General features: G+C 43.6%; 4 protein-coding genes and 2 non-coding genes across 13 annotated transcripts in view; all 6 read right to left on the reverse strand.

Annotated features, from left to right (window-relative positions):
• Nucleotides 1-4,672: 4,672 nt before the first annotated feature.
• On the reverse strand, nt 4,673-55,352 carry PTPN6 (protein tyrosine phosphatase non-receptor type 6). Of its 5 annotated transcripts, none has more exons than XM_020804129.3 (17): nt 52,561-55,352; nt 51,121-51,194; nt 46,068-46,088; nt 45,133-45,255; nt 43,550-43,744; nt 28,707-28,929; nt 26,538-26,654; nt 22,566-22,679; nt 20,919-21,015; nt 19,555-19,634; nt 18,520-18,669; nt 17,898-18,029; nt 10,640-10,794; nt 9,127-9,194; nt 7,402-7,553; nt 6,745-6,842; nt 4,673-5,566 (listed from the first exon to the last, which is right to left on the reverse strand). In XM_020804129.3, the coding sequence occupies exons 2-17, from the start codon at nt 51,132-51,134 to the stop codon at nt 5,440-5,442; spliced, it is 1,866 nt and encodes a 621-aa protein (XP_020659788.2). In that variant the 5' UTR covers nt 51,135-51,194; nt 52,561-55,352; the 3' UTR covers nt 4,673-5,439. The 5 variants fall into 5 exon arrangements, with proteins under 5 accessions (XP_020659788.2, XP_078240849.1, XP_020659789.2 ...); XM_078384723.1 differs by having other exon boundaries at nt 51,121-51,207; XM_020804130.3 differs by lacking the exon at nt 46,068-46,088.
• Nucleotides 55,353-57,042: 1,690 nt separating this feature from the next.
• Nucleotides 57,043-66,096, reverse strand: C2H12orf57 (chromosome 2 C12orf57 homolog). 2 transcript variants are annotated; one of them, XM_020804136.3, is made up of 3 exons: nt 65,747-66,096; nt 62,199-62,375; nt 57,043-57,382 (listed from the first exon to the last, which is right to left on the reverse strand). In XM_020804136.3, the coding sequence occupies exons 1-3, from the start codon at nt 65,820-65,822 to the stop codon at nt 57,234-57,236; spliced, it is 402 nt and encodes a 133-aa protein (XP_020659795.1). In that variant the 5' UTR covers nt 65,823-66,096; the 3' UTR covers nt 57,043-57,233. The 2 variants fall into 2 exon arrangements, with proteins under 2 accessions (XP_020659795.1, XP_078240851.1); XM_078384725.1 differs by lacking the exon at nt 65,747-66,096 and adding an exon at nt 63,178-63,211.
• A 791-nt stretch (nt 66,097-66,887) lies between these two features.
• On the reverse strand, nt 66,888-66,948 carry LOC140705267 (U7 small nuclear RNA). The gene has a single exon (XR_012084695.1). It is a non-coding gene; the product is annotated as a U7 small nuclear RNA (small nuclear RNA).
• Nucleotides 66,949-68,855: 1,907 nt separating this feature from the next.
• On the reverse strand, nt 68,856-100,178 carry ATN1 (atrophin 1). Of its 2 annotated transcripts, none has more exons than XM_020804134.3 (10): nt 100,043-100,178; nt 86,644-86,872; nt 84,275-84,412; nt 81,454-81,567; nt 79,237-81,197; nt 78,072-78,294; nt 77,186-77,903; nt 74,376-74,519; nt 73,560-73,740; nt 68,856-69,788 (listed from the first exon to the last, which is right to left on the reverse strand). In XM_020804134.3, the coding sequence occupies exons 2-10, from the start codon at nt 86,719-86,721 to the stop codon at nt 69,755-69,757; spliced, it is 3,591 nt and encodes a 1,196-aa protein (XP_020659793.3). In that variant the 5' UTR covers nt 86,722-86,872; nt 100,043-100,178; the 3' UTR covers nt 68,856-69,754. The 2 variants fall into 2 exon arrangements, with proteins under 2 accessions (XP_020659793.3, XP_078240848.1); XM_078384722.1 differs by lacking the exon at nt 100,043-100,178 and adding an exon at nt 87,901-91,196 and having other exon boundaries at nt 86,644-87,867.
• On the reverse strand, nt 71,594-71,761 carry LOC140705110 (U1 spliceosomal RNA). Its single transcript, XR_012084641.1, has one exon. It is a non-coding gene; the product is annotated as a U1 spliceosomal RNA (small nuclear RNA).
• Nucleotides 100,179-142,688: 42,510 nt separating the features above from the next.
• Nucleotides 142,689-144,179, reverse strand: part of ENO2 (enolase 2) — a 32,237-nt gene continuing 30,746 nt past the window's right edge. For both annotated transcript variants that reach the window (XM_020804175.3, XM_078384726.1), the window contains one exon: nt 142,689-143,673. In XM_020804175.3, the coding sequence (XP_020659834.1) occupies nt 143,604-143,673 (70 nt within the window). In that variant the 3' untranslated portion in view covers nt 142,689-143,603. The remainder of the gene's footprint in view (nt 143,674-144,179) is intronic.

Raw genomic sequence — 144,179 nt, forward strand, 5'->3', positions numbered from 1 at the left:
TGAAGTTCTGAGCAATCCCCGTAGAAATGGGTAATTGGTGGATTTTTCAGTCATCAATATGAATTTAATTAGAAAGAAGCAGTATAGAAATAAAAGTCCAGTGTAATTTGTGGCGTGTCTGTGCAGTTTTCTGTGGAAACCTGTGTGCCCAACTGTGTTTTATTTGTTCCAGTTAGGGTGTAGCCAACAGACTATGGATTTGCTAAGAGTGATTGGGACAGATGCAAGCCATTTTCCCTAGGGACCTTTTTTCCAGTACTTCCTCTCTCGATTTCATAATTCCATCTATGGTGGAAATGGTTTGTGGGTTCCACGGATTTGCACATTTCATGCCACATTTCTCCCTGTGGGAGGGATCTTGTGCAGATAAATAGTGAGTAGAGGGAAGACTTCAGTAGATCTCCCACCATTTTTCTTCCACTGAACTAAGCAATTTCCACCAACTGCTTTCAGTTAAAACATGCCAAAATGAGAGAGTATTCCATGTCCCCATACAGTAATCTGGTTTGGTCCTGCAGCATGCGTCTGTTAGTCAGCCCATCAGTATATACTGTAGATGAAATGCATTTCTACCACTGATTTGACCAGTTAGTTCTATGAAGGCTATGATTCCTTGTGTGCATGTTTCTTACAATCCTTTTCATCTTTGTTCTTCTTCCAGTGACAGCCTCCTGCTTAAGCAGGTGAAAAAATGAAGTAGTCATCGCTTCCTAAAACCATCCAGACACCTGGTCATGAGAGTTATGGACAGCCTTGGTAGTGCCCTGCACATATCTTCTGCCCATAAATGTTCTCCTTGGCCTGAGCCTTCCTTTCAGTTGGCTTCTTCACTTGCATCAACTTCCTTGCCCACTCATAAGAAGCTCTTTCTGACTGATGGGTGCTCTCTTGGGAGCTCACCTTACCCCTCTCCACCTTAAGAATGGGGCCCAAGGTAAACAGCAGAAAGGGTGCATGGTGTTGTCTTCCGGGTGAGGGGATCGGTTTCATCTAGATCAGATTGTTGCTTTCCTCTGCCAGTTCGGTCTGAGTGGTGTCTTGCACATCATGCAAGGAGTCTCCGACTTCAGTGGGTTTCTTGCTGTCCCCCCAACTGAGCACCTCATCTCAGGAATGGATGGATGGGTCATGGGGCCTCTGCAAGTGCTGTAATCTCCGTTTATGTACTTTCTATCACCTTGTAATTTGCATCTTTATAAAAAATAAAATCAGGTCCCAAATTCCGCCCTGCCTTTGGGTCAAACTAAACAATGGCTACTACTCTCTTCCTTTTTGCGGTGTGTAACTGCTACGTAGGCAAGAGGTACACTGCTGAGTCCTGGCAATCTTCAGCTGGAATGTAAATGTGTTTGGTTCTAGAGGAGTGTTGGTTTACTTCTCACTAGAGTGGACTTCTTTCCACCTGTACTTCATTTAGACCTTTTGAACACAAGCCTTCTCTCTGTTCATGTACATCATTTTAAAAATCACCTCCACTGCTTTGCAAGAAAGATGGGACCTTGCAACAGGTCTGTAACTTAAGGTCCATCGCACTGAACAAAGCCAACAAACTAACTTTGGTTGCCGACCTAAGATACCTAAGCTTTTTCTGCCCAATATGTCTTTTTAAAAGAGGATGGCCTGGGTAGCTGTGTTTGGCTGAAAAAAAACTGGCTTGGTCTCGCCACCTTTCAAGCAAGGGAATGTGCTCTAATGGCATGTTTTGCTGACAATGGTGAGTACATTTTTCAGGATTAAACATAGTGAGATAAACTATATCTTTGCATTTAGTATAAGCTGCCTTGGTGAAAATTATATCAGTTGGAGGAGGGTGCTGATCTTAAATGGCAGCATAGCGGCCATGAGGTCTTTTTACTGTCCTTGTGAAAAAGTCCATTTTCTGGTGCTGATAGTTGTATTGGGGAAACATTCCTTGTTGTTACCATATTCTGGCTTCAAACAATGGATATTTCTCAGGTCCAGTGCTCAAGAAGAATGGGCTAAATTTCCTCTCCACTTATCTTCATCTGGAATTCAGATTGTTCAGATGCAAAAGAACACAATTTTTCCCCTTCCAATTGAGTTTTGTAAAAAATAATAATAAAAGCAAGGGTGAGGTAAGCGTAACGTACTCTAAAAAGAAAAATACAGCTGTATATACTGAAGTAGGTGAGGCATGGAATGAACTCTAGCAAAAACTAAGGAAATGCAGGGGCAAGGCTTTGGAAAAATCAGCCTTAAGGCTTTCTCAGCCATAACTGGAGTAGATCATTGTGCGCGATGGGCAGAGCCATAGTAGCTCTATAATCGCAGCAGTCACACTGTTGACTGTGTCTATCTGGCGTTTTAACTGCACAACTGATGTGTTCTTTCAGTGGTTGATAAAAGTTTTGCTAGTTTTTTCATTGAGTAGGTAGGGAACCTCTGGGTCTCCTAGTGTTGGACAACACGTCCTCTTATTCCTGTATGTTGATCGTGTCGGCTAGAACTGGGAGTACAGCAACATTGGAAATGTCTAAGAGATTTCCCACTGTTATTGCTGACACAGAGTGGTTAGAGTTGGGGGTCACTCGTAGACCAACAACCCAGTTGCCCAATGGTTTGCTTATCTGATCTCCTAGACATACCAGTCTTCAAACAGTTGTTCTGGTTTCTGGTTAATTTCTGTGCCATCTTGAAAACATAGGTTTTAATTTTATGTAAAGCTGTGGTTCCCAGCCTTGGGTCTGCAGGTGTTACTGGACTGCAACTCCCAGAAATCCTGGCTAGCACTGCTAGTCGTGAAGGTTTATGGGAGTTTTAGGCCAAGAACATTGGGTGACCCAAGGTTGGGAAGCAGTGCTCTAAATGGCTTGAATTGGGATGGTCTTAATTCACTAGGAACGTGGTGGCGCTGCGGGTCAGAAGACCAAGCAGTTGTAAGATCGAATCCACGTGACGGAGTGAGCTCCCGTCGCTTGTCCCAGCTCCCGCCAACCTAGCGGTTTGAAAGCATGCAAATGCAAGTAGTTCAATAGGGACCACCTCGCTGGGAAGGTAACAACGTTCCGTGTCTAAGTCGCACTGGCCATGTGACCACGGACAAAACGCTGGCTCTATGGCTTGGAAACAGGGATGAGCACCGCCCCCTAGAGTCGAACACGACTGGACAAAAATTGTCAAGGGGAACCTTTACCTTTAATTGACTAGATAGGCGGGATATTAAAAATAATAATAATAATAAATAATAATAATAGTTGTTGTTGTTGTTATTATTATTATTATTATTAATTATTAAAGGAGCTTTTCCCACAATGGAATACACCCAAATATTAGAATTCATCCCTAGAAGCCTTTTGGTTTTCTCTGCCTCCATAAGGCAAGGGCTGGATTATTATAACAGCTTCCACTAGTGTTTAACTTTAGAATTATGGTTCCCAAGCTGGTCAGCCTGCTGCCAATTTGGAAGGGTTGTTTTTTTTATTATTATTATTATTATTATTATTATTATTATTATTATTATTATTATTATTATTATTATTATTATTATTATTATTATTATTATTCCTTCATTTTTAATACATTTTAAATGCTGCTTTGTTTCTTTTACTGCCACTGCCTTGCACAGTTTTAAAGTACCTGGCTTCATTTTATATTCCTTAGCCTGGCTGAGAGATTGCAACCCAAGTAAATGTTGGTCACTCCTGCTTGCTGCATGATTAATACCGTTATACTGTATTTGAAACATTGCAATATGAAGGTGTGACACAAGAGGGCAGTGCTGTGTCAGGAAACGGCAAGACCTCATGGTGGTTGGGGGAGGGGATTGCTAGGTTCCATTCTCAAATACAGGGGTAGATGATGAATCAATGGGGAGCTCACCCAATCTTTCAGAGCTCCCTCAAAAGCTTTTATACGACTGCCATGCTACTATAACTCAGTAAAGCTAGGAATAGACCTGGAAGGAGAGTCTCAGAGAAGGAAGATCTCACTTAAAGCTTTTTCTGCACAGCTGGGCATACAGAATGGGATCTTGTACCAGTGTGGTTCTCAAGAATTATTTCTGGTCCTGCCCTTGACTTTGTATGTTTTCCATGGGCTGGATCACATGGAAGAAAATTATATTTTGGGTTACATAGGGGACGGAGCCAAAGGCAGCTAGGCCTTCTCCCCCAGATTACTTTTTGCTTTGCAGATCCTAGCAGATTCTAATCAAGATATTGCCAAAAAAGAAAAAGAAAAGAAAAGAAAACATAAGAAAAATAATCGTCTTTTCAGAAATAGTAAGAGGCAAGAGTAGTTCATCATTGAATATCACTATGTTGTCTCTTCTGGTTTTGTACAATGTCCTATTGAGCTCACGACTGAAGCACGTCACACTATCTGGTATTGTTGGGCATGTTGAGTGTATGCATATATTTCAGGGCTAACTAGCCCCGCACATTTTTTTTTCTCTGTGGCAAAAAGGTGTGGGGTTCTGTTCTATTTTTTTCCTTTTCAAAAATCAGAATCGAAGTTTAGGAACGCTGGAAATGCGTCCTTTCGAATGTCCTGCCCACAGCAAACTGCTTCCCAGTAAAACTCTGCCAGTGGCTGTGGATCACTCCCAGGTGCCCTGCAGCCTTGCCCAGTGAGCATCCCCACCCGGGGCCCTCCCATATCTCACTTTGAAAATCCACTTGACCATTAATATTGGTATCATCTTGTCTCCAAATCAAATGAACATCTGGTTTATTTACAAAGTAAAGAAAAGCAATACACTAGATTAGACAAATCATCCACTATATACAGAGCATGTGGGAGTATTTAGTGGGTATGTAGGAGTTGGCATCTTGCTGGTGATCCCTTCAGCCCCAGCCATTGACAAAAAGTGCTCAAGAGAAGTCTTGTTTTGAGCAGTCAGGTGAAGTTTCAAACAAGGAGCGTAAAGAAATTAAACCAGAAAGAAAGCGAAGCTACACAACCGGCATTTAATCAAAGTCGTTGTATCCAGTTCCCTGACCAGGGAGGGCCTCATAGTTACAATGGCCAAAATGAACAGGAGTGGCAATGGGGGGGGGGGGGGAGGTGAGCACATTAGTGGTCTGTGTGTGTTTCTAGCTCTTCCGAACTTACTTTTAATGGTCACGTGTGGAAAAGTAGGCTGGCCAAATGGATGTACTGGTAGATATAGTGGCCCACAGTTCAGTACCACAGTTCCCACGTGTGCTGGGGATGAGAGACTCGCCCCGAACAATCAGACTGCCCACAGACAACTAAGAGTAATATGGGCGAGTCATAAAAAAGGAGAGAGCAAGCCATTTTCTTCGCTGGAAGCAGAAGATGCCGTCTGCGTTTTCCACCTCAAGCAGCAAAATGTCTTGGGCTGGCCCTCCACAGTTTTCAGTGAACCTCTGGGGAAGTTCCTAGCAGGGAGCAAATTATGTAACCTCTGCCCTGAACCAAGCCAGTCGGGCAAGCCTTGCTGAAAGCAGCATGCTGTTATTTTTTCTTCAGGGATCCCTTTGGCTTCTTCTCCTTTCCCAAAAGCCCCTGTTTCTGCCTCTTCTCCTCTTTCTTGCCTTTGGCATTCTCTAGGTTTTCATAGAGGGTTGGTTCCTCCTTCTGCCTGCATAGAGAAAAGGAAGAGAGAAGGATGAGCTAAGACAAGCTGAAGCTGGACCAGTGAAGGATGCTAGGCAGTGTGAAGACCAGGGTGGCTCTGATGTAACCATGGCATGCTCTTAACTGAAGGAGGAGCTGCATGGTAGCTCACTCATCCTCTTTCCACCCCTCCCACCACCACCCCCCAGCTGTTCCCTTCCAGTTCAAGGTCTTCTGTCACTGCTCTGCAGACCCACCTGCCCTGCATGTTGTGCTTTATTTCTGGTTTGCAGTAGTATCCATTGAAAATCGCCCCATTTGTGGCCATGACGCTTCTGCTTGCACAGTGGGGTAGTGAAGGCAACAGCAAATAAAAACTGTGTGCATCATATATAATGCACACAGTTATTATTTGATGTTGATCGGTGATTTGATGATAACGATGATTTCCCATCATTATACAGATGGGGAAAAAACAAGATGCTGGCCAAAGTGTTCTGTCTCCACTAGGCAGGCCAGTATGTAGAAACTGAGTACCGACACCACAGATTATGAGCTTAGGGTAAAACTAATTTGCTTCAAACTAAGAAATGAAGAAAGGACTAATGCATGCATTGGGTGGGAAAGGGAGAGGGAGAATGCAAGAGTCCAAGTAGGCTCATCCACATAACCTGGACCTATGGGAGAGACTACACATTGAGTGCCATCTTGGCAGGTTCTTGGGTCAAACAATATTAGAGCAGAATATACAGAGCTGGAAGTGACCTTGGAGGCCATCTAGTTCATGGCCTTGCTCAGTGCAAAAACTGCAATGCAGAAAGCAACTGCAGCATCTTTCTAGAGAAAAAGAGGGGACTATCCCTGACATATAGATTTACCTTGCATCTTAGCACTAAAGTTTTGGAAGCCCTTGGAAATCTGTTGTAAAACTGCTCCAGGATGAACCTGTCTTAAGCTCTAATACGCTAACCCAAAGGACCAGCCATGGTCTCTGCCTTCTCCTCCTCCCCAATCTTGTCCACACTAACCGGTGCTGGAAATGACTGCAGATGTGGATTTTGTCTGTGTTTCAAAGCATGCCCCAGGACAGAACACAGCTTGTATGTGGAGGATCCTGGTCGTGATTTTACACACATCTTCGCCACGAGACAGCTACAACTAGGAGAGCTACTGCCAGATAACTTGCAGCCACTACATTCTTACTTGGAGGATTTCCGTGACACCTTTGCGTGGGAAATCTTCTGTGCAGGTGGGTAGGTAATATTCCCATATTCACACTCATTGGGTCTTCCTTTCTGAGACTGCAGGAGAAAAAGAGATTTGTGGAGGAAGACACGGTGGTGCCACACTGCTGTACACACCCATGGATACATAGAGAGGACGCATGTTACACTCCTTCGTGAAAGTAGGCACTAGAACCTGGATGTGAATCTCCAGCAGCACCGCTGGAGGTTGAAGGTGACCCGGTACTCTCCCTTTCCTGGCACTGCACAGAGTGGTCAGGCCATTTTTAGCTCCTCTTAAGGAGAACCTGCTTATTCCTCTCCTAAGGCCGTAGAAGTCATTATGTCTTTTCCCACTCCAGATGCAGCAATTCTAAATAGTGTTGCTATGTAGCATCCAAACCAGTCACCCAGGTTCTTCAGCCAAGATGTTCTTCTCCTTTCTGCAATTCTTTTTGCATTTATTTTCACCTTGAATGATCAGCTGTAACAATCTGTACTTTTCATTTCCCGTTCCCCCTTTCTCCTGACTACAGTATTGTAGCTTTCTGCTTTTTGCCTGTTTTCTCTTTTCTGAGAAAATGTGAATGATGCTGAACAACTGGGTATCAACTGGATGCTTGTTTCTGCCCCGTACCTGCATAACATCCAGCTTTTTCTTCGTGGTCTCAATAAACTGGCAGATAGCCATGTAGATGAACTTGTACTGAGCTTCAGTCTGCACCATTCCTGAGCGCTGGGACCGAACCATCTGAATAACCTTTGGGATATCTATATCACAGTCCAGCCCTGGGAGAGAAAAAGGAAATAAACTGTGAAAAAGGAACAATTAAACTTTTAACATCCTTGGGTCACCCAGGTGTTCTTGGACTGCAACTCCCAGAAACCCCAGCCATGAAGTCTTCTGGGTATTACAGTCCAAGGATACCTGGGTGACCCTAGTTTGGAATCACTAGCTACATGTTTGCAAAGAAGTAAGCCTTTGCACTGAACAAAAATGGGAATACTGTACATCCCAGAAGATAAAGGGTGGGAGGAAGACTTTCTGGACCTTTTTCCTAATCTAAACGGTGCCTTTCTCAAGCCTTCTGCCCTAAGTCATTCCCTCCTCCCCCTGCAGAGAACTTTGTTACGGATCTTCCATGTTACATAGTTTTTTGCTATCAAGCGGCTAGCAAATTAAAAAATGAATACTCCAAAGTTGGGAAGATTACACTTTTCCTGTTAGTTGGAGGGGGCAGAGGAACAATTTGCCATTTGAATTTGGAGAGAGCAAAGGCCCAGCTATATTTTCGATGGAACATGTTATTACAGCTGAAATCACATTGGTCTTTGAGACACCATTGCAGGCAGCCCTCCTTGTCTGAAAACTCATGCTTGCTAACAAAGTCTGTGTTTAGGCCCAGAAGCACCTTTGCAAGGAAAAGCAACCTCATTTGCAAGTCATACAATGTGCGAAGAGCTTCAGCACTTAAGAATTCTCCTCTTTTTGTGGTGCGTTCTCTGCACTGCATAGCCATATCAGGAATGGGACAGCCTGTGTATCAGGAGCTGTTTCAGGAGATCAGACACAATGTTCAGCGGATGCCTGCTCTAGATGCCCCTTTGCCTTGCCTGTGTATTTGTCAATAGAACACATGCTATAAAGACACCTTAGGTCCTCCGTACAGTCTTATCCAAAGGATGTTACCCTCTGCAGTATTGCCCTTAGAAATCGGAACCTTAAATGAAGAGTGACAGGTACAACAATACCAGCATCCCACACTTCCTCCTAAGGGTAGACGTTCATCGAGAACTGTCCCATTCATCATGTTCTGTTCCTACCCACTTGTTTATATTCCATATTAAGTTCCCCCGTGAGCCATCTCAAATGGCTTAAGTCTTTTATGGCATCCTATCCCCGTTGATAAGCAGTGGGAATGAGCGTGGCTTGTAACTCCTTCATCCTCTGGCTTGTTCCTACCACCACCACTACTAGCAATCCTTGGACCCACAGAGTATTCACTCTCTCTTCAGCATCTGGATTTCTGCTGTTTATCCTCATGTTGGTGTCATGTAACACTACCCAAGCTCCAATGATGGGTCAAGAAAACCCCTCAATGCCAAGTTTCCCTGAGGGAATGATGAAGCTACTGGAGGGGAAGCCCCATCCTCGAGTCCTTGTCCATGAAAGGGTCAATAGACACTTTGCCTAGGAGTGAATCAACTTCTTGCCTCTTCATTGCTGCCTTTGCTGGAGAATATTTGGCTGTTCTGGCCCTCAACCTGCATGGCTGCTGTGTGAGGTCTCTAAAGCAGGGCCAAGGAGAAGGAGGAACCAAGGCGGGGGCCTCTACCCATGAATGCAGCACAAAAACCTCACCTTTTGTTGAAACCATATCCACAATCATATCGATGACAATGATGGTCCCAGTGCGACCAATCCCAGCACTGCAAAGAGAGGCACAGATGGCGATGAGGGGGCATGACCGTGCATTCCACACCATGAGTAGATTAGAACCACCGTTTTGGATTATACAAAGTGTTGCTAGCCTAAGACTGTGTTTCAGCAGCAGCAGCCACCAGCTAGGGTGCAACTACACTGGAAAGCCAAATTAGAGCTCTTCGGTTTTTCTGCAATTTGATTGGCACCCTTTGTTGTGTTTGAAATCACAGTCAGTGGCTAATAACTGTTTGGAGACCCACTGCTCCCCATGAATCTGTGTGATCCAGTTTTGGAATGAGGTGATCAAGCATCCATCGTTGCTTCTTACGGGAATGAATTCTAAGCACTCTTTACCTCTTGGACTGTCCACCTCTCATCTCTCTTGGCTACATATTAATTTAGGAGTGTTCTCCTGGGCTGAGACTGCAGAGTCACCACCCAAACATCTGCAGTACTGGGAGGAATAGACCTCGTTTTCCCCTAGATAAAGTATGCCACTTCACAAATGTTAATTGGCAGTGAAATGGGCTACCATCCACGAAAGCTTATGCTATAGTAAATTTGCTGCTCTTTGATTCAAAGGATTCTGTTGTTTTTGCTACAGATTTTGTCTACCTTAGAGCAACTACAGGATAGAGTGTGATAAGCACTCAGACCATGGGGCCTATTTATACAAGCCAATATGAACAGACAGGATGCACAAGCTCAAGGCTTGCTTCTCAGCCTCGGTATCAGCCCAGATACTCTAAGAGTAGGGGTAGGCATCATGTAGGCAGACATTTGTGGGACTCAAGACCACCCCAGGGGGCTCCCTTTTTTAAACAAAAAAAAGCTTTAAATTTGCTTTTTAAATCTCTATTTTCACTCCCAGAAACATCCTGGAATTGTCTTTTAATGGTTACAAGGTAGGGACTCAGTTTCATGCTTTCCAGCCATGAGAAGCCAAAATTGCCCCGTATTATTCTTTCTGAAAAGGGCGGAGTAGGCAAGAGCACCTGGCATGCCCCACCCCTAATCTGGGGTATGAGCCATGGCAGCAGTGTGGAGGTATGGTCTCCGTAAGGGGTGTGTGTGTGTGTGAGCGAGCACCATGCAGCTGTTTAAGGAGGTGAAAATACTGAATGTTGAGGTTCTCCAGGCACGTTCAGTTTCATCCTGCTGCTTCAAGAGCTAACTATGAAGCCAGCTAAAATCACCAGCATGCTACTGATTGACACATAGGGCAGACGTGGGTAACCTTGTTTTTATTTTTTTCAGGTGTTGTTGGACATCAACTCCTATCAAACCCTTAGTACTAGATAATACCAGTTAGGGACTTCCAGCCCAGCCACAGCTGGAGGGCCACAGTGGCCCAGTGAGATTTCCAAGGTTATCTCATAATTTCATCTGTTCCCTGTCCAACGCCATGGATTTGTGGGCAAACCCTCAGCACGAGGGCCAGCTCACTTACCTGCAGTGCACTATGATCGGTCCAGCCCCAGGGACGCTCTCCTGCTTCTGATTGACTTGGTCAAGGAAGCCGAGGACTCCTCCGGGCTCACTGGGCACTCCATGGTCTGGCCAGCTCAGGTACTGGTAATGCCAAATGTCCCTCACAGCCTCGCTCTAGCCGGGGGGCAGCAAGAAGACAACAAGAAAAATAAAAAAACACTTCCTCAAAGAGTCAAGCCTGCTCCTCTTCCTTTTGTGCCGCCATCTTTGCCTGTTTCCAAGAGGCTTTAGCCCAGTGGGTCCCAATCTTGGGTCCCAGATGTTTTTGGACTAAAACTCCCATACTGGCCAGGATTTCTGGGAGCTGCAGTCTGGTAACACCTGCAGGCCCAAGGTTGGGAGCCATTGCTTTAGACCCAGGGGGAGGTTCTCCTGTGCAAATCATACTGAGATTACAATGGCACAAGAATGGACTTGCATGTCCCCACACAGCTCCTGTCACTTCAAAGAGGAGAACTTTCCTAAGTTCATTGGCCTCAGAAGAGGCACCATTGGGGATTTCTGCCTCAGGCACCGACACATTTTGGGTCATCCCTATCTGCCCTGGGTCTGTTTAGACCAGGGGTTTTAAACTCAATTTACCGGGGGGCCGCTAGAGGCAAGAGCCCGAGGAAGCCGCCCAGGAGTTTCCTTAGCCGACAGGCAGGCAGGCTGGCTGGCAGGCTGCAGTTCTGGATGGAGGGTGCAAGAGGTGCTGTCTTGGGAGAGAGCCAGCGAGCGAGGCAAGGCTTTTTTTTTACTCTTGACAGCAGAGGATGTGTGGGTGCTTTGGGGGGGCAGGCAAGGCGAGGGCCACAAACTATCATCTGGGGGGCCGCAAATGGCCCCCGGGCCGCATGTTTGAGGGCCCTGGTTTAGACTCTCAGCCAACTGAATCATATGGAGGCTTGTACCGAATGGACTTGCTGTCTCCGGCCACTGGCTATTAAGGAAACCCCTGGCGATGTGAGCAGCTTGCTTCCTCTCTTCTCATCATCCCGGAGATAATAAGTAACTGTGCAGGATTTGTGAACAAATATTAACCATGTAGGCATTCCAATGAAATTGGCAAGACTGAAACTCTGGATCTTGGAGTAATTCAGAGAAAAGTAAAGGAAACTGCAGGAAAGTCGTATGGAAAAGCAGCAGAACAATGGAGGGTCTTAAAAGCTGCTTCCCAATCAGCCCTCCTTTAAAAATTAGCTATTATGTACTTCTCCAATGATTACAGAGATTGGGAAACCATTTGTTGTCCAGATGACCGTTTCCCATACCTCATTTGTAGTGGTTTTTTTAAAAAAATCATGGACTTAACTGCGGTGCCCAGTAAATCACACTGTAGTGTAGAAGTTATTTAGTTATTTATTAGCTACACTTATAGCCTGCCCTTCCTCCAATGAATGCGAGGCATGGTGCTAAACCAGCAAACAGTCAAGCAAACCAAAAACACAAAGCAATAGGGAAAAAAAAGGGAGGAAACAACGCCAAGGAAATTTCCCCACTGTTGGAGGCAGAAGATAACAGACAATAGGAAATCAAAATGATAGTGGTCGAAATGACTAGATAGGCGGGGTATAAATACAATAAATAAATAAAATAAATAAACAAAACGGCAGGATGTGTAAAAGGGAAGTCACTCATATGGCACACATCACTGTACAGAGCAATTAACTGCAAAAAGTACTGGGATAACAAACAAACAAAAAAACCTTCAGAACTCCAGAGGAGTAAAAACCATCCAAATTTCACCACAATTCATGCAAAAGAGGAGCTTCCTTTAGATGCTGCAAATTAATCCGGTGACATCAGCCACTATGCCCTGCAGGAAGTAAATAGTATGTCCAGTGCAACCCATCCTCACCGCCATTTCCTGGGCAATCCTACCTCCAGCATTGCCTTGTGTCCTTAGGCCCCCACAGCTCTCCTAGGCATTTGGTGACCAGAGAGAAGGGACTATTCTCCCCGTCCCCCACTTCTCTGCTCCACCCTTTTCCCAAATAGTTCTCTTCCTTGAATGGGAAGGAAATTCTTTTTGCTGTCCTCAGAATGAGAAACCTGGTGTTAGAGGCAAGACTGGGGACTGGGCAATCTTTGGTTTCTGTGCATCCAAAACCAACCCTGACCCACATGTGCCGAGAGCTCCCCAATTCTCCCCCTTCCTCCTCTTCCAGCATCAGAGAGACCAGGGTGGGAGAGCCTCCAGGGGAAGGGGGGGGAGGACCCAAAGGCCAGGGAGGAAGAAGCACGCCCTCATTCCTAAAACCTCAGGGACACCTGCCCCAACTCCAGCCAGGTTAGCTCTGCCCCCTGCTCATTTGCTTGCTGTGGTGTTAATGTCAAATCTCGCATCCTTCTCTTTTCCAAACTGCTTTTACGTGAGGGGATCCAGACACGCCCCTTTCTCCTGTTTTCTTCTGGTATAAATCATTTCTTCATCATCACATCTTGTGGCAACTGAAATAAGTTTTTTTTAATTTCTATACAAATGGTTCCCTCATATTTCTTTTGTTGTTTGCGGTTTTTTCAAAATTTTCTTTTGTTTTTGCTTTATGTACGATGTCACGCAACTGAATCATCCATACCAGGCAGTGCCTAGGATGTTCCTCTTCACACGGTGGGTTGGCTCCTTGCATTTTCTCCAACATTTCTCTCTCTGCTCCACTCCTTCCTGCAACCAAATTCTAGCCCGGACTGGGACATTTTTACACTTCACCTGATTCTAGAGACCCCTGGCTACTGTCTTATGTCCAATCCCATTCAACCTGAAAAGGCTGACTTTCTGCTATTGGTGGAAGGTGCTGGGCTAGGACTGTGATGCAGCAGCAATAAGTTATAGTAGGAACAGAGCATTAACTCTCCACCCACAGCAGCAATACTGTAATGTTTCCTTTAATAATGGAAGCCCCGGCCCTTAATTTGAAGAACTGAGCATGGGTATTAATGACAGGACCTTCTGGAGATTATTTATTCACAGGATCTCAGAAGGCAGAAACAATCTGACAGGTTGTCACAACAATATAGTTGCAACAGATAAGGTTTGTCAGAGACCTGTGATCTAGCATGCGCACTAGATCCCACACCCACTAGAGTAGGTATGTTGAAGGGGATCACGTCTTTTTCTACTTTGATACTAGGTAGTTGACGGGATACTCAACTGCCATGGTGATGTAGTAACAACCTACCTCTCCCATCCACTGTACTGTTAGTTTATGACTGAAATCTGAATATCCATAGCAGCAGGAAGACGATGCTGCTAATCCAATGAAGAAACAGTAGTAGAGAGGAGAAAGACATCATGAATAAACTAGGAGCAGATACATGCCCCTTATCAGATCCATGCAATTAAGTGCCATATGCGATTATGTTACCACTGCCACCTCTCCAGTGGGTTTTCATAACAGCATGGAGATTGCCATCTGCGTCTCCTGGGTCCTAGTCTGACACTGTCCCCCTGCATAACACTGGCTCTCATCAGGTTTATCATCAGTAGCAACAGCATCTGTTCTCCTGCTCATAGGGAGGAGATCTATTACCACAGAAGACAAGAGATCAAACTATACTTGAGCCCTGGATGTAGAATTGCGTAGAGACAAGAAGATGGGAGGATAAGGAAGATAGGGTGCAAGAGAGGCAGACACCCAAGCAGTGTCACTCATCACAGGACAAAATACACTCGCCATGTATGTGGAACAGAAATCCAAAGGGAGAACACTTCAGCAGGGCATCCTGCTCTGGATTCTGTGTGTGCATGTGCGCGTGTGCATGCTATTTGTACAGCACTATGAAAAAAAAGCTAGCTCTGAACTGGTTGCCTAGAATATGTCTTAATAAGAGTGTATTTTTTTAATAAACAGTCTAGAAACATAAAGAAAGAAAGAAACAAAGTACCCGGTAATGTACCCAAGAATTCAACCCAAGGTGTTTTAGATGGTAGTGTTCTGAAATGTTATCTTGTAGGCTAGGTTGAGGAGGCTCCACTGTAGCACATAATAATTTTCAAAAGTAAATGAATAAAAATATTGGAAGTGAAAGAAGTCTGCTCTTTGGAGACAGTCTGGAGTCTGCTTCTTTTTAACTCTAGCTAGATGTGTAAGTCACTGCAAGAGAGTGGGTGAATTACAGAAATGATTTTAATCGATTTAAAACTAAACAAAAGTTCAGCAGGATATCTCTGCAAAAGTACGTAGTGTGTTTAAGAACTGAGAGGTAGGTAAGTCAAAAGACCAATAAATTACTTTCAGAATGGAGGATGAGATGCCACAGGGCTTTCAGAATTGTAAACCATGCCTACAACCTTTAAAAAGAATCTGCGAGGAGGTGGGAGGAGGTAATGGCTTATCAAGAATTACACTTTCTAAAAACAGCCTGTTGCCTTCTGTGAGACTGCATAATTGAACCTAAAGATAGCATGAATTTGGCAGGAGAAAAAAAAGTATGTTCAATTATCACTTGGGATTTCATACACTGCTATAGCCTCTTCACATTTTCCTATATATTTCATCCCCCTTACTATTCATTCTTATTGTTCACTTGGATTATTCAGATCATACAAATTCACTGTACACTGAAAAAAAAACATAATTTATTAAAAGTGTGCTTGATTTCCTCTGAATCATATGCCACTTTAAATTTTAACTCAGATCTTTGCCCAATATTTTTGCAGTCCTTCTCAGGTGTGGACTGGCAGACTAGCTGTCACCGTCTCCCTGATTTGCATCTCCAGGATTGTGGGGATAGTGGTGGTGACACCACGCACAACCCTGCCTCCTTCCATTCTTTACCTGCTTACACCTCTCTAAAGATGTTCAGACATGGCATCTTTCTGCCAGCTTCATTGTTTTTCTCCTCCATTTTTAAAAAATGCATTCAAGCGTGCATATACATGTGGAAAAAAAGAGAGAGAAATGGCTGAAGAATGGGACGTGTTCTCCAGTTCTCTGAGGGTTTTTTTTTCATGCCTTCTTTCTTTTTTTTCAAGTTATATGCTCCCAGCCGCCGCCACCCCTTCTTCGAGAAAAACCTAAGCTTTTATTTCCAAGTGTCTCTCAGCCTGGCAGGCATTGCTGCCGACAGCTTATATTTTCACCACCTTATGCAGGGCGAGAAGAAACTCGTAAAGTACAACACAGAGACCAACAGAGAGATGGGTGGCATAGCAGCTTTTTTGTAGTCGTTTCTTCTCTTCAAAAAAAGGATACTAGGCTGTTTAGGGACCTCCTAAACCCTGGACACTTGTTCCCCATCTCCATCTCTCTTGCAACTGCATCTCTGCAAGGAAGGCCAGTGCCTTTTCTCCACTACCTTACATGGAAGGAAGATACCGTGAAGTGACAGGTCCCAAGGTCTGCTTTACTACTGATAGACTGACCTGGCTATGCCTACTTTAGGACTCCACCAAAGGCTGGGTTTCTTCTTCCCTTGATAAATGGCCTCTGGGTGCCTTAGAACTTCGCAGGCCCAAGGTGCGAAACGGCTCAATGAAGAACCACCCTTGAAACTCTCATCAGAAAGCTGTAATCGACTCCCCCCCAGGAGGATATATTTCCAGTGCAGGGGAAAAGATGTGCTCAGGTCTTTCTGGCTGAGTGGTTGGCAAGCCGCTGAACTCCCATGATAACTGAGTCACCGCCTCCCTCCTGTGGAAATGTCAAGTTTCCATGCCAACCGAAGGACAGCACACTGTTAATCCAATGGAAGGGAGGAAGGGTGGTAGGAAAGGAAAAGAGGCCAGGGAGGAGCAAAGGGGAGACTTCATCACATCCAGAGTCGCTAGCAATCGCATTCTTTCTCCTGCTGCGAGAGAGGAGGTCCGCCATCCTGGCCGGACACAAGATCAAACCAGGACAGACATTCAAAGTAGAAATGAGGCTACTGGAGATAAGGCAGAAGGGCTAGCAGTGGAAGGAAAGGCCCACTGCGGTTCCGTCATCAATCCGATCACAAGTACACCCACCACTGAAACTCCAGATTGTAGGGAAGAACTCCAGATAGAGGGAAATGACTAGAGAGATCCTGTCACAGTTTTAATTGCCCTTTTTGTGCCAATATGAAAAAGCATCACTCACTCGGGGTTCATCACCATATGCGTCATTCATATTACCCAACTCTATTCCCAAGTGACGCTTTGGACCATGATACAAACCATCACTATCTTATGTTCTTGAAGGCTTTCACGACCGATATTCGATGGCTGTTGTGGGTTTTTCAGGCTGTTTGGCCATGTTCTGGAACATGGCCAAACAGCCCGAAAAAAACCACAACAACCATCACTATCTTGTTTATTGTAAGGAGCTGGAACAAAATTATTTGCAAGGGTTGGGTCTTCTAGTATCAGAGTGTTTGTCCCAGCTGGCCACCATGGAGAGAACAGTCACTTGCCTCGTCCCTCATGGGGACCCCCCACGGGAGTCCCAACCTGTGGGTTGCAAGCCTCAAGGGGGTTGCAAAGTGTTTTCTTGGAGGCCACCATTGTTTTTGGAGAAGGAGAACACGTTGCCCTCAACTCTTGCCTCCTCACTGGTTCCCTTCTGCATGTACGTATCCTTTCCCCTCGGTCACATGTCCCAACCCCCAAGTCAAACTCTCTTCGTTTCCCACTGAGGGGCTCCCCGGCTGCCCACTCTCCTCCTTTTTTCGGCAGCAGGAGCAGCCCTGCCTTGGCTCAGGTGGGTGACTAGCTGGCTCAGGCTGGGGACCCGGATGGCGAGGAGTGGGAGGCAGGACCCAGCCACGGTGAGGCTTGACAGGCGAGGAGCAGGAAAGGACTGCCGCCACGCCTGCCACTGCACCCTCCTGCAGTAAAATTCAATTTTAACCTACCCTTGTTACCTCAACCTCTTGGAACCCACTAAGGGACCGTTGAGGTGGTGGCTTTAACATTCAGCTGGAAATTTTGAAGCTGATTACCCGGATGGAAGTACAAACATCACATTAAACATTAAGTTAGAATTATATTCTGGGGAAAAAACCCTATTTTAATGTGTTTTCTTTATCCCATTAAAATGCCTTTTTATGCAAATATGGCAGAGGGTCGCAGGTTACTTGACTATTACAAAAGGGGGTTGTGAGTCAAAAAAAAAGTTGGGAAACACTGGTCTAGGAGACACAATTTAAAGGTACTAGTTGACAAATGCATGGTTTTTTCTCTGATCCTTCCTTTCAAAAATAGCTACTATTTCAAAACGCTATGATAAACTTTCCTGCAAATTTTGCAGCAATACATCACTTGGAGTACTCACGTTGTTGACTGGTGAGAGGCGAAGCTGTCGGAGTTTATACTCTAGGGCATCATGTTCTCCAGCATTTTCCACGATGTATGGCCCATACTCTTTGCTGCTTCCCACCTCTGGCCAGTAAGGGACACATTTGTTCTATCAGGAAACAGAGAAAAGGGGTGGCGGCTGACTGCAGAAGAAGGCTAGGTCTGTGATCTTCCCCTAAAATGAAACTTGAAGAGAGGCTTGCAAATATCATTGAAGAGAAAATCCTGAGGAACATTTTAGGGAAACTGAAAGAGTTGCAGCAAAAAATAAAAAAAATACAGGCGTACAAAGAGGAGGAGCTTTGACTTTCCCACTCCTACTGCTTTTCCACGTTCTTCCCATGGAGCTCCAGATCAACCTACAGTAAATCTGAAAGCCCACAGGTAAAACAGCTCCCAGGCTGGTCACTTTTCAGCAGAAAAATGTTCCAAGGGGAGGGCAAATTTCAAACAGTCATGCACTTCTCTTTTGTTTGTATAGGATGCCTGGCTAGCAACACTTCTCAGGTGAAAAAAGACTCAGGAAGCAACTAATGATAAGCTCTATAAAGACGATGGAGGTTTAGGTACAAAGGGCCTAAACAATGGGCCCTACTTACCCTTCCTTTCTCCACCTCCCGGGTGGTCATCACAATGATGCGTGAATTTTCTTGCCACACCATCTGCCAGAAATCATTGACGGTGCTGTCCAAACAGCCTTGGCTAGCAATGTAGGATTTAGTGCATTCCTCGGGACTTAAGAGCGTGTTCTGCAAAGAAGCAGGGACGAAGAAAACCGTCATAGAGCATAGTTACAGGAGTGAAATAGTTCGGAATATAAAGCAGTGTTGTTTAAATCGGCTTTAACTCACATGGCAGTCACGTGGTAAATGAATCACTGTGTGTGTTCCCTGGGAGAACTTCTCATCCATTTTTTTTTAAAAAGGAGTTGGCGCTTTTTTACCCCAACTAGCTGATAAGTGCTTAGCTAGAGAGCAAGCAAGCATCCCACCTACCTGCTGAACAGCTGATCGGTGTGTCACAGAACAGCTGGACAGTGGGCACTACAGAGAGCAGAGCGAAGCACAATTTCATCTTATTTTTAAAATTATTTCTATTTGGCCAGCTCTATATCAGATAAGATTAATTTAAAAAAAAATAAAAATAACACTACAACAGCATTGGCAAGTGGCTGTGAGAGTCAGCCAGTGGGAGGGCTCCTTAAAAATTAGCACCGATAATGACATTCATGTATGGTGAATCGATTTAAATGAATCAGTTCCACATCTGAGTGAAACAGACCTCTGGTGGAAGAGTAAAAACAAAACAAAAAAACTTTCCACCACTTTAAACAAACAAACAAACAAAAACAAGATTCCCTGTCAAATTAATCCGTGCTTCCACATGTGTTGAGCATTCACACTTTTTAACATTAAAAACACACAAAATGCTATTTAAACGTGGGATTTTAAAAGTAATATTACCATGCTCTTAAACTGTTAATTGGTCCTCCATCTAGTATAGCACCGTTGACACCGATGGCCATCAGCTCACGGGGGGGGGGGGGGGAGGGGTTTCCAGACAGGATTTTCCCAGTCTTTATACCTCCTCCCTCCTTTCTGCCAGACATGGCAGGGGCCATGTCTCTTCCTTACCTTGATATAGTTGGCATTGATATAATTAGAGCCACAAACGTTCACATCTCTGTCTTGAAGGATGACTCGGGAGTGGTCAACTAGAACAGCAAAGTTAATATGTCACTAATGAATGCCTTCTGTAAAAAGGGGATTTTGCAGCCCTCCTACCTCTCCCCCCCACCCAATATGGTTTCAGTTAGACATAGTAGCCCCAATGTTGTAATGATGGTACGCAAATCAGCTCTTTCTCCTCATTGTAACATCTTCCTGAAGGACTATCAGGATACTGGTATGCCCTTTAGTTTAATAGTACTTCAAGGAATACGTCTACAGAAAGAAAACACCCTTCCTTACATACTGTGTAACACAAAGGCTGCAAAAATGGATATAGGGATTCATGAAGCAAAGAGCAATCAGTGGCTAATAGCCATGAATCATGATGACTCAAAAAGGCAATATATCTCTGCATGATAAAACCTCAAGCTTGCTGGTTGACCACTGCTGGGAACTGAATACTGAATACTAGCCTAGAGAGTCTCATAAAAATGCTTACCTTCTAAGTACCTTGGCTTAGGCAAAAACCCTTCAAAATTAATTCCATGCACATACACCTTCACCTTAAAAAATGCTAGTCTGAGAAATTCCAGGCTACCTTGCTTGATTATCTCTTTTTTTCTTCACCTTGTTCTAGAAAAGCAAGCTTTTGGAACTGTCTCTGGCTGTAGCTATATAAGCAACAGAATGAGCAGATAGAAGCCTATTAGAATAAATGACTTCCATCCGGAGGGGGGTGGATATTATTTCTCCATGCTTTCTCTTGGCTGTGTGGATCCTATCAATAGAAAATGGAAGAAAGGTTCTGATTGGCATTTTGCCTTCATGCCAAGTCTCTGCTTCTGGGGACTTGTTTATGGTTTCCCAGGCAGAGCCGCATTCAAAAATGCGACCCTTCCCACTTTAGCTGAAGTCGTTCATTGCATTCTGCTGCCTCAGGACATTCTGCTACCGGCATGTTGGGGGACAGGAAGTGTTAGGCATTCCGCCCCCAGCCTGTCAGTGGGGCCTTGGAGTGCCCCCCTCAAAAACGTACTGTATATGTGAAGCTAAGAATGCAGATTTTCTCTTTCTGGCTGTTTCCAGGAGCAACAATTCACCTTCAAAACAATGTGCCGGGGCCTTATTTCATCCCCGATGATGCCAAAAAAGGGTTTTATGAAACCATAGCAGATGTCCAGTCATTTCCAGTTTCATTTAGGGAGCTGCTGCTTAGGCCCACCGGGTGCCCAGGGACTGAAGACTGGCTCACGGATCATTCCCTCCCCACTACCTGATCCCAACTGCTTAGACAGAATCAGTCCCGGAGGCAAGCATTCCAGACTCACATGGCAATATGTTCTTATACCGGTTCTTGCTCTTGTTTTCCAGCCTTTGCCCTTCATGCCGATCATACAAATTCTTGGTCTCTTGTTTCTGCAAGCTCTGGAAGAGGAAAAGGTGAGGGAGAATGTTAAAAAAAACGAAAAGTAAAGTGTACTGTTTATATACCATCCTATAGTGCTTTATGCACTCTCTGGGCGGTTTATAAGTTAATTATGCAGGCTACACATTCCCCCCCCCCCGCAAGCTGGGTACTCATTTTACTGACCTCGGAAGGATAGAAGGCTAAGTCAAACCTGAGCTTGCTACCTGGGATTGAAACCCAGGTTGAGCACAGTTTTAGCTGCAGTACAGCAGCTTAAAACCACTGTGCCCCGAGATTCAACAGTAGCCAACAATGACAAGCATGGTTGGCTACTGGAGGAGAGGCATGTTGGCTTATGATGATTGAACCAGTGCCAACCCTACCAGTCAGCTGACTGGGACAGTTACCTTGGGGGATAGGATGCGAGGCGCACTGAACTGCCCTTCTCGCCCCATCAATACATTTAAACTGGAACCGAGACAACTTTCTCTCCTCCTCGCCTGCCTCGCCTCCCTCCCATCTCCTTCCTCCCTCCTTCCCTCCCTCCCTGCTCACCCGCTCATTCAGCAATAGCGGCCTCTCTTCTCCTTGGGCTCTTTGCTTGCATTTTCAGAAGGCCAGCCGGCAGGCCTGCCTCTTTCCAAAAGCATGAACCGTCCTAAGTGGCCCATACACCAAGAGAGCAACTAGCTGGTGCCCGGCAACAACAATGAGAATCAGCCACAGGTACAGCCCGCCAAGAAGGGAGAAAAGATGCAGGGAAGGCACCGGCAGGAATGGGCTGGGGGAATGCTTGGGGACTGCAAGGTTGCCTCACGTAACAGGAGAACTTAGGCCACCATTGTTAGAGAAAGGGAGAGAAAGCGTTTGAGATCTAAATGATTTTAATTCTTGAATACACTATGTTGTTGTACCTTACAAAGGCACTGTGAGGTCTCGGCTATAGATTATGGGCCTGTTAGGTGAGGAAATCTCTCTCTAGGTTCAACAGAACTCCGTTTGGGACAAGGAAATACACCCCTGCTTGTGGCATCTCTGTTTCCCTGGACCCTCTCTTTCTCTTCTCTTTCCATTGTCCACTGTATCAAATATCAAATAGCACATGCCCTGCGGCAGTTCTGTTTATTCGTGAAGGGTCAAGTACCATTATAAACAGTAGCATGGTGGTAAATTTGAAAGTGCAGGTACACTATATGATGATCTCCATAGTCGACCCCCCACAACAGTCCAAACACACAAGCCACTGGATTTCTCTATACAGTATCAACAAGTGAGCAGGTCTTTTGTAAAGCTAATGATTTTTAATTGCCCATTCAAGACCAAACCACCCTCAAGTGCACAACATCACAACAGGTCAATAGAGCAACGGCTAAACCCTGTAAGACAGTGGTCCTCCATCTTGGGCGTCCAGATGTTCTTGGACTACAACTCCCAGAAGTCTTCACCACCACTTCTGCTGGCCAGGATTTCTGGGAGTTGAAGTCCAAGAACATCTAGAGACCCAATGTTGGGGACCACTGCTGTAAGACATAAGAAGGAAGAACCATCTGCACAAGTCTCCACTCACATCAAACTCTTCCCAGAAACCACCTTTGGCTGCTTCTTCCACTTGGCTCCTCTTGTTGAGCATCTGCACTCGGTCCTCGATGTCAGCTGCATTCACTCGAGTGGCATTAAAAGGCTAGGGGAAGAAAGAAAGTAGTATACAATAGTATACAAGCAAGAAGTAAAAGTCAAGTGTTCCAAAAGTTCTTTACTGCTACAGGGATGGCCTTGCTGTTTATATAAAGTACTGTACATAAGGTTACAGTAGAACCCTCATATGCATGAGAGATCAGTTTCAAGCCCCACCCGTGGATGCTGAAAAATGCTTACTACAGCGAATGGTATTATAATAGCGAACTCTATACATAGCATAGTGTCTTGCTCCCTCTAGTGGCCAGTTCTGGTAACTTCATTGTTAGAGATATATGTTTATGGAATTTTAAAAAAAATATTTTTAATATGTTCATATCCTGGATATGTAAATCAGTGGATATTGATCTTGCAGTTAAGAAGTCTTACTATATTAACATAGACTTTCCAGACTTCCAGCTTGACGCTGCGACAAAACAGCAGGAGAAGGACGGAGCTCAGTCCCCTGGGCTGAATTCCAACCTGTTTGGGACTCCCCCCAAGGGTGTTAAAACCACCATGAATAGGTGGTGAAATGGGGGAGGAGCCTATTGATTGTGGGGGGGATGGCGGTTACCCACGTTTGATCCAAGAAACCCCCCAATCAACCAGTGGGTGGAAACAAGCAGCTGAATTAGCTTGCTTGCAAGTCGTCGGCAGCCGGCAAAAGAAGAGATAAATCAGCCAGTTTAACATTGTGATTACCACTGGGTGACTGCTCTATGACTGTCCCTGGATGGAATAATCCCTTTAACATTAAAAAGTGTCTCCTAGCCCCCACCACTAAACAAAGCAGCGGTGGATTTGAAGAAGGGGATGCAAAGAGACACAAAGAAAATAAATTGGACATTAATTAAACACTTAATTATACTTCAAGGAAGGAAGTTTGGTATTACTTAAGAAATTTTCCTCTTAAAAGTATTTTTGCCAAACAATGCTGGGAGTTAAACTGTTATGTGTTGGCAAAAAGCCCAGAACATGACCTTGAATACTCAAACTTGGAACTCTGTTTTGACTTTCCTTCCCCCCCCCCAAAGAACTGACTAAAAGATAGACAATTAACTTTGGAAAGTCTAATACAAACATAGAGTGAACGGGGTTGTCAATTTACGTCAAATTAACCCTAAAGGTGGTCAATTTACTAAAGTAGACTTATTGAAGCAATTATTGATGGATCTGGACTGACTGCTCTAAGCTACTAAACATCTTTCACTTGAAATACAATAATGCTACAACAAGGGAAATTCTGGGATGAAACAAAATCTACCCTTCAAGCAATCTTAGAAATAGTGGGATCCCATAACAAAGAAATGAAATCATTCAAGGAGAAACTAAAGAAGAACTATATTCAACAGGAGACAGGGAATAATGAACAAGGAAATGTGAGGGTGGTGGACGATGTATGCCAACCAAAAGAAGAGGTGGAAGAAATCAGAGGAAAAAATTTAGATTTAATTCTAACCCTGGAGCCGAGTAGAATTTTAGCTGTGTTAAGGGAAGATAAGGGGAGAAAATCAGCAGAATTATTTAAAAATAGCTGGAAGATCTATTGGAGACAGATCAAGTGTATAAAATGTTTTCAGATGACACAAGGGATGGCAAAATGTTTAGAGAGATAGAAACAAGAATTGGGAAAAGACAAACAAGAGAAGGAATTACTTAAAAAGAGAAAAAAAGAGAAAAAAATTAAGGTGGCCCTCAACGTTCAACGCATGTATGCAATTAACTTCTGGAATTGTAAAAAGGCATATCTTATATATTTAAAAAGGGAATTAAACTGAAATAAGGGATCATTAATCAGGGTAAAGGCATAACACAGTGGTTTTTAAGGTAAATTGAAGCTAGATATAAAGATGGGGCAAAACAAATAATGTAGTACTTAATGAATATATATTATATATGATATTGATATAGACATGATAGAAAATGTGGAGATCGAAATGGCTAAACAATTATATAAAGAAAATCTGTATAAAATGCTTTAGATAACACCTATTGTGTGTTAGGAACCTACTCAATTATTACTGGTATAAAATACAAAGTTCGTCGGTTAAATCACCTCAAAATTATATAGATTTGGAACCGGAATTAGTTTATTAGGTACGTTTCTAGAGGATTTTGAGAACATTATATACTCTGAGAGCAATACCCTGTTTCCCCTAAAATAAGACCTAACCTGAAAATAAGCCCTAGTATGATTTTTCAGGATACTTGTAATATAAGCCCTACCCCTAAAATAAGCCCCAGTTAAGTGAAACCCCACCCTCCACCACTGTGCAGCAACCAGAAGAAGATGACATGACTGTATTTGAATAAATATAGATTGTTGTACATGAAAAATATAAAACATCTCCTGAAAATAAGCCCTAATGCATTTTTGGAGCAGAAATTAATATAAGACCCTCTCTTATTTTTGGGGAAACAGTATATTGTATACTAAAACACACACATGAAAGATTTAAATGATTAAAAATGTATAGATTATGAAGAGACAACTAAGACACCAAGACACAAAAAATAAATAATTATAAGCAACCCATGTAACATAGTATTTAACAAGAACAAATTGAATGTAGATAGATTGAAAAATAAAATATTTTTTAAAAACCCAACAACATAGCCTTTCCAGTGCCTTAGCCCACGCCTATGATAGTCCACAAGTATACAGTCAAATATTGTGGGAATGGCTATGGATGTAAAATGGATAAATTTGCTGTTTTTTAACAGTCACACAACGCAAAGGCCAGTTTTAATCAGTCCAGATCTTTTTGTTCCAGACACACAGGTGTGTGTTTTTCTCTCTGCTAGTGGAGGCTTCTACTTTTTTTCAAATTCGTACAATTTGAACAAACTTTCCCCCCATGTGATCAGTTGTTTTGTTCTCCAAAAGGATAGGGGGGCATGAATGTAGCTGGTATTTAAGTGATGTACGTATTAAGTTGGGCATAATGTTTTGGATAGCAGGAACACACATTCCCTAGTCGCACCACAGTATTTTTTTTTATATTTAAAAAACAAACTACCAAGTTCAGCTCTAGATCACCTTACCGCTACATTAATATACCAGTTTAGTGCTAGATCATCTCTGCATGGGCAAGAAAAAAAAAAAAGATTAAAACTGATAAGAAATAGAAATAACTCTGATGAAGCATGGCCAACTACTATGTTTCCACTCTATGTGTGTATGTGTTTGCACATTGTGGAGAACATTGGAAAACTGTCCCTTTTCCCAGCACCGTGTAACCCTTGAAACAGCCCACTGGCTTTACAATCCAACTTTTAAAAAAAAGTTTTATGGATATCAAACAAAAAACCAAAAAACCAAGTGACAGAAATGTTGTGACCCCTTAAAGACTAACTGCTGTATTTTAATGTGAACTCTTGTGAATAAAGTCCACTTTCCTCAGACATTAGAGTGAGACTATATGGCTGTTATATTTATACATGGGCCCCATGACCAAGTGGGGATACAGACAATGTACAAAGTGAAAATGAACCATTAATGATCCATTAGTAAAGGAATATGAGAGTCATATAGTCTTACTCTAACGTCTGTGGGACAGGACTTAATCCCTAAAAGCTCACTTCAAAATATAGCAGTTAATCTTTATGATGCCACATTAGTTTTGTCTGTTTGACTTTTTTTATCTGATATGCTTGCACCGACTCACATAGTTGTGTCTTTGAGACTTATGGATACTGGTTTTACTAATTTTTTTAATCTTTATCTGTCTTTCTCTTTAATTACATGTTCCCTCCAAGATTTCGTACAGCAGCAGCCCCCAGAAACTGTATAAATGTATTATGAGGGATGAACGAACCTTCTGTGTGTAAACAAGCCCGCCGTGTCTGCCATCATATTTACCTGTCTCAAATACACAAAGGATCCAGATGCCTCCTCAATGCCTGTCTTCTTAAAATGTTCCACCAGGTCAGTCAAACTGCTGAATTTCTCTATGCCCCCAATTGTGTACTTTCCTTTCTGAAGGAAATAGGACATGTTATTTCTGCTCCCTTCTAGCCCCATATACAGTATTATTTTTTCTGATGACATCTCAGTACCAAGACCACCTTAAGAGATTCAGGTAACAAGTGACAATCTAAACTTTGAACATTCATACAGTGTTTCAGAAGGGGCAGAATCTTCTTGGGTCTATCTTACTACAATAAAAGAGAACCAATACAAAACTTCCGTTGGACTCTTACACAACTCTCTTCATTTCAGTGGGGCTTGGCCAAGACCATTTCTCAGGAATTGTGCTCTATGTGCCTAACCTTCTGTGTTCCTGTCTTGCTACCTTCAGCATCACCCAAAATCCACCATGTTTTTGGCCCTTGCATGTTACCTCATGAGAAGGCCACCACTGGTTATTACATTGAGGTATAAAACTCTGACCTTCTCAACCTACCTCTTCTGCATTTGACCATTAAATGCTTCACAGCTATAAATCTCTCTCTCTCTCTCTCTCTCTCTCTCTCTCTCTCTCTCTCTCTCTCTGCTGAGCTGGTTCACCAACTCCAGTTGGCTTCCAGGGAGCTACAGTTACCTGGAAAAATCCACTGTTACTTATTTGACTTGATGCAGCTAGTTCAGTCACTGTTTGCAAAAGGGTCTGTAGGGGGCTGTGGTGACCACTGTAGTGTCTTTTTCGTTTTCCCAGCCCAGCTTTGTACAGGGCACAGATTGTCTACAGCTGGTTAAATACAGATGCTCTTAAAAAATAGCAGTTGCACAGACTTTCAGACAGATTTGGGAGGGGCACTTGAAATAATTTCAGATTAAATGCCAGAGCATCCTCTTCAATAGATCCTGATTGGCAGCACTTCTCATTATTCAGTATGATTTATAGACACTTAGGGGGGACACTATAGGGACGTGGTGGCGCTGCGGGTTAAACCGCAGAAGCCTCTGTGCTGTAAGGTCTGTAGATCTTCAGCTATAAGATCGAATCCACGCGATGGAGTGAGCGCCCGTCGCTTGTCCCAGCTCCTGCCAACCTAGCAGTTCGAAAGCATGCAAATGCAAGTAGATTAATAGGGACCACTTCGGTGGGAAGGTAACAGTGTTCCGTGTCTAAGTCGCACTGGCCATGTGACCACGGAAGATTGTCGTCAGACAAAACGCTGGCTCTATGGCTTGGAAACGAGGATGAGCACTGCCCCCTAGAGTCGGACACGACTGGACAAAAATTGTCAAGGCGAACCTTTACCTTTACCTTTATGGGGGAAGTGGACGGAAACAAAAAGGAAGACTTGTTTACACTTGGCCTTGAGAGGATTTTGTCATTTGCTTTGTATTCATCAGATTCGGCCTTGAGTTACATCTTCTTTCTCTGATGGGTCATATGCCAGCCTCTACCCTGACCAGCCCCTACAGTTCTTCTGCCTTTGTTTCTCAGGTTCCATCTCCTGAATCTTGAGAGAACTAACAAACACCCTTCCTACTCTGTGGTCATCTTCTGAGGCTGAGGAATCCAAGGACTTCTTCTGCGACTCTCGTCCCTTTCTTTTCAAAATATGAAAACCGTGTGGTATCGGTGATCTGCTTCACCCATCGCCACTGGCAAGGTCTCAGGCCTTCATCTCCATCCTGAACATTCATGTCATCTTTCCTTATCTGGCTGATCCCAGTTCTCCTCACTGCTGGGTTGTTTAAGCACTTGCTACCAAAGTCATTTATGGAGAGGGCTGACAACCCACATGGCATAGAGTTCAAGGCCCTGGACTTTCATCGAAGAGCTAGACAGTCACATCCCTGCTTAGCCACAACACTGACTAACCTTGGGCCCAGTCAATCTAGCTCACACATTTGACACAAAGATAGAATGGGGGCACATATTTTAGAATGTTAAAATTCAAATATGACCAATAAAATAATCAAAAATAAATATGACTCCGAGAATTCCTGGAGATTTCTCAATCTGGGACTGTGGTCTTAGGAGAGAAGCTAGTTGAGGGTGGTTTGCTCACTCTCCTCTAGGAAGAGAAAAGGACTTCTGTCTCCTTCACTCCCCTCGCTCTCCTAGCTTCTCACCTCACACAGGATCTTGACATGAGTGACTTTGAGTCGTTCTTTGGGGGTGCTGGTGGCCCCAGCCGGGGTGGCATCAATTCCAGTTTTAGCTTGATCAGTCAGGACAGAGAGCACAAAATCACCAGGCTTGCTGAGGCTCTCTCGTACCAAAAAGGTCCATGGTGCAGCCTTGGCTTGGAGTAAGGTCTCTGCCGCTGGTCCTGAAAGATGTCCATGGTACCACCTGAGGAGGAGGAGGAGGAGGAGGAAAGGTGAGAAAATGGACAGGTTGGGGAGAGGGCAGAAGGTCACAGTAGCTGAAGCATATTTCAAGAAAGGATCTCATCTGGCTCCAATGGAAAGGCTCAGTTTGCTTTGGAGCAATGTCCCTTTGTCGGGAAATCATTCCAGCCACCGAGCCCCCACAAAAAAGGAATCCTGCCAGTGTACCACAAAGGTCCAGTTTGGGCTTAGGTCAGGGTTGAGCTGGAGCAGACCTGCTCACCAGGAAACAGCTCACAACAGATGGCACCACAAGCAGTCCAAAATATGAGGTATACAGTATGCCTATGTGATCACACCCAGAGGAGGACATGGCCCAGGGAAAAGAATGGGTGCATTAAATGATATTAAAAGCTTTAAAATGTTTGTCTGAACCAACATAGTGATATTAAATTCATGAGTGTGGGCCTGTTTGTTTGCTTATTTATTTATTGTATAAACAGTTAAAATGTTAAAATGTGCCTTTGTAGTCTTTTAAGCCATTAACTGTCCACTAGCATTTCCTGATCTTGTTGACATCACGCGTTTCTCCCAGAAGTGTTGTCCTCTGGCCTTTTTCATTTTTACTGCACACTCCTACGCATTCAGCAATTTCTAAACTACGCACACATATAAGCATAAACAAATCTTGTTGACCTGAAAAGAACACACATTTTGCCTGACCATGAACAGTCCTTTGTCATGGTGAAAATAATCACACTGCAGGTATTAAGGACACAGCCGCACTCAAAATGTTTATTGAATGCCGAGCAGCATGCCGCTCAGATAGAAAAGTGAAATGGTATGTCTTTAAGATCAGTAGGGTGAGTCCCACGGCTCCAGGTGGAGTAGAAAAGAGAAGAGAAATCAGCACGGGGGAAGAACGAGACCTGTTCTGTAATTTTACTGAGATTTCCCAAAAAGGTCTGTAAGTGCATCTTCCTTTCAATAGTAATAAAATTAGTAGTAGTATTTATATCCTCGTTGCTTTATCTAGAAGTACTCAAGAAAATTGATTTTTTAAAAAAATATTAAAGTATGTTGTTTTTGTTATGTGCCATCAAGTCGCCCCCAAGTTATGGTGACCCCATGAACTGGGGTCCAAAATGTCTTGCCCTCAACAGTGCTGCTTAGCTCTTGCAAATTTGAGACCATATAAAAGCATACTACTACTACTACTACTACTACTACTACTACTACTACTACTACTACTACTACTACTACGAAGAAGAAGAAGAAGAAGAAGAAGAAGAAGAAGAAGAAGAAGAAGAAGAAGAAGAAGAAGAAGAAGAAGAAGAAGAAGAAGAAGAAGAAGACGACCAGCCAGGGGCATTAAGCGCTGTCAAGGCACTTCTAACATATGGCAACTCTATGGCTTCCAAAAAGTTTTATTATTAGCATTCTTGCTTAGGTCTTGCACAGGTGAAGACTGTGGCTTCCTTTATTGAGTCAATTAATTTCATTTGAGGTCTTTGTCTTTTCCTACGGTCTTCCACTTTTCCTACCATTGTTATCTTTAAGTCTTGTCTTCTCATGATTTGTCCAAAGTACAATAACTTCGGTTTACAAAGTAGTTGCCACATTAGTCAGCGTAAGCATAGCTAGACAAAACCAAACCAAAATAAAAAATAATAGTTTGTCCCTATGTGAAATGCTGCATTTAGGATTCTTTACCATATTTCTGTCATATGTTCTTTCTTTCTTTTTAAAATTTTTTAATTAAGTTTCAACAATAAAGGGGAAAAGAGAAGTATAATTACAACAGTCTCAAACAAAATTCTGTATCTTTTCACATAATTATATATCTTTAGATTTTCATATTTGAATTTCAGACGTGTTAAATTTATAAAATTCTGACCATCTTTCTTCAAAGTCCTCATATTGTCCATTTGCTTTCAGTAATGTTGAGATCTTATCCATTTCCGCACAGTTCAACACCTTCATTATTAGTTAGTCTTCATCAGGAATCTTATTCGTCTTCCATAGTTGTGCATATATCATTCTAGCCCCCGTAATGGTATGAATCATTACAAATTTCTTATGTTCATCCATATTTTGTTGAATCATAGACAGTAGAAATAGTTCTGGTTTCAGCTCAAGATTAACTAACATTGTGATATAAATGCTCATACACTACTCCAGTAATTTCTTACTTTCTTACACGTCCACCAAATATGGAAAAAAGATCCCCTTTCTTCATTACATGTCCAAGAAATAGTAGATACTTATATATTTACTTTCTTTCTGTCTGTCTGTCTCTCCCTCTCTCTCACCGACTGCAAATAATTCTGAGTTTCAACAGCCATCAATTGTGTCTCTTCTTTCAACTACAGGAATAGCTTTTTTGCATTATTTCCTTAGAGTATCTCTGATTTAAATTAACCTATCCCATACTATTGATTAGGAATTGTTGAGATACTGTACTAAAAATATGGAATGGTTGTAAAGAAACATTATAAACATTATTATAATTAGAAATATGTAGTATATTTGAATTGGAATCAGTGTGCCAAGATTTTAAGTTAAGCAAGGATACTGCCTTGATCAGCTGCCGTCGCCACCACCAAACTTAGCTAACAATATCTTCAGAAAATACTATGTAACAATATCTTATTGCAAGCTGGCCCTGTTTTAATATAAAATATATTGAAATGGCTTGGTCTTGGTTGTGCAATCAGTGGTCATTAACTTTACAAAATACCTGCTCATGGAAGAGATAAACCCTTCACGAAGTCATAAAATTATAGAATTGGAGGGGTTATCTGGTCCATCACCATGCAAAGCCAGGAAATGTTTTGTTAATTCTGAGAAAACAAGAAAATAAATTCCTGGAAAATCCTGAGCTCATAATAGGGATACATGTTTATTCCTCTCTTTCTCTTTCTCCTAGTCTCTCCAGGTAAAATCCTACATGCAAACCACTAATCTGTCCTTTGCCAACTTGCTATTCTACGCCTGCCAGCTGATGAACACCCAAGAAACTGGTTATTGTCCTACAGACAGACAGAGAGACAGACGGACAGACATAGCTATGGATCAACACAGCTGCCTGAATTTTTGAATCCTCTTTGTGGCTTATGGGATTGTTATGATGAGCACTAACACTTCAAAATTTACTACTACACCACAGTCAGCAGTTAGCGCTAATACAATGTTATCCTGAGCTTATTGTCATTGTTATCGTTATAGAAATAGGATATTTTTATACCCAGTTCATCTGCTGTTTAATTATTTAAATTGTTTCACTTTATAATTATTTTTCTTTACTGCAACAATTTATTGAGCAATTAAGCCAATAATTTGTTTATTGTAAATATATGCTTCAGGCAATGAAGTAGATGATTGTACACACGGATGCCAGCCAGACTGAACACAGAAATCAGACTATAAAACTGGAAGTGGAAGATGGATAAATTCTTTTCCCTCTGCAAAATCAAGGCCAGGAGCAGAATGTGATGTACTTTTAGTGTGAAAAACAGAGGAAAGCTAAAGAACACTAATATGATCATACTACTAGAATATAATTTAAATAAAATTCCTGAAGCATTTAAAGCCCATGTAAAGAACATATTTGCATCAATGCAAAGTTATACCAGCACAACTTAGTCCAGATCTTCTACACTCTCAAGATGAAATAATAATAAAAAAAAAAGAACTCAGAAACACCCCGAAAATGCAAAATATTACCAACAACCCAACAACCATTCATCTACAGTTTATGGAAGCATGCTAGACTTCCACGCTAGGTCCTTCTCTATTATTAATGAACTTCTAGGGTACTCAAAACTTTGATTCCGGAAACCCTATCTAAGAGCAAACTGCAAATGGACACTTGAGGGAAACTATATAACATTTTCTGGTTCTGCGATCGAGTGAGACTTCACCATATGCAATATTGAAACATACATTTTGAACCATGATTTAATGCAGAAGAACTCTGGGCAGCAAAAAAAAAAAAAAAAAAAAAGTTAAACCCCACCCCCACCATATTTCTCTTCTAGACATTTTGGTCTCCCAAATAAGCTTTTTTATTATTTTTAAAAAATCCATAGCACATAGTGAGACAAGCAGCTCACTGGACAGGATACTGGAAAGTAATCTGGGCAAAACAAATTACTACTAAGACACTGGGACAGAAAGAAAAGCACATCCATTTTGAAGAAGGGTGAGGATTCTTTTCCACAAAGCCCATTCATTCTTGGATGGACTTGATAATATGTTAAAAAATACCATGTCAACTTTTTAGGACCTCAAAATGCTATCGGCAAAGTTCTCGTCCAATGCATGTGAAAGAGGCCCTTTTGTTTTCAAAGCAGGGGGACTTCATGCCTTTGACATTCACACTAAGTGCACAAGCTCATGTAATTATAAAAAGAGTGAGAGAGACATATTGTAAGTGCATTTGGGTCAGAAACAAAAGAAGCTGAAGCAACTTGTCTTCCTAAACAGTGGTTTCTGATTAATTTTCTCTAAGATTTCCAGACACCGGGGTTACATATATGAACAAACCAAAATAGGAGGCAATAGTGAAAATCCTGTTCCTTATAGCAATAAATTACATTTGAGTAGACCTATTGAATTAATGTGGTTTTGGTGAGTTAACTCTTCCATAAATTCCATTTATTCAAATAGGCTACTCTAACTGCAACTTAGGGTGCAGTTACACACTGAAATACTCCTGGGTTTGAATTGGGTTTAGCATGTTTGAAACCGATTTTAAATAATTTCTTTACGTGATGTACACCTGAGCATGATTTATTTTTATTATTATTATTATTGGCCTGGTAGCATGCTTCGGTGTGTAGAAAGTAAGCATCTTAAAAACACCTGCTGGGGCTTGTTTATTTTAACTCATGATGGACTTTATATATTTCGAATCATTTTTGCATGTTTGCTTACCTGTGTTGGAATAAATTATGTCTGTGGGGTTTATCAAGGGCTGGATTGGATACGCTCTTCCTCCAGGAAACTGGAGTGGCTGGGGCGGGTGGCCTCTGGCCAAGGAAGAAGGAAGAAAAAGCGGAGTGGAAGGGTAACCTTGCAGTCTGATCTGGTGTTGTTATTTAACACTGTTCCAGTGCTTATCCCGGTTTGATTTTTTTAAAAATTAAAAACATTTAAAATTACATCACAGCAGAAGAACATGGCTTTTTTCTCTGCTGCCCACATCCCTTCAAAGTGGGAAGTGAACTAGCAGTGGTGGTGAAGGCACCGATGGCAAGTGTCTATGAGAAGCATCCAGTGCAAGGATCAGCAGCCGCAGGACCAAAAACCTCAGCAGTGGTTCCAGGACAAAGAGCCAGCAACTAGAGTGTTTTTTGGTACAGACATTTCGCTCCAGGAATGCATAGCCTTGGGAGGGTGAAACATAGGAATCTAGAACCCCTGCGATGCCAAATTTAAAACATTTTTAAAAGCCAATGTAGCCCCCCCCTCAACTGATATACCACACATCTTACAGCCGAATTAAAAGTTGACCCAAGAAGAGGCGTACCCCAACCAAAAAAACTACTGTACATGACTACAATGTGACTTTAAACCAATTTCAAAAACCTTGATCCAGCTCCTGATTTATTTCAATAGTGTAACTGCGCCCTTATCCTGTTTCCCCAAAAATAAGACCTAACTTCAAAATAAGCCCTAGTATGATTTTTCAGGATGCTCGTAATATAAGCTCTACCCCCAAAATAAGCCCCAGTTAAGTGAAAACCCGCCCTCCACCATTGTGCAGCATTGTGCGGCAACCAGAAGATGACATGACTGTACAATAAAACATCCCCTGAAAATAAGCACTAATGTGTTTTGGGGAACAAAAATTAATATAAGACCCTGTCTTGTTTTGGGGGAAACATAGTACTTTAGAACACAAATCTCACTTACAACAGGCCCATTTGAATCAATGGAACTTACAGAGAAGTTGACTCACTAACCCCCCCCCCCCGAGTGAATGGATGTGCCATTGACTATGCTAAACAAAAGGATTTTGGTCAAAATGTTTTTCACATTTAACTAAAAAGAGTGCAGTTTCACCGCCCACATTTCTTAAGTAAAGGTATAGCTAGTTGCCTGACTGATTCCTCCCCGAAATACTACATACATGCCTACACATTTGAAATTTAAAATCTACAGGACAGAAAAAATAACTCTGAAAGAAAGTAGAAATAAACATTGAAAGCAAATAAATGATATTAAAGAAAAAGAACTTAAAAGCACAAAACTAAAACAAACACCACCACCCCTAAAAATTCAGATCTAGATATTACAACATAGGCACCTTATGAGGTGGCCTTATCTTTAGCAGGCCACCCATTTCATATCATTTGTCAGGATAAAAATAATTTTATCCAACGGTACCTGAAGATGGCTGATAGTCACCCACACGTTCATTCATTTAGCTCAGCTGAAAGGGCCTTCTTTGCAGATTTTCATGTTAAACGTGGTTTCCAGGTAAGGTGGGGGATACAGGGCTTATAGGCATCCCAACCTGCCTGTCACCCATTTTGTCTTATAAGGAATGAGAGAAAAAGGGCATCTCTTTGCCACCATACCTCAGACGTCACCTGAGTTCTTTGTCCAGTTCTGGGCAGCACAGTTTAAGAAAGATATGTAGAAGCTGAAATTTTTTTCCAGGGGAAAGCAACCAGAATGGTAAAATATCTGGAAACCAAGCCCTACAAGGAAAGAGTGAGAGCCTCGTGTTCTCCCTCCTCCCCCCAAAAACAAGCACATGGAGCAGGGCAAATCCCAACTTCAACCACCATGCATGGGCAGAGGGGATTCAGTTTTTTTTCTCTCTACAGCCATTCTGTCTGTAAATATGAACACAGTGCAAGCACCAAGAGAAAAATTCCACTGATCCACAGGTACCAGCATTAGTCGGTTGCAAAAAATTATGAATTTTTGTGAAAGAGATGCTGCGTGTCCATGAAAGTTCATGATGGAACAAACCTGTAATCTTAAAGGTGTCACATCCGCCGCCCCCCTTTAAAGCTCACATTGTAGAACGGGGTATAAATTCAGGCGGGGTGGAATGAGAGTTGAGTGAGGGTTTAAACCTTATCTATCGGTGTATGATCAAAATTAAGAAGTAGAAAACAAGATTTAGCTGCACCCAATTTGTTTAGCACAGTGTACAATTTAGCCTGCGATTTCTGTGCTAACCCGAATTTTGGCAAGCAGACTTCGGATTTATGTTTTCCCGTATCCATTGTCTTTAAACATAATGAAGGGAGCTGGTGAAATCTGGAATCTGGTTTTCTATTTCAGGGTTGCTTTTCCTTTCTTTTACTTTTTTTTTTTTTGTTCTTTGCTTTTTTTATATACAAAGGACAGTTCTCAATCTGTCGTTGTTACGTACTGTCAAGTTACCTCCAATTTAGGGCAACCCTATGAATGAGCAATCTCCAAAATGCCCTTTCCTCAGCCGCCCTGCTCAGGTCTTGTAAAATCAAACCTGTGGGTTTCTTTAGAGAGTCCCTCCATCTCATATTGGGTCTTTCTCTTTTCCTGCTGACATCCACCTTTCCCAGCATTATTGCCTTTCCCAGATAATCCTGCCTTCTCAGGATGTGCCCAAAGTAGGACAGCCTCCGTTTCAATGTTTTTGCCTCCAGAGATAGTTCAGGCTTGAATTTATCTAAGACCCACTTGCTTGTCTTTCTGGCAGTCTAAGGTATCTGGAATACAAGAGAGGAATACAAGATTTTAATTGATCTTAATTTTAGTCTCCAGTGACACATTCTAACACATTGTGATCTTTTCTAGTCCCTTTATTGCTGCCCTTCTGAGTTTCAGTCTTCTGATTTCTTGGCAGCAGTATACATTTGGATTGATGGATGAACCAAGGTATACAAAATCTATTTTTGTCTTCTTCATGTTCAACTGCAGTCTTGCTTTGGCACTTTCTTCTTCTACTTTGACTAACAGTTGTTTCAAGTCATTGCTGTTTTCTGCCAGTAAGATAGTGTCATTGTCATATCTTAAATTATCGATATTTATTTCATCAATTTTCACTCTTCCTTCATCTGAATCTAGTCCACATTTCTGTATGGTATGGTATGCATACAGATTGAACAGATAAGGGGATAACATATTCCCTTGTCTGACACCTTTTCCTATAGGAACCATTCTGTCTCTCCATACTCTGTCCTAAGGGTAGCTTCTGGTCCACAATAGAAGTTATACATCTGGACAATCAAGTGCTGAGGCACATCCATTTCTTTCAGAACAACCCAATGTTTCTCACGGCCTACACAGTCACAGGTTTTCTGCAATCTATAAAGCACAGACTGATCTTCTTCTAAAACTCTCTGATGCGCTCCAGCAGCCAGCTGATATTTGCAATATGATATTGAGAGCCTGTTCCTTTTCAGAATACAGCTTGAACATCAGACATTTCTTGCCTCATGTAAGATAAAAGGCTTTGTTGCAGCCCTTGAGCACCATTTTGCTTCCATGGGAAATTAAAGCAATGGTCCTATAATTACTGCACTCCTCCTCAGCATTTCCTTTGTTGGTGATTGGAATACATATTGAACATTTCCGATCTATGGGTCACTGTTTTATTTTCCATATTTGTTGGCATATTCTTGTCAGGGTTTTGACAGATTACATCTCTGTAGCTTGAAACAGTTCTATCAGTATTTCACCTGCCCCTGGTGATTTATATCTTCCTAGTGTGTTCAGAACAGTTTTCACTTCACTTTCTAGAACTGCAGATTCTGCATCATAGGATGCCACTTCAAAGAAATCTGTCATCATTTTATCTTTTCTGTATAGGTCTTCAGTATATTGTTTCCACCTTCTCTTTATTTTTTTCTTGGTCAGAGAGTGCCACTTCTCTGTTGGACATTCAGCATCCTGATTTAGGCTTAAATTTTCCTTTGATTTCTTGAATCTTTGGGAAGAGATGTCTTGTTTTTCCTCTTTTGCTGTTCACTCTTTGTATTGGTTCTGGTAGTAGTTCCTTTTGTCTCTAAGTGCTGAATAACTGAACTCACTCTTCTGACCCTATCCTATGTCTGTCACCTTTTACTTTTGCTTCTTGTCTATCCTTCACAATTTTAAGTGGTTCTTTCATCATCCACTTAGGTTTTTCTTTTATTTTCAGTACAGGAATTGTCTTTTTGCATTATTCCCTAATAATATATTTGGCTTCAATATACAGTTCTTGTAATTTAAGGTACATTGAGTTTAGTAATGCAAATCTGCTCCTTATGTGGACTTTAAATTCATCTGGAATGTTGTTTGAATTATATGTTGGCATTACAATTATTTTAGTGTTATCAGCTTTACTGTTGGATATTAACAATCCATGACCACAGTCTGCTCCTGGTCTTCTTCTGGCACAGTCTGACAAAGGCAATACTTATGATGGTTGTATTTCTTGAAAAATGGCACAAGCATGTTACATAATGGAAGGAGGAAGAGCAGAAATACCACAGGGGAAGGATCATGACTGCATTCTTTAGAAGAGAACATGGAAAAGAGCAGTCCCTCTTACCAACAGAGAAAACAAAATGCAGGGACATGTGATAAGCAGCATAAACTAAATACTAGGTGCTCTCAGTCCCCCTCTTATTGGATCTATATGAACAATTTATTCTTTGGGGATTGGAACACAAATTGAACATATAAATTCCAACGTATTGCACCTCAGCGTCTTTTCCCTGAACAATTATTTTCCTTGATGGATTCTATGGAATGCACCTTCTTTTATGCTACTAATGTGGCAAGTATGTTCTTCACTCATTTTTGACTCAAGAGTCTTGAAGGGTGGATCCAGTTAATACATATAAAATATATCTTAGCCTAACCGTAGCCATTTTGCTTTCTGTAACTTGCTTTGCTATATGAATGTTTTGCTTAGGCAGGCAAGAATGAACAAGCAAGGAGGAGGGAGTATCCGTCAGAGTTTCTTCCAATTAACAATTAAGATATTTCTAATAAAAAGTCTGTCCTTGGAAAGCTGGACAGTAGACACAGGGAATGATTTACTGCTCAAAGTTGGGTTCATGCAGGAATGTGTACCAATTATAGAAACCCCTCCAATTTCTCCCCTCTCCCCAACTCCTTTGGTCCCTCTTTCATGTTATCCCTTATGAAAATGTATATTTTTGTATCGGGGGCACGCTTTCTGCATGTGAAGTTTGCGCCTATTTTCAGCTGAAAATATTTATTTATTTATTTATTTATTTATTTATTTATTTATTTATTTATTTATTTATTTTGATTTGTATCCTGCCCATCTGATCAAATAGACCACTCTGAGCGGTCTATTGAATCTCTCTGTCTCCGGCTGATTGATTGATGTGTTAGAGACAGGCAAAAACCCAGGCATCAGTCCTGGACCCCTTTCAGTCTCATTTGGCCCCCAAAGCTCAAATATTTCTCACTCTCATTCACTCTCTCTTTTTTAAATAGGCCAGCTTTACCTAACAGATTCATCAGCTAACCTTGCTGTTGGGCTAATTGGTGGTTTTACAAGTCAAAGATAACACTTGCTTTATAAAGCTATTTTAGTTTCTGGCATGATACTATAATAGGAAATGAAAAGAACATATGTAAAGATAGTGTTCCTTCTAACTGTGAGCAGTGGCTTTCCACTGCCTGTGAAACTGCTGGTTATCTTACAGTTCCTTTCAAAAATACACCTCTACTGATATTCTGGCAATTTGCAAATATAAAAGTTATTTATTAATTAATAAATATATCAGATACATAACTTGGTAAAGATAGGTCAACTAAGTACTGTACTGGTTTTGACCTATAAAGCCCTAAATGGCTTGAGTCCAAGCTATCTCAAAGATCGAATCTCCCTGTCTGAGCCTACCTGGGTGTTAAAGATCAACAGAGGAGGCAATTCTTTGGATCCCACCCACCTTCGCAGGTGCATCTGATGGGGACACTGGAGGGGGGCCTTCTCTGCTGCTGCTCCCAGACTTTGGAACTCCCTCCCATAAGAGACCAGGCTGGCCCCACTTTTGCTGTACTTCCACAAGCAGGCAAAGACCTTTGTCTTCAGACATGTTTTCTTTTACTGACTGGGTGTCTAAGGCATTTTTTTAAAGTGGGATTGTTTGCGCTTTTGTTGCTTCTAATGTGTTCTTAGCATTGTTTTTAGCTGCTAGTTTTAATATAGCTGTTTAATGCTTTTTAAAATATTCTAATAATTGGGTTTAGCTTTTAATATTGTTTCTTAATACTGTAAGCTGCCTTGGTTCCTTTTTAGGAAAATGATTAGATATAAATACTTTAGAGCTTCTAGTACATTATAGAAGTCTCCACAAATGTATCAGAGTGGGACCTTATTCTAAGCTATATAAGATTATAGTCTTCATTTTACGCATGAAAAAATAAAATAAAAGCTGAATTGGATTTTAATTTTTTCCTATGCTTTGCTTACATGCATTGGGCAACAACGACCCAAGTGTTGTTATGTAGGCCAAAGCAGATGCATTAAGTTACTCTGTTTTAACATCTTTTCCCAGCACATCTATTTATTGAAAACAATGAAGAATTATAATTATCATTAGTTGTGACAATTCTAAATTCCAAGTGGAAACTGGGAGTTTGTCTCATCTTGGCCCCACACAATTAGGGTTTCTGATATTTCAGCAGCCCTTTCATTCCCAGTGCACTCTCAAGTAGGTTAAAAGGCCTGAGATTAGATCAGATTTGAGTCATTTTATCCTTGAGCCTGAGGCCGAATAACAAACATTAATAGAACAACCTCATTGTCTCCCCCCTCCACAGAGCAGGCCTGTGAAATTGCAGTTTTGTGTCCAAATCCCCAGGTAAACGTCCAGCTACTTTCAGCTTAGCAAGGCACAAAGCTGTGCTGGGCCATCTTTAGATTAATTTGATTCAAGAGCGGGGGGGGGGATCCATGCTTATTTGAGGACTTGTACAACTCCCACCCCTTATATTTTAGAAAAATCAAAGATGTCCCGGAACCAAAAGGAGCTATTCTGAACACTTTCAAGTTTAGCCGTGGCACAGCATCTGCTGTTCCTTGTGTGGGCCTCCCCCCCCCCTTGCAGGAAGGAAACTGTTAAGCCCAGCAGACCCTGTTAGGAGGAAGCCACGTGATGGAAAATCGGAGGGGGGGGGAAAGGAGGGAGAAAAAGCCGAAGAGCTTTCGTAAGTGCCTGGAGGGCAGAACTTTCCAACCGCAAGGGAGGAAGCAGCAGGTTCCCTGACCAACTGCTGCACGTTGGATGCAAACACACAAGGCCACAGGCACACTCGCAGACGCACAGAGTCAAAGCGGGAGGGGTGGGGTGGGGTGGGGTGGGGGAGGCTGCACATGGGTCGCCCCCAAGAAAGGGAACGACCCCTTGCTAGAGCCAGGAGCTGCCCATTTGCCCCATGGGCCCAAAACAGATAAACAAACAAGAGGCATGTGGACCCAAGGCTGTGGAAATGTCACGCGTTTCCCTGGGCCTGGGGTTTGCTCTGCGCTGTGGGCTTAAATGTTAAGGGCTCTCCCATCTTAACACAATTTGCAGTGGGCCAAATGTAGGGAACAGTGTGGACGGGGGATGCAATCCTGACCCCTCGTCCTAGGTTGAAGAAACAAGAGGGGCAGCGTACACACTGAATACGGAACAGGTTGCAGTTAATAGTGCATGAACGCACATTGAGAGGACTGGGAGGATGTGTTTACCATGTGCGTTGATTCCTGGTTTGAATGTAGGTACAAAAATGCTGCTTCGTCTAAGGTACATATGTGAGAGGGCTGCCCTTGGGTTTAGTGAAGTTTTTGTGATGTGCTACAGTTTGTGTGACTTACAGTAAGCAGAGCTGGAAGGGGCTCTGTCAAGGAGGCACAGTGGGGAATCGAACCCCCAACCTCTAGCTCTGCAGCCAGATACCTAAACCACTGAGGACTTGATGAGCACATTGTAACTATTCCCAGCCTTGGGTAACCCAGGTGTGTTTGGACTGCAACTCCCAGAAACCTTGGCCAGCATAGCTGGTGGTGAAGGCTGCTGGGAACTGCAGTCCAGTAACATCTGGGTTACCCAAGGTTGAGAACCACTACGGTATATAAGCACGCAAAGAAAGCCCTTAGTGGGACACCCTTTAAAAATGGTTTATGCTCCCAAAAACATGAAGAATCTATGAAGTTTTTCGTATGGAAATTGGGAGGTAGTGTGGTTTGCTGGGTGTGTGTGTGGAATTGACTGAGGAGATCACAGGAATAAAGAAGCATTAAACAAGAGAAGATAACTAGAGGATGTAAATTGCAGCCAGATATTAGCACCGATATTAGTGCCAAGTAACTGATTTATCCTAGTCCCCTCCTTCTATTTTGTTTTGTTTCGTTTTGTTTAGAGAAATAACGCTTCACTAAATTATTCTTTCTCCAGTGTTTTCTTTTCCCCCTCTTTTAACAAATAAGCATTGTGAAAAGTATGTTTTATTTTCATTTCACATATTTATTCAATTGTCAACGTTTCCGAACCGTTCTTTTGCAGGTGAATGATTTTAATGCTATGTATAACTGGGGTCCCTATATTTGTAAAGAGTTGTGTCACTATTAAAAAACTTGACTGAGATTTGGAATACTCAGGTTCAAATCCTGACTGTGCCGTGGAATTTTATGGAATACCCCTGGGCAACCATTCTCTCTCTCATCCTGACTGCCCCACAGAGTTGTGAGGATAAAGTGTGAAGGAAAAGGACCATGTCTGCTCTCTTACTGGAGCAAAAGCGGAACACTGATATAGTTAATTAGTCAATTAATAAATAAAAACAGTCCTTTTTCCAGAAAGTCCAGTCCTAAGCAAGCCACACTGAGCACTCTGGCCTTTATTTTCTCTTGAAGCATACCAGTACTATTTTTATACGAACAAATGCTTTAATATAACAACAGCAACGACTGTAACTGCTAACAAACCAGTTAAAAAGTTCAAATAAATACACCATTCACTCATTTCTCCCTGTGCATACCACCTATAGCTCCACGTTGAACAGACAGGTGTTCAAACCTTTTCTAAATGTGTCCCAATTCTGGTTCCATACGAAGGTGCTGGGGGAGGAAATTCCACAGGTTTGGAGCCAAGGGGGATAATTCCTGAAGCCTGGAATTAGCCCCGTTAGTCTAAGAGATCAACAAAAGGCTGGGATCTGTGGACAGAATATGCCATGACACCAGATCTGATAAATAATTAGGGCAAAAAAAATGTAGGGCTTTACATGTCAGGACAAGGATTTTAAAATAGGTCCTTGACTTAAAAAAAAAACCCATTCACTCATTAAATTCTTTATTTCTGCCATTTGCTAATCAAGAAGCTTGAATACATGCAGCGATGAAATGTTCAAGGCTTGTGCCATATGCTGTTTCAGGTGGAGGTATGCCCTTTGATGAGCAAAAGGTACTGGCTGGGCTTTATTCAGAAATTTCTGTGTCATCGCATTCTATAGTACGTAAATAACTGTATATGTGCAGATCATTCGTTTCTGCACATAGGAAACAGATTATATACATGTTCAGTGTTGTGTTTGAATAGGTACAGATCAATGAACTGTACAAATATACATCACGAGTGGAAAACATGTTCCGTTATTAACTAAGGCAGGCTTATCTTTTTACATACCTTTCTGTTGTTGGATCGGAACAGTTCAGCGGATACCTCAAGTCTATGATGGTGCCATCTTTGTCTTGCAGGGATCCTTGCTGCTGTGTATAATATTCCACCAATTCCGACAAGGTAGCGAATTTCTCTCCGCCATAGAGGTCGTAAAAATCCCCTGTATTCTGGATACGGATGTGGGTTACCTGGTCACCAACCCTACAGGGAGAGGTAGAAGCATTTAGTCAAGAAAAAGTAGCTGGCACTAACCATTGAAGAGGGAATCAAGATAAAAGTGGATGGATAGGACAAAGTTCCTTCTACCAAACTCCCAACTCCATGCATTTTAGATGACAAAATAAAGGTATGTTGAGCCATATGTTGAGATGAAAGAACTGGGTACTTTCATCTACACCAGAGTACTAAGCAGATGTTTGTGACAAAGGCACAAAAACGACAGTGTGCCTTTTTAGTGGCTCCTGTCACCACCATTGATACTTCTCCAGCTCAACATAAGCTGTAGAAGCTTTCCTGTCCTCAGAAGAAACCCGGATAACATTTAGGTGAGCAGCAACTGCGACATTAGAACCGTCACTGACGTTTTCACTCCATGTGAAATTCCAAGTCAGTTTTCAAATTCTTCCTCTGAAGAAATGTTTGAGTGTGAAACCAAAGGAGTGTTATGAGATTAGTAGTGAACTTTCTCAGGAAATGAGATTTGCATAATCTCTCCTTGGCTGGGAAAAGTGACAATTGGGACTGAGGGAGAAGAACTAGAAAGATAAGAACTGGTGCTGGAATCAGCCCATAAAATAAGAAGTAGTTGTATATTACAAGGAAGTCTTGTATGGAAGGCTTGCAGCCTCCGTCCAATGTGAGGAAAGGGCTTTCCTGCTCCAGTGTCTCATGTCTTCCCAGCAGCAGTCAGACTAAGGAAGTGTTTGGAAATAGGGGCAAGGAGGAAATAGGGTTGTTACTAAGCCTAGATTAGCCAGGGGATTTTTGTTTGTTTATCTGTTTATATGCTAGTTCGCACAAAAATGTCGAGAAGGACAGTTTTCCTAGCTCCAGTCTTGTTTTGGGGAATGGTTTTTGTCCCTTATTTAGGACCCCACCCCCTAAATTCATTAAAATGTCTCTCACTCTGATCCAGAAGGGGGGGGGAATTGGGCTTTTTCACATGATCTGCCCCAAGCAATAACTCTGACATGGAGGAATTATTTCTCAGACTATGCCCAGGTATCACAGGCTGAATGGTTTCAAAAGCTTTCTACTGTCCCTGCCCAGCATGGACAGTAGAAAGCTATTAAAGGCTCACTCCTATCCCCGTATCCTTGGTCAACCTGTTCACTCTTCATTCCTTCTTGAAGTCTGTTTTAATTTGTCTCAGAGTCTTTTAGATGCGGTTTTAAAAATTAAACATAGGGACAAGGCCCAGTGGATAATTACTGCCATCAATGGAAAGAGACACGTTTTGTGTATTTGTAGGGCAAACCTGACTGGGAAATGTGACCAGAAGGACTGATGGACAGCAAAGAGTCCACAAAGAAGAAGGGAATATCAGCAGTTCCGGGGGGGGGGGGGGAGAATGATGGCTGGCCAGTTACCTGACAGAAAGCGAAAAATCTCCTTTGTTCTTCCGGCTGGGACGAGCCAAAAAACTGCCATGAACTCCCCGTGCTTTGAGTAAGGCCTCAGCATCTATGCCGCTCAAGTCGCGGTGGAACCACCTGTTGCATGGGATTAGAAAATAAATATACCATAATTTGAGGGGATAGGCAGGAGGGTTGCAAGAGAGTATGGATAATGCACAGTCTTGATGTGTCAAGACATGCAAGTTCCTGTCCAAAATTCTTGTCAGGCTTTTACTCTGGCCACACATGGGTTATACATGCATATTCATCATTTGGAAATGTATAAATTGGAGGTGTGCATAGGTCAATAAGCCACCTCAGATTAAACACCAAAAAAGAACATTCACTTCATCTTGAACACAATACAGTAGTTTAAATTGCAGTCAGATCATGCATTTAGCCATCAGGTATGAAACGCTAAATCCAGAGATCAAATGTGGGCCAATTATAAAGAGGGTGGTTTTTAAAGATTCTGTGGCCTTTAACAGCATCATGCCATACAGAAATACAGCTGTGAAACTTTTCTTAGCCAACAAGTAAAGTGGTGGTCAATGCTTCACTCACTAGATTTTTGCTAAATACTAAATACAGTATCACATCCAGTTGGAAAAGAAAAAGAAAGTATTTTCTTAATATGTGAGCTGGCCTTCAGGCAATTTTTCTGAGATAAAAATGGTTAGGAATTAAGAGCAAAGGTCTCTTATTTCATCCCCAATACCTAAATTCATAAAGCAGGACATAAATGGAATGGTCTCATTTTATTCCCCTCCCTTTTACACCCACACTCACACACACGCCACACACACAGAGACCCTCCCAGCTGTAGCCTCTGCAGAAGATCTTTCAAAACCTAGATGAAAGAATACAATTTCTCATCCACTCTTTGCAGTTTTCAGCTCTTTCCTTACCTCATGATTGTTGGAAGACAGCTGAAAGAATCAAGAGAAAAGAAGAACAATAAGAAATGAATTGGAGAAGTTCTCTGTAAGGTGCCGATAAAGCAGAAGTGAATGTCTACTGTCTTGGTAAAACTTCCCGGGGTTGAATACTGTCCATCTACCTCATACATGTCCTCTACCCATCAAGCTTTCATGGTTTACTCCACAGTCTGTCTGTGTTGGTAGGTGTAGGAAGACTGACAGAAGTGAGGCAAAGGGACACTTCTGACTTGCTGCTCACTATTACAGGAACAGGAAGCATATCTAACTTATCGCTGCTTTTCACTGCAAGCTGCTATGTTTGCACTTCTGCTTCTCCTTTTGGGTCCCTCTTTCTCCTTCCGTCCCCTCCTTGCCACACACCATTACGTCTCTCTCTCTCTCTCTCTCTCTCTCTCTGTGTGTGTGTGTGTGATGGGGTAATTATAAACAGTGAGCAAGATGAGTGCAAGACTGCCACTTCATTGTCACCTTTGTATACCCAAAAGCAGCAACAAACTCAAGTTGATTCTGAGGCCACCATATCCCAATATATGTGGTGTGGGATAAATACAGAGGACTAAGATGAAATGATATGCAGAGATAAAAATTGGTTTTAGTTACAATCAGATCTGGAAAAGAGCAAGAACTGGAACTCACAATAGTTCAAGTGTGAACTCATTTCATAGCCTGTCATGTTGCCTGCTCCTGGGATGCTCCTGCACAAGATATTTGTGGTGCTGTAACCCTGTTTTTCTGCAATCACCTGGAATTAGAACTAATATGGAAGTGCCTCATAAGGTGCCTATCAGGCAATCACCTTTTCCACTTCCTTTACCATATTTTCTATATTATTTATTCAGATATAAATCCTATGCAGACAAGTTTTTCCTCATGTTCATTTAAAAATGTATTATTTACAGGATTTGTACATTTACTTCCTGTTTAAAATAGTCATCGCTTCCTGAAAGCCCTCAAGTGGCCTTTACTGCAGTGTCCAGGGTGGCTCCCCATCTTTGTTGGTAGTCTACAGCAGCAAAAACACCCAGAAGTCCTGTGGCCCTTTAAAAACAATCACGTTTTATTTGGGAATAAGCTTTCACAGATGCATGCCTGAATAACTTCTGTTGACAGTGACTGAATAAGGATTATTGAGAGCTGTTCAAAGTTCATTGGTGGGTGCTGACCATATCCAGGCATGGATAAGCAGATTAACACATGCATGGGGCAGAAAACCGTTATCTGAAAGAACAAGTCTAAGAGTAGGGTTTGGGTTCTGGATGTCCACAGTTGGTGCAGATTAAAACAAGAAGAAATAGGAATGCAAAAATTGCAGGGAGAAAAAAATTGCCCACATGGATGTCATAAAATGTCAGGCATCCAAACCTGTAAAGTGAGCTTATTAGCATATGCAATTAGATATATGGAGCAGTAGGGGAGAAAGAGGTTTTAACTAAAGATATGCTATCACAGAAGAAGCCAAAGTAAGCCAAATAGCACTATTTTGCTTTTAAAAAATGAAAGACAATTTCCTTCCCTAGCTAGAAAAGGAACAAAGATTGTCAGTTAAGAGCAATTATTGAAAGGACAGTTAGCTGGCTATTAATCAGTAGTTCTGCTACCACATAAAACGGGAAAAATCCCAAAGTAGATAAATAGAGATAAGTAATTAAAGGCGTAAGAGCCCTAAGAAGCTTGAGTGGTACTATTGAGGGAGTCTAGCGGTGCAAGTCTGCTTTGCAATTGTGTTTGTGTGTTTTTTAATTATCCATTTAAAAAAGAGAACAACAACACAGAAACTACTGGAATGAGAGGATTTAGCAAATATGTCTGAAATCTCCATAAAAAGTCAATGAACAAAGGATGGCAATGTTGGTATAATAACAATCCTTTCCCAGACAAACGCAGGTGATAAGAAGACATGTTGTTCTGGGGCAACAATGTCGTAATTGCTGCATGGACATTAAACATTTGCTTTGGAAGATCAGCATGATGCTAATAGGACTGTAAACCAGCCATCTCAAGACTTGTACTTTTAAGTTGCCCTGCAGGAATTCATTAATTAATAATGAACGCATTTCAATGAGGATTAAGAGGCGCTGGCTGGCTTTTAGATCGGATCCCTCAGCTGCATGTTACACAACACACACAACCATTGTATAAAAGGCTTCCAAATCTGGGCAACACAATTTGCATATTAAGCAAATCTAATTCATGGCACTAGCATACCTCATTTGTGTAATTCCCAGGAAGAGGTCATCTATTTTTCTGTCGTTTAGTAGTAATTAGAGGAAAGTTGATTCCGTGAATCAACTGATAGCACACTTTTGCGATACAGTATAGCACTCATTTGGAACCAATATTAGTTCCTCAATAATTCTATTGGGGCTTCTTTTTCTTTCCAAAAACCAAAACCAAGAAGAAAATGGTGCTGCTGCCAATCATCTTCATTTGGGTCATTACAGTATCTACATTATGGGTGCACCTCTCAGTTGAACGTCAGTGCTTTCACGAGTCATTGTGGTTTCATACCCACTTTTTGGCTCTGAAGTTTACAGTCAAATGACCTTGACATTCTGTCTCGAGTTAGCTTGAGCAGGAAGCATTTTTCATCTACCTATTTTGCCATTCGTATGCCACTGCCATCTCCACCATTGTGCCCATGTTGGCAAACAATGACCAAGAGGATTCTGGCCATTTTTTAAAGAGTTGTGTGGAAACTGCTAGATGTCTTGCAAAAAATTTTACAGCAATAAGACAGCTTTGCTAGAAATTATCCATTTGCAACCAGATGCTTGTAGCTGGCCTATATAATTACACATGCATTTGCATAAACTACCTAAAGTGTTTGCATGGGAACTGTTAATATTTCAAAGTCTGATCATCAGTTTGATCTGTTAGAATAAGATTCATTGAATAAAAAGAAGGTGTGACATGTTCATAATGCAATTTGACATATTTTAAATTGCACAGCACTCTTATTAGGATTGGACGTTAGAAGAAAAGGAAGGAAATATTTTTTTGATATTGCCCTTGAAACACCTTTATTTACCAATAAATTCCACAATGTATGCATACTGTCAAGTTACATGGAAGCACTCTCCAGGTGAAAGAATGTCCACATTTTTCTGAAAAATGAAAACCAACACATTTCTAAATGGCGTGAGATGTAAAAAAATAGTATCCAGTTATTTCAGTTGAACTTGAAAGCTTGCAGACTATTTTGTAATGTCATGTTTTTCTCTGACTACAGATATTTTAAGCAGTGCCAGGACCTCTGTGTCATGTCTCAGCTGAGTGGCCCAAGATGTGTTGCCATGTAGCAGAGGCTACTGGGGTGCAATTTTAGCTCACATGTAGCAGCTCATTATCCTCAAGCTACACTTTTGCCACCTGGCAACTGGTGCTGGAATAGCCCAGTGCAGCTCCTTGCAACTGGAAAATATTTGAGACAGTCCCAAGAGAAACAACAGTAAGGAAGAATGAGATGTTCTTTGCTTCTCCCTTGTGCCTTAAAAATAAAACCTCCAAAACTCTTGGTCTTGTTTTCTAAGAGAGTTGGGGAGGAAAAAAGGGATAGGCAGACAAAAAGATAAATAACCCTTACCATTCTTGCTCTCCTCCCCCAGCTGTTAAGCCCTTTGCTACACAAAAGGAGGAACAAAGTGGACGATGGAAAAGTCTTCTGAACATATGAAGCTGCCCTAGTCCTCCTGAATCTTACCATGAATTGGTTAGTGCATCTGGCTCAACAGTGTGCTTTGACTGCTGCACACCACACTCCTGGGTCCTTCCCAGATGTGCAGCTCTAGCTCCTTTTACTTGGAGATGCCAGGCCCTGCCAGATGTAGGCCATGTGCAACCTTCAGAGGCTGTTTTTGCAGCCTGCTGGCTCCATTAGAGTCCTCTGGTGAGCTGCTGCTCCTGGAAGCCTCCTGAAGAAAGGATTCCCAAATAAATGGATTGCAGGCTCCCTTTCAGACCAAGAGTACCAATTTTAAAAATGGAGGGGGGTCTGAGGAAAGACTTCTGTTACATACAGCACTGATGGTACCTGTCTGTCATGGGTTTGGAGGGAAAGTTCCATCCTATGGGGAGTGGAAGGCGGGACATCAGGGGGAGGAGCTGTACTGTATATATATGTGGAGCTTGTGTGGAGAAGTTTAGGAGAAGCTGGAGTTGGAGTCTGTGTGTCAGACTGAGTACAACTGTGTGTCAGTTGGTACATACCTGATAGGTTCAGGTTTCTATATAGGTAGCCAGAACTGATAGGTTCAGGGTCTGTGCTTTACTTTAAAGTGTTCTGTGTGAACCAAACTGTTATATGTATATGTTTGGGATTTTGCCACGTTACAGTATCTTATTTACTTGATTTTTTATTTACCCTGTTTGTTATTTAAATAAACCTTGTTCTTTTATTTGTTAAAATCCATTCCTGGTCTGTGTGACTTCTTATAGGGAATGGTTGGTGGCAGCTTAGTTATAGGGTGATATATCCCAGTAGGTCTGGGGTTGTCACAACTTCTCTCACTGTTTGTTTAAGCCCTGTTTGTTTAATCGTAAAACATCAACCAACAACAGAAAGAAGACAGAGGACACCCCTCCTGAAAAACATATAATGGCAGCATGCTAATTTGATGGCTATATGCATGATCAAATGAAAAAATAGCAGATTTGAGTTAGATGTTACCGGGCTCTTTTTTAATTCTGTCAAATCATAGATTCTGCTAAATGGATGGGGAATTTGTGATTCTCCAATATTGTTGACCCACCACTCCCGTCGTGCTTATTCCCTGATCATTTGACCGCGAGGGCTGGGTCGGATGGAAGCTTGTAGTGTTAAATCTTCCAGAGGACAGCAGGTTGCCCACTGCTCCCCCAAACCAACCCAGTGGACTCTCATCATCTCTACAGCTATCCAGACTTTCAGGTTTCATCCTCTTCTTGTCTCTGCTTAGCTTTCCATTAACTTTTTTCAAGGAAGATTTCTATCCCTCAAGTCTCCTTGGCAAGCAGTAGGATGTGCTGCCTGGGTGGGACATACCTGCAGGATGGCATCAGCAGCCTGGACTCCGGGGGTCCGCCTGAAAAGGCAAAGAACCTCAGCCTTCAGGCCTTCTGGAAAGATATACAGAGAAGAAGATGGATACCATATGGATAAAACGTGGTGAGCGCAAAGCAGGATCGAGAGGTATTAATAGGCAAAGCACTCCAAACAATTTATTCAGTGTACATTGTTTTGTCATTTACAAAACAAATGTTTTTACATACAGTGTATTTGATGTTCAGTCAGGTGCCATTAACTGTGTGAGGAAAGGAAGACCCTAAGTGCATTAAATAGATTATAACTTTGCATTGCAGTCACTCAGAGCACTGGTGCCTTACATCTCACTCTAATGACACTGTCCAAGAAAGTGCACCCCACCAAGATGGATGTAAAATGACCCCCTTTTTTTCCCCAGGGAAAAAAATTGTTATATGCCTATGGGTATACTGTTATTATTTTTTATCATCGACTATAAGTTGGAAAGCAGGGGGAACAGGTGATTAGGAGAAATTCTACTGATCAAAGCTACTACTAGCATTGGAAAAGTTCACAGAAAGATAATCCATGGCAGGTATGTCAGTGGAAGATGGTGCACCAGGTGTGCAGAAGGATGTGGGAACTGAGGAAGAGCTAAATGGAACTGGGGGTGAAAACGTAGCATCCCACCCGGACCGATTCTGTTCAGTACCCCATCAATGGAAGGAGCACTACAGGTTGAGAACCACTGTGGTACAGGATTTGATTTCACAGCACAAAGCCTCTGTTCTGATACATTGTGATATTCTGAGGTCATTACAGTGCTGACAAGAACGCTGCGTACGTATTTTCCTGAGGACGACTTAGATTTCAATAGGCTATAGAATTTCTGAAAATGTAACACATGGCAGTACTTTCCACTTCCAAGATATAACCAGGATATCTAGTTTGCACATTTCCGTCACATGCCAGATTTTTAAAGATCCGTTTCTTCTCCAGCATTGACCTTCTGAGTAACTAGCAACAAATGGCCCAGCAGTTTTTTTTAACAGTCTGTTTAATCATTAGTGAAACGACCTGTAGTGTGAGAGTCAATACCAGTCTAGTGGTGCCTCTAATCACACTGACAGAGCAATCCTACACATATCTACTCAGACGTAAGCTCTACTGCATTCAGCGGGGCTTTCTCCCAGGAAAGCAAATATAAAAATGAAGCCTTGGAATATATTTTTAAACAGCTGGTATAATACCGCACTGCTACCAGATGTGCACAAACTAAAAAGCCAACATCCGTGTTTTTAGCTTACTAACGTTAGCTGGAGGAAGAATGATCTCCATTCTTAATTGTTGAAATAGGCATTAACATCAGGACTGGAGTACGAGGCTAAAAACCAGCAAAATGTGCCCTGGTGCAACTGTATTTCAGTTCCAACAGAGAAAGGTCACACAGCTCAAAGGTACCTGTTCAAGCGAGAGGTCTCTTCTTTAGTGGCATAGGTGTAGAGGCAGAGGTAGGAGAGCCTCCGTTAAATGGCCGGTCCCGGTACAAAAGGCTCCATTCTTTTCCCCTGGCAAACGTCTCCCTGAGCTGTAGTTAGCTAATAAACATACAGGAGTGTCTGGGAAAGGGAGAGGCTAAACCTGAAGGGAGCAGCAGGTAACTAAGGGAGGGACTTCTCTGTTCTCTCCACCCCATCCACCTTCAGCAGGGCCCTCCCTGGGTTGATTGGTCAGCAGTTTGCAAAACGCAGGAAGCAAACGTTCGGTTTACATTCGCCCCTGATCAAAGTGTCTAGCGGGGACATGGCAAGCCTCTGCCCTCTTCCTTTACTCGTCTCCATGCCAGGTCCAGTTGAGCAATCCTGCAATTGTCAGTTGTGTCATTTTTTTTCAGCTTTGCTGTTGTGCTAGCTTCATTGCGGGTGGGCCACCTTGTTTGCAAATGTTTCAACAATTTTAGACCCGAATGTAGATGCTTAGGGTGCTTACAAACTTTTGTCCATGTGGGCCATTACTAATCTTATTTCTTGCTTAAAATAGACCTTATGTTTTATGAAACGTAAAATGCACTTCATGCTGCTGGGCCACAACTAAAGAACATAACTGCTTCTCCCGCTGACAATGGTTTAATTATATTTTTGCACTCCCTGTTTTAAATTCTCCATCCTCCCAAGATGGGTTGCGCAGTACACTTCACACTTCACACTGTTGGTCCCTTTGGACCCCATTCTGATTGAGGACAGAAGGAGGAAACAACTACACTGGGGAGGGCCGTGTGTAGGTTTGGGGCTGCAGACGTCCCTTCGAGGCAATCTGTGCCACCCCAGGCTCATCAGACACCCCTGCCTTCCACCCACCTCAATAGCTTTTGTGGGGAGGCTTAACGTTGCTGCCAGGAAAACCTCCAGGGGAAGCCATTCATGTTTGAGTAGCTACAGAGCCCCCTTTAGTGTTTAACACCCCCAGCATTACCTATTTTCAGCCACTTTTATTTTCTCTCTTTTTCTCTCCCTATATGATTGGTGGACTATGCAGCAGAGAGTCACAGGGGAGCCAAGGGCAGAAAATTAGCCCTCAGCCCCACTTGAAATTGCTCCGTCGTGTACAACATCCATCCGTCCGTCCACCCACACAGAGAATTCTGAAGCTTGTTTTCTGTGTATAAGGGAATTTTTAAAACTCTTGTGGAGAAGCATTTAGTCCTGTGAGCTGCTGCTTTGAAGTGGAACACTAGGTGCTCAGTAGTTATGTACTGTATTACTAAAAGCAATCAGAAGCCCCTTAATACCAGAAAGTAGAAGTAGAAAGGTGTCCTTGACACGCCTGTACGGTGTGCAGGCTTCCTAGCATTGAGCTGGTTGGCTTTTAAGGTAACACAATGGTGGACCAAAAAGGTCTTTGACCTGATTCAGCAAGTGCTGTGTTCTGATCTTCCTTTCCCCCAAAACAAACCTCGAGGCTCCTGTTCAGATGGGGTGGAGGCAAACTCTTCACCAAAAGTACTGTCCCTTGAAGCTGTTGGCTGCAGCGGGGCAAGGGGAGGTGGGAGCAAAAAGGTCTTCCCCTACCCCATGGCTGACAACTTTGGTTGAAGGGGGATTCCCATGGGAGGGGACAAGGAGCTGAGTTGCTTTCCATAAATTTTAAAGTATGTTGGGAAATCTATGAAACGTGAGCCTCCACCTAACTTCTAGCACAGTGGCTCCCAGCCTTGGGTCAGCCAGCTGTTCTTGGGACAGCACCTCCCAGAAACCCTGGCCAGCACAGCTGGTGGTGAAGGCTTCTGGGAGTTGCAGTCCAGGAATTTCTTGGTTACCCAAGGTTGTGAACCATTGCTCTGGGGCATCAGGACTAGATACAGGTTCAGCCACCTCAGTGAGAGTTAAATCTTCTGTTGGGTCATTCTAGAGCAAAGTGCAGAGCCTCTTAGCAACTTATAGTAAAAGGTGCTATCATTTCTATTTAAATGCCCAAATAAGTAGTCACCTATATGGCACCTGTTTGAATAAACCCTTGTAACCTTAAGATCCTTATTGGTAGTAGGGTCTTCTCCCATAAAGATCCTGCTCTTCAGGAAACAGGCATTGAAAGGATGTTCTTTGAATACATTTCCCCACTTCCTAACTTACAAAAACATAGATGGGTTCACATCAAAGAAAGCATGTGGAAGCTTAGATGTGTTACTATGTAAACTTGTTGCCATCTACAATATCAGGAATCCAAGATGCTCATTCTTCTTATTGCCCTTTGTATTCAGGAATATATTCACAGCAATGAAGGCCCGTCTTCTAAAGGGTTACTTAGATTTGTTTTCTAAGATGCGGTCTAATTAAAAAAAACAGTTGTGAAGTTAAAAGAAATGCTCACGAAATGGAAATATGATGTTCTTATTCATAATCATTCTCTTGTGGTAGTTCCTAGGTTATCTGAGAAACAATTTATCTGAAGTGAGTGGAAATATGTTCCTTTATAAATAACTTCTGTCTTATCATGTGCAGATTAAGGGGCTAGATAGTTCTTCAGTGTACCAGAAATCTACTCTGCCAATGGCTGGTTCTAGCATGGAAAGGAGACGTAGAACTCCCATGGCCGAACATATACTCTCATTTGTGGTTCTGACTTCCACTGCAGGCAAGAGCTGGTCTCTATGACAGGATCATATTCGGAATGTTCATTTGCCTATTTTCAGACATTTCTAGTAAACAGGGTGTTTGGGGCTACAAACACACTGTATTTCAGACTTGTTACAGCAAAGAAAGCTTAATAAAAACCTCGTACTGAAAGTTCATGCTAAGCACTTTCTTTTTAATGGACTAGTAATTGTCAGTCTCTTCAGGTATGCAAATAATACCACTCTGATGGCAGAAAGTGAGGAGGAATTAAAGAACCTCTTAATGAGGGTGAAAGAGGAGAGCGCCAAAAATGGTTTGAAGCTCAACATCAAAAAAACTACGATCATGGCCACTGGTCCCATCATCTCCTGGCAAATAGAAGGGGAAGATATGGAGGCAGTGACAGATTTTACTTTTTTGGGCTCCATGATCACTGCAGATGGAGACAGCAGCCATGAAATTAAAAGACACCTGCTTCTTGGGAGGAAAGCAATGACAAACCTAAACAGCATCTTAAAAAGCAAGGACATCACCTTGCCGACAAAGGTCTGCATAGTCAAAGCTATGGTTTTTCCAGTAGCAATGTATGGAAGTGAGAGCTGGACCATAAAGAGGGCTGACTGCCGAAGAATTGATGCTTTTGAATTGTGGTGCTAGAAGAGACTCTTGAGAGTCCCCTGGACTGCAAGGAGAACAAACTTATCCATTCTGAAGGAAATCAGCCCTGAGTGTTCACTGGAAGGACAGATCCTGAAGCTGAGGCTTCAGTACTTTGGCCATCTCATGAGAAATCTCCCTGGAAAGGACCCTGATGTTGGGAAAGTGTGAAGGCAAGAGGAGAAGGGGATGTCAGAGGATGAGATGGTTGGACAGTGTTGTTGAAGCAACCAACATTAATTTGACCAAACTCTGGGAGGCAGTGGAAGACAGGAGGGCTTGACGTGCTCTGGTCCGTGGGGTCACGAAGAGTCGGACACGACTTAACGACTAAACAACAAATTGTCAATCTGCAAAAAGAAGCAGCCATTTCTGACTGGCATGGACATCAACTGGCACCACTGCTCCAATGAGTGATTTCTGTCTTGAAGGACCAATAAGGCTCCCAAGGTTCAGCATTATTTTGCTTGTTCTGCTGGGCTGCCCTCTACTGAGAAGTAAAATGAGATAAAATCGTTGCCCTTGGTTTTTAGGGAGAAATGAATTATTTTCTCTCTCCACACATCATGATTATTTTATTTAAAATATTTATCTGCCACCATTCTCCTAATGGATCCAATGCGACTTAGTGTATTAAAAAGAAGCAAAGTTAAAAGTTAAATAATAAATTATTACAATGTTAAAAAACATTAAAAACTCACAAATCAGAGCAACTTTAAAAACACAAGTAAAACAATAGAATAAAATAATCCCTTAATAAAATCCTCTTAGTCAACCAGTCATATAAAGAAGCCTGGTAGATCTGTAACCATTTTGAGGTAGAGGTTGTGTTCTCTATTCCAAGAGAGAACGGATGAACACCCCATTTTCAGATTTCTGCAGTCTTTAACTTTGAGGGTGTGAAATTCAGGTACCCAGTCCATCTGGAACTGTTTTCACTATGGTGATACCTCCACAACTAAGCCTGAACTCTGACATGCAGACTATCCTGTGCTCTCAGAGTAGAAGCCTGAAAATTCATAAAGGTTCTAGTCTTCACCGTGTGCATGAGTCCATAGAGATAACAAGGAGGGAGTGTGCCGTGGCAACATCTTAGTTTTTTCTGTCTCACATTAATCATAAATTGTTTTCCCACCATAGGACAGGCCAGAGCAATCACTCACTGAGTCAGGAATACAGTAAGAGATATTTACAAAGTTTTTATTCACAAGCACAACAAGAAATCACACAAGATCCAAAAACAAAGAGATGCATGGGAGCTGAAAAGTTATCCATGCTGCTATTGGGGGAGGGGAGAGAATGTCCCAGAATCTAGTCAATGAACACTGCTGTCAGGACAGTAACACAGTCTACATAGGCAAACTTTTATGATGCTGGGACACCCCCTGTCCCTGTCCCATGTGGAGGCAGCGTCATTGGAGGCAGAAACATGGATTTTAGCTTTCCTGACATACTTGCAATTTCGGGGTCTTGGGATTCATAAGATTTTATCAAGCGGGCAAATTTCAGGACTCCTAGAGAAAAGGAAAAGAAGACAAGATCAATGAAAACAAATACCGTATTTTCCCATTTATAACATGCTCCCGTTTATAAGATGCCCCCCTTTTCTAACCCCCAAATTAAGAAAACTTAGTTTTGAGGATTCAGGTTCTGGGGTCAGAACAGTGGACATTACGAGTCCCTGTTGCATCTGAGCCTACAGGCTCCACCTCCATGTCAAGGATACTTTCCTCACTGAGGCAGAACAAGGCCTATGATAATCAGCAGCCATACTTGACAGGTGTGCAAAATGCTGAATCATGCAGTCTGGGATGATGCAATGTCCACACTGATTGGCTGTATGTAAATGTGCATGTGTATGACTGTGCTAATGATTAAGTTTTCATCAACAGCATTCCCATATATTGATAAACAGTATTTCTGACACCGGGTAGGTGGGGCTCGTCAGCCCTGGAAGGCAGCCCATCTAGGAGAAGGACCACTCCGAATTTAAACCTCCACTGCCTTGTGGCTATATCCACTTATGGAAAGGGCTTCAGGAGATAACCTCGAGGCAAAATCCGGAGCCAGAGTCCCGGAGGCATTTTCTTTCATTCTGCCAACTCCTGCGACGTTGCTGGAACCAGTTGTATTGGCTCTTGCCTTTCCACTGGACCATTTCAGCGATGTGGAGAGGGGGGATTTGCTGCTTGGGTAACAGCCTATCCTCCATACTATTTTACCCAGGCTTCGTGCTCTGGAGAGGACACTCCAGCTTCGCATACAGCGTCGAAACAACACGGGAAGTAGCAGTTACCGGTTATAAGTCTCTGCTCAATTGGCGTAGAGCAGGACGCCAGGGGCTACTTCTGACGGTGGGAGAGGTCATTGCACCTCACTAGGTAGATACCGCCCGCCTTAAGCTGGGCAGCCCCCAGCCAGTAAGGTGCTACCTCGCCACGGTCTGTTAACCTCACGGGGTGCGTGGGGTTTAGGGTGAAACCCGACAAGCAGATCGACAACCGTGCACCATGCAACAATCATAAGAAAACTTCTGCCCTAAAGCTGGGCACCTGGAATGTACGGACAATGACCCCTGGCTTTCCTGACTACGGCTTTCCTAACGACCTGCAAGAAATAGACGATGTGCGCAAGACAGCTGTCATTGACATGGAACTGAGTAGACTGCAGATGGACATTGTTGCCCTGCAAGAGACAAGACTGCCAGACTCGGGATCTGTCAAAGAAAAAAACTTCTCATTCTTCTGGCAGGGAAAACCATCGAATGAGACCAGGGAATATGGTGTTGGCTTTGCAGTCAGAAACACTCTCCTGAGATGCATTGTTCCACCCACTGTGGGGAGTGAAAGAATCCTGTCTCTGCAGCTCCACTCATCAGCAGGACCAGTAACCCTCATTAGTGCATATGCACCAACACTGTCATCCACTCCAGAAGTGAAAGACAAATTCTACGACGATCTGGCAGCTACTATCAAAAAAGTCCCTGAAAGAGAGTCACTGTTCATTCTTGGAGACTTTAATGCTAGAGTTGGTGCTGATCACAATTCTTGGCCCACTTGTCTAGGCCGTTTTGGCATTGGAAAGATGAACGAAAATGGCCAACGCTTACTGGAGTTTTGCTGTTACTATGGTCTCTGTGTCAGCAACACATTCTTTAATACGAAGCTGCAACACAGAGTTTCCTGGAGACATCCAAGATCCAAGCATTGGCATCAGCTCGATTTGATCCTCACTAGACGTTCTAGCCTTCCTAGTGTTACGATCACACGCAGCTACCAGAGTGCTGATTGCGATACTGATCACTCCCTGGTGTGTAGTAGAGTAAAACTGCGAACAAAGAAATTGTATCACATGAAAAAGGAAGGAAGACCACGTATTGACATCAACAAGACTCGCGATCAAAGAAAAGTGAAGGAATTTGCCCAAGCACTCGAGGAAACCCTTCCAGGTCCAGCAAATGTAAATGCACCTGAACGATGGGAACACTTCAAGAACACTGTCTACAACACTGCCTTGTCCACCTTCGGCAAGAAGACCAGAAAGATGGCTGACTGGTTCGAAGCCCATTCGGAGGAGTTAATGCCAGCCATTGAGGATAAGAGAAGAGCTCTAGCAGCATACAAAGCCTGTCCTAGCGAGTACAACCTGCAAGCTCTTCGAGCCGCTCGTAGCCAAGTCCAACAGGCTGCCAGGAGATGCTCCAATGACTACTGGCTTCAGCTTTCCTCTCAGATACAGATAGCAGCGGACACAGGTAACATCAAAGGAATGTATGATGGTATCAAGCAGGCCTTAGGTCCATTACAGAAGAAATCTGCTCCCTTGAAGTCTACTACAGGTGTGATCATCCAGGACCGAGCACAGCAGATGGAACGCTGGGTGCAGCACTACTCCGAGCTATATTCCAGAAATAATGTAGTAACCGAAGAAGCATTAAATCACATTGTGTGCCTGCCTGTCTTGGAAGAGCTGGACAGCGAACCAACCCTAGCAGAAATAAATGCGGCCTTGGATTCCCTCACCTCTGGCAAGGCACCTGGAAGGGACAACATCCCTGTTGAAGTGCTGAAATGCGGTAAGGAGATCATCATCACCGAACTGTATGAAATCTTTTGTCTCTGCTGGAGGGAAGGTGGAGTACCACAGGACATGAAGGATGCAAACATTGTCACGTTGTACAAGAACAAAGGTGACAGGGGTGACTGCAATAACTACCGTGGTATCTCTCTTCTTAGCGTTGTAGGGAAGCTGCTTGCCCGTGTTGTGCTGAAGAGGCTCCAGGTGCTTGCAGACAGAGTCTATCCGGAATCACAGTGCGGATTTCGAGCAAATAGATCCACCACTGACATGGTATTCTCCCTCCGACAGTTGCAGGAGAAATGCAGGGAACAACAACAGCCACTCTTAGTGGCCTTCATAGACCTTACAAAAGCATTTGACTTGGTTAGCAGGGATGGCCTTTTCAAAATACTTCCCAAGATTGGATGTCCACCTCGTCTCCTTAACATCATCAGGTCCTTCCACGATGGAATGAAAGGCACTGTAGTTTTTGACGGCTCAACATCAGATCCCTTTGACATCCGAAGCGGAGTGAAACAGGGCTGTGTCCTCGCACCAACACTTTTTGGGATCTTTTTTGCTGTCATGCTGAAGCATGCCTTTGGAACTGCAACAGAAGGTGTCTATCTCCGGACTAGATCAGATGGAAAGCTCTTTAATCTCTCTAGATTGAGAGCAAAGACCAAAGTCCAGCTGAAATGCATGAGGGACTTCCTCTTTGCAGACGATGCAGCCATTGTTGCCCACTCTGCTGAAGACCTCCAACAACTCATGAACCGTTTCAGCAAGGCCTGCCAAGACTTTGGACTAACAATCAGCCTGAAGAAAACACAAGTCATGGGCCAGGGTGTGGACTCACCTCCCTCTATTACCATCTCCACACAAGAATTGGAGGTTGTTCATGACTTTGTGTACCTTGGCTCAACCATCTCCGACACCCTCTCTCTAGATGTCGAGCTGGATAAACGCATTGGGAAAGCAGCCACCATGTTCTCTAGACTCACAAAGAGAGTATGGCTCAATAAGAAACTGACAACACATACCAAGATCCAGGTCTATAGAGCCTGTGTCCTGAGCACACTCCTGTACTGCAGCGAGTCCTGGACCCTTTGTGCCCGGCAGGAGAGGAAGCTGAACACCTTCCATATGCGTTGCCTACGACGGATTTTTGGTATCACCTGGCAGGACAGAGTTCCAAATAGAGTAGTCCTAGAACGAGCTGGAATTTTCAGCATGCATACATTACTGAAACAGCGACGTCTACGCTGGCTTGGGCACGTTGTGAGAATGGCTGATGGTTGGATTCCAAAGGATCTCCTATATGGAGAATTAGTGCAGGGAAATCGCCCCAGAGGGAGACCACAGCTGCGATACAAGGATATCTGCAAGCGGGATCTGAAGGCCTTAGGAATAGACCTCAACAGATGGGAAACTCTGACATCTGATCGTTCAGCCTGGAGGCAGGCAGTGCATCACGGCCTCTCCCAATTTGAAGAGACCCTTGTCCAGCAGGCTGAGGCAAAGAGGAAGTCACAAAGGAAGCAAAACCAGGGAGCTGGACAGGGGACAGATTGGATTTGTCTCCAGTGTGGAAGGGATTGTCACTCTCGAATTGGCCTCCTCAGCCACACTAGACGCTGTTCCAAGTCCTCCATACAGAGCACGATACCATAGTCTTTCGAGACTGAAGGATGCCTACTACTACTATAACTGTGGGGACATGTGGAGAAGATGTAGGATCTCTTCTAATGAAAAGATCTTACATGCTGTCATGCTGCTGGTTTGTACTGCTGAATTTCTGTATATACTGTAAATACACTTGGTGTCGGAAGAAGCTGTCTTTGTGTCATTCAACTGGACTGAAACAAAAACTCTGCTAACTTGCACCAACATTCCATAAGGCTCACAACTGAAGGAAGCCTGTTTAAAGAGTCAAGGCATGTGCCGTTTTGTTCTTTCCTCAGCTATCTCAGCTTACTTCCATGTATAAGATGCACTTCAATTTTTAGTGTAATAATGATTTTAGGAAAAAGCAGCATCTTATACATGGAAAAATATGGTTTATCCATCATGATTCTGAAAAACATCCTGGTTTTCTTATAATGATCTGATCTGTGGTGAAGCCCCTGTCTGTTGAGATGATCCAAGGGATGTCCTGTATGGCCCCACTTCCATCAGCCATGACACCCCTTCGTGTTTGTCCTCTCACACAGAGAAGCGATCAAACTTCCTTTCCTCCACTTCCAGATAAATCAACTCGGAGGAGCTCACCTTCCCCATCGTTACTGAATCCATAGGCTTTGATCACATCCTGTTGGATCTGAGTAGCCACAGGCAGCAGGAACTGGAGCATCTTGCCCATGTCGTTGCAGGCGTTGTCCCTGGCCTCCTCCATTCGCTGGGCATTTTCTGGCGAACCAAATGCTTTGATTACTTCAGCCAGAACCACTAAGGAATAGAAAGCAGAAAGACAATGACAGTCATTCCCAGGCAATCCCAAAACTTTGACTCAGAGCAAAGCAAGTGGACAGATGCCACCTCCTTGTATCCCTTGGAAGGACGTAGGCAGGCATGATCATGGAACTAGATCACTGTCTCAAACTGTTTGGAGTGAGTGTCTGACATTATGTACATCCAGAAGCCTTGAAATGAAGCTCTTTGGAGATAAGTGAGGACAAAGCCAGATTCCTGGAGTAAGGCAGAAGACGAACCAGCGTTGCCCCTTAAGTGACAGAAGTTTCTTCTGCAACAGAACAGCCCATTTCAACAGACCTTGCAGCAGTGCCCAGGGTTGGGCATGTGTGACGCCCAGATTTTGGTGGTCTGCAACTTCCATTTTGCCACAGTTCCAATACACCTGGAAGGCCCCACGTTCCCAATCACAGCCATATAGGGAGGGCTCTCTCCAGTTCATCGGAACATGGCAGACAAGGCAGGAAACAATTCGTTAGCAGAGTGCCACAGAACCCTAACACATAGAAGCGGATCCTGGGGAGTGCTTTGTGGGTCCACAGTATTCACTCAAGCCCTCATTAGACAGGCAGCATAAGTGTTAAGCTATACAACTCCAGACATACTCTGGGTGTTCGGTGCTGTTCAATCAGAAAACGACATATAGCAGCCCTAGTAGGGTTTTCAAGGTACATTAGATATTTATGGAAACTCCCCAGTGAGTTTCCATGGCTGAGCGGGGATTCGAACCCCTTTCTCCAGAGTCCTAGTCCATCCAGGGATCCACTACTACACATACCAGGTACATGCATCCAGGGTTTTGTTCATGGGAGGACATACAAGCAGCCATCTTCCCTTCTTCTCGCTGCCTAAAGTGATTATAACACACCTTATAGCGTGTTAAATCTGCTTAAATGTATGAACAAAACTAAATTTCAAGCAGAATTTCCAGTTAGGTTCGAGAACTGGAGGAAAAAAAAACCAAGTAGAGAGGATCATGTATCACAGACATTATTAACATTTCAGTCTAAAATTCAGTTGTTCCCTGCATGTAATTTCCACAACAAAGTGTTGCCGACACTCACCACATAAACGCCAAGCACAAAACATTCCTAGAGATCTTCTGTTTTTTTGCAGGACATTCAACCAGTATGTCACTTTATGTTTTTTCTTTGCCTCTTGTTGGGCTTCAGTCTTGCTCCCAAACAATCTGAACGTGTGTCCATTAAAACAGGATGTCCAGCACTGGGCCGTAATGGGGAGTGGTGAGCAATACATTGTTCAGGGATGTCTGTTTGCTGTTCCAGAATTTTTCATAACAAGCTTCCAAGGAGCCCCAACATTTCCCAAAACACTACTTGATAACAAAGTTTCATTCCTTTTCAGAAGGAATATTAATTAAAGTTAGGGGTACCTTTTGAATCTGCTCCTCTACTAAGGGTAGAGTTCTGCTCACAACTAGTGGTCGGGTGAAACATATAGCTGCAAAAAAAGCCAGTTTCTCAAGACTCTTTTGGTAGTAAGTATAATAATATTAACTTGATGAAGCTGTATTTGGGATTATGTTAAAGCTCTCTCTCAGAGGAACCAGCCATTTATACTGGTACTAAGTAAAAAGTAAAGTCTGTATGACAAGGTGTAGATCATTATTGTATGAAGGAATCCATTTTAACATTTCTGTATTTCCGCATCATATACTGTAGAGTGCTAGTTAATTCTAAATAAATATGAGGGGAGTAGTGCATCAAATCTGGAAATCTGATCCTAAAAGCATCCCACCTCTGAAGTAAATGGGATTTGTTGCTGGCAAAGCCTTTTAGATTGTAAGTTTGTTGAAGCAGGGCCCATGACCAGCTGCTTGCTAAGTGACTGGTACATTGATGGTGCTACATAGATTGCAAAAGTAAGGATGCCATGTTACTTTCTCTTGATTTCTTCTGCCTTTCTCCTCAGGCCATTAGAGTAAGCACAGTTCCTTTGATTCAGCTTTTTGTGAAGTAGTGTTGATGCAGGTACCAAGTGTGGTGTAATCAATAGTGTGACAGACTAAGACTCTGGAGACCTGAGGTTGACTCAGCCATGGAGAGAGTAGAAGAAGTGGTAAAACCACTCCTTAAATAACTTACTTTCAAAGTCAGATTAGGGTCACTAGAAATTGATTCCAACTTGATAGCACGTTAACTAATTATCTATTGAATGCCCAAGCCTACAAAAGCCACATCTTCTGCCCCACGCCCCATAGCCCTGCTAAAGTTATGCTGCACATTTTGTCAGTATTTTATTTATAAAGAGATTCTGAGTTTGATATAGAGACAGTACACATGTGCAACATCTGCACTGGGGTCAGCAGCTTGCTTTGTACAGCCTGTTTTAGTCATCTTCACATGATACACATGCCGTTGTTCTGGAACTTATTAAATGTAAAGCATTAATAATACATTGGCAGTCATGACGGAGCTCCAGTACTCAACTGCTTGTCCACACAAACACTCTGTGTAATCACGTTTTGGAACATTCTTTCTCCACAAATGGAAGAAGGAAGCTATCGTTTGGGTCAGTTTAACTGTGCTATGACCCTACTCTGCTATTGGAAGCATTTTGACCAAAACGGATATAATCCATTAATCCTTATGCTTGCAACTCTTTGGCTTATTGTATATAACCCAGACGATCTTCTAAACCCGCTCCCCTTTTCATGGTGCTCCACCTTCACTTGGGGAGGGCAAAGCGCTTGCCCCCAAACGCTAGCAACAGATTTCTAGTACTATTTGTTTCAGCATCTGGAGCAAACCAATTCAAACAAAACAAGGACTCCGAAGGTGTCCTTGCACCTATAAAACAGAGATGTCTTTCTGTGCAAGCTTTCTGGGATTATACTCCACTTTTTAAAGACATTTTAACCCACAAAGGCTTGCACTGAGATCAATCTGTTAAATCTTAAGAGGTGCCACAAGATTTCTAGATTTCCGTTCGGATGATCCACTAGGAAAGCACGGAAGGCGTCTCTGAGCAGCCCAAAGAAGGCATTGTTGTTGTTATTTAAACCAGCCCCTGACAGTGAGGGCAGTTTTTATCCGCCACTCCGAGGCAGCGCTTCCGGGTCAGGGGAAAAGTGACTTCCGTGCAGATGGAAAAAAGCGCTTTCACCCCATATGGGGCATAGACATGTCCCTGTTATAGCCCCCGATCCATCACTCCAGAGAGGTGGCGCCCTTCGTTTCTCTCTCTCTCCCCCCCCGCGCCTCTTTCTCCTATCACGGCGAGGGAAAGAGGGAGAATGGGGGAGAAAGCTAGCAAGGAGCCCCGCCAGCCAACCAGCCAGCCAGCTCCAGCCAGCCCCGGTCGCCTCTCATGCAAGCCCCGCTCACCTTTGGCCTGCTCCGCGGTTAGGGAGACGGGCTGGGCCTGGGCAGAAGTAGCCGCCGGGCGCTGCAGGCTGGACATGCAGCCGGAGGGAGGCGGGCAGCCACGGGGCTCTGGGTGTGTGTGTGAAGAAGAGATCGGTGCGGGCGACGGCGCAAGATCTGGGCAGGACCTGGTGCTTCTGCCCCCCCGCTTGCAAGTCTCGGCTCTTTCAGAAGGCCGGAGAAGGCGAGATCCAGCAGCTGCCTGGTTTGCAGCCCCACGGAGAGAAACGCCGAGAAACCCCACCCTCTCAATGCCCGAGCTTGCCTCCCCAATCTCCGCCTTCCCGCGGCCGCGCTGAAACCCGGAGGGAAAGGAGGGGGCCGGGCGGGTTTGACAGAAGCAAGCGGATTGCTTGGGGGAAATGGGCTTCTGGTCCAGCCTAGCAGAGCTCCGGTGTATCTATTATGTTTTTTTTTTTTTTTCGCCTTTCGTTACCAGTGGTCGTCCGAATCAGACCTTTCCTATGACCCTCCGACCAGGAAAAGCAGCGCGTGTCTTTTTATTCCTAGGGCGGCGGGATGTCGCTGCCCCCTGATGACCAGGCTCGGATCTTTTCTGTTGCCACCGAGGTCCGCTTTGGGATTGCAGCTCAGCATTTGGGGGGGGGGGGGCTGGATATCTCGGAAGGTTAAAAGGCACCGAAGTAGGATTTTAGACGCCCGCCGTGAGACAGCCGGCCAGCCTTACTTAAAAGCATCTAGCAAATACCGGTGATGTGCTGTTGTTTTTTAAGTAAGCTAAAATATATCGGTCCGTTTGCCTAACAAGGCTTGTAAAGAAAATTAAATGTTCTCCATCAGACACAACAACAAAAAGACCAAAATGTTGTGGCATTTCAAGAGGCAATTACTATCAGGTCCACCTCCCTCCAGACGTATCACTGTACCTGCCTGTCAAGGTATTTTAGATACTCTTCGCACTTACTAAAAGTAGAAGCTTCCGCTCAAAATACGCTTGGAAACAGCAAATCTATGATAAAATGACACAAGCTTATAGCCGTCGTTGAAACAACAATTCCTCGTTTATAAAACACAACACATGTAAACACCTTACAACCTTTTATTTTTTTGTTCGTATAGTTCTATTATTTAACCAAAAGGAAAAGGCTCTCCGCGAAAGCAGAAAGCCTGCTAGACAAATACAAAAAGAGCTGAAATCACTACAGATCCTTCGCCGTCAGCACTTGCCGACGGGAACGGGAGTATAGACGAGGTGATGGTGAGCAAAATACTAATCCGTATTTTGCACCCACAAGGGCAGTACGCTATACATTATTCATTTCGCCACCCCTAAAGCCTGTAGTTTTAGTAGAAATTATGTATTTACTTTTTAAAACGACGCTTTGTTCACCAGAAAGTTCATATGTTAAATAGATGGTTTTCATTGGCCACATTTGCTAAAAACCGAGCCTGGCTAGAAATGACGACCCTTGAGGGGAGGAGCTGTTGAAGCGGCTCAGGCGTTCAACGTGGAAAGAAAGGTTTCGGAGCATGCCCGGTCTGGCTCTTTCCTCCTTCAAGGATATGTACTGAGCTTTTCCACTGGTCTAGCGGCCCTGTTTTAAAGCAGAGGGTCATGGTGAAGCTGATGCACTCTTAGGTAATTGGTGGAGAGAGAGTGATTTAAAGGCATGCTTACATGCAAGTGACTTTAACACTGTGTCTCTAACAAGTGTGGGCATTATTTCCGTTAATTACTCTGCACAGAAGAGGCTCCTGCACCGTAGGCTGATTTGCTGATCCGGAGCAGATCCCACATTAGTAAGTCAGGCAGCAAGGAATGCTTGCTTGTCTTCATGCTAGCCTCTTGCTCTGCCTCTGCCAGTTGCACCCAAAAACACACCTGCTCTCACCTGTGCGTTTCTGCCTTCCCCTTCAGCAAATAGTTTCCCTTCATCTGTGGTGCCCACGTACAGAAGGTGCAGCTCCTTGTGCTGCAAACTGCAGACTAGTTCCAACATAATGTGAAGACTGCGATCTAGATTACTATCCCCTTCACTCTATCTGGTTCCTTGTACTGTACTGGTGAATATCCCATTCTGGAATTTATTCTTCCTACCACCTTCTATTCAGCTCAATAGGGCGTGCTTTTGCCACCATCCATTCTAGTTTTGTGGATCTATACCAATATAGGCAAAGGTGTTGGTCTGTAGGTCTTGTCATTCCTCACGCTTGGCTATGCTGCCCAGGTGTGTGTTGGTGTGAACATATCTGGGGAGCTAGTCTGTCCATGCCTTGATCTTGTTTATTAAGGGGGTGCTTTAGATGACGGCAGCTACACCTCTGAGTGCTATTAATTCTTCTCTCTCCCTCCTAGTGGCCAGTTCATCAAGACAAGGATCTTCTGAACAACACAAGAAATGGGTGCACCCATGTCCAATGTGCTTAAATAATGCAAAGTGTTATATGTGTAGCACTGATTCAGAAAATGGGGGGGGGGGAGGAAAAAAGGTAAGCAATCATATCAAGTCTTTGCAAGGATAATGCTAACTTGCCCCTGTATATGTGCATCTGTATATTTTCCCCTTAAAAATCATTGGTGAACTTGAAGATTTTTTTGATCCTCTTTATCAAGGCTGTAATCCAAACTGAGGAAGGAGAAAACATACCCCTCTTATATGCCATTTTAAAAAACCCTAGAAGTCTTTTCTTCTGTCTCTTAAATTTGGACTTACTGTACAGGCATAAGTGCAAACCATCTACTTTCAGTCTTCGCTTGCTTTTGAAGGAGCAAGATGCTAGATCTCAAGGATTCGTCCACCCAATTGCCCAATTACATAAGAAAAAAGACGAGTTGCAAGATATGTGGAGAAAGGAGACCCACCCAAACCTCTCCTGCTCTAGCCAAGAGCAACAAGTCCTGCTTCCTGAAGTCTCCTGTTCCACACGTATGTACGCTTTGTGACAGCCGAGGATGTCCTTTAAAAATAATCACAGTAATGCCTCAAGGGTGAACAAAAAATAAACACAATAGTTTTGAGAAGGCTTGGTGGTGGTGGTGTTGCTTGGCTGTTTTTTTCTCTTAAAGAGACGCGTTTATATATAAATTATTCAGATGTGTGTGGGGAACTGGATGTGTAGGGAGATTCGTCTCCCAGAGTTGGTTATCTTTTAATGTTCTTATGTAAATATATATGAGGACAGATCAAGATATACAACCGTGAGATTAGACACACACACGGGGGGAGATCAAGGAATCACAAACTGCTACGCAAAACTGCCACGTCTAACAGGGTGTGCATGAGTACATCAACTGGAATGGGTGAAGGGGAAGGGGCAGCTGCCACTGTGGAAAGTCCCACCATGCCTTGCATCACTTGGCCACAATTAATTGCCCCTGCCAATGAAACAGAAGGGGGAAAGGCCGTTGCCACCCCCCAAATCAGTCCCACAGCACTCTCTCACACCACCAAAGTTCCTTCAAGGCATGATTAAGAAGGCAGCTGCCTCCTGAGACAGTCCTGTGGTGCTAGGCACCTCTTGTCTTGGCCCGGGCTTTCAAGGGTTGAGGAGGAATATGGCAATGCCTTCAGGAAAAGTCCCATGATGCATTTTTCCTCTGGACTATCTTATAATATGGAAGGAGGGGGGGCATATTGAGTCCCATCATGCTTGGAGTTCCAGCTGATTAGCCACATCTGCCCAAGGATGAGGTCGGGGGGGAAAGGCAGAGAACAGGGGCACACGAGGTCATCCCTCTGCTACACAAGGGAAAAGTGAGCCTTTTGTCTCAAGTCCTTGTTGGCATTTCGCTCTCTGCAGTCCTTCCTTTTTGCCAGCCAGCTCTCCCCACCCTCCCCGCCCCCCCCCCACACACACTGTGGTTGTTCTGGCTTCTTCGTTCTTCCACTGAAGGACATGAGGAGTTGTGTCATTGTGCAGCTTCGCCCTTGCCCAGGATTTGGTCAACTTTCCTCACAAAGGAGAAGCAGGAAGGTGATGATGTCATCATGGGGAAACAGGATCCATTTAAAGGGGCTTGTCACTTTCTTTTTTCAGGTGACTGGGAAAAAGAACAAGGAAAGCAGGCAGAATGAGCAAAACATCAGCCACAGGTACATTTAAAACCTGATTTCAAGATATTCTGATCACTCCCCAAAGCAAATGGACCATTCTCTTGTTGGCCCAGCGCTCACCAAATCTCAGGAAAAGCCTTAAGGAGAAGATTCTGATGCCAGAGGAAGAAAAGCTACTTGCCGCTTTCCTTCTACTGCTAATCTGTTTGGAAATTCTACTGTTCTGTTGTACACATCAAATGTACTTCCTATTCATTAATTTAACATGGAGCGTGTTGTTGGGTCATGACTCAAAGATACATGCCATTCTCTCTGCCAGCCTTAGCTGCTGCCCAGTTATGTAGCTTTGATGCCCTTCTTGGCAGGTGAAAGTGACTGCCATGTAATAGCAGCTCAAGAAGTGCCAGAGTGAGATAGCATCACATTAAGAGCCTCGTGGCGCAGTGGTTAAAACGCTGTACTGCAGCTAAAACTGTGCTCACGACCTGGGGTTCAAATCCCAGGTAGCCGGCTCAAGGTTGACTCAGCCTTCCATCCTTCCGAGGTCGGTAAAATGAGTACCCAGCTTGCTGGGGGGGCAATGTGTAGCCTTTATAATTAAAATTGTAAACCGCCCGGAGAGTGCTTGTAGCGCTATGGGGCGGTATATAAGTCCAATAAATAAATAAATAAATATAAACGGCCGCATTCATAATAACCACCCATTTAACCTCAGAAGGTGAGGACTTTTGCAGATTATCTCATGAAACTGACAGGTTCATATATGAAAAGAGGTCCTGTAACTACTAGAAGTATTACCGATACTAGACAATTAGGGCAGTTTAATACCCCTTTAATGGTTATGGATCCACCTTATGGAATTCTGGGCTCTGTAGCTGGGGAGGTATTCAGAATTCTCAGGCAAACAACTCTAGCAGGCAAACTAGGCATCTCACAATTCCATAAGATATAGCCACACCAGTTGAAACAATAACCAGCCACTGTAACTGTGTAGTATAGATACATTTCTCACCATTCAGGGCTCTAAAAGCCAGAAGCAATCTTCTGATTTAGGCCCGGAAACAATCTAGAAGTGAGTGAAGATTTGTAGACACTTGGGTGATAATAGTTATAGCAATTTGTGGCGGTCTGTAATCTGGCTATCACATTCTGCACCACTTAGAGAAGTTTCTGCACACTTTCCTAAAGTAACCCTTCATATATTACAAGGGAACTGACCTCTTTCAGGAAGTCTTTAGAACTTGATTCAGTGGAAGTGCCATCAGGCAGGCAGTCATCAGACACAAATCTCTCTCTCCAAAATAAGATGTACAGTGGTGCCTCACAAGACGATTGCTTCGCAAAACAATGAATTCACTAGACGGTGACTTTTTTTGAGCAATGTTGTGCTTCCCAAAACGCTGGGCAATTTTTTCACTGGACAATGTTTAGGTTCTTGCCTCACAAGACAGTTTTTTTTTTTCAAACCCTGTTTCGCAAGACAGTACCCCCCCCAAATTGGAACACATTAATTACATAAGACCTACTTTTTTATCCCCAAAAAGTATATGCTGCTGGAATGAAAGTATATGTTGCTGGCTTTTCAGGGTCTGCCTCCTGGAAAAACACCAGCATACACTTTCTCCCCCACTTTTTCGGGATAAAAAAGTAGATCTTATGTAATTAATGTGTTCCAATTGGGGGAAAAACCATCTTGCAAAGCATTGCCAATGGGGCTATGGTTGCAAATTTAAATGATAGAGAGTGGTGAAAATAGCCAGAAAACAAATGATAAATATATTATTAAAAAAACAGGGAAATCATAAATATAATCCTTTCATTAACATAAATTATGCAGCTGATTTCCCCACATTTAGGGAAATCACAGGGATCAGCAGCACACCCAAAGTGCAATGGATGAGCCTCCCCCTGGGAAAACCATTTTTATGAGATGGTATTTCCCCTGCAAGGTATACCGTATTTGCCGCCATACAAGGCGACTGGCCATATAAGACGACCCCCCAACATTTCCACTCAAAATATACGACCCCCCAACATTTCCACTCAAAATATAGAGTGGACGGATCTGCTGCGGTGCCGGCTGCCCAGGCCCACCCTGGAAGTTCATGGCCAGCAGAAAGGAGGGCGAGGAAGAAGGGAAGAACATGTGTGCGCCAGCTGGCTCAAGCAGCAAGAGGGCAAGGAAGAGGCTGGGTGGGCGGTGGGTGGTGGAGGGGAAGCGGGCAACTGCCTGCCTGCCTGCCCTCCTACCCAGCAGCGGCTCCTTCGTGGCCCAAATGAAGTGCACCCGGCATACAAGATGACCCCCCCACTTGGAGGCATGTTTTTTGGGCCAAAAAAGTCATCTTGTACGCCGGCAAATACGGTAAGTTAGAATGGCCCTTGAATCTCCTAGCCCATTCTGTCCCCTAACCCCCCAAGTCATGGTGACCCCCTGGCTGCACATCCCACTCAGTACAGGGCTGCACAGCCCCAGTCCTGCCAGAGGCCAAGAGAGCTCCTCAGTGTTTTGGGGTGCCCTGCGGGACCCCCATCAGGGGCTGTGTTCCTCCCACAATCCTCTAATGCACAGGTATTAGCATATGCTAATACCTTATGCTAATACCTGTGCACTAGAGGATTGTGGGAGGAACACCTAGCCCGATAGGGGTCCTGCAGGGCACCCCAAAACAGAGCTCTCTTGGCCTCTGGCAGGACTGGGGCTGTGCAGCCCTGTACTGAGTGGGAGGTGCAGCCAGGGGGTCACCATGACTTGGCGGGTCAGGGGACAGAAGGGGGTTTGACTCCTTTTACCCTCTTTTTCTCTCCAGCAACAAAGAAACTCTTTGTTGCTGGAGAAAGAGGGAGAAGGCTATCTGAGACCCATTGAATTTCCAAAGGCAGTGCAGGTGAGGGGATTGCTTTTCCCCAAGATGGTATGGGGAACTGTGTTTTGCAAGAAGATGTCTTTCTTCTATGGATAATTTTTGCAAGACAGTGATTTTTCCCCCAATTGAAATGCATTAAATAGATTTCAATGCATTCCAATGGGGAACCGGGTTTCACAAGAGGATGTTTTCGCAAGACAGCGATTTCCATGGAATGAATTAAAATCGTCTTGCAAGGCACCACTGTATAATGGAACCAATGCTGGAGAGCCACTTTTCCAAAATCTCCACCCTCAGGGAATGCTTTGCACTTGAATTCATCCACATTTAATCGTGTAAGGCAGTGGTCCCCAAACTTTTTCGAACTGTGGACCGGTTCAACAGGCAGGTGGGGGCGGCAGCGCCCGTCTGTGAGTGGGCGAAGTGTGTGTGTGTGTCTGTACGTGCAGGGGCGAGGCATGCATGCAACCCATGCAGGGCATACATCCGTGGGTGGGGTATGCGTACATCCATATGTGCGTGGGGGTGTACGGGCATGAGATCTATCTCTGCGGCCCAGTCCTGCCAAGGCCACAGACTGGGACTGGGACCCCTGATGTAAGGCAATAATAGTGTAACCTAGAAAATTCTACCAACACCCAATTCCTGAACACTGCATGGAAGATAGTCATGGCGGATCTCAGTTAAGGTTTTTGTCCAAGTGGCTTATCCACTAGTACTGACCTTGTTGAGAAAAGTGTGATAAAATTCCAGTGGCCCTCCAGGGGCCACGTATCTCATATCTTCACAAACTCAGAAAATTGGAAGTTCTAGCTTAACATATACACACTTTTCTGGACCTCACTGGCTCCTTTGTCTTTCAGTCTGGCCATTTCCTTCCACAAAACACACCTGTAGTAATCCTCCTGCGTGGGGAGTGGCACTCCATGCAGAGGGTGGTGGGCATGTAGCCACTGCTGCTGCTCCAAGGCCAGGCGCTGCAGCTCTGCTGACTGTGCATGCATGGCTTGGAGCTGATGTGCTGCCGACATTGGGGTAGAAAGCGAGCCAGGCAGGTCTCTGTAGGGTGCAGCTGCAGCCAAAGATGGAGAAGGGGGGGAAAAAGAGAGAGAGAACAACTAATTACAACTGACTGGTAAGTACAACAGATCATGGCCTACTTGGGGAGACTGAATAGTGCATGAAATATGGGGCTCCTTTACCTTTAGTGGGTGGCACAGAGGAAGGGATTTTAGAAAGGACAACTTATCCAAAAGCAGTAGGAGACGAATGTCCCTCTTCTGCATACATGTTTATGACCAACATACCATGCATATACAAAAAATATACTGCCAACAAATTTTAATTTGTACTGCCATATGCAGAAGGACAACAGACTTATTTTTAAAATAAACTTGTAGGGGGAAATGGTGAAAGAGGCCACAATGTCTCCGAGAAGGCACTAGGACCTCTCTATCATGCCACAGCTCTTGTCTTATTTCTCATTCAAGTCCTTATCCAATTTGCAGTTGCTTTGCTGTTCTAAACCTTTTCTCTTTCTTCACTAGCAGCCCCTTTCTCTCTTTCTCTCCAAAAGACTCTCAGCCCCCCTCTTTTACTACCATTTCCCGCCTGTCAGGTCATTCTCTTCATTGCCCCCAAATATCACCAATACTCTCCTGTCTTTGCTTATATAATACATTCTTTATCCCCATACAAAGTTCTTACCAAAAAGCTGGTGGCGCAACACCTCATTTTCATGGAGTGGGTGAGGAAGAAGTGGATTAGGGAGGGTACCAGCAGGGTAGGGTATCCGGGTGAGATGTGATCCAGAAGCCAGTGGATCAATAAGAGGGTGAACAGAAGCTGAAGCTGCAGAAAGTAGAGACTAAGGTTAGTTTTTGATAGATTAAGTAGAGTGGTGGGGGAGCATGTTGTCTGGTATATATAATGAATTTGAATACACTCTGCTCCTCATCTCTTAGTAAATTAAATGTATGCATTATTTGAAAAGCAAATAAGAAAGGTGAAGCTACTTACAAGATTATAATATACACAAAATAGGAGATATACAAGCTTATTTAAAAGTGTATACATTTTCCAAAATACCTCTCCAAATGATGACTGCTTGCATCTATAGACATGACCCACACAACATTCTGCATTCAGCATATGAAAAAAAAATGTCTACCCAAGCTGGGCCATTCAAAGTGTCCAAGAACCTAAGAAAAATCTTCACTTGATATCTAAAAGATGACAAAGTTGCACCAAGCAAACTTCCCTGGAAGCAGCAATTCAGGACATGGGAAGAGAAAAATAAACTTGTTCTCTTGTCACTGCCCTCCAGAATATATTAGGACCCCCATATCTGCTGGGGATTGATTCCAAGCTTCCTCATGGATACTGAAAACCACAGATATTAGCAAACACTATATTCATAGTAAAAGAAAAGAAAAAAAATCAAGAAAACAATTATTTTTACAGATATACTGCAAAGCTGTGTCCACTAGTGCTAACTCCTACAGCCATTTTAGAAGGATATCATGATGAATGCTACTGCAAGACACAGAGACCAAGGGTATTAACCACAAACCCAAGGAGGTAGAGATGTGTGACAGTGGTTGGAGATGTCTTACTTGAAAGAGAAAGAGGCAGCCACAGGCACCCCAAATATGTCAAAATGGGGAAGGGCTCCTGGCTTTCTGAAACTTGCATTCTAGATGTGACAAAGTGGCTACTAAGATTCATGGAACCAGTTGATTACTATCCTCTCTTGCTAATCTATGTGGAAACAAATGGTACAGTCAGACAAGATCCTGAATGGATCGCCAGCGTATGAGTCTCTGGATAAAGAAGTGATCGAAGTGGGGGCAGAAGTGCTGTGCCCATCAAATCCTTCCTGTCATATATCAGGGGGTTCAAAAGATAAGAATACTCAAATTACTAGCTTTGGTGTCACTGGGAAAGGAATACTTTGGTTTCACTGACCATGGCCTGTGATAGCAACATGAAGGGCTCTTCATGAATGACGGAGTATACATCTTACAGAGATGGGAAGAACTAAGTTTTGCAGAAGCATTGAAGACGTGATAGGAGAACTTGGTAAACTACCTCCAGGGTTATGGTAGAACTGATTGTGGAAGCCAAAGATTGGAAACAGGCAAATGTCCCTGTTTTTTTTTTACAAGGGGAAAACAGACAGAGCAGGAACCTACAGACCAGAAAGCATGTCCATACCATATCAGAGAAAATTCTAGAACAGATTATTATGTGGTAAGTCTGTGAGTGTCTAGAACGTGTGTTGATTGCTAGGTATTCTGTCTTAGGCCCTCTGCTGTTCAAAATTTTCATAAAGGACCAGACTGAAGGTGTAGATGGAAGCACATTGAATCTGCAGCTGATGTGAGATTAACATGGATATCCAATATAACAGAAGACGGAATCATGATTCAAAGAAATCTCAACAGGATGGAACCACGAGACCATAACTAGTAAGAGAAGAAAACATCAGAGAAAAATTCTAATTTTTGCTAAAATCAAAGACACAAGTATAGGATGGAGGAGATCTGGTCTGGAATCATTGCACAGGAAAAGGCTAAGCTTTAGATGATGTGTCCTAAAAGTGAGAGCTACTGAGTACTAGAACATATAGTCTTGCAAGATGCTGGGTTCTCTTTCTTTGGAGGTCTCAGAGCAGAAGCTGAGCAATCATATGTCAGGTACGCTGTAGGTGCATCCTGTACTCCAGGGCACGCCATGAGAACAGTGGAGCAGTAGATGATCAAAGGTTCTTCCAGCTCTATGAGGCAATGAATCCAAATGGAGAGTAGCTTCCCTCCATAGCCACATAGCAACCACACCATTGAGGACAGACCAAATTAAATATTTTTGTGCTTATTATTCATATCTGCATCCATATTTATGAAAGTGCTGATAAACTTGTAAACACATATATGAAAATCTCACCAAACTTCTAGATTTTAGAGAAAGACATGATCCTAAGTCTTGTTCGAAATGCAAGTGTGAGTGAAACTACAGGTCCAAAGGGAAGACAAAGCAAGTTTTCCAAAGGTCACGAGGAGAGCTGTTCAGTGCCCTGTTTCTGCTAGTCAAGTTAATCCCTGACTAGAAGCAGCAGAATAAATCAACCTGAACTGGATTAACAACACAGAAAAACGTAGTTCACTTAACTTAAAACAGGAATAGTGATGCTGCTAACTCTTAGTTCTTGCTGAGGTGGTATACCCAGATTTGGACAATATCTCAGACAGAAGGAGAATCTGTGTGAAAATCCCCTCCCACACAGAAAACCAGGACGTCACTCTGAAGAGTGTACTGCAGATCTCTCTGAACATGCAAGTTTCATATCTTATTGAGTATTGTTGTTACCAATTTTATCATTGTTATGAACAAACACTCAGCACACACCCGGCAATCTGATGTGGTGAAGCTTCAGTTGTACTACCTCAGTGAGAAGGAGGCCTTAACATGACCACCTCCAGCCCCCCGAGACACATAACCTCAACAGCTCTCCTCACCTGCATGGATGGCATCCTGCTGGTGGAGGTGGAGGTGAGAATGGATGTGGGAATGCTGGTGGTGATGAGGGGTCACGTTGAGCATCTGCAGCCGAGCCAAAGGGTCGTTGCTCAGAGCGGCCACTCTCTCTGCATGCTGCCGCTCAGCCGCCAGCCGCTCAGCATAAGACATGTCGGGGCGCAAGGCTGGGCCAGCTGCCAGTGCCAGCCTCTCCCTCTCCAAATGGCCAAGCCCTGGGTGGAAAGGGAACGCCGGGTGCAGGCCGGGGCCTGCCTGCAGAGCCAGCCCCCCGTGCCGTGGAAAGGGATCCATAGCTGCGCTAGGCACAGCATGGAGCTGCTCCAACTCTGCCGGCTTCACTTCAAAGCCAGGCTTAAGGCGCTCCCGTAGGTCACGGTCCCTGAGGTCTCGCTCTCGGGCCTCCCGCTCTCTCAGCTCTCTTTCCCGCGTGGCTGGGTCGCTGCTGTAGATGGCTGGCACATTGTAGCCTAACAGTCCCGGGTCGACGGCCCCCAGGGGTACATAGAAAGGGTGGTTGCGGTTGCTGGGAGACATGACGTGGGGGCGGGCATACTCGCTGAGGGTGCGAAGAGCTGGCGTGTCAGGGCCCAGGTAGGGCGGGACGGTGGCAACAGCACTGCCCTGCTCAAAGGACGGGCGGTGAGGGACGGAGCCGAGAGATGGGCACTCCACTGCTCGGCCTTCTTGTGCCACTTTCTGCAAGAGATCGGAAAGATGATGTATAGTGAGAGACAGCCTGGCGGAAAGCAGTCCTAGATGAAGATGCCTTGTCCTGAGTCAGGCCCTCCCTGATAAAGATACCCCCCCCTTTGACTAACCAGGACTTGGGAATGTTTCTGCATGTGGGGCAACTCTAGCACTCACCACACTTCTTTCCAGTTCTCTTTCCTTCTCCCGTTCCCGCTCTTTCTCCCGTTCTCGCTCCCTTTCACGCTCCTTCTCTTCCCGGGCCTTCTGTTCGGCCTCTCTGCGCACCTTCTCCACCAGATCTGCCCGCTTCTTGGCTAGCTTGGAGCCATCCAGGGGCACGAAGTAGAGGTCAGTCCGTGAGCAGGAATTGAACCCACGATCCAGATGTTTGTTGAACCTGTGAAAGGAAGAACTAAGGCATCAGCCTCCAAATAAAATGGTGTGGACCAGACAGAAGACCAACTGAGAAATATGCTTTCAAGCAGTCATCATGCCGCTGCATCTTCCCCTATCAATACCATTTCATCTAATAACAGGAATGGTGGACAGATTTCAGTTTTTCATAATTTACTTCCTTTTTTACTAGAACCAAGATCCACTGGCTGAAGCCTTGCGCACAACAAATACACCAGTAGCTAAACAGTTTTGAGCCTAGGAATTTGGACTCGGTAATCGCTGGCATGGAAGACCACACAGCCCGTCTGCATCAAGATCCCCTCCTAGTAAAGTGAAGCTTTCTACATGCCATGGTGGGTGGGATTCGTTTTGTTAAATCACTGTGAGCAAGAAATCCTTGCTGATCAAAATGTCTTCTGGATAAAGGGTCCAGAGATACATCAGAAAGCATATTATTACTTTCACCCTCTGTAGTGCTCCATGAACATACTCCCAGTATGGGAGTACTGCACCGCCACCTTTGTGCCATTCAACTGGGAGAGAATGTTGAAGTGGGAATCCACACTCACCAACTGTGAAGGCAGAGCAAGGTGACCAGTCTCATGGCAGACCATTTTGATTTTACTGTACGGTTGCACTGGGGCTCCTTGAATCTAATCTAGGCTTGCTCAGAATGATACAGAACAAAAAAACTCCAGCCAACCAAACATGGATGTGGGCTCTTCATATAGAGACTGCCAAAACAGAGGCAGGTAACAAGTAGCCAGGAATCCACAATGCCTGGCTCATGTAACTTGCTTGGACTGATGGACTGCCAAGAGGCAGGGATCTGAGCAAACTGATTTTCCTTCATTTTTTCCTGCATCTTGAGCATGACTTGTGTTATCATCCTTCTCTCCCACCCTCCCCAGTCGCCACCAACCCGATCCCTCTGACTCCTCACCTGGCTGACTGGCTAGCATGACTTGGTACATCCACCACTTTGGGGGCCGGCGACGGACTCCGGACCGGTGGCATTGGGCTCTCTGGGGGCTCATACTCCTCCGAAGGCTCCTGTTTGATCTGTGCTGCGCTGAGGGGCAGTGGGGGCAAGGGTGGAGGAGGGGCTGCCATACTTCCAGAGGCTGGAGGGGCAATGGGGGCAGGTGAGGGGGCTTTGTAACCCCCAGCTGCAGGGGAAGAGGCCAGCCTGTAGCCTGGTGGTGTGGCTGCACGGAACGAGGACGCTGCAGATGACGGAGGAGAGGCGGGCTTGTACGGGGCGGGAGGCTGGAAGGTGGGAGAGGGTGAAGCTGTTCGTTTACCGTAAGAGGCCACAACAGGGGCCCCCACCGGAGGTGACACTGTCTTGTAAGGGGCCGTGGAGGCAGAAGCCATTGTAGTTATGACTGTGGAGAGGGTGACAGAGGCAGAGGTGACGGGGGGCCCAGCCCCATGTGCAGGTGAAGGAGGAGGTGGAGGAGGAAAGGCATAAGTAGCAGTGCCCTGCCCTTGAGGGTGGCTGCAGACCCCTGGGTATGTTCCCTGGGTGGCGGAAGAAGAGGAGGAGGAAGAGGAGGAGGAAGAAGAGGAAGATGCCGAAGGGGCCTGGCTGTACGTGCCATGGCTGTGGGGTGGGTAGAGACGGAGGCCATAGGCTGCATGAGAGGAATGGTGGGGACCTGGCTCCAGGGGGTGAGAATAGCCTCCAGATGTTTGGGGAGCTGCAGCTGCTGCTGCTGCTGGGGAGAGCCCTGTGCCCCCACCATGGCTATGATGGTGCTGCTGCTGCTGCTGTTGCTGGTGATGAGCAGCCTGACTGGGAAAGGATGCGGGAGGGTGGGAGCTGGGGTTCCCTACGGGACGGCTGTAGGGGGGCGGACCTTGGCTCCACACCGGCTGAGAGGGCATGGAGGGCTGGGTGTACTTGGGTGGCTGGCTGGAAACAGAGAGGCTGCTGGGTGGAGGGAAGGAGTGCCCGTAGGAGGAACTATAGCTGGGCAGAGCCTGGGAAGGGGGAGGGAGAGTATACTGCGCAGAAGAACTGGGCGGGGGTGGCGGAGGCGGGGGAGCATAGGGGTAACGAGAAGGGACAGGTGACTTCTCCTGCCCCATCCCATGGGGCGATGGAAGGTGCCCACTCAGCGCTTGCCCCACCATCCCTGGGGAGCTGGAGGTGGCAGTCATGTTATTGAGAGGGCGGAGAGCCGGCGGGGGAGGCAAGTTGGCTAACACGTGAGGGAAGGGGGCGGCGGAAGGAGGAAGCACTGAGGGGGAGTTGTTTGGAGGGGTCTTCTGTGGGGGCAGGGCTCCTGCCACAGAGGCCAGGGAAATAGGGGTGGTGGGCGGCAGGTTGTTCTTGGCACTCAGAGGCTGCTCCCGCACACTGGGCGCTGGGAGGCCTGCCGCTCCTGGGTTCACAGCTTTGGGCCCCATCTGGACCACATTGGCGTTGGGGTAAAGAGAGATGTGGGTTGTGCAGGAGGAGGAGGAGGAGGAAGAGGAGGAGGAGGAGGGAGAAGAGGAAGAATTGGTGGAGGGTGCAGGAGCTGGAGGGGCTTGGGCCTGGAAAATCCTTGAGCCCTGGGCTTCCAACTGTGACTGGTAGCCACCCGCAGGGCCCTGAGGATGAACCTCCCCTGTTATGTTGAAGTTTGGTTCTGGTGTACGAGCTAGGCCCTCGGGCAAGGGGGCAGGGGATGGGCTCTGGGGGAACAGCGGGGGGCGATGGTAAGAACGGGGCGGTCCCTGCGACAGCACCGAGGAGGAATCAGAATCATTCTCCACACTGCCGGGGCTGTACACGCTGGGGGAGGTGCTCCGGTTGTCCTGGTCAATATCGCGTGGGTCACTGCTAGTCTCATCGTTGAAGCTGTGGCCATCCAGACTATCGACGTCTGAGGGAGACTGAGGCCTCGGCAGTTCCTAGAGTGGAGAAACAGGACAGATTCTTGTTTTAGGGCACTTGGAGGGGGGGGAAGCCCCCTTTACAGGGACAAAGCCCTGGTATTTAGCCGAAAGGGGAATTCCAGGGCTCCCAAAGGGAGAAGAGGAACTTGTGGTTCAGGGCAGCTGGCCTACTGGCTTGAGGTATCACATTGCAGAGAAGCATGAAGGCGACAGGACCTCTTTAGACGGCTTAGGGCAAGCAGCGAGAGAAGGAAAAGAGAGGAAAGCCCACCTCTGTTTTAGTTTTCTTTGGGGCATTGGTGTCCTCTCCTTCACTCTCTGAAATCTCCTCGGGTCGGCTCTGCTTGCTTCCTTTGGGGGCCATTGACTCTTCCACGCGACCTTTCTGTAAGACAGAGAAGAGGGGCACAGACTTCAAAGCGAAGTCTTCTTTCAAATTCTTTCCTAACACATTTTCCATCTTGTACTAATTTTGAGAAATGCAACATAATACAGCATGCAAGTCTGGATAGTTGAAATGACTTCCTACCGTTAATCATACTGGTGAACCCATGATGTCAGAGATCATGCATAAATGGGACAGCTCCGCCATACTAACGGGCCAACTACATGGTGATACCTGGTTGGAACTAGTGTTGTTCAGTGGGTTGGAGCACCTGGCTGCAGAGGCAGGAGTCCGAATCCCTACTGTGGCTCCTGGGTACAGATTACGCACAGCGTATGTGACAGGGTTATGTGCCTTGCTACCTGTGTGGCTTTGGGCAAGCTTCACAGTTCCAGACTGCCAGGAGAAGGAAAGACTGGTAGCCTGCTTCTAAGTACTTTAGATTTAGAACATCCTGAGAGTGTCACCATAAATCAAAATTGACTTGAGAGCATATAATTGCATTAATATCACAGAGGGCAACTGAAAGTGAGGTCAATGGAAGTTAAAAAATTGACAAAGATTGCTGTGTAGAGAGAAAGCACTTTCTACCACTACTGAAAATGTACAGAAATAAACATGTATTCTGTAAACCATTTCTTCTTTGAGGTCATTAATGTTCACTCATTCATTTAGAGTGTATTCATAGGTCCTCTGTAATGTCATCAAGCAGCAAAATTTGATTGGCTATATAGCATGCTGAGGCTTTCCCTTACATGCTTTTTGACTCTGTGGTATTGGCCATGTGACTAAAGAGAAGGAAGCAGTAACTAGGGGAGGGGGAAATGACACAAAAAATGACCTGCAAGAAGGAAAACATCACCAAACATGATTTTTTTTAAAATGGGAATATTTGCCCAATTTCAGGAGAAAGTTTTTCTATTGCTGCTAGCTTCGTACTGAAATAAAAAACAAATAAATACATAGCTACAGTATATCACTGAAGCAAGTACACCCCCTCACATTTCAGAAACATTTTAGAGTATCTTTTCATGGGACAACACTGAAGAAATGACACTTGGCTACAATGTAAAGCAGAAAGTATACAGCTTGTATAACACTGTAAATGTGTTGTCCCCTCAAAATACCACAACATACAGCCATTAATGTTTAAACTGCTGGCAACAAAAGTGAGTACACCCCTAAGTGACAATGTCCAAATTGGGCCCAAGTAGCCATTTCCCCTCCCTGGAGACCCGTTAGTGTCACAAGTCTCGGGTGTGAAGGGGGAGCAGGTGTTATCACTCTCACTCTCTCAGACTGGTCACTGGGAGTTCCACATGGCATCTCATGGTAATGAACTGTCTGAGGATATGAAAAAATGAATTGTTGCTCTACATCAAGATGGCCTAGGCTACAAGAAGATTGCCAAAACCCTGAAACTGAACTGCAGCACGGTGGCCAAGAGCATACAGCGGTTTAACAGGACAGGTTCCACTCAGAACAGGCCTCGTCATGGTTGACCAAAGAAGTTGAGTGCCCGTGCTCAGCGCTATATCCAGAAGTTGGCTTTGGGAAATAGGCGTATGAGTGCTGCCAGCATTGCTGCAGAGTTTGAAGGGGTAGGGGGTCATTGTGTCAGTACTCAAACCATACGCTGAACACTGCATCAAGTTGGTCTCCAGGGCTGTCATCCCAGAAGGAAGCCTCTTCTAAAGATGATGCACAAGAAAGCCCACATATAGTTTGCTGCAGACAAGCAGACTAAGGACATGGATTTCTGGAACTGTGTCCTGTGGTCTGATGAGACCAAGATCAACTTATTTGGTTCAGATGCTATCAAGCGTGTGTGGTGGCAACCAAGTGAGGAGTACAAAGACAAGTGTGTCATGCCTACAGCCAAGCATGGTGGTGGGAGTGTCATGGTCTGGGGCTGCATGAGTGCTGCCGGCACTGGGGAGCTACAGTTCACTGAGGGAACCATGAATGCCAATATGTACTGTGACATACTGAAGCAGAGGATGATCTTCTCCCTCTGGAGACTGGGCCACAGGGCAATATTCCAACGTGATCACGACCCCAAACACACCTCCAAAACGACCACTGTCTTGCTAAAGAAGCTGAGGGTAAAGGTGATGGACTGGCCAAGTATCTCTCCAGACCTAAACCGTACTGAGCATCTGTGGGGCATCCTGAAATGGAAAGTGGAGGTGTGCAAGGTCTCTTAATATCCACCAGCTCTGTGATATCATCATGGAGGAGTGGAAGAGGACTCCAGTGGCAACCTGTGAAGCTCTGGTGAACTCTATGCCCAAGAGGGTTAAGGCAGTGCTGGAAAATAATGGTTGCCACACAAAATATTGGCACTTTGTGCCCAATTTGGACCTTGTTACTTAGGGGTGTACTCACTTTTGTTGCCAGTGGTTTAAACATTAATGGCCGTGTGTTGCGTTATTTTGAGGGGACAGCACATTTACACTGTTATACAAGCTGTGGACTCACTGCTTTACATTGTAGCCAAGTGTCATTTCTTCAGTGTTGTCCCATGAAAAGATGTACTAAAATATTTCTGAAATGTGAAGGGATGTACTCACTTCAGTGATATACTGTAAATGTATTAAAGCAAGCATTCTAGGTCTTTTCCCTATAATATCACCTCCAATTTTTGCCTGTGTCTGGAGTGAGTGAATGTTGGCTGATAGAGGATATTATTGCTAAGACATCTCACCTTGGTGGTTTGTCGGGACTTCTCAGCTTTGCCATCACTGCTGGAAGTGCTGACACCCCCTGGAGAAGCTCGACCCCGTGTCCTGAGCTCCTCTCGGGGCCCTGGAGTCTCCTTCTTCCGACCACTCCGCATTGACATCTTGGGAGAAAAACAAATCAAGAGACAATGGTTGATTTCTCTTGTCCTGCAACTCCTTCCTGCTTCTCTTAAGCATAGCTCCATACCTCTTACAATGTTTCTTGGGGTAAATTTACCCAATTGCAAAGAGGTGTGCAATTTTCAAGAAATCTCAGCCCTTTAGCCTACAATGTAATCTCCTATGATTCTTCTTCCACGTGGATCTGTCATTCTGCAGTAGCCCTTCCTGGTACAAGGCTGTTGGGACATGGGGTTTAGGCTGTGTATTCATAAAAAGTCAAATTGTCCTTTGTACATCTAAATATCTTATATCTATAAATATATATAAACTGTGCACCTATCTATATGATATTTTGTGCATACAAACAGATACACACAGAGAGAGACACACTTATGGTGCTTCACCAAGGGCTCAGTCAACCTCTCAGTTTTACTGCCTAGGAGCAAAGAAATTGCTTGGAGGGAGGGGAGTGTTATACGTATTTAGCATTTGGAAGGCCCCTATATAAAGCTGATGAGTTGTGCTTGGCTTTGTAGACCACAAATACTGCATATAGTTATAAAGATGACTGTTTCTCTAAAGCTGCAATCCTGAACCAGTTTAAAACACTGAATTAATAAACTAAATTTTCAACCCACATTCCAGGAACTCCTAGTGTTTCTTGGGAGCCTGGGAGTAGTTGTTCACTATCAAAGTTATTCATTCAGTTGAAATATTTATATCCTGCCTGTCTCCTAAAAAGGACCAAAGGTGGATAGGCCTTCCTGTAAGGTATTTTGCTCACCACTGCTGATCTTTCTGTGCAGCAAATGGCTTTGTGCATACCAGGAGTATAACAGGAACTCTGCCCAGGAATTCTCTTTCAGATACATCAATCAAATATCAAACATCTGGATGCTACTGGATAAAAAGTCAAATTCGTCCATACACCAATAATATGGCATTTGAGTTGATTCCAACTTAGGATGAGCCTGTCCAGGGTTTTCTAGGTACAAAGTACTCAGAAGTGGTTTACCATTCACTGATGGGGACTAAATTCAATCTGTAAGGGCTGCCACTCAACTACTTTTTAAAAGCTATTTTATGCTAAACAATGAAAAAGAAAACAATTTAAAAGCTTTATGGGATTCTTATTGGAAGAAGTTGTTAACTCTGTAGCACTTCTCGTATTATCCCCCCCCCCAAAAAAAACCAAACCCGTCCTGGGTGTTTGCTAATATGTAACTTGACATAAAATGTTCTCAATTACTATACAAATTGAAATCCAGGTGATTCATTAACTAGACATCCTCCAGTCACCCTAGTCTAAATACAGCTGCTAATCCCATTCACAGCAGACCCAGCGAATCAGCTGCTCAATGATAAAGCCAACACTTACACAAATGCAGTTAATTCAGTGGTTCTACTCAAGTTAGGACTAACCTGTTTCCCCAAAAATAAGACCTACCCTGAAAATAAGCCCTAGTATGATTTTTCAGGATGCTCGTAATATAAGCTCTACCCCCAAAATAAGCCCCAGTTAAGTGAAACCCCACCCTCCACCCTTGTGCAGCAACCAGAAGAAGATGACAGGACTGTATTGGAATAAATGTAGATGGTTGTATTTGAAAAAATATATAACATCCCCTGAAAATAAGCCCTAATACATTTTTGGAGCAAAAATTAATATAGGAACCTGTCTTATTTTCAGGGAAACACGGTAGCAATTGGATTCAGGCCCGGGTTTGTTTTCTCCTTTGTTCTCCCTGTTCCTTTTTTAAATCCACTACTAGATTGTGGAGGCAAAACATTGCAGTCCCATTTCCATTTGATATGTATAAAAGCCCTTATCACAAATTCATGTTCTATAGACCTGGTATAAACCAGTCCTGCTCAACTCAGCCTTGGAACTTCTCCCCATCCCTTATTTGGAAGAATTCATCTGCCCCATCCCATAGTGGAGAAAAGTTACCTGTTTGGAAGTAGCTGAGTAACTTTTTCCAACTGTTGCAATGATGCATAGCTAGCAAGATTAAATCACCCATGGATTCAGCAGCTGCACTCCTGTTTATGCCTACAAATGTCCAAAGTTCTCAACATCCTCCCTGCAGACTCCCACCTTCACTCTAAGCCTAAACTCCATGTTCAAAAACCTTCACAACATTTCTGGTAAGCTCTTTTAGACCTTAATTCCAATACAAGTGGGTCTCTTCTCATCCCCTCCTCTTTCGCTTTCCTTCTTTTCACTTACGGAGTCTTTATTCTGTCGAGTCTTCATTCTTTTGGGTGTAGGGTCCCCATTCTCCTTTGTCCGGGTGGATGAAAACATTAACTTGTATGCCTTCCCCCACGCTGCTAGTCCTTGGCAGAGTGAGGTGTGAGCCTCAAAGAAATACCCAAGCTTCACTCTTCAGGAGAGATGCAGGGAAAAAAGGCAGGAAGATTGTTCTCCGGGTAAAAGTATGGTTTCTCAACAATTTCTAAAAAAAAAAAAAAAGAATTAGAAGAATAAGATGAAAGTGCTGAGACATGAAATAGAACTTTTCCTTATTCTCATTCCCATGCAATGGCTGGAATCCTTATACCGCACAATTGTGATTATATCATCAGCCATGGGTATTCCGGGGGAATTAAAAGTTTCTTGGACCATCCCAGCCAAAAGTTCTGGGCATCCCTTTCATCCTGAAGAATATTTGAGGGTCATGGAATAGATAACCCTTTAAACCACATTTTTGAGCATTAAAGAGTTCCTTTCCTCATTCCACAGCTTCCAAATACTTGAGTTTTCCATTTCATGGCTCCCAAATGCTTCCTCAGGATAAAAGGAATCCCTATAGATACCTAGATCCTGAGAAGAAATGGAATAGGAAACTCTTAATCCCCCCCCCCAGACTGGTAGATGATATCACAGCTGCGTGGTATACAACCGCACACCAGGATTCTGGCCAGTGAATTTAAAACATACTTAAGCATTTTTTTTAAATTATGCAAACAATTGCATATCAAAACCCAAGCAATTCCTGTAAGGGCCAAATTCCTGTACTAGTCAGCATTTAAAACATTTATTTAGAGCCTGCCTTCTTCTTATGTTCTGGTAAGAACATAAGACATGGAGTAAATAAGTGCTGTAAATACATTAAAATCATTACACTACTGGTTATTACTGCACATTTCTCTTAAGAACACACACAAAATTGTTTTAGTATTTGTTTAATTATAACAATGACATCTATGCCATGTTGAATTCTTTAAAGATCTTGAATCTCCAAACAACAATGAAGACAAATAAGCAGGTACATCAAAACACTGAATACGGGGTTGGACTCAATGGACTTATAAGCCCCTTCCAGCACCACTGTTCTATGATTCCAATATGTATGCATGTGGTGCTCCTTTATCAGCACCAAACATATTTTGGCATGGCTCTGAAAATGAATTGAGGATATCTAGATTTTACTGCCATTTTTCAGAATGCCTGCAGACTCCTATAGCATTCTTTTCTCATTACAGTATTTGACTCCTGTGATCTTTTTAGGCTCAGTGTTTCTGGTACCCTGTTTCTAAGAACTGCTGCCTCCACAGCTTCGACCAATACCAGCCATGCCACCTAAACCATCTGCAGTATGTATTACGGGTTCATGATTTAATTTGGCCCTAAACAACAGGCCTATCCCTTGGCACATTCAACTTTCTTAGCACTGCCCCAGTAACATGAAAAAAGGCCTAAGGATGAGACTACATTGGCAAGCCAAAGTCAGCTTGATTCACATTGTCTTTTGCAATTACATTTTGTTTAGGTGACCACATAAATACTGCAGGTTTGTTTTGGTGCAAGTGTTCATACTGGCCCCTCAATCTGTTATGATTCAATCTGTACCCATACAGGCCCCCTTCCTTTGATACTGCCCTCCTGCCAATCCTTGGCTCTCCTTAAAGGTCATGGTCTTCAGTCAAGCTGCTGGGATTGTTTAAAGGCTTGCACAGCAGTAGGAGAAAAGGGACAGTTCTCCAAATTTACCCACTCACATACAAACATACACACACTATTGAAACACAGTTGTCTGTTGGAGTTTGTCAGGATAATTTCAATTTTATATCGATGTTTACTCTTCTGTGTGTGTCTGTGTAGACGTGATCTAACACTAATATTTTTTTTAAAAAAATAAACAAAAATATTTCAAGACAACTAAAGATTGCACGGATGGATGTTCTTCTCCCTGTCCCAAAATATCACACCCCAAAACTTACTATATCACAAGAAAACAAATTATCACACAGGCAAAACTTCAAATAGTTGTGGTTAGAAAAAAGGGGAAGCCCCCAGCAGCAGGGAGAAAAAGCCTGAACTGAAGGGAAAAAAAGGACAGGCTGGTTCACCTTGACCTTTAAATCATGTAATTATTGAAAAATACTTTGGAGCAAACTGTGAAGTATTTTCCACTGTAGTTGCATGCTAAAAGAGAACAGTTTAGTTTATTCCTAGTACTATAGCAACTCAGGTTTTCAAACAGGCCGGTGCATTGCTCCAGCCTCAGAACAATGAGTGTCCCACGCTAATATTCTCCAGAATCTTCAAAATCCCTCAAAGCATGGCACTCTTCTCCACTCCAACTATCCCTTGTAATCTCGTTACCATCTACCATGTTTCCCCAAAAATAAGGCAGGGCCTTATATTATTTTTTGCTCCAAAAATGCATTAGGACTTATTTTCAGGGGATGTTTTATTTTTTTTTTTCATGTACAACAATCTACATTTCTTCAAATACAGTCATGTCATCTTCTTCTTGTTGCTGCACAATGGTGGAGGGCGGGGTTTCACTTAACTGGGGCTTATTTTTGGGGTAAGGCTTATATTACAAGCATCCTGAAAAATCGTACTAGGGCTTATTTTTAGGTTAGGTCTTATTTTTGGGGAAACAGAGTACCTATGGGCAGATGTGAGAGACCACACAATTGTTTTTGTTTTCCATCAAGTCTGAGGAGATGTCATAGTGATTTACACAGAGGCCATGGCCCTTCAAATACCCATCTCATCTACGTAACCAAAACTCTTCCCTGCATCCCATCCCCTGCAGCTTCTCTTACCTGGAAATCTTATCCAGGAAAGATATTGCCTGCCACCTCTCTTTCTTCAAATTCATCTTACCTAGGAAAAGACTGCTATGACTTATTGGACATCCTCCCCAGCTTCAGCATGTCTGTCCAGATTAACTGCAAATCTCCCAGGCCTTTTCCTCCCCCTCCCATTCATTAAGATTGGACAGTAGTAACAACTATAATCTCTGGCAGAGAAATAGAAGTTTCAGAAACCTATTACACTTTGTTATACTGCGCTCCTATAATTCTGCTTAATTATTATCACTCTGTATCACAGACTATTAACTGTTCTCATGAGTTTTGGAACATACACATTTCTCTCCCTGACTTTTTCTGACCTGGGGGCTGATCACACCAACCAAATGCTGCCCAGCTATTCCACACCTCTGTGGTACTGAATCATGGCCACGTGGTATACATACCAGGTCAAACATTCCCGTTTGTTTTAAGGTTACAGATGCATTTCCTCCTACTTGAAATGTTATGGCCGGCTACACCATAGAACCAATCTCTTTCGTCTTGCACACAATTAACCTCCCATGCCAGACAGTAGGCAAGGAAAGTTGTTCCCGGCTGCAGTGCCTGCGGTGACAGCAGCACTTCCCATTGGGTGCCTCCTTCCTCTGGCAATCAACTGCCAAGTTAACTTCCCAAGTTCGGCCATGCAATGGATACGACGGGAGCAGAGCCGGTTTGGAAGAAAAAGTTCCCAGCAGGGCAGTCAGGTCTGCAAATAATAATCTCCATCCCCCACCGCTGCCTGGGCCAATCTGGCTGCACTCATACATGGCCAATCAGTGCCCAAAGATGGGGAAAGCGAATGTTCCTGGGGGGGGGGGGGAACTAGTCTATAAGGAAACCACTAACTTCCCCAAGAAACCTTCTTATTAGGGAGAAGCGGCAGTTCCAGAGGACGTGGAGTAGAGAGAAGAACCAATAGGGACATTGACACAAGCAATACTGGTAAGGAATGTCTCTATATATCATTGGTGCAAAATAAATTAAAAAAAACATCTCTCAGCAAGGGGGAAATGCTCCCCAGTTACAAGACTGGCTGGGGAAATGATTCACTAATGGCACTGCATTTTGTGACCACAAATCTATGCAATGATTTGGAGAATATTTTTTTTGGGGGGGGGGGATATCTGCTTGGTGTGATCAAGGCCTTGAATAGCACAGGTAAGATATTGAGTATCTTCTCGGTATGGCTGTGAATGCAATCTTCCAGGTTGTTGTGTGCCTTGGAAAGAAGTCTTCTTTTAAAACTGTAGTATTATTCAACTAAATGTATTTAAATATTTATTATTGGCCTCTCATATTTACAATATTGTGGGACCCACAGAACAATCCAGCACACAAGGGGCACAATTTTGCACAAGCCGCACTGAACTGAAGTGATGGTGTAGTAGAGAAAGCTATGATATATAGCCTAGTACTGCTGGTTTCTAATTATATGATGATGTCATCAGTAGGCTTTTTTTAATTAAGTATTTTCTACTTCTCTAGCACAGCTCCCACTGCTCCCAGGTAATCTCTTTTGTCGTTTGGAAGCCATGGAAACTATGGGAAGGTAGGAAGACATCTTTAATAACCAAAAATTGCTTCTGCTTATAAGTGAAGCATTTGATGTGTTATTTTTCTGTTGTTTTTGTTAATCCAAATCACAGAATTCTCTGTTCTGGGAGTTCCACGTGCCAGACCTAAATGGAACTCACCTGGAGAAACGCCAGGCTGGAAGGTTTCATGGCCTAAGATAGGCCAAGCTTCAGCCTAGCTGCCTGTTAGAAAAGGAAAACAACTGAGAATAAATGGGATAATGCTAAATGCATACTGCCCTGAGCTTCTTGTACGAGAAAAAAAATATAAGGTAATACATATAATAATTTTACTGCTGCTATTTTTCTGTCTAACTTATAGACTGCATCTTATATTTTTTTTAAATATTGTGATTTTAATTTTTCTTTCTACGTTGCCTTGATCATTTCTTTGAGATTATAAAGTGGAATCAAATGTTATTAATAAACTAGTAATAATCTTATTACAATGCATTAGTAATCATTTTGGCATCTTACAAGAAGATCAGGACAGCTCTGCCATTCGAACATTCCCTCCACATGTAACTGCTGGAAGTAAAATGGAATATAGAGAAATATAAGAAATATTTCTTACTAAAGAAGTGATGGTTCAATTTTGAGAAATCTTCTTTTGAAAAAACAAAGATGAAATTAAAGTTTTGTGGTAATAACGCAATGTATTTTTCTAATGCTTGTCAAAAAAAAAATAAGATAGGATAGTTTGATATCATGAAGTTTAAAGGAGCTACTTCAATGCAGTGGAAACAATCTGAACGTATACAGCTCTGAAACAGCAATGATATAAAATGGCTGAGCCCAGTGTCAGCTCAACGTCCTACATCTATTAGGGTTGAAATAGGCAAAATATGACTCAGTCTTCCATGAGGACAAGTTTTTCCTCCTCCCCGCTGCCCCTGGAACAATGCTGCCCTAGCACCCCTGTCTATACACTTGATTTTTATCTAACTCCTTAGCACTGGAACTTGACTTCGGAGTCAGGTGATTGACACACCTCCATCAGTAAAGAAGACCTTTTTCGTGGTTAGATATTGGTGATGACAAAGACACTGAACCACAAGCCTTTCACATATAAAATACTTGTTTCAACACAAATTGGGCACTTGTCCTTGCTCAGAACTTAGAATTAACTTCTTGTTATTATGTGCTGTCAAGTCACCTCTAACATAAGGAGGGCCCACCAGCTATTGACCTCCAAAATCTTCTGTCATAAACAGCCCTGCGCAGGTCCTGCAAACAGAAGACCGTGGTGTCCTTTATTGAATCATCAGAATTAACTTATTACATTTAAATCATTACTTGTATTCAGTTCCCTTTTTGAATAAAGTTTTATTATGTTAAAATATTATAATGATTTGGTAGAGGACAACTTACTTGTTGGTGGCGCTGCGGGTTAAACCGCAGAAGCCTCTGTGCTGTAAGGTCTATAGATCTGCAGCTGTAAGATCGAATCCACGCGACGGAGTGAGCTCCCGTCGCTTGTCCCAGCTCCTGCCAACCTAGCGGTTCGAAAGCATGCAAATGCGAGTAGATTAATAGGGACCACCTCGGTGGGAAGGTAACAGTGTTCCGTGTCTAAGTCGCACTGGCCATCTGACCACGGAAGATCGTCTTCGGACAAAACGCTGGCTCTATGGTTTGGAAACGGGGATGAGCACTGCCCCCTAGAGTCGAACACGACTGGACAAAAATTGTCAAGGGGAACCTTTACCTTTACCTAACTTACTTGTAGTACAATTAACTGCAACTTTACTGTGAATAGTGACAGGGATGTGGCCTCTAAATAGTAAGAGGGAATACCCCTTGGTTTGAGGACTGGTTCCTACTGGGTCCGGTTGCCTTGTGAGGTGTTCTGGGTACTGAGGCCAGCAGTACCACAAGGCCACTTGCTTACAGTATTCAGAATTTTTCTTTTATAAAATTACAGAAGACAGCTATTTTAGTTATCTTTGAGAAACAAGAATGTAAAGAATTGCCTTTTAAAAAAAACACACCATTAACCAGTGGTTTAGGTCTCTGCACGAGGAGCCAGAGGTTGGGAGTTTGATTCCCTACTGTACCTCCTGGGAGAAGAGCCAGCCTGGGTGGCCTCAGACAAACTGAGCAGTCTCAAGGCAACCCCAGAAACAGGGAATGATAAACCACTTCTGCGCATTCTGTACCTAGAAAACCCTTGAAGGGGTTGCCATAAGCCATAACTAACGGGTCTGTAACTAATTACTTTTAAAAGTAACATTGAACTCTGTCACTGCATATAACCAGGGAGCCTAACAGTGCCCTCATGAGTAAAATCTGAGCTCAGTACAAGGGGAATTTTCAAAGGAATAGGGTGATTTTACAAAATTTCTACAGGTAAAAGAGAAACTGTCCAGTATTCAAGGTAGAGCTCACCATTAGCGGTGGCAGCAGCACTTTCGTTCCACGCCTCCCCCCCCCCCCCCAAATCCTTGGCTGCTTCAAGAGATGGTAGTAGGAACTGTACTATGAACTTGCTTCCCTTAAATGCCCTACAATGAGCTTTATTCCAAATCATTGTGGGGAGGAAATGGCAGCCACAATGAAAAAACACTGCATAATATTTAGAGAAAATTTAACAGGGGTAATAAACATTTTTTTTAAAAAAGAAAGAAACGTCTTATGGGAAATTCTGGCTCAGATCTAAAATAAATCTCCCCCTTTACAATGAAGAAAACAACTGCCAGACCAAAAAGAGCATACCTCCAAAATTAACAGCTATTACTATACCCCTTTTAATTCTTATGAAGATGCACCCTTGGCCAAGCAACAGAGTTACAAAAAATATCCAATAACAAGGCACAGGAAAGGGAAAGATCTTCCCTAAATATTCATGGAGATCCTGAGCTTGATGAAATCCACTGGGTACTTTTGGCTTGGGAGCCAGTATTGTATAATGAATAGCATGTCAGATTATGGCTCAGAAGTGATGTTATGTGCTGTCAAGTTGGAACTTATAGTGACCCTAACAGGGCCTTCAAGATAAGTGAGGTAAGGAGTGGTTTTACCAGTTCCACCCCCCAATGTGTTTCCATGGCTGAGCAGAGATTCAAACCCAGGCCCTCCTGTGTCCCTAGTCTGCTACTTTACCCACCACACCATACTGGGTATCTCAGGGCTTGGGAGATTGTACTGTTGCCACCCTCTAACGAGTTTCCACGGTCAAGAGTTCAAGAGACCCAGGTTCAAATCTCCATGTGGCCATGGAAACACACTGGGGTGGCAATGCTAAAACAACACCCTAAAATATCTCACATGCCATGAAAACTCTATTAGGGTCAATAAAAATTGGATATGACTCGTCGGCTCATTACATGTACACACACACTTCTCCTACCCACTGCCTGAGGGAAAATTCAGTGTCTCACAACACAGCCAATGAATGTATTTTCTTGAGCAATACCCAAATATAAAGACCTTCAGGTTCCCTGAATTACTGGTTCCATTATTGGTCTGCTCACATAAACGGAAGTATCTCCAAAAATTTAACCCAAACCTACCTGTTCTGCTTCAAACTTCTATAAGACCAGCTAGACAGCTAAAATAAACATCTTTCAGAGCCTACATGACGTTGGTCCTGAAGAATTTGCACTGGCTGCCATTATGTTTCCAACCTGCGTTGAAGGTTGGACAAATTACTCACGAAGTCTTAAACAGTTTGGGACCTGGATATTTGAAGGAATGACTCTCTTTGTATAAACCCGCCCAATCACTATAATCTCTTAGGGAGATCTTTCTCCAAACATCCTCATTGAGAACTCTATATAATACAGTATGTGGAAACACAGTAAAGGTTGTTTTTTGCTGTAGGACCCTAACAGTGCAATGCCCTCCCCTTCAAGGCTCGACTGGAACAAACACTTGCATCATTTCAGTGCCAAGCCAAAATATGCATCTTTATTAAAGCCTTTGAGGGTTGAAGATCTTGGCCTGCATGGGTTTTAATGCAATGGTTATAATGTTTTCATTTTATATGTTTAAACTGTTTTAGTTTTCTGTTATTTTAAAGATTTTGTGTTTTTAAATTGTTTTATATGTCTCTGCAACTCACCCTGAGATCCTACAATACAGAGTGGACCAAAAATGTTTTACATACATACATACATACATACATACATACATACATACATACATACATACATACATACATACATACATACACACACACACACACACACACACACACACACACACACACACACACACACACACACACACAACTGCTTGACAACAATCTGTTTTCATAGCCCAATGCAAGCAGAAAAACAGCATATAGGTCATCCTATATGGTGGAACAATTGTGTTTAGTCTTGTGCATCATAAATTGCACAGACTTGTTCTCACAGAAGCACCTTGCCTCTTGCCCAACTCTCTGCCCTTTTGGGCTACCATTTCTTCAATCTGTTCTGAACATTCACTTCAGTATTTAAACACTGAAGCTCAAACAACTAGTGTCAAACAGGTTTACCTTTTCTTTCTCTGATTCTAGTGCCTCACAGAATTCAAAATGGACACTCATAAAACCTAGATACTGTATTACATATGAACATTGGAGATTACTAGTAGAGAATGTGAGGAACTCAGAATAGCATCTACCACTGTCATCAAGACATTTTGATCCTCAGTCTCCAAAGTGTCTTCTCATTAATTAACATGAGATATAATCTAATGAGAAGTCCACTTCACAATGCCTACTGAAATGAACAGGCGTTATGCAACTCTCAGCCATTTGAGTGAGAGATACCGTAACTTAGATGAACTCTAAGTGGACTGCTCTCCATGAGGCAGATCCTTCACTCTCTCTCTGGCATTAAAGTTATGCATCCTACCTCATGGTAAGAATTATCTCTAGTCATCCCAATACTTACTCCAGTTTTACTTCCAAGAAGTACTTTCAGAAGAGCAAGTCTTTCTTGTCTTTTCTCTATTCCAGGTTTTCTGTCTCTAACTCAGGCATCAATCCGTATTGGATATAAAGTTCTTATACCTAATCTATTAGAACCCCTTGGAATTTTCTATTCCAAGGAGCAACCCTACTATTAGGTCATCTGAAGCTCCTAGCTGTGCTGATAATTTTCAGAGTAGTGTCAAAGCACAGCAAATCTATCTTTCTTTTTTTTTCTTTTTCTTTCTTTCAATACAACAACATATAGTGGTCTTGCCACTATTCTGAGTGGTTTCTAGCAGTATACGAAACATACAAAGAGAAGTCAAATCCCACCCAAATCAAAAAATATAAGATAAATCTATATAACAAAACAACAGATCTAAAAATCAAGATGGCGGCAACAGACAAGGATACATGGTATAACCATCAAAATAAAACTAAACAATCAACAATTATAAAGGGAGGATACCCTGAAATGCCTTCCTGAAAAGTTTTTATGGGCTTCCTGAATATTCGGAGGGAAGAGGCCTGGGGCATCTCCACAGGTAGAGCATTCTGTAAAGAGATGGCCACCACAGAGAAGGCCCGGCACCTAGTCACAGATTTCCTGGCCTCCCTCAGGGTGACCATCTACAAGCACTGGTGTCGAATGTGGCCCTCCAGATGTTCTTGGCCTTCAACTCCCAGAAATCCTGGCCAGCAGAGGTGGTGGTGAAGGCTTCTGGGAGTTGAAGTCCAAGAACATCTGGAGGGCCACAGTTCGACACCACTGATCTACAGCATCAAAACCTGGGAGGTGTGAGTGACGCAGGAAGCAGGGAGAGGCACTCCGATAGGTAGTGAGGTCCCAAACCATTTAGGGATGTATAGGTCAGAATTAGTACTGTACCTTGAATTTGGCACAGAAGCAAACCAACATCCAATGCAGGTGTACCAGGACCAGAAAAATACGACAGTATTTTGAAGTTCTCTAAATAAGCCTGGGCGTTGCATTTTGTACTTGTTGCAGGTTCTGTACCACCTTCGAAGGTAGCCCCAAGTAGACAGTATTACAACTGTCTATCCCTGAGAATACCAATGTGTGAACTAGTGTTATCAGGGACTTCCCGTCTAGGTAGGGCCTCAGTTGTGCAATCTGCCTAAGATGGGGGGGGGGAGCAGATCTGGCCATGGCCAAAATCTTTTTTTACACTGAGAGGGCCAGGGCAAGAAAAACATCCACATTACAAACCTGCTCTTTTGGGCGGTGATGTAACCCCATCTAGAACAGGCTGGAGACCTCCCAGATAATCAGAATTCCCAGCTAACAACAAGATCTCCATCTTGTCAAGATTCAACCTCAGCCTGTTCACTTTTGCCCAATTCATAATCGAGGCCAGGCAGCTCTTTAGGGTCTGCAAAGCTTCTCCTGCTAAAGAGGAAAATGAGTGACAAGAGCTTCACGTCATCTCACACTCACAATCTCTGGATGGCCTCACATAGATGTTGAACAGCATTGGGGAGATGACTGACCCCTGTGGGACTCCACATTGTAAGAACCCATGGAGTTGAAACAGCCTCCCCAAGCTGTACTATCTGGGAGCGGCCTTCAAAGGAGGACCAGAGCCAGCATAACACTAGCCCCCCCCCAATCCCCAACCCTGTCAATTAGTCCAAAAGAATACCATGGTTGAATGGTTTCAAGGGCTGCTGAGAGATCCATGGGAACCAACAGGGTAACATGCCCCCAGTCCATTTCCCTCAACAGGTCATCAAATAGGGCAACCAAACCTGTATCAGACCGATGGAGCAGCCTAAACACTGACCGAAAGGGATCTACTGGTGTCCTCCAAGAACTGGTCGGCCATCCACCACTCTCCCAATCAGCTTCCCGCAAATGGTACGGCTATTAATTTCCTCATGAAATCATCCATGATTCTTCTATAACAATATATGTTCACTATCACCTAGATTCTCTGCCTAAGACACTAAAATGTTGGGGCTCTTTATATCCATGGTGACCTGTTCTTCTGTAAATCTTACCTCCTGCCTATATTTCTTTCCATTCAGGCTTCCCTAAATTATGTCATGCTCGGCAAGTTTTTACTGTGGGGACAAAAGAACAACAGCAAAAAAAAAAAAAGACATAAAGAAAAATGGAGGAGAAAGGATATAGATTGCATACAAATACACACACAAAGAATGAAAAGGGCACACAAATGATTTTAGAGATGGGCACATGAACTGACAGATACTATGACCCAGCAGAGAATTTGCCTCCTCCAGCTAGGGTTGTCAAAACTGTTCTCATTTTGCTGGGAACATGAAACCGCTCAGGGCACTGGAGGGGGTGGGCTTGACTTTTTTTAAGGCTATGTGGACTTAGAAGGAATAGTGGTTCTTTGGGTATTTGCTTTTTTTGGTGGAGATAGTTCTTCTATGAGTCTATAGGATAATACCACACTTGGAACAATATCATCAGTTCCCAGGGCTTCAATATTTTAATTTTTTGCATCATGTGGTTGTGTTGACTTTGGGATTCTGGGAGGTGCAGTCCAAAAAAGCAAATTTGCTAAGTTCTGCCTATCCCTTCTACTGCATGAAGGTGTTGCTAGTCTGTGCAATGTAGTCGGTAAGAGCTCTGAGCAAGAAAGCCAACAGTTCAGATTTCAGCCCATTTGTGGAATTCAGTATACAAACCACTACTACCTTGGCCTTCACCTTCAATCTGTAACATGGAAGAAATAAAAATGACCTACTCTGCTGGGTATGTGTTAATGCACTAGCTAAATGCTAAATACTGTTGCACAGTTAAGAAGGCATTTGCTTCCCTGGACTCTCAGTAAATCCATGAAGAGCACAGATGTAGCAAGGAGTTTGGAGAGCATAGGCCCCTGCTTAATGTCTTACTACACTGTGACCGGATGGTAGAGGCAAGCAATTCTGGCTATTCTCGACCTATAACTCCGAATAAGTCTAATTGCCACATTCAATGACTACAGATTACGGAAATTCCAGTCCAAAAATATCTGAAAGCCCACCTCTACCTAGCCCTGCCTCCAGGACAACTGTTCTGTGACAACAGAAATCTTTTTAAGAGGATAGACTAGGAAGCAATCCTTCTCCCGTTCATCCCCTGGACTCTAGGACCTAGAGGAACCCACCTTCCTAGAAAGGAACAGAAGCACATACCCTCGCTGGCTTGGATAATGATGTGGTCTGGCACTTCTAGTTATTTAAGCCCACATCCATTTCAATAAATACAGGCATCACATGTCTCACCTAGGTTTGTAGGGAGCTTGGAAGCCACCAGACTTCCCCCCTTCATAATAAGTACCCTCTCTCTGTCCCCCAAGCCGGCCCCATCACCCCTATATAACTCTCGGGCAGCCAGACCAACACTCTTCCGAAGGGCACTCGGAAATGTCAGCTTTGCCCCTCCGTGGAACTGCAGGAGTCTGTCCTGTGGGGCCTGATGGAGCAGTGGGTGCTCTGGATGCTCTGTTTTGTCAGAATGCAGCTCGGGTCTAGAGGGGCTCCGGCACCGCCGGTTTCTCTTGCCTGGGCTTCTCCCGGTGTCATCCTCTGGGAGGCCCCAGGGACCCGGTCGGTGGTCTATTAGGATCCCCCCACATGTTCTCCGGGGTTCTTGGAAGCTTTCGCATCGCTTCTGCAGAGCGCGCGGCGGGGACAGCGGTGGGGCAGGAGATGGGGGGGGGGTTCTATCGCCATCCCTATCCCGGACAGAGGTGTGGGTTTTGGGGAGAAGCTTCTGAATCCCGATCTCGGGAAGGGGGGGGACGGAGGCAACGAGGGGGCGGGTACCCAAACATTTTCATCGGCGCGTGGGGTTCATTAAGCCCGAGTCTTCCTGCTTTCTGACAAGCCCTTCCTCGCACCCGCCGCCGCCGCCGCCTCCTCCTCCTCCTCCTTCTCCACGAGCCCTGAGAGACGGCGACTGGAGAAGAGATGGCCAGCCGGCCCCCCACCACCGCACCTCCACGAAGGACCGCTCCGTGGGGCAGAGAATGGATGCCAAGCAGGCAAGAGAGCTGGGGCATCCAGAGTGGGGCACTTACCGGGCTCCGGAAGGGCAGTCGACTGAAGGAGGGACCTGAAGGAGAAGGAGCCGTGGGAGAGCTTCGGAGCGCCAGCTGTAGCAGCAACTCCTTTCCCCCGCCCTCCTCCTCCTCCTCCTCCTCCTCCTCCTCTACCCTTTTCTCCCCGGGACTTCAAAGATGGGGGAGACGGAAAACATAAATCCCCCTTCCAAACACGCACACATACACACACACCCTCCAGTTCTCCAAGTGGCGTTTGTCGGCGGCTGCCCCCCCCCCGCGCGCGCGCACCCCCAGTTTCAGGCGCCACCGCCGCCGCCGCCCGTGCCTGCGCGCTCGCCCATCGCAGCGCCCGCCCAGCGCCTGCCGCCTTGGCCACCTCCCATTTCCGAAGAGCCCAGAACGCACAAGCTGCCCCCCTCCCTTCCCTTCCCTTCCCCTCCCCCGCGCGCGCTTCTCTTGCCAACAACACTCTTCCCCACCACCACCACCAGCTCTCCGCGCGCCCAGGAGCGCATCGATGGCACCCGGTGCGGACTCCGCGCGCCCACCCCCGCCTCAAAAAAAATTAAATTAAATTAAAAAGCACATATTTGGGCTGGAAGCAAAAGGACGGGGAGGGCGCACAAGTCGGGGCGCATTATGTAACGCCTTTTGGAAAAGGAGACGTGGAACGGAGGGGGTGGGGAGAGCCGTGTGTGAGGGAGACGAGGGAGGAACCCGGGAGAGAAATGGAGGCGAGGGAGTACATGGAAAAGGGGGGGGTGTCCGTGGAGGAAGATGAACTCCCCCCCCCACATGCACACACTTGGGCCTTCGCCTCCTTGAGGATCCCGGAGTACGCGCAAAATAAACCCGGATACACTAAGGTGGTAGGGCTGCAGAGGATCCCGCGTGTGGGTGTGTCGTTGGCAACTTCCACCCGCTTGCACTTTTACTTGGGAGTAAACCCCACGGGAGCCAGAGGGGGTTTGACTCCAAAGCTCTAAGAAAGAAGAGCAAGGTCGGAGGTTGCCTTGCTGTAGAGAGGCACGGTCGGTTGCGCTCCCCAAGACGTAACGCTCGAATCGGAGCGGTGGGCGTTTGAGGAGCGGCCCTTAAAATGTCTAAGAACGAGAGAGCGAGGAGGCGCTGGTGACAGGAGGAGATTCACAAAATGGGGGAGCGCAGTCGCCTTTCTCCGGCGAGCTCCAGCCACTCAGAGATGGCTGTAGTTGGAGTTGAGGTCCTGGCTTCCTCCCCTCCCCCCAAGCCCCCTGCCCCTCCGCTCTCCCCCCTTTCTCCTTTCTTTTCCCAGCTTTCCTGCGATTTTTCTCCTCCCCTCTCAATCCCCAGTACAAAGGCATGGGAGATGCCTGGAGCTTTTTTTGGCAAGGCAAGACTCGGGAGCAACAGAATCGGGGGGGGGGGGAATGAAGGAAGAGATGGATCGGATCCCGTAGGAACTGGATTCCGGAGCAAGCTCTCCGTTTTGGAAGAAAGAGGGAAGGGAAGGAGGCGAGCGATTGATGCAGCCTCTCCAGAAGTTAGTGTGCTGAGGAGGAAGAAGGGCATGTGCAGGTAGTGAAGGAAATCCACAAATTACATTAGTTCAACCGTGAATTGAGAATGCTTCATTAATATCTCCCTTGATCTGTGTTCCAGATACAGTACTAAGATTTGGTCAACAATTCATAGGAATGCCAGAGGAATGTGGACATTTCGAGACTTCCACCCACTTTGGGGGGTGTTGTTGTTCAGTGGGTAGCTAGCAGAGCTGAATGTAGTCTCTGCCTTCACAAGATTTTCCAGAACCGCAACCTCTTTTCTTATTCCATGGAAGTGAATGGAACCAGAAGGAAAATTGCTCCAGCTGAGAGAACCATGTCCTGGGAGGACCTCACAATCGATATAGAACAAGAATTTTCTGTGGAGATTAATTCTTTTCCTCCACAAACATGTTTCTTGCACACGGCATTTTCTCCAGTGCATGAAAGTGAGTACAGTATATACTTCTCACAATTCACTTTTATGGAATAAGGAGAAATTTACATGGTGAGAAAAGTGTGAAGCCCCACATTACAGGACTTGTCATCCCAAAAGTCTGGAGCGAGAGAATTGTTTCAGGTACCTCTGAGAGTTGGGCCAGCCCTGTCAGCCATTGTGAAGACTTTCCTAGAAGATTAATTCCCACTCAGATATTCTTGGCCTGCAGCTCCCAGAAGCCTTCACCACCAACTGTGCTGGCAGGGGTTTCTGGGGGTTGCAATGCAACTCCCAGTGGTTCCCAACCTTGGTACCCAAGGTTAGGAACTATTGTCCTGCACATCAGGAATTTTATTTTCAGCTTTTATGTTTGCACAAGCTCTTGCATTTGATGGGTGGGCAACCTTGTTTCACGGCTCTTTCTGTGTTACACATAGCTGTTCAATACTTTAAATCCAAAGGGACAGATATGTACTTTGGTGCTTGAGAAGGATAGAGCACAGTTTGAAAATGATTGGTGGGACCCCCATATCCACTGGGGACTGGTTCCAAGCCCCCCCCCCCCTCGGTGGATGCTGAAAACTCTGGATAAGATAAATAGATTGATAGATTGATTCAAAATGATCTTGATAGGCTGCAGCATTGGGCAAAAAACGACACAATGAAATTCAACAGGAAAAAGTGCCAAGTACTGCACCTCAGAAAAAGAAACCAAATGCACAGTTACAACTACAGTGGTACCTCAGTTTACATAATTTTCGGTTTACAAACCGAAATCCATAGAAAATAATGCCCCGGTTTACTTTTTTTCTCTCCCCCCCCCCCCCCGCTGTACGAAAGGGTTTCCCCAGGACGCATTGAGCCTAGAGGTTTAACACCGCCCCCATTCCCAGCGCAATCCGTGTATCGGTTTGCGAAATTTCCACCTTACGTAACATCCCAGAGGACACATTGATTTCATAAACTGACGTACGCCTGTGCAAGTGAGAAGGATCTTGGAATGGTCATAGATCACAAGCTGAATATGAGCAAACAGTGTGATGTGGCTACAAAAAAGGCAAATTTATTTATTTATTTATTTACAATATTTACAAATGCTGTTTAAGGCTGCATTAACAGAAGTATAGTTGCCAAATCCCACGAGGTGCTAGTTCCACTCTATTCAGCACTGGTTAGGCCTCACCTTGAGTATTGTGTCCACTTCTGGACACCACAATGCAAGAAGGATGCTTACAGATTGCAACCAGTTCAGAGGAGGGCGGCAAGGATGATCAGGGGGCTGGAAACCAATCCTTATGAGGAAAGAACGAAAGAATTGGGCATGTTTAGAACTGAGAAATGAAGACAGAGGGGTGATAAGATAATACTTCTCAAATACTTGAAAGGTTGTCATACAGAGGAGGGGCTGGATCTGTTCTTGATCATCCCAGAGTGCAGGACATGCAACAATGAGCTCAGGTTACAGGAAGCCAGATTTTGGTTGAATACAGTGGTGCCTCTACTTACAAACTTAATCCGTCCCTGTGAAGGACAAAACGCTGGTGTGCCAGCCTCAGCAGAGGATAGACGAGACATTCGGATGTGTAGAGGGGGAACTCATAAAGATAGAGGAAGAGGAGGCGAAGGGCGGAAGGGCGATAGAGATATGCTTAGCGGAAGACAAGGAGGGAGACAAAGGGGAGGAGCAAGATCTGATATTGTGGGAGGAGGTTATAAAAGGGGAGCAATGCTCAGGTATTTAGAGGGAAAACTGACATGAAAGAGAGAAACAGGAGAGACAGCGTGGTGCAAACAGATGAAGCGGACGAAACAGCTAGTAAAGTCTGTGATCTGTTGAGATAATTTCCCAATCTTGGGAGGAGGACTGCTACCAGATCCTGCCTCTCCCTGAGGTGATGGGAAAGTGGTGAAACCACGAATGGACAGTCGTGGTTTACCCCTGCAAATAAAGTGGAGGGAGGAAAGTGGTCCATCCCAGTGCCTCCTGCAACAACCCACCCCTGGAGGGTGATTGGGCAAGACACCTGTGTTGTGGGACGGTGTGCGCTGTGAGCAGTACCCCACTGAGACCGATGACCGGCCGCGAGTGCTTTGGTCCAGCCCCAAAGTGAGGAGTGAAATATTTACACCAGACTCGAAGATACTGAGTTATAGAATGAATCCAGAATTAAGCTGTTTGGATCCGTTTAATCTTGTTAACCCAGAAGTTGATGAAAATAAAGTTAAGGTTGCTGAACAGTTCAAATCGCCCCCGTCTCTCATTCCCACCAAAATGAAGGAATCGTCACCAATTTTAGAAGAACCCAATCACAGTCCCAGAAGATATTCTAAGTCGAAACGTTTGTAAGTCGAATCAGCATTTCCCATAAGAATGCATTGAAAATCAATTAATCTGTTCTGGCTGTTTTTTGCTTGTATGTAGAGGTGCCATTTGTAAGTCGAAGCATTAGTTCCCATAGGAACTAATGTAAAACCAGTTAATCCATCCTCTACCACTAGAGGGAGATTTTCTAAAAAAACCTAAGATGACTTAGATTTTAAAAAAAAACAGGAAAGGAGGGAGGGAGGGAACAATGAGGAACAATTTTACACCAACACATTTTAAATCAAACACCTTTTAAACCATACCAAGCACCTTTTAAACAAAACACCTTTTAAACCATACCAAGCACCTTTTAAACACCTTTTAAACCAAACCAAGTACCTGGGGAGCATAGAGAGAGAGAGAGGGAAGGTAAGGGGGGGGAAGAGACTTGAGTCTAAACTCTATTTTAGAGCAAACCGGCCAGCACAAACCCTTGGAGAAAGGATCTGCAAAACCTATCAGAGCAGAGAAACAACCCCCCCAACCATCCCAAACCCAAGTTGTAAGGGAAGCATGCAGGAACCATTGCAAAAACAAATGGAGCAGATCAGAAATGCACAGAGAACAAAGGGACAAGGTTGGAAATGCACAGAAATCAAAGGAAAAAGCAAGGGAAGCATGCAGGAACCATTGCAAAAACAAATGGAGCAGATCAGAAATGCAAAGAAAACAAAGCAAAAAGCATGCAAGACACATTGAAAATGGGGAGAAAAACCCAAAAGCACCCAAACTCCCCAAGACCTATCAAAAATGAGGTGGGGGGACACCAAAAAACAAACAAACCCAAGACCCATTAGAAATGGGGAAAACACTCCAAAAGGCAACCAACCCCCATTAGAAATGGGGGAAACAAAAAAAACAACAACCCCCCAAGACCTATCACAGCACAGAAACATAACCCCCCTAGCCAAAAACCACACTGCAAAAATGCCCAGAACAGTTTTTTAAAAGTATAAAGCAGCACCTTACCTTAGCAGGCAGCCTCCTCAGATCGCACATTCTCTAACTGCCAGGGCAAAAGAGGTACAAAGAAGCAGCCTCATCACCACCTACAGTTAGTTATTTGAATTTCCCACCCTTTCCCCCTGCCTTTTTGTGTTCATAAGTGGAAGCTCCGTTTGTGAGTAGAAGTAAAATTTTGCGACCAGAGCTGTTCGTAAGTCGAAATGTTTGTATGTAGGGGTGTTTGTGAGTAGAGGCACCACTGTATCAGGAAAAACTTCCTAACTGTTAGAACAGTATAGCAGTGGAACCAATTACCTCAACAGATGGTGAATGCTCCAACACTGAAGGCATTCAAGAGAAACTTAGACAACCACCTGACAGATATCCTTTGATTTGTATTCCTGCATCGAGCAGGGGTTGGACGTGAGGCTTAATAGGCCCTTTCCCACTTCCCTGTTATATGATTGACAGAGAGAGAGAGAGAGAGAGAGAGCATGGTAAAAGGAAAAAACCAGTACAGTCGTGCCCTGCTTAATGATTACCCCATATAATGACAAATCCGCTGGTGGCAGCTGAGGGGCATGTAGCATGAGCTCCTAGTATGGTGACACAATCAGGGGCCACATGGAATTGTGACAAATTGGTGGCACAACACTGGAACATGAAACAATCCAGTGAAAAGTTGAATGGGCTGGAGTTCAAAGGTATTCCTAGCTAGAAGGGGTTAGGATCTGTGGTAAGAAGTGGTTACCCATTAGAGTCTCGTGGAAGACTTATTTTTGGGGTTTCTGGACCCAGATTTGGGGAATCCTAAGAGAAGGAAAATATATACTCAAGAGAAACCGTTTTATCTCAAGATTTACAAGGCCTAGTGGCTAGCTCAAAATCCAGAGCTCTGAGGGTAAAGGGCAGTGGTGGATAGAGTGGAAGCCTAGGTCAGGATAGATCTGAGGGGATAATAAAAGCTAAGCAAAATTTCTTGTGTTTGGAGACAGAAATTGCCCAGAAACGGAAATATTGTGACAAGAGTTTTGAACTTGGGAGTAGCTGAGGTCAGCTGCTTGGAGAAGCGCAACCTAGTTAGAAAGCAAGCCACTGAAAGAGAGAAAAAGACTTGTACTTTTGGCTTTTGTGAGGGAAAAGAACCAGTCCAGATTAATAAGAAATTGTATTGTTTATGCCGCCCAAAGAAAGTAAAACGTAAGTTATGCACAGGCTGAGCTCCACAGTACTGAGGGAATGGGAACCCTCAAATTCAAAGGGATGAAGAAACTGAGGGACCTGTAATAATTACCTCAGAGGGAGAAAATTTCCAAAGCTCCCAAGATTTTGAAAAATGGAAATTCAAACAAGAATACAAACTCAGAGAAAGGGAACTTGAAATTAAAGAAAGAGAAAGGGAATGGGAATTTGAGCAAGAAAACAGGAGAAGGAAATTTGTGCAAAGAGAAAGAGAAATGCAATTCCAAATTGAAATGAAATTGGAATTAGCTGCTCAAAATAATAATAACAATAACAATAATTCTAGTGAGGTAAATCTCTCAAAAATTGACCTAAATAAATTTCCTCATTATAGGAAAGGGAATTGTCCTGAATCTTTCATGATTTTGTTTGAGAGAGCTTGTTGGGACTTTGAGGTTAAAGATGATGAAAGGATGATAATTTCAAGGTCACATAAGTGGGGTTTTATCTGAACTTTATTCACAAATGCCTCTGGAGCAAGCTAGAGATTTTGAGGCTTATAGAAAGATGGTGCATTCCAGATTTGGGATTAATTCAGAGCACATCAGAAGGAAATTTAGATCAATTTCAAAGAAGCCTGAGGAGTCTTTTGCCCAGCTTGGAGCACATTTGATGCAATTACTCCATAAATGGCTGGAGCAGGAACACTTCACTTCCTTAGAACAAATGAAATATGATTGGATTAGAACAATTTTATTCCATTTTGCCAGGGGAATGACATTACAGTATCTGGTCAAGGACAAGAATCCTAAAAATGTACTACAGGCATTTGAATATGCTGATTCCATTAGTGAGATCAGAGATCCTCAGTTATCTGAGGTAAAATTTGGTAGGAAAGTGTGGGACAACATAAATCCAGTAAAACCCAAAACCCTCAGTCAGGTGCAAGCTAAGAGAAGCCATTTTAAGGCAAACTCCTCATTCCCAGAGCATAGTCCCCTGAAATCTAATAGTCCTGAGAGAAAAGTTAATAAGGCCCTTTATTTTGAATCCAAGGCCAGTAAACAATGTTATGCGTGTGGTGAGAGAGGGGTCATTTTTGGGCTCAGTGTGAGACTCAAAAGACTAGGGATTTTAACCAGCATAAAGGTGGAAATTCCTAAGAAAGTTTTTGTGTGCAGTATAATAAGGCACAACAATCAGCAGTTGAAGTTGAGGCTTCTTCCTGCCACAGCACGGTTGCTAAGGAAACAGACTTGGCAGAGTGCCCAGACATTCCTGAAGCAAGAGAGATACAGTGTTTCCTGATACTGTGCAATCAGGATTTGTTGAATATGTCTGGAGAGCCTATTTTCATTGACAACGTAAAGTATCTGGCTCTGAAAGATACATGTTGCCAACTTACTATTTCTCACTCAGACATAATTACTGAAGACAATATATTGGAACAAAATATCACCCTCAACGACATTAGCTCAGACATGGTGGTGCTACCAATGGCCAAAGTAGCAGAGAGATACCAGGGGTAGTCTGGTACAGTGGTGCCTCGCTTAACGAGTGCACCGTATAGTGATGTTTCCGTATAGCGATCCCTTTTTCGGAATCGCTATACGGAAACATACCCGATCGTCGCAATGGGGAAAACCCGCATTGCGAAGATCGGGTATTGCGGCAGCCATTTTGGAGCCACCGAACAGCTGATTGGCGGTTCCAAAATGGCCGCCGGAAGCCCAGAAATGGCTGCCGGCAGCCGTTTTCGCGCCCTGCCCTCGCTTAGCGAAGGCGCGAAAATGGCTGCCGGCAATTGGAATCCTCGCTGAACGGGTAAGTAAGAAAGGTATTGGAACGCATTAAACTAAGTTTAATGCATTTCAATACATTTCCCCTATCCGTTTAGCGACGATTTCGCATAGCGAGGGTTAATCCGGAACGGATTAACCTCGCTATGCGGGGCACCACTGTATATGGAAAATAGCAGTGTCAGACCAAATTCCTGCTCCTTGTCTGATTGGGTTAGATCTATCTAAGCATGTACATTAACTTATCAGTAGGAGACTCCAACCTGGTGAGAGACATTTGTCTGTCGTTGAGATTATGTACTGTATCTATCGCTTCTCTTCTCTGCTATTTGTAAAGCCTCATTGGACAGCCACTTTGCTTTATTGCATTTCCTTTTCTTTGGGATGGTTTTTGTTGCTGCCTCCTGTACAATGTTATGAGCCTCCATCCATAGTTCTTCAGGCACTCTGTCCACCAAATCGAGTTCCTTAAATCTGTTCTTCACTTCCACTGTGTATTCATAAGGGATTTGGTTTAGATTATACAGTACCTGATTAGCCCAGTGGGTTTTCCTACATTCTTCAGTTTAAGCTTGAATTTTGCTATGAGAAGCTGATGATCAGAGCCAAAATCAGCTCCAGGTCTTGTTTTTGCTGACTGCATAGAGCGTTTCCATCTTTGGCTGCAGAGAATATAATCAATCTGATTTCGGTATTGCCCATCTGGTGATGTTTGTGTGTAGAGTCGCCTCTTGTGTTGTCAGAAAAGAGTGTTTCTGATGACCAGCTTGTTCTCTTGACAAAACTCTATTAGCCTTTGCCATGCTTCGTTTTGAACTCCAAGACCAAACTTACCTGTTGTTCCTTTTATCTTTTGACTCCCTACTTTAGCATTGCAGTCCCCTATAATGAGAAGAACATGTTTCTTTGGTGTCAGTTGTAGAAGGTGTTGTAAGTCTTCATAGAATTGGTCAATTTCAGCCTCTTCAGCATCAGTGGTTGGTGCATAAACTTGAATTATTGTGATGTTGAAAGGTCTGCCTTGGATTCATATTGAAATCATTCTATCATTTTTGAGATTTTATCCCAGTACAGCTTTTCCCACTCTTTTGTTGACTATGAGGGCTCCTCCATTTCTTCTACGGGATTCTTGCCCACAACAGTAGATATGATAATTGTCTGACTTGAATTCGCCCATTCCCATCCACTTTAGTTCACTAATGCCCAGGATGTCAATATTTATTCTTGCAATCTCCTGTTTGACCACATCCAGCTTACCAAGGTTAATAGATCTTACATTTCAGGTTCCTATGCAGTATTTTTCTTTGCAGCATCGGACTTTGCTTTCACTTCCAGGCATGTCCGCAGCTGAGCGTCCTTTCGGCTTTGGCCCAACCACTTCATTAGCACTGGAGCTACTTGTACTTGTCCTCCGCTCTTCCTCAGTAGCATGTTGGACGCCTTCCGACCTGAGGGGCTCATCTTCCAGCGTCATATCTTTTAGCCTTTTGTTTCTGATCATGGAGTTTTCTTGGCAAATGTACTGGAGTGGCTTGCCAGTTCCTGCTCTAGGTGGATCGTATTTAGTCAGAACTCTCCACTATGATCTGTCCGTCTTGGGTATCCCTGCATAGCATAGCCCATAGCTTCTCTGAATTACTCAAGCCCCTTCGCCATGCCAAGACACACACTGAATATCAACAATGTTGATATCATGGGGCAGAGCAGCATCAGCACCAGAAAATCAACAATGGAATTTCCTCCTTAGACTTTTAACTGACTTGGCTGGGTAAGAAAATGTTTTTCTGTGTGTCTGATAACATGCTTAGAGGCTAAGTAATGCATTTTTACTTTATATAGTTTTACTTTTAAAAGTTTATACTTTTCCATGCCTTTTACCGAAAGTTATAGTGCTTTTTATTTCATACCTTTTATTTTATTCTTAAGAGCTTTAATATTTTAAGAGATGTATTGTTTTTTGCTCTTTAAAGCTGCCTTTATAAGCTCTAAGCTTTTGTATTTTAAAAATGGAATTTGAAGCATTATTTTAAATATTTTATTGTATTTATGTTCCTACATTTTTTTTACTGTATTTTGCTCCTATATTTTTTACTTTAGTAATTACCAAGGACTTAAGTTCAGTTTGCATACATTTTAGGGCATATAAATATGGGGTTCATCAGCCTGGGAAGGCAGCCCATCTAGGAGAAGGAAAACTCAGATTTCAAACTTCCAATGCCCTGTGGCTATATCCACTGATGGAAAAGGCTTCAGGAGTAAACCTTGAGGCAAAACCCGGAGCCAGAGTCCCGGAGGCAGTTCGTGTCGTTCTGGTAATTCCTGCGACATTGCCAGAACCAGTTGTATTGGCTCTTGTCTTTCCATTGGACTATTTCAGCGATGTGGAGAGGGGGGATTTGCTGCTTGGATAACAGCCTATCCTCCATATTATTCTACATAGGCTTCGTGCTCTCGAGAGGACACTCCAGCTTCGCATACAGCTTCAAAGTCCTCCATACAGAGCACATTACCATAGTCTCTCAAGACTGAAGGATGTCTATGTCTAAGCCTTTTGGATATTACAATTCTGAAGTTATTTTGTTCATATGGATCATAGTAGCAATACTGTATAGATAAATAAGTCTTATATAGACGTACGTAGACAAATTGATGTTGCCTGGAATTATTGCAAGAGCAAAAATACTTACACTTTGAATTTTGATATGCTTGTCTGAGATTGTTTGGTTTCATTCTGGATTTAACCCTTTATTACAATGACAGCTGTGACAAACACAGGTTTCTGATTTTCCCCAGGGGGTTCTATATATCTCTGAAGAACTTGGGGGGGGGGGGGGAGAGAGTCAAGCACCTCATATGTAGGCCTGACAGCTGTATGGTTAAAATGCTAGTTCCTTTTGCTGCCTCCTGCTCTGTTGGTGTTGTATAGGAAGGAACTGGAATGGAGAAGTTTCTATGACAATGTGAACCTTTGAAATCTTTCTGAGGCTGCATATCCCAGAAGAAGAAGATGGCAAAATACTTCTGAGTATCCTATACCTAGAAAATCTTGGAAATGGTCAGCATAAGTTGGAGTTCAACCTGATAGCATGTAATTTAATTAAGCTAATAGATTTATTTTAAGTTGAAAAATATTGTGCCTCCAAACTTAGAAATGAATTTTTAATGAACAATAGCTAGCCCTTCCATTGCTACCAAATTGTGATATTACTATTTCAGTACTTGGCTATTGAAACTTACCTGATGGATGTTAAGTACACTTAAGGTCTTCAAAATGTGCAAAATTGCAAATAAGCAAAAATCATAAGACTATGCATAAAGGTATAAAGAACATATAATGTGGGTTTAATATACATACCTTTCCTACTATAAACCGTATGAAATCTCATTATTTTATATCACTGATTAATTTACTACACTATACCTTACATTCATAATTCTCATTTTATTAGAAAACCTCTATGAGTACTGGAGCACTCGTGAACATTAAAAGTATGGTATGTTAATTGTTGTATTATCAGAACAGCCCTTGAAGGTTGACTGTCACTGTACCCATTTTGCACATGGTGAACTGGGTCTGAGATTGTTAGCTTCAGTCTAAGGTAAATATTCTACAAAATATACCACTTTCAGAATATATAGCATAATAATTATAATGTTCAGTTTGACAACTAATTTCATGACAAACATTAGCTTCTGAAATACTTTTTGAAGTGTACACATTGTGGTGAAATAAAATTGCCAAATTCTGCACATAAATTAACTTCCTGGTCAGAACTTAAATTGCAGGCTTGGAAAATATATTGCCCTTCACACAGTTGCTTTGAAAAATAAAAGGATGTAAATTGCAAACTAGTCATGTGAGTAATTTTGAGAAGGTAATGCTGATATTTAGCACTACTGTAATCTTGCATGGAGTTTCTCTGCATTATACCATTAATAAAAGTTAAGAAGCAGGTTGAAAAATATAAGTACTGTACCTTGCAACTTGGTTGAATGAAAGAGGTGTCATAGCCTATACAATAAAAACCAGCACATAGATGACCCAGAGAAGATGAAGAATAATATATGCAATAAACACCTAAAAACGGCTTTGAGACTACACATTGTACAGTGATGTACATTCTCAGTTTTACACTATGGGATGGAATTATGAACTTTATGAACTACTGTCAGAAACAAAGCATTTCAAATGAGGATATATTATGGGATATTAACAATGAACGTATTGGGTCAAGAAGATGAGCTAAGAAATTTTAAGATGAATGAATAAAGATTAGGAAATCATAAAGACATAAAATGCAGAAAGCTAGGATCCTTTGATTACATAGTATTAAATGCAAAGTACAGATTGTTACTGGTAATTGTTCAGGGCAAAATAAATTGGGAGGAAAAGTATAGGAATGAGAAAAATATATTGGCTGGAGACTGTTTTGGATACAAACTAATTGCTGCATCCTGAGTCAGAATAGCCTTGTTGAGGTTCAGCCTCCAGTAGAAAAGGCAAAAAAGGAGGTTCCAGCTAATAATACCTTTAATAGCTATTATTATCCCAGTATTTAAAGTAAAACTGATAATAATTTGCCTAAGTCACCTAATAAATTTATTACAGAGAAAGCTGCACTTAATTTAATTTAATGGAATGTTCTCCATAGCAAATTACTTAGTGGACAGAGTGACAGACTAGGATTTAGGAGCCTGGATTCAAATCCCTGGTCAGCCATGGAAACTCATTTGGGGGTGTGGAACTGATATAACCACTCCTTAAATACCTAACTTTTAATGGAAAGCCCTATTAGGGTTGCTGTAAGTTAGTTCTGACTTGATGGCACATAACGTAACATAATCCTCTATTAGCTTTTTTCATGTGATGTAACAGATCCTCAGATGGAGATTATTTAGTATTTATTGGTGGATTTTAGGATTTCTGGATTTTAGCAAAGTGCTTGACAAGATTTCCCAGGATATTCCCGTTGACAAGATGGGAAAGAGAACTGGTCCAGCCATTACAATGATCAAGAGGCATTAATTAATGGGTAAGCATTCTCTTGAAGGGAGATGTGGAGTGGAATGCCAGGACTATTCTGTTCTGTTCTAGGACCTAAGCTCAGAGCTCAGAAAAATAAGTTTTTCTAAACAAAACTCAAAATTACTATAAAAAGTTACTTTTTTATATAAATTATTTTAAAAAGTTACTTTTTATAACTTGTTTTAAGTTACAAAAGGGGAATTCTGGGAAATGTTTTAAAGAATTAACAAATACTAATCTTTGCAGAGTAGTTGCTTATCAAATTTGATTGATAACAAACACCCGCTAAGGTCTAGGCAGGCTGGAACTAAAAAGATGAAATTCAGTAGAAAAAAATGTGAAGTCTTGCACTTAGATATAATAAATCAAAGGGAAACATAAGGGATTTGAGGTGCTTGACTTGCTTGTAGTACAAGTGAAAAGGATCTAAGTATCTCAGTAGATTGAAAGCTAATATGAGCCAGGATGGAATGCAGTGGAGCTGCTAAAAAAGTAAAGACCATCTTAGGTTTTCAGATGCAGGAAAAAATTGTTCTGCTTTATTTTGTATTAGAGATTATTTTGGGCACTATAGTCAACTCTGGAAGTTTAAGAAGAATATTGCTGACAACAGGAGAACAGATACATCCAGAATGCTGCCAAGACAGAAGGATCTGGAAACCAACTTTTGTGCGGAATTATTGGAAGAGCTGGGTATGCTTAGCCTGGAGGAGTGAAGACTAAGGAGATACATGGCAGTAGGTTCCAAATATCCAAAATGCTGTCATGCAGATGATAGAGCCCACCTGTTCTCTGTTGCTCCAGAAATCGGACTAGAACCAATGAGTAGAAATTGCAAATTTCAGCTAAACATTAGGAGAAAGTACCTAAAAAGGAGAAAGTTGCTTGGCAGTAAAGAGAGACAGCCTCAGAGGATAGTGGATTTTCTGTCACTGGAAGCATGTACGTAGGAGAGGATGGCCACCTGTCAGGGATATAGCTTCATCCTACAGTGCAGAATGATGTTCTGAGTAGGATGGCAGGCTAGATCGGGGTGCACAGTTATTTTAGCTCTGAGGCCTGCAGCTGGTATTAGTTATGGGGGCTAGGAATTGCACATGCACATGTGTACACACATGAAGGCACACCATCTTTCCACTACCAGCACTCTGCAACTGTGGATGCATACACATTATGTGCACACACATCTTTGGTATGCAAATATGAAGAGGTTCAGATCTCTCCTCCCTTGTTTTCTGAGTGGTAGTGGGGGATGAAGGTAAAAGTTTCTTTCATCCCCCAGTAATTTCCACATAAATTAATATTTGTTCTCTGTGCTATGTACCTGGGAAACAATCATTTTTAGAAAACAGGAATCCCTCCCCCCAGCTGAAATAGGAATCTTGGATAATTATGCTTCTGATCTCCAGGGTCCTCTCCAACTCAATAGTTCTGTTCTGGACAACTTTTTGTAATGGAGTATCAGAAACATATAAATACATTAATTAATATATATTGGCAGCTAATTTAATACTGCTAATGCTAAGTGTTAAAACAGTTTCAATTAAATTCAATTTTTTAAATTAATATTTAACGGATGTATAACATTTTCAAGAATCCAGCTTTCTTCCGTTGAGCGGTGCTTCTCTCAGAAGTAGGGATAAGAACTCTGGGGCCACATGTCATATCACTTTCTTTTCTCTGATAAATTCCATCCCATCTAGTCACTCATACATGTTTTTCCTCCTCCCCTTCTCTCGCCCTACTCTCTTTCTTTGTCACCCGATTTCCCTACATTTGACTGTCACTTCCCTTACAGACTTACTATATCAGCTGCCTCCACAGCTGCCAAAGGAAAAAGGCAAAGAAATAAAAATAAAAATGATTAGCAAAGGGATTAATTTGGAGGCACAACCACTGAGTGCAGTAGCTAGATAAGGTATCTGAATGATATTGTACCACTCTAGCCAAAGCAATTTATGGTAGGTCCTCCAAGCTCATGTCAGTTTACTTGGGGCTTGTCCACACTGAAATTTGTTGCAATCCAGCCAGTGCTAGAAGATCCTGATCTTCAGTGCAGTCCCATCTAGAAAGGCAAAACAACGAGCTATTTTACATCTCAACGAATCATCCCAAATAGATTGCATGCCCAACTGTATGGGCCAGCTCTTAAAGGGCAAGAATGGATCGTTTTAAGTAGAAACACAAGTGGACAAGGTATTTTTCCCCGTGCCAAACAGTGCTATCAGGGAACCATAACTATATGTTAGTGTGGATAGACTCTTAGTTTGTCTCTTCTTGGAAACAGCATGTGCTGTCAGAAACCAAGCTAATGACGCAGAAAATGTTCATTTTATCCATTGTCATACATTTCTTATATATGTACACCTTGTCTTGCCTTCACATGCCTGTCCTCTTCCTCACTTAATCCTTACAACAACCTTATGAGACAAAGTGATGAAAGTCACACAATGAATTTGTTGGCATCCTGGGGATTTGAATTCAGGTCTTTCCAAGTCCTAATGCAACACTATAGCTGCTACACTACTTAGGGCGAAACAATGAAGCACATGGACCATGGCCATATATACTGTACAATAAGGCAATACAGTTGTGCCCCGCTTAACGATTGCCTCGCTTAATGAGGAAATCGCTTTACGATGGTCCAAATGGGGGAATTTCACTTAGCGATGATCAGTTCCCTGTTTTGGGAACCGATTTTCATTTTACGACAATCAAAAATAGCTGATCATCGGGTTTCAAAATGGCCGCCGGCTGAAGAAAATGGCCCCCCGCTGTGCTTAGGGATGGATTCCTCACTGCACAGGCATGGAAAATGGCCACCCCTATGGAGGATCTTCGCTGGACGGTGAGTTTTCAGCCCACTGGAATGCATTAACTGGGTTCTAATGCGTTTCAATGGGCTTTTTTATTTTGTTTGACGTTTTCGCTCTACAGCGATTTTGCTGGAACAAATTAACATCGTCAAGCGAGGCACCACTGTATTATCTTCCATGTGTCAAAGAAGGGAATAGAAGATGGAAAGCTGCTTGCCTAAAGTTAACTGCTGAGTTTCATGGCTCACTTCAACCATCTTGCAGGGTGGGTACCATTATCCTCATTGCATATGGATTAAAGTGCCAAAGACCTACAAATGGCTGAGGTAAGACAGGGAACTTTCCAACATGTTTCTTACAACAGACCCTGAAGTTTTACTTTTTTAAAATTAGTTGTTCTCATTACTTGTTATAATGTTTCAAAAATAATTCTCCTTCATTGCAACATTTAGGAAGTCATGCTGCATTACACTGTTCCTTATTATTTAAAATAAAAATTGAAAAAGCAATGATATAAACCTTTAAAAAACTTCTAAAAGGACCAAGAAACTGCAGTGATGCCTCACAAGACGAATGCTTCGCACAACAAAAAAACTCACAAGACGAAAGCGTTTTGCAATTTTTTTGGTGACTCGCAAGACAAATTTTTCTATGGCTGTGCTTCGCAAGATGAATAGGAACACATTAATTAAATTTCAACGCATTCCTACGGGAAACCGCGCTTCGCAAGATGAAATTTTCGCAATACAAAACGACTCGCGGAATGAATTCATTTCATCTTGCAAGGCATCACTGTATTTGTTGTACTGTACTGATAAAATGGCTTCATTTCCAATTTTAAAAAGTGACCTTGTTGTGCCCTTGCTACTGAAAAGGTTAACTCGTGACAGGTAAACTGCATTATTGTGGCTCATGGCTTTGAGTTTTGGCTTGCCTAACTGCTTCAAGGCATAGCCACTCAAAGGCTTACTTTCAGCCCTGCTTTCCTCCAGATATAGTATTAGCCTAAGCCAGTGATGGCGAACCTTTTTGATCCCGAGTGCCCAAATTGGGGAGAAACAAACAAACAACCCAGCAGATGGCGGGTGGCGGCAGAAGGGGGAATCCCAGGCATGGAGGTGCCTCCAGACCCCACTTCAGTTCTGCCTCCAGTCGTGCCCAACTCCACCACTGTCTATAGCTTGGCTGGCCCACCAGTGCAGCTGCTCTGGATCCTGGCCCACTACCTGTCAGGGCGCTAGGACTGTGGCTGCAGCTGCCTCCTCAGGTATGTCTGCTGGAGGCAGCGATCCAGCAACTTATGGCTCACGTGCCCACAGACAGGGCTCTGCGTGCCAGCTGTGGCACACATGCCATCGCCGGCCTAAGCATTTTTACTCAGAAGTAAGTTTCATAGGCTGTACTTCCTAGCAAGGAGTGCTTCAGTTTCTCAGCCTCATGTCACTGTGGTACACGAAATGCCACCACACATCATTTGTTGTTTAGTCATTGTGTCCGACTCTTCGTGACCCCATGGACCAGAGCATGCCAGGCCCTCCTGTCTTCCATTGCCTCCCGGAGTTTGGTCAAATTCATGTTGGTCGCTTCGATGAAACTGTCCAACCATCTCGTCCCCTTCTTCTCTTGCCTTCACACTTTCCCAACATCGGGGTCTTTTCCAGAGAGTCTTCTCTTTTCGTGAGATGGCCAAAGTATTGGAGCCTCAGCTTCTGGATCTGTCCTTCCAGTGAGCATTCAGGGCTGATTTCCTTCAGAATTGATAGGTTTGATCTCCTTGCAGTCCAGGGGACTCTCAAGAGCCTCCTCCAGCACCACAATTCAAAAGCATCAATTCTTCAGCAGTCAGCCTTCTTTATGGTCCAGCTCTCACTTCCATTCGGGGTCAGCAATTGGAAGCTCCTGGGCTAAATATTTTATCTGACAAGCAGCACCACTTGCTCCCCATCCCCACCCCACTCAGCTGCAGAGGCCCGAGTCAGCAGTTCTGACACCAGATTTGGATGCAGGCCATTTTGTGGAGGGACCTTGTAGTCTTGCCCCGTCCATCTGCCAATCCCTCTTAAAATGGCAAAACTTGCCACAGTCCAAATACGCCCTTTGTTTTCACGCCTGAGTTGTATGTAAATAAATAACCCATTGCGGGGTAAGCTGTGGCCAACCTTGCTTTTCAGGGCAGAGAGCGCCCCCTATGGAAGCATCTGCACCATTGCCTGCCTTACTCTAGTCTTCCCCCCTTCTTCACGGCATCTTTTCCCCTCCAAGCGCTTCCTTTGGCAGCTCTCTTCCACCCCAGCAAGGGAGAACTCCATGCCTGGTCTTCGGTTTTGCCAGCCTGCAACTAATCAACATGCAGAGCCTTGCCTCAAGGATTACACAAACCGCACACACTTCAATTGCTTTCTCCCCTCTCCCCCCCCCCCACCCCTCCGCCCGCCACTACTTCGCCTCTCTCCATCTTTTTCCTCCTGGAGCCTGTCCCATCCCCCCTTTTTTTTCCCAGTTACCAGGCAACGGCACAAAGGGAGAGAACTAGTGCGGAGGCCAAGAGAGGGCCCTGAGCCCGCGCAAGAATGGAGGAGAATGTAATGTAACCCAATCGGAGCCTCCGTACCTGGGAAGCAAGAAGGAATAATTTGAGAGGGAAAGCTATTCAGAGACGACGAGGAAGGGGTGTATATGTGTGTATGTGTACGCGGAGGGAGCGTGAGGGGAAAAGGCACACATCGTCGTCATGTTAATACAAAGGGCAGGCAGGGCAAGTAGCCTCAATGCAGCAGAAAAGAAAATAAGGTAGCAAGTTGCAACACCCACCGCCATGCCAAGTAAACTCGAGAGAAGATAAGGAATAGTACAAGTCTGGTTTATGGAAAGATGGCTGGCAAGGCACTAGCTGTGGCTTCTCTCTAATTCTTGCCTTCCAATAAAATATTCTTTAACAATTGCCATGTGGAATTTATCTACTCTGTATAAGAAGGGGAGGGGGTTTCCTGCAAAAAAAAAAGAAAAAGAAAATAGTTATAGGACCTTCAGCACCACATACTCCCATTTGAGTTCTTGCCTCTTTTTATTTTATAATTTGCTTTACATACAATATAGCATGCAAAGCCAGAAGTGAATATAAATCATAGGCATTGAATATTATACAATAAAGACATGTGCAAGCATGTACAGAGTTCTTTTGCTTCCCCACTGAGCAGCTACAGCCTGTAGCAACATACAGAGAATGAAGGAGTTGTCTTCTCTGGCATGTAAAAGGGCTATTATTCAGTCCTAACTCCAGCAGCTTCTGATTGGCCCACCTTCTCTTTTAATGCTCGGAAAACATAGTCACAATCAATGTTTGTGTAACTTTTAAAGTTTCAGCTTACAAGAGAACTCTGATTCCTTCCTGAAACTTTACCCAAGTCAAATCAGAAAACATACTCAGAACTATTTTTCAGTATTGATCATGGGGCACCCAAGAATACAATGTTGCATAATTTTAACGTTTTAACTTCTGGAACCAATCTCTGGAAAACATAGCTACAGTATTTGTCCTGGTTTATGCATATAGAGTATGAATACATGAGAACCTATTACAGTACCTGGTTCAGGTTAATACTGAGAAGTCAATCAAATCTTCCCAAACTTGGTATCTGACAAATATTTTGTATTACAATTCCTGTCAGCTTGAGACAATGATCAAGAACGATTAGATTTTAAAAAGAAAAGTGACTCTCACTGCTGTCTCTATGTACACATGAGTGAATAATATAGTTCTTGGAGGCAACAGATACAATTTAAAATCAACTGTTGATTCTATTAAGTTTTTAGTACTAAATGAGTTCCTTACAAGGGAAACATATTTCGCTAAAGAAAAAGTATGGATTATTTAGAAATGTAGACAGTGTAGTCTCAAACAAGTTGAACACTGGCAAAAATTAATAAATACGTTCCAGAAAAGCAGAATGGAATTATAGATACCATGGCACAGGTTGAGAGGACATACAGTGGTGCCTCGCATAGCGAGGTTAATCCGTTCCAGATTAACCCTCGCTATGTGAAAACATTGCTGTACGGAACGGGGAAAGCCATTGGAACACATTAAACTTAGTTTAATGCATTCCAATAGGCTCCAAAACTCACCGTTCAGCGAAGTTTGTCCATAGCCGGCAGCCATTTTCACGTCCTTGGTAAGCGAGGGGAGGGTGCGAAAACGCTGCGCATGGCCATTTCGGGGCTTCCGGCGGCCATTTTGGAGCCGCCGAACAGCTGATCTGCGGCATCGCTTTGCGAAGATCGGTAAGCGAAACGCTTACCGATCATCGCAAAGCGATTTTCGGCCATAGGGGCCATCGGTATGCGATTGCATTTGCGATCGCTGAAACCTCCTTGCTATGTGGATTTGTCGTTCTACGGTGCACTCATTAAGTGAGGCACCACTGTACTACTAAATATAAATACTTCAGACATCCTATAGTATATGCCTCTAGAAAACTCTGCTGGAGATGAAAGCATTTAACCTTGAGAAAAGAAGACAGAGGAGTATTACGATAACACTTTTCAAATACTTGAAAGGTGGTCATACAGAGGAGGAGCAGGATCTGTTCTCGATCATCCCAGAGTGCAGGACACGCAATAATGATGTCAAGTTACAGGAAGCCAGATTTCGACCAAATGTCAGGAAAAACTTCTTAACTCTTAGAGCAGTAAGACAGTGAAAGCAATTACCTTGAGAATTGGTGCTCCAACACTGGAAGCATTTAAGAGAAATTCAGACAACCACTTGGCAGATATCCTTTGATTTGTATTCCTGCATTGAGCACGGGGTTGGACTTCATGGCCTAATAGGCCTCTTCCAACTTCACTATTTTATGATTCTATCATTATGAAAATACTGCTTTAGGAGTCCTGTTTGTGAAAATTTGCAAAATTTATGAATTTTATGCACAGTGATCACTTCCAAACCAACTGTTGATGACTTGAATTCTGCGCAGGTAAATCTACTAGCTCTGTAATGATCATTGTCTCAACAAATATTTGGCCAACAAATTCTTAGAAAAACAGAGCAGCTATTGTGACACAAAATTAAATCTGAATATCTGAGAAATATAGCTCTGTACTAGTTTGTAAACTATTGGTTATTGCACACACTGCTTTTCACTTTCTGATTTTTCTTTTGTCTGTTGTGTCCCTAATATCCTTCTTATGAAACAAACAAACAAAAAAACCAGACATTCAATTCCTGTTGTTCATACTACATTTTCTGCTAACTTGACCTTTATATATAGTCAATTATGTAAGCTAGCACGCTTTCTGTATGGAGGAGGAGAGAGAAGAGGTTGTTTGTCTTTTCCTTCCCCTGGCCTGGGCTCCACAACATTTCTATCACTGAATGGGGAGGAATTTGTTCCCCAGTTAGAAATCTGGCACCTTCATCTTAACAAGGAGATCTTGCCACAAGGCTTTGTTGGTCCAGCCCAAGATATTTTAGCATTTGAGGTGGGACATCCAAGTGACATTCATCTCCACTGTTAAAATGAGCATTATATGAGCATTAAATGTGCTGTTTCGTAATAATGACATCTAAAATCTGCTGCATGATTTTACTGCCAGTGTATTTCATGGCAGTTAGCTGGAGTTGTCATTTTCCCCATGTTCTATTCCACCACCACTCCAGCATATTTGTGTGCCTAACAATAAATACATCACTTTTTTTAAAAAAAAAGCCTGACATGCTTAACAGATCTGGAGGAGGTCAAGAGATATTTAGGGAAACAAAAGCAAGCAATAAGCCCCACTGATATGCATTTCTACCAGTTTGCTAGGCCATTATAATTTGTTGGCTAGGCAATCTTATATCCCAACAAGCTCTCATCCTACTTAGGTTGGTATCACAATGGCATAACTTGCTTGAGATTCTGTGTACTCCAACCAGAAAGGTTACAGGAAAAAATGAACATGCAACAAATAACACATATCATTCAGTGAGAGCAGCAGCTACTGACAAGTACATGAAGGGGCATTTGTTAACCTCCAGATACCCAACCAGAAATCTATTCATATAAATCAGGACCACAGAGATTTTATAAGGCCCTGTGGATCAGCAACATCCTCTGGCTACAAGTTCTGGAGGTTAGGCAACCACTGAACAGATCTGAGAAGAGTCCACATCCATGCATATATGCTTGCATACATATGTATGTGCACGTGTGTGTGCCAGCTAGTGGAGGACATGCTGCATGGGAAAATTGTGTGGTTTCTGCAGGCCATACCACTCCCTCGTAATTCATATGACCACTCTACCTCCCATAGAGTTCCATTTGACCAGTTAACCCTGCTATCAGCAGTCCCAATTAGCCTGTCTTTTTCTCTCCATGCTGACTCCAGCTGAGTGACGTGTTCAACATGACCAGTGTGCTTTTGACCTCAGAGTTGCCTGAAGCCCCAAGCCTGAGTAGTCAAAAGTGTGGACGCCTATCAGCTTCTGAGCTTCCTGGATGAAACCAATTATCTAGGTCCCTTTCAATCTGGCTTCAGGCCTAGTTATGGGATGGAGTCTGCTTTGGTCACCTTGGTGGATAACTTATGTCAAGAACTAGGCAGGGGAAGTGTACCCCTGTTGGTTCTGTTAAATCTCTCAGCATCTTTCAGTACCATCGCCCATGGTATCCTTCTGGCCTGTTTCTCTGAGATGTGATTTGGAGGCACTCTTTTACAGTGGCACCGATGTTTCTAGCAGGAAAGAACCTAGAAGCTGGTGCCTGATTAAATCCCTGGCCAGGAGTGCCTTTGAGCAATTAAAATTAGTGCAACAGCTATGTCTGATACTGGAGAGGTCTGATCTGGCCATGGTGACATGTGCTTTAGTTACCATCCTGGCTGGATTACTGTAATGTGCTGTACCTGGGCCTGCCTCTGAAAAGTGTCTGGAAACTTCAGCAGATCCAAAATATGGCCGTCAGATGGCTGATTGTCAGGGATCACATAACCCTTGTTATAGCAGTTTCACTGGCTGCTGATCTATTTCTTGACACAATTCAAAGTCCTGGTTCTACTCTGTAAAGCCCTAAATGGCTTGGGTACAACTATCTCAAGGATCATGTCTCTCCTTATGGACCTGCTTGGATGTTAAAATCATCAGGAGAGGCCTTTCCTTCAGTCGCGACCAACTTCACAGGTGAAGGGAGAGGGCCTTCTCTAATGCTGCCCCCAGACTTTGGAACTCCCTCCCACAGGAGGCCAGGCTGGTGCCATCTTTGCTCTCCTTCCACAAGCAGGCAAAGACCTTCTCTTCAGGCAAACTTTCCCTCAGTGACTGGCAGCTTGAATGGGGTTGTTAAATGGATGGTTGTGCCTTACTGCTTTGAAGGTGTTTTTGGTGTTTTTGTTTTCTGGGGTGTAATGTGATATTTGACCCTTTTTAATATTTGTATACTTACTGTTTTGGGGGGACATTTTATTTGTTGAGGTATTTTCTTCTAGGCTGACCTTTGTTCTCCCTGACCGCATGGTCTGAGGGGGTGGGGTTTTAGCTTTAAATGAGTGGGAGCAGTAGCTCTAAGCCCTTTTCCTGAAAAGGAAGCTGAGGCAGGAGGTGAGCTGTGTTTGGGGGGACATTTTATTTGGGGAGGTTTTAGGTTTAAATGAGTGCGAGCAAAATTCTCTGTTTCTATTTTTGACTCTAATCTGGTAAATAGGAAAGCCAAATAGCATTGCATACACCTGGGGGGCAGTAAAGTTTTAGGAGTAGGATCATACTTCCGCACTATTAGGGAGCAGGCTGGGTAGGTGGGGCTCATCAGCCTTGGAAGGTAGCCCATCTAGGAGAAGGAAAACTCCGATTTCAAACCTCCACTGCCTTGTGGCTATACCCACTGATGGAAAAGGCTTCAGGAGTTAACCCTGAGGCAAACTCTGGAGCCGGAGTCCCAGAGGCAGTTCGTGTTGTTCTGGCAACTCCTGCGACATTGCTGGAATCAGTTGTATTGGCTCTTACCTTTCCATTGGACTATTTCAGTGATGTGGAGAGGGGGGATTTGCTGCTAGGGTAACAGCCTGTCTTCCATATTACTTTACCCAGACTTCATGCTCTGGAGAGGACACTCCAGCTTTGCATACAGTATTGAAATAACACGAGAAGTAGCAGTTACCGGTTATAGGTCTTTGCTTGAGTGGCATAGATCATGACGCCAGGGGCTACTTCTGGTGGTGGGAGAGGTCATTGCACCTCACTAGGTAGCTATCGCCCACCTTAAGCTGGGCAGTACCCAGCCAGTAAAGTGCTACCTCACCATGATCTGTTAACCTCACAGGGTGCGTGGGGTTTAGGGTGAAAGCCGACAAGCAGATTGATAACCCTGCACCATGCAACAATTATAAGAAAACCTCTGCCCTAAAGTTGGGCACCTGGAATGTTCGGACAATGACCCTTGGCTTTTCTGATGACCTGCAGGAAATAAACGATGTGCACAAGACAGCTGTCATTGAGATGGAACTGAGTAGGCTGCAGATGGACATTGCTGCCCTGCAAGAGACAAGATTGCCAGACATGGGATCTGTCAAAGAAAAAAAACTTCTCATTCTTCTGGCAGGGAAAACCATTGAATGAGACCAGGGAATATGGTGTTGGCTTTGCGGTCAAAAATACTCTGCTGAGATCCATTGTTCCACCTACTGTGGGGAGTGAAAGAATCCTGTCTCTGCAGCTCCATTCATCAGTGGGACTGGTCACCCTCATTAGTGCTTATGCACCTACGCTGTTGTCCATAACAGAAGTCAAAGATAAATTCTACGACGATTTGGCAGCTATTATCAAAAAAGTTGCTGAGCAAGAGTCACTGTTCTTTCTCAGAGATTTTAAAGCTAGAGTTGGTGCTGATCACAATTCTTGGCCCACTTGTCTAGGCCATTTTGGCATTGGGAAGAGGAACAAAAATGGCCAACGCTTGGAGTTTTGCTGTTATTATGGTCTTTGTGTCAGCAACACATTCTTTAATACGAAGCTTCAACACAGAGTTTCCTGGAGACATCCAAGATCCAAGCATTGGCATTAGCTCGATTTGATCCTTCCTATATGTTCTCTGATCATCAGCTTCTTATAGCAACAATCAAGCTTAAACTGAAGAAAGTAGGTAAAACCACTGGGCTACTCAGGTATAATCTAAACCAAATCCCTTATGAATACACAGTGGAAGTGAAGAACAGATTTTAGGAACTAGATTTGGTGGACAGAGTACCTGAAGAACTATGGATGGAGGTTCGAAACATTGTATAGGAGGCAGCAAGAAAAACCATCCCACAGAAAAAGAAATGCAAGAAAGAAAAGTGGCTGTCCATCAAGGCCTTACAAATAGCAGAAAAGAGAAGGGAAACAAAATGCAAGGGAGATAGGGAAAGTTACAGAAAATGGAATGCAGACTTCCAAAGAATAGCAAGGAGAGACAAGAATGCCTTCTTAAATGAACAGTGCAAAGAAATAGAGGAAAATAATAGAAAGGGAAAAGCCAGAGATCTGTTCAAAAAATTGGAGCTATTAAAGGAACATTTTGTGCAAAGATGGACATGATAAAGGACAAAAATGGTAGGGACCTCACAGAAGTAGACGACATCAAGAAGAGGCCGCAAGAATACACAGAGGAATTATACCAGAAAAATCTCAATGTCCTGGACAACCCAGATAGTGTGGTTCCTGACCTTGAGCCAGACATCCTGGAGAGCGAAGTCAAGTGGGCCTTAGAAAGCATGGCTGACAAGGCCAGTGGAGGTGATGGCATTCCAGTTAAACTATTTAAAATCTTAAGGGATTACGCTGTTAAGGTGCTACACTCAATATGCCAGCAAGTCTGGAAAACTCAGCAGTGGCCCAAGGATTGGAAAAGATCAGTCTACATCCCAATCCCAAAGAAGGGCAGTGCCAAGGAATGCTCCAACTACCGTACAATTGCACTCATTTCACACACTAGCAAGCTATGCTCAAAATCATACCAGGTAGGCTTCAGCAGTATGTGGACCGAGAACTCTCAGAAGTACAAGCTGGATTTCGAAGGGGCAGAGGAACTAGAGACCAAATTGCTAACCTGCACTGGATTATTGTGAGGGTTCAGTGGTCAGCTTCAGCTCTTTTTCAAATAATGCGACCAATCTCTTCGGTTTAAAAATAGGGTAACATTTACTGGATTATTCAACAAGAGTCCAGTATCTACAAACGTGTCCCCAACCTTCTCCCCTTTTGACAACAGGTCTGAGGGGGGGGGGTGTTTCCATTCTTCCAAGTTGAAAGGTTTTTCTGGTGGTGTGTCAGGGTTTAATAATAGTCCCTCCTCTCTTTCCATCCTCTCGAATGTCCACCCAGTCACACTCCTGGGTGGGTTCCCCTGTCTGCCATGGGGTTCCAGGAATCCCCTCTGTTGTGTCTCCCATATCCTCCATTCCAATCTCTCCCGCCGTTCTCTTCCCACCCTCTCTCTTTCCTCTCTCAGTTTCCTCTGTTACTCCTTTGTCTCTCACTCCAGTATGATGCTTTGGAGTTATGTTCTCTCCTGCTCCGGGCATCCGCCTCTTCCTTCGGGACTCTCAATTTTTCTATCCTCCCTGTCCAGGGGTCTTCAACTCAAATCCACTCCCAGCCTGCTGGTAACTCTCCTTCCCCCTTTTTATATCCCCTAACCCCACCTCTACCACCTCCCGCCTTTTTTCTCCTGCGCCTGCCAAGATAGTCCCAGTCTCCGTGACTGTTAGTTCTTTTAAATCTTTCTCTATGAGCCCCGGGTCAGGTCCAGGAGGTCTTCCTAGGTGGGGCAACAGGTGGGGTTTGGCTTTCTTTCTCAGGGGTTGGCGGGAGGGACGGCACTGCCATGAGAGGGGTCTCTTTCTCACTCTTGGTCTTACAATTATGGAGAAAGCTAGAGAGTTCCAGAAAAACATCTACTTCTTCTTCATTGACTACACAAAAGCCTTTGACTATGTGGACCACAAACTATGGCAAGTCCCTAAAGAAATGGGAGTGCCTGATCAACTTATCTATCTCCTGAGAAATCCATACATGGGACAGGAAGCAGCATTTGGAACTGGATATGGAACAACTGATTGGTTCAAAATTAGGAAAGGAGTACGACAAGGCTATATATTGCCTCCCTGCTTATTTAACTTATATGCAGAATACATCATGTGAAAGGCTGGACTGGAGGAATCCCAAGCCACAATTAATATTGCCGGAAGAAATATCAACAACCTCAGATATGCAGATGATAATACTCTGGTGGCAGAAAGTGAGGAGGAATTAAAGAACCTCTTAATGAGGGTGAAAGAGGAGAGCGCAAAAAATGGTCTGAAGCTCAACATCAGAAAAACTAAAATCATGGCCACTGGTCCCATCACCTCCTAGCAAATAGAAGGGGAAGATATGGAGGCAGTGAAAGATTTTACTTTCTTGGGCTCCATGATCACCGCAGATGGTGACAGCAGCCACACAATTAAAAGATGCCTGCTTCTTGGGAGGAAAGTGATGACAAACCTAGACAGCATCTTAAAAAGCAGAGCCATCACCTTGCCGACAAAGGTCTGCATAGTCAAAGCTATGGTTTTTCCAGTAGCGATGTATGGAAATGAGAGCTGGACCATAAAAAAGGCTGACCACCAAAGAATTTATGCTTTTGAATTGTGGTGCTGGAGGAGACTCTTGAGAGTCCCCTGGACTGCAAACGTATCCATTCTGAAGGAAATCAACCCTGATTGCTCACTGGAAGGACAGATCCTGAAGCTGAGGATCCAATACTTTGGCCATCTCATGAGAAGAGAAGAGTCTCTGGAAAAGACCCTGATGTTGGGGAAGTGTGAAGGCAAGAGGAGAAGGGGATGACAGAGGATGAGATGGTTGGACAGTGTCATTGAAGCAACCAACATGAATTTGACCCAACTCCGGGAGGCAGTGGATGACAGGAGGGCCTGGCATGCTTTGGTTCATGGGGTACGACACGGGGGTTCATGGGGTTCAGACATGACTTAACGACTTAACAACAACAATAAGACATTCTCGCCTTCCTAGCATTATGATCACATGCAGTTATCAGGGTGCTGATTGTGATACTGATCACTCCCTGGTGTGTACTAAAGTAAAACTGTGAATAAAGAGATTGTATCACACGAAAAGGAAGGCCCACATATTGACATCAGCAAGACTCGCAATCAAAGAAAAGTGGAGGAATTTGCCCAAGCGCTTGAGGAAACCCTTCCAGACCCAGCTGATGCAAATGCACCTAAACAATGGGAACATTTCAAGAACACTGTTTATAACACCACTTTGTCCACATTTGGCAAGAAAGCCAAGAAGACAGCAGACTAGTTCAAAGCCCATTCAGAGGAGTTAATGCCAGCCATCGAGGATAAGAGGAGAGCTCTAGCAACATACACTGTCCCAGTGAGTACAACTTGCAGGCCCTTCGAGCTGCTTGTAGCAAAGTCCCACAGGCTGCCAGGAGATGTTCCAATGATTATTGGCTTCAGCTTTGCTCTCAGATACACATAGCAGCAGACACAGGTAACATCAAGGGAATGTATGATGGTATCAAGCATGCTTTAGGTCCAATACAGAAGAAATCTGCTCCTTTGAAGTCTGCTACAGGCATGATCATCCAGGACCAAGCGCAGCAGATGGAATGCTGGGTGCAGCACTACTCTGAGCTATATTCCAGAGAGAACGTAGTAACCAAAGAGGCATTAAATAACATTAAATAACATTGAGTGCCTGCCCATCTTGGAAGAGTTGGACAGCGAACCAACTTTAGCAGAAATAAAAGTGGCCTTGGATTCCCTCACCTCCGGCAAGGCACCTAGGAAGAATAATATCCCTGTTGAAGTGCTGAAGTGCTGTAAAGAGATCATCACCACTGAGATGTATGAAGTCTTTTGTCTTTGTGTGGGAAAATATATGCTTTTGTCAGATATGTGTCTGTGGTGTCAGCAGCCATTGTGGGGAACCGTACAAGTCACATATGGCAAAGGTGGATGATTAACCTGTTTGCTGGTGTATTCAAAAATTATCTGTCTCTGAGTTGATTAACTTGTCTGTGTATTTAGGAATTTCCTGTTTCTGGGTAAATTGTATTAATTTACTTGTGTATTTAAGGTGTTAACTGTCTATGTTTACCCTGCTCTGTATTCAGGAATGTTTACTCTACTTGTGTATTCAGGATATTAACCGTCTCTGTTTCGAATAGTTTTTGATTAACTTGTTCAAAGGTAGGGGATACAATAAACTGGGGGCGAGGCGACGGATGGAGGAGAAATTTCTCACTGAACAGCATGTTGCACAGCATGCTGTTTCAGTTCATCTGGATCCCGCCCTGAAACACACATCCGAGCGCTCGTCTCCTTTCTCCTTGCTGATCAAGAGGGGAGGGAGGCTTCATCTGCAAATCCCGAGACAAGCTTCATCTGCAGATCCCTACAATAAGTTTCATCTGCAGATCCTGAGATCTTTGTTGGAGGGAAGGTGGAGTATCACAGGACATGAAGGATGCAAACATCGTCACATTGTATAAGAACAAAGGAGAAAGGGGCAACTGCAATAACTACTGTGGCATCTCTCTTCTCAGCGTTGTAGGGAAGCTACTTGCCCGTGTTGTGCTCAAGAGAATCCAGGTGCTTGCAGACAGAGTCTATCCAGAATCATTTCGAGCTAATAGATCCACCACTGACATGGTATTCTCCCTAAGGCAGTTGCAGGAGAAATGCAGGGAACAACGACAACCACTCTTTGTGGCCTTCATAGATCTCTGTGAGGGTTCAGTGGTTAGCTCCTTCTTGGATTCAAATAATGCGCCAAATCTCTTGGGTTTTGAAACAGGGGTGACATTTATTGGGTTATATAACAAGAGTCCAGTGTCTATAAAAGTAATACTATAAAAGTATTCCAAACGTTCTCCCCCTTAGACGGGTCTGCGGGGTGTGTGTGTGTTTCCAGTCTTCTAACTTAAAAGTATTTCCACCCTGGTTATTCCAGGGACGCAGCCACTCAGGAGGGGTATCAGGGTCTAATACCAATCCCTTCTCTCCTTCCAACAAGAGGATGGTGTCCTCCTCTCAATGGTCCACCCAAACACACTCCTGGGTGGGTTCCCTCGTCTGCCATGGGGTTCCAAGAATCCCCTCTGCTGGGTTTCCCAGATCCTCCATTCCAGTCTCTCCCGGTGCTCTCTTTCCACCTTCTCTTTTTCTTCCCTTAACTTCCTCCACCACTCCTTCATTTCCCTATCACCCCAGTAGGAAAGTTTGGGGGTTCACTTCTCTCCTTCTCCAAGCATCCGCCTCTTCCTTTGGGACCCTCAGCTTTTCCATCCTTCCCATCCAGGGGTCTTCTACCCAAATCCTTTCCCAGCCTTCTGGCAACTCCCCTTCACCCTTCCTTATAGCCCACAACCCCGGCTCCACCACTTCCCACCTTTTTTCTCCAGCGCCCTCCAACATAGTCCCGGTCTCTGCGACCGTTAGTCCCTTCAGATCTTTCTCTAAAATCCCTGGGTCTGGGGATCTTTCTCTAAAATCCCTAAAGTCTGCTACAGGCATGATCATCCATGCGTGGGTCCAGGAGGTCTTCTCTTCCTAGGTGAGGGAACTGGTGGAGTCTGGCCACCTTATGATAAATGCAGATGTAACCAGTGGTGTCCCAATAGTTTGGGGAGAACACAAGTGACAGTGAAGTAGAAGCACGGGAGAACAATGGACCTTTCTCCTTCTTGCCCAAATGCACGTTTGGAACCCTGAAAAGGAAGGAAATATAGGAAGCTTCAATGGGAAGAGTGGTCTGAAATAAAGAACCAGTGGATGGTGAAGAGGCTAATCAACACACACACCACTGTGTCACGTTGTGCTAAGAAGTGTTTTAAAATAGAAAAAGCAGTGGTGATGAGGGACTAGAGTTCACTCAACATCAAAGTCTAACTCATAATTATGCCCTAACGTCTATTTTGTCCCTTAGAGGCATTCTGGAAAACCCATTTCCTTTAGGATCTCTTTGAATCAATTGTAAGCTCAAGACTAATTGTGGATTCAGAACAGAGGTTCAGCATCAGATCAATGTTACATCTAGTCTTGTACACAATTTTCAGTGAAAGCAAATTGGGTACATTTAGGAGTTCTTAGTCAGGAGAGGAGGAGGGGGTTGCACATGCTGTATGCCCTGCTGTTATTCCCCACTGGATGTGTACTCTGATAATTTTATGGACTAATTCTTCTGAACATAGAGTGCTGAGGTGACATGACTAAAGCCAGTGATAGTATCTTGCAGGAACACAACAAAATTGCTTGCAAGTAGAGATATTAAGTTGTGCCCGTGTGACATCAGGGTTGACACTAGCATTGCAACAAAATGTATTCTGTTGTACACATAGATAGGCTATTACACATGTCTGGATTAAGGATTTTAAAGGGATAAATTCCCATACAAGGGAGAATTTATCTACGGCGTGTCAGCCTCACAGGTAACAGTGTTTAACACCATGGTGATTGGCATCAGCTTTTGTAACAAATCTGGACTTTAAACAAATGCTGGTGCAGATGTTGCTTCAGTTGGTCTGACATGCTTGTTTTGACAGGATTGGGAAAATTGGCCTTCTAGGGTCTTAGGCACTGATGAGCTGAACTGGGCCACTTCCCATTGGCCGTGTGATTCTGAAGCACAACCGATGTGTGTCCTGTGGGTAGAGAAGATAATGATTTTACTGGACAGTCCATCTGGGAAACAGTGCCTCTTCACACTATATGCTGAAGAGGTGTTAAACTGATCGGAGACAGCTAATATTGGACCAAGCTGTGTGGGTGAAAGACTCACATTTTTGAGTTTGAGAGAAGGTATAACCTAGCAGAAAGATTCAGACAGAATTACAATGCCTGTCTTCATCGAGACATGAGTCAGTTTATCTTCCTGCAATGCTGTTTTGTAATAGGTTTGCAACTCCACTAGAGTGTTGTTTGTGATATTACAGTATACTGGTGCAACAGAAAGGGAACACTATAACTACTGCTTGTGTTGTCACCACACCCCACCACACCCTAAATGCCTCTTTGCCAGAGGTGCTACCAGTCTTTATGACCAGACTGGTAGCACCATAAACATGAATTGTGTGATCCATGATCCAAATCCTGCACAGGGCTCTTCCATGAAGTTTAATGACTCCCCGAGTTACTTTTCACTGAAAAGGTTTTTGATCAAAAATTGAGAATCACACTCTAGAAGGAATAGTGCTTCATTTAATTGCTCTCTTCACCCCACTTCAAAACGGCCCCAAATGCTTTTTTTTTTTTTTAAAAAAAATCAAAAGTAATCTTCTGGGGGGACCAGGGATGGAACATAGGGCAGGTGTGGCCCACAAACCTGAAAAACCTGCCCACACCTGCATTTCACACACATACGTTCTAAGAAAGGGAGAGTCAACAATCAAATAACTGTATGCTGATGGAACTCTATTGCATTATGTATAATGATTCAGAACCCTCCTGATCTGCTTTGATGTTTGCCCATTAAGATGCAATACTTACCAGCATTTGGAAGCCATTATTTACATAGAGTAAGTTACTCGCTGTTAATTAATTTTCCCAGTAATTAAGGGGTGACTCTGGGATTGCAACTTGATGAGAGCTTGGAAAGTTAATTTTTAACAAGAGCTTTGACTTAGTCATTGTTCAGTTTTCCCTATTACTTATTGGCTGAAATCCTTTTGGATATGTGCAGCACAAAACTGCTGTAGCATTAGTGAAAAGTGTGGCAGGGCAAAAGTGCTGTTCAGAAAACACTTCCACATATATGCTGTGTACTAGTCTAGAAGTGAGCTCCTGTAACTTTACATTACCCAAATACAAAGGATTTCAGCCAATATGTTAAAATCCTTTAGTTGCTTTTTGAAGAAACAAAACCAACTTTAAAAGTCTGGAAGCTGATTAGGTTTAAATGTTTCGCTACTCATCCAAGTAGCTTTTTCAGTCCGAGGAGAGTTGGTAGGAGACCCCTGATATATCCTCCATGTTGGTTTTACTTCCTCTCAGCCTGGAGAAGCTGTTTGGATGAGTAGCAAAACGTTTCAACCTAGCAAGAAAGAAGTCCAGTTGCCATGACTCAACTTGCAGGTACAGTGGTGCCTCGCAAGACGAATTTAATTCGTTCAGCGGTTAATGTTGTCTTGCGAAAAATTCATCTTGCGAAATGCGTTTTCCCATAGAAATGCATTGAAATCTAATTAATGTGTTCCTATGGGTAAAAAAAGTCAGAACAAAGTCAAATTTGGTTTACAAAGGGTTTATTAAGTGCTCTTTAAAGTCATACATATTGTGCAGATGATTTCAAAAATTTCAGCAAAAAAACTTTAACTTTTTAAACATCATAGAAAAACATTTAAAAATCAGCAAACATGAGTCAGGAACAAAAAACAGAAAACATTCTTCTTGCGAAGCACGGCAATAGGAACATTTGTCTTGCGAGTCATCAACCCCCATTTGTCTTGTGAATTTTTAATCCTGCGAGGCATTTGTGTTGCGAGGCACCACTGTAACCTCATCTGAATGACTGATAATCTTCACAGACATATCAACTTTAAAAAGTGAGCCATTGGCCTAAAATTTGAAAAATCACCTGGAAAAATTTCACCTTTCCACCTCATCAAATAACAAGAAAAAAAGAGACTGTTTGGGAATGCTTCATGGAGGCAATGACTTATTTTTCATTAAAATGAAAAGGATTGCAATATTGTAGATTTTATTAAGTTATGAACTCTTTTAAAAATTGGTTCTTCTGAGGCAGAACACAGCCTAAAAACAGCATTTTCAGTGTAATTTTGTAAGTTTTATTTTATTTATTTATTTATTTATTTATTCTATTTATATCCCACCTATCTGGTCAGTTACGACCACTCTAGGTGGCTTTTAAAAATATTTTTGTGCTCTGTACTTTGAAGCTGGAAGCATTGGGGGCAGGTTGGAGCATATTATTATCCCATTCTGTTATTAATTCTGCCTAGTATCTGTGTGGGTGTATATTTATTTTTAATGTTGTCTAGGCTAGTTAGGCGTGTTCTGCATAAGTCAGCATCTTGTTGCAATGAGATTTTTCTAAGTGAGAATTATTATTTTTATTATTTTGGTATATCAGTGAAGAATCACTTCTTTAAATTACTTCTTTAAAACTGTGGCTGCAACATCAACCAAACTATTTTTGGTGCTCTTGAAATTAAACTCTCTGCTAAAGACAGGCAGTTTGCCAAAGCTTCTCAGTTCTGTTACAACAGATTTTGAACTACCATCTTTGCTCAATCCATCAATATTTGCTCAGTGATTATTTGTAGATATTTTTAATGTGGGCAATAGATGTAGTGTGTGCGGGCTTGCAGTGGTCGCTAGTGGAGTACAATGTTAGGAAGAATGCCTAGGAGGACATTTAGTTTAAGAAATCTTTCTTCAGAAGTGCATTTTTAGTACATCCTACAGCCTCTGAGTTTTGGAATGAATGGAGCTATGATGGAAAACTGAACATTTCGTAGTAATTCCTGTATCTTTAGTATTTGGCGCTGCTGATTTAGGCAACAAGTAACTACTGGTGATAAACATGGTGTACATACTTCCTCTGTGGGCAAACTGATACTTAAAAGATAATACATTTGTTTCTTTTGATGCCAGTTTGATCATCTACTTGATACCTGTTTCATCATACCTTTGGTGCTCCTGCTTACGAATATACATACCACAATGTGTCTGCATCTTATGCCAAGTTACTGAAAATAAGTCCATTGAACTTCCTTGGCTATTTAGACAGACATGTTACATCATCATAGTGCAGATACACCAGCGCTCATATCATCTGTCCTGCCATCTTGTCTTTTAAAATTACTTTTAGTTATTTTGATGTCTTTTTGTGCATATAGATTGGTATGTTTAATTTTGGTTTTTGTATAATTATTATGTTTGATGTATTTTAAAGTGTTGTATGTTTTATTGTGTTATGAACCATCCAGGGTGGCCTTGGTAGCCAAATGTGCGGTATACAAGTTGAATGAACGAATGAATGAATTCCAAAAAATATGCATATGATTTGGATACACATGTCCTAGACAGGAAATCAGCAAGCCAAAGAGAGAGCTAGAATTGATTTGAAAGTTCCCATAGTGTACATGTACTTATTTATTTTCTTTTTGTCTGTATTGAAACAGGTCTTGCAGGTTTAATTCAGCTCAAAATCCTGCAAAACATGCTTCAGTACATACAAATGTAGGACAACCAAATACACCAAGAGACTAGTATTTCCTCTTTCAAACTACTCTCAGCTGCAGGAATTGTATTTCTTGCCTTCATTTTCAGACATGCCACAAGGCTGCTTGACTAGAGGTAGATGTTAGCTTTCTCTGAGGGTTAAAACAATTTGAAAGAGGCCACTTCTGATGCATACAACCATCTCATTTTTCATCATTTAATCTGATCAAACAGGTCTAGCAGGTTCTTGTATTAATAAAAACCTAGAAAACCTGAATGACCAGAGAAAGTGAAACAAAACAAGCATCCATGTACATGTTGTTACGTGCTGTCAAGTTGGAACAAATTCATAGCAAGCCTAATAGGGCTTTTAAGGTAAGTGAGATATTTAAGAAATGTTTTACCAGCTTCACACACCTCGTGTTTCTGTGGCTGAGCAGGAATTTGAACTTGGGTCTCCTGAATCCTAGTCTGTCACTCTATCCACTACACCACACTGAGTATCATCTATATACATGAACTTCATAGGAAGCGAAGTATTTTTCAAGTGCTTTTAAATGTTCTTTATAATTATTGACTCTCTAGCCTTTGTTGTTCCAAGCTATCTATTGCAGAGATTTGTTACTTTGTGCTCCCTGAAAGACAATTGCCTGCAGAACACAAAGCTACTTCAGGATACCAAAGATGATGCTTTAGATTAGGCATCCTTCAGTCTCAAGAGACTATGGTAACGTGCTCTGTATGGAGGACTTGGAACAGCGTCTAGTGTGGCTGAGAAGGCCAATTCGAGAGTGACAATCCCTTCCACACTGAAGACAAATACAATCTGTACCCTGTCCAGCTCCCTGATTCTGCTGCCTCTTTGCTTTGGCCTGCTGGACAAGGGTCTCTTCAAATTGGGAGAGGCCACTCAGATGTCAGGTTTTCCCATCTGTTGAGGTCCATTCCCAAGGCCTTCAGATCCTGCTTGCAGATATCCTTGTATCACAGCTGTGGTCTCCCTCTGGGGCGATTTCCCTGCACTAATTCTCCATACAGGAGATCTTTTGGAATCCGACCATCAGCCATTCTCACAACATGCCCAAGCCAACGTAGCTGTTTCAGTAATGTATACATACTAAAAATTCCAGCTGGATCTAGGACTACTCTATTTGGAACTTTGTCCTGCCAGGTGATACAAAAAATGCGTTGGAGACAACGCATACGGAACATGTTCAGCTTCCTCTCCTGCCATGCACAAAGGGGCCAGGACTCACTGCAGTACAGGAGTGTGCTCAGGACAAGGCTCTATAGACCTGATGTATGCCGTCAGCTTCCTATTGAGCCATACTCTCTTTGTGAGTCTTGAGAACATGGTAGCTGCTTTGCCAATGCGTTTATCCAGCTCAACATCTAGGGACAGAGTGTCAGAGATTGTTGAGCCAAGGTACACAAAAGCATGAACAACCTCCAATTCTTGTGTGGAGATGGTAATAGAAGGAGGTGAGTCCACACCCTGGCCCATGACTTGTGTTTTCTGGAGTGGGTAAAATATTTCCCACCAAACTGGATGCATGCCTTTACTATTGTACTTCAGTGCAGCTCAGTTTCTTCCAAACTAATGACCATTAGCCTTTTTACTCATTTGCTGGTGTTCCTCATGTTCAGTCTTCAGGCCCCCGAGTGCTGGGAATCCAGTATAGAAGAACACCCCACATTTCCTCCCTCCAGGTTTGTAAATTTCAAACCAAACCATGTATTAACTCTTTTGCCTTCTTGTCATGTGATGTTTCAGCCCTTTTCCTTATATGTCTCTGCCCTCTAGTGGAAGGCACACAGTTCTGTGCTTCTGCAACTACATCTACTCCATTCCCTTACCTGTTGAAGGGTTCACATTTTGAAGAGAGAAGACAGAAAATAAAATGGAGTTTTATACAATGGTCTCTGAACTACACTTCCCAGAATGCTCCTTGTTGTTATTCTTTGTGATGCCCAGCTAACAGGGTCAGTTTGCCCACAAGGTTGCATATTAGTTGAAGAAATGCATCCACAGTGACTCTCGGGATTTTATATGAAGCCACATGACTTTACGATTTGGGACCACGGTATAGGGGTGCAATTGGACAGGCAGGCTGTCCCAGGTTGATTTGGGTGCACTTGAAGTTTTGTATGGCAAGATAATGTACTGTTTTCATTCAAAAAGAATGTTTAATTATACCAGGCAATTTTGAGGGCAAAGGTTCATGCTGCATCTCAAATTACTACAATTCTTGCCAGAATCATAGGTCATCTACCCTGATGTGTCATTAACACCACTCTCCTCCTTAACTCTTTTTTTTTTAATGTGCAAGCTTAAGCACATCAGTTTCATAGGTTGTTGTGCCAATCCAGTATTATGTCATTTGCTTTTTAATATATATAATATGGTCCACCATCAACATCACTCCATGACAAACTGACCCCTGGCTCTTTGGACCAGTAAAGGCAAACACACATGCCAGGAACAAACACAAACAAAAGTGATGGGACTGGAATTGCTACAAGAAAATAAAACAAAACAGTTTTTTCTCTACTAGCTGAACCAAAAGCAATAAATGTCTATGAAAAGAAATTGGGTTTACTTATGATAATTTTTATTGATTGATTGATTGATTGATTGATTGATTGATTGATTGATTGATTGATTGATTGATTTGATTTGATTTATTTGATTTATTTGATTTATTTGATTTATATCCCGCCCATCTAGTCTGGTCGACCACTCTGGGTGGCTTCCAATAAAAATATATACAGTAAAACATAAGAATATTACACATAGAAGTCTGCATTCAATCAGAACACATACAATAATAGAACAAATAAAGAAAGAAAAAGAAAAAAGAGTTAAATATTGACAGGAGGGTGTATGTTATGTAGTCAATGATTAGGTGTACATTATGTAGTCAATGGAAAATACATCAATTGTAACCATGTTAACTCTTGCACAAACTGTGGTGTGAATTGCAGTGTAGCTGCACCCTATGAAAAAAAGTTTCCTTTCCTTTCCTTTCAGCCACTGAAAAGGCTATACTGCTGACCTTAGCACAGCAGGCTTTGCACTGATATTTTGTTTTAAATCAGGGGTGTCCAACCTTTCACCTTCCCTGGGCCACATTAGAAGATGAAATTTTGGTTTGGGCCGCACATACATTTGGTTTGGGCCGCATGGGGGGGCAGCCCTAGCCATCCTCCGCAGCCCCACTCCAAGCACGCTTACCGGCAGCTGTGATCTCAGACAGCAGAGGCTGCCAGCTTCGACTCCGGCGGCTTTATGGGGCCGGGAGGGGGTCCACCTATTGACGGGGATGGCACAATGCAGTCACACAGCCCCCCTGTCCCCTCCCCTCCCCACCCCTCCCACTCCTTCCTTCCTTCCCTCTCTCCCCCTCTACTGTTGTGACATGCCCCGGCCACATTCCAGCCGCAAGCACCAGCAGTGTAACTTGAAATTTTGGAATTTCTTTAAAAATAAAAAATTGCACTGGACCACATTACGAGCTGACCTGGTCCGCATGCGGCCCTTGGGCTGCGGGTTGGACAAGCCTGTTTTAAATACTTCAAGAGCGACGTATCACTTTGAATCCTATTGGGGATATATTCTTGGTCCATGGGGTCACGAACAGTCGGACATGACGAAATGACTAAACAACAACAACAAAGGGAAATCAGGTAAGGCCACAGCAGCAAATTGCTGCTAATCAATGAGTGCTGGTTGCATTCTTGGGTGCACACCCAATGATACACACCTGCAGGGACACCGCCATCACCTGGTAAATGGATGGCAATTAGCCATCATTCCCTTACACAAGTGCAAATTGCCTAAAGGATTCTGGCCATCCTCTAACACAGCATGAATGAAAACAGGGACACTGTACTATTATGGCTAATATCCATGATCTCACAAGGAGAATTGCTTCAATACTTGTATTTGTTCCCCATTGCTGAAGACCATTTTCTCCCAACTGCATGAACACATTTAGCAACAGTGACATTTAAATTCTAGATATAGATCATAAGTCACTTATGGATAGGAGGAGGCAGTGGGGGGGGGGAAAGCAGCTGGCACGACATGTCTGAGGATCTTTAATATATTTACATGAAACAGTGTATTAGAACTGAGATCTGTGCTCACATGCAAAACAAGAGTCTTTCTGACTCAGCCCTCAGCCGTTTCTTGTCCAGCATCCTGTTCCCATTGTGCCCAACCAGACCTGACCTGTGGGAAGCCGACAAGCTAGACAAGAGGGCAAAATGTCCTCCTGGGTGTGAGAAAGAGGACGGGGAAAACCATCAGACTGCCGGGTGCCATCCAGTCTTTCAGTGGGAAGTAAAGAATATAGAACCACCAGTTCCCCTGTAGACATCGGCTTGGGAGAAATGAAGATAGAGAGTCCTGTCAGAGCTATTAGCCCTGAAGCACAGGGATGCCCCGAAACTGTGGAACCAACTAATGGGGTTGGGATAAGGTGGGGAAAAGACCCAGGAAAAGAACGGGAGGGGATAGAGGAAGAGTCAGGAGAAGGAGGGGAAATAAAAGGAGAAGGGAAAGAGAGGAGAGAGACCAGGGACACAGAGAAGGAACCAACCACCAGAAACACAAAGGGAGGGACCCCGACCTGATGGTTAGCAGAATGGGGGTAGATCCATCAAGAAAATCATTGGATAGGTAAATGAGAAAAGCAAATGGTTCCACATGGGGAAGCTGAAAGGATAAGGTATACCAGCTGCCTCCCTCCAAACCTTCTTATTGAGGAGAGAAGGAAGAGAGGGGCAAGGAGGCACTTAGAGAGAGGGAGGGAAGGAGAGAGTGAGTTGGAGGAAGGAAAGAGAGGAAAGATCCCTTTGGAGAAGGGAGTGGAGAGAAAACGAAAGGTTTACTGGGAGAACTGGGGCCTTTACCTTTGTTGCAATTGCCTGTGTTCAGGACTCCCTCTTACTCAACATATATACTCTATATAAGACACCAGTGGGAGAGCCCATCACCGTTTGAGTTGGACTCAACATGTTGCTAATATTGTACCCAAAGAGGTGTCCAGTGATGTTGAACTAGGACCCTCGGAGGTTGTTGTTGAGAAACCAAAAGCTGAGTTGAATAGAACGATTGACTTTAAAAATGAACCATCTCCGTGTGTGAGTCTGGAGCGAGGGGTTGTCCCACAGAGATCGTTGGAATCCAATCACACGGTGTGTTAGTTTTGCAGCACCTTGCCCTGAGAAGCCTGCTACGTCTGACACAGGAGATAATGTGTCACCGTCATCAGTCAATGGCTACAAGTCATGATGATGGTGACACATTATCTCCTGTGTCAAAACACAGTGTGATTGGATTCCAAATTCCATGAATCGGTCTAATTTATTGTTATTTATTTTTTAAGGAGGTGGGCACATATCTCACTCAGAAATGTAACTTCTAGATACTGGGGAATGGGTGCTGAGGCAACGGAGGTGTTTCTGTATGCTGTTTAAGCACTCCACAAGGCGAAACAAGAACAGAGATTTACCAAAGGAGAAGCACTAGAAATAGGTATGCTGGAGTTTAGTTTCTATTGTCGTTGAGGGCAATTCTGTTCTGTGCAAATCCTGATGGCAAAGAAGCAGAGCTAAATCTGATTTAACTAGGATTTAGGCACAAAACTTGTTGGAGTGCCAGGGCTCAGGTGAGAACCCAGGGTTCTGAGTCAGAGACCTCATGCTATGAGTCACCTGGCATGTGTGTCCTGAGACACACAAAAAAGAACAAGAGGTTTCTGAAACATTGCTCCCCCCCCCCATGAGTGGCAAAAGGTAGAATGCCTTTGGATTGGTCAGACCAGATGCATTAAATATGGCTGAGGCCTTCTTCTGCTCTTACCTGGCCAGGGGAGCTGACCTGTCTTCAGTGGCAAGGCTTGAACACCACTCCTGATTCTGGCAACTCGGGAGTCAGGGTTTTCCCTTCATGAACACTGCCATGGGGCCCTCCTGCAGTTGCCCACTCCCCCAGCTTGCCTTTGCTGGGCCTTCTGAGAATGTAGAAAACCGCTTTCAGAAGGAAACCACCTGCAGGGTTTATTATTGGTCCATAATATTGGGTTGAACCTTATGCAACGTGTTGGATCCTCTGCATGGAGTTATTTATTTATTTCTGGCATATTTATCCTGGCTTTCCTCCAGTGAGCTCAACATGGTATATTTAGCAATCCTTCTTCATCCCGTAAACAATCCTGTGATGGTCAGGCTGAGAGAATGCAGTTTGGTCCATAGGCATTCGGTGAGTTTTGTGGCCAAACAGAGCTTTGAACCCAGGTCTTCCGAGCCCTAGTTCAACACTGTAAGCACTTTATCATATTGCTTGTTCTTTATTTGTTTATGTGTCTAGTAGCATACTTGACAGTGTTTTACGTTCTGATTCTGTGCATGCAAGGATCTGAACCCGTGTCAAGGCAACTGTTGTATACTATTATATTTTATTCCAGTTACCTGATTCAGGCTGTTCAATGGCAGAGCAATTCAGATATGATATTGCACTAAAATCTTTGCTGGAGACCACAAGCAACACAGACAAAATGGGGATTTTGTTCAAAGGTCTGGTTGAGAACCTGCCTGACTCAGCTGCTGTCAAGTTCTCGACAGGATCTTTAAGAAAAAAGCACTGCTCTACATTTAATTACCCCCCTCCTCCACTTCTTCAGCCCTTCCACAAAGCTGAAGAAGCATTTAATTTCCCAGTACTCTGAAGTTGCTCTCTTCTTAAGCCACTTATTATATGGCAAATGGGCAGTAGAAGGCTTGCTTTTGGTTTGCTTCCAGCGATCGCACATACTGGAAACAATCCAAAACAGAGCAATCCTATCTGCACCAGCCAAGTAGAAGCCCCTAACAGAGGCCAAAATGGTGTGGACAGGAACGCCCTAGAGGTGGGTTGATTCACTTAAGCAAAGACATCATCTGACTGCCATCTTTAGGAGTGAACCAGCCTGTTTCTGCAGCAGATCAAATGCCCTTGTAGTCACCCTCTGAAATTTCAGAGTGTAAGGGTAGAATCAAGAGACAGATTTTTCCCCCCTTTGCTTTATGAGTGCTTTCATACTCTCTCTGTCCTCCTGGCAACTGGTGAACCAAGCGGGGAAGGTCAACCTTCATGCATTATGTTCCATTGCTGGAGAAAATGTAGAGCTGTGCTCTTCCCCTGAACAGGAAGATTCGATGCTTACACTTCCTGTCAGGCTGTCCCCTTTCCCCCAGCAGGCCCTGCCTTGTATCTCAGAATCTGAATTTCGTGATATATGCTTCTCCCATTCACAAAGTTCCTGCATCTTCATCTTCCACAATAAAAAAAAAAACGAAGAGAGAGATATTCAGGCAGAAGCAGGTGTGAAACAAATTTAATTGAGGGTTTCTCTGTTGGTAGATTTTTTTTCCCTAGGTGTTCCTTGTTTTCCTATTACTTGTCACTGTTGCTCAGTTGAGGGTGAAACTTCTGGAGGTCAAAGCAGAAGTGACAGGAGAGCAAGATGGGGAAAACGTGATGAGGGAGAGAGTGCTGTGTGACCAAACATCCAGAGGGCAACAAAAGGGAAAGCAATCTGAGCAGGGTGCTGACTGCAACAACACACCCACAAATGCACTGACCCACAACACCCCACAAAGCATGGCACAATGACCCAGTGTTTTGTAGCAGCATAACTTGCCTTTGTGTTTCAGACAAAAACTTTCTCTGTAACTTTCTATAACTTTCTGATCAAATGCAACCAGCTTCTGGCTCAGGTATTGCAGTACACAAACACAGAGAGCAATTAATTAGGGACAGTACAACTCACATCAAGCAAAACAGCACCTGATGTTCCAAGCGGTAACAACAAAGACAGAACCTGGAGCCAAAAACAGAGCACAATTTGCACTCTGCTCTAAGGACAACCTTTAAAACTGCACACACTGGCCGCATACCCCGGCAGACACACTCCCACTGTTTTACACTGAGGTCGATCGATGGTTCAAGCAGGCCCAGAGAGCAGACACTGTGCAATACACACAAAGCTGGCTTGCAGCACTGCACCATGATGGGTAGCGGGGAGAGCCATTCTTGGTGGATCTTGGGTAATTCCAGTGGAGGAGGGTTTAGGGGAAGAAGACTCAGGAGAAGAGACCAGGTAGCTGGAGTCGGACCAGAAGAGAGAGGAATGGGGAAGATGGGGGATGCGGTCTAAGGAGCACTCAAAGAGTCTGTGCAACGGGAGTTAGCAGGCAAGCTAGAGTGTACCTAGGGCAGTATTTATAGGACACTCGGGTTACGGAAGTTGTGCCCAGCAAAGCGGGCTTCATCGCCAAGCTCCTCCTCAATCCTGCGAAAGACAAACATAAAGACAGTTGATGGAGTTTCTATCATGGGCCCTGGGCTGAAATCCTGTTCCTTAAATTATGCTGCATAAGGCTGATGATTCGTCACCCACAGCAATTTTTCAGAAATAAAACATTTTTTGTTTTCTTCCAAAGGTCTGGAAGCTTCCATGAAATCTGTTTTATCTGTGGGATGCCATTGGGAGCAGCAGGACAGGAGAAAGTTTCATTTGCCGAAAATCGCCACCCCTGCTAAAGTCATCCCAGCACTGATGATTTTCAGTAATTAGACTGTAATTTTCAGCAATTAAAAGCATCCTCTCTCATTGTCCTGTGGCTCCCAAAAGCTTCCTGAGAATGGAAGAGATTCCATAGGAGCCCCAAGGGATAAACTGGAAATGTTTTATTCCTTTAAAAAAAACTGCCACAACTGATGGGGTTATCAGCCGTATCTGGTGCAAAGATAGGATTTCAACAATCTTCCAACTCAGGCACTTCAGCACACAGACGT

Source organism: Pogona vitticeps, chromosome 2 (assembly GCF_051106095.1).
Source record: "Pogona vitticeps strain Pit_001003342236 chromosome 2, PviZW2.1, whole genome shotgun sequence".
Classification (NCBI taxonomy): Eukaryota; Metazoa; Chordata; class Lepidosauria; order Squamata; family Agamidae; genus Pogona; species Pogona vitticeps.

What these genes read in the sequence shown, in the direction of transcription:
- C2H12orf57 (XM_020804136.3), bottom strand. Translation starts at nt 65,822, where the DNA reads ATGTCCAGCCTGCAGCGCCCGGCGGCTACTTCTGCCCAGGCCCAGCCC. An exon ending in AACCGCGGAGCAGGCCAAAG is followed by an intron (nt 62,376 to 65,746) that starts GTGAGCGGGGCT and finishes TCTATTCCTTAG; the next exon opens with TGGTTCTGGCTGAAGTAATC. An exon ending in ATTCAGTAACGATGGGGAAG is followed by an intron (nt 57,383 to 62,198) that starts GTGAGCTCCTCC and finishes CCTTTTCTCTAG; the next exon opens with GAGTCCTGAAATTTGCCCGC.
- PTPN6 (XM_020804127.3), bottom strand. Translation starts at nt 46,228, where the DNA reads ATGTATGAGGTAGATGGACAGTATTCAACCCCGGGAAGTTTTACCAAG. An exon ending in GTTTCTGGGAAGAGTTTGAT is followed by an intron (nt 21,016 to 22,565) that starts GTGAGTGGAGAC and finishes TTCCTCTTCCAG; the next exon opens with AGCTTGCAGAAACAAGAGAC. An exon ending in GTATAAGAACATATTGCCAT is followed by an intron (nt 19,635 to 20,918) that starts GTGAGTCTGGAA and finishes TTGCTGTTCTAG; the next exon opens with TTGACCACTCCCGAGTCATC.
- ATN1 (XM_020804134.3), bottom strand. Translation starts at nt 86,721, where the DNA reads ATGTTTTCATCCACCCGGACAAAGGAGAATGGGGACCCTACACCCAAA. An exon ending in CAAAGAAAACTAAAACAGAG is followed by an intron (nt 81,198 to 81,453) that starts GTGGGCTTTCCT and finishes TCTCCACTCTAG; the next exon opens with GAACTGCCGAGGCCTCAGTC. An exon ending in GCAGGATGCCATCCATGCAG is followed by an intron (nt 74,520 to 77,185) that starts GTGAGGAGAGCT and finishes TACTTTCTGCAG; the next exon opens with CTTCAGCTTCTGTTCACCCT.